This window comes from Spea bombifrons, chromosome 10, assembly GCF_027358695.1.
Source record: "Spea bombifrons isolate aSpeBom1 chromosome 10, aSpeBom1.2.pri, whole genome shotgun sequence".
In the NCBI taxonomy this organism is placed as follows: Eukaryota; Metazoa; Chordata; class Amphibia; order Anura; family Pelobatidae; genus Spea; species Spea bombifrons.
The window spans coordinates 7271885-7396364 of record NC_071096.1 but is presented as its reverse complement, the minus strand read 5'-3'; the positions used below and the strand labels follow the sequence as shown (position 1 = coordinate 7396364).

Sequence of the window (124480 nt, the reverse complement as noted above, 5' to 3'; positions counted from 1 at the left end):
ACTCAACATATATCAATATACTCTACATATATCAATATACTCTACATATATCTATATACTCAACACATATCAATATACTCTACATATATCTATACACTGTATATATATCAATATACTCTACATATATCAATATACCCAACATATATCAATATACTCTACATATATCAATATACCCAACATATATCAATATACTCTACATATATCTATATACTCTACATATATCAATATACTGTACATATATCTATATACTCAACATATATCTATATACTCAACACATATCAATATACTCTACATATATCTATACACTGTATATATATCAATATACTCTACATATATCAATATACCCAACATATATCAATATACTCTACATATATCAATATACCCAACATATATCAATATACTCTACATATAGCAATATACTCAACATATATCAATATACTCTACATATATCTATATACTCTACATATATCAATATACTCTACATATATCAATATACTCTACATATATCAATATACTCTACATATATCAATATACTCTACATATATCAATATACTCTACATATATCTATATACTCAACATATATCAATATACTCTACATATATCAATATACTCTACATATATCAATATACTCTACATATATCAATATACTCTACAAATATCAATATACTCAACATATATCAATATACTGTACATATATCTATATACTCTACATATATCAATATACTCTACATATATCAATATACTCTACATATATCAATATACTCTACAAATATCAATATACTCAACATATATCAATATACTCTACATATATCTATATACTGTACATATATCAATATACTCAACATATATCTATATACTCTACATATATCAATATTCTGTACATATATCAATATACCCAACATATATCAATATACTCTACATATATCTATATACTCTACATATATCAATATACTCAACATATATCAATATACTCTACAAATATCAATATACTCTACAAATATCAATATACTCAACATATATCAATATACTCTACATATAGCAATATACTGTACATATTGTGCCATTTGATTTGAAAGGTTTCTCCATTTACTTCCTATGCTCATCCTTCAAAATCGTTATAATCATATCTGGGAACTCACAGTGTTTGCCCCCTCCAGGTTTTTTGCCCCATTCTCAGGGTCTCGGGGGGAAGGGGTATATACTCAGGGTCACACAATCTGGAGCTGACGCCTTCTTATTTTCCCCTGCTGTGATCATATATGACTCCTAGTTGGTGCTTTTTCTACAGTATGTTATGGTTGATATCCCTGCTTGAATGCAGGTGACTCAATTAAGTGTATTTTTAAATAATGACAAGTCACGATTTCCATGAGGACCGGAATAACAGCATTTCGGGTAACACATTTGGCGAGTAACTACATAGAAGCTTCACAGTGGGACATTAAAAGGTTAATATTTCTAGGCTTAAGGCCGGCAGTCTATCAGGACTGTATCCTTTCTGTGCTTCTTAAGCTAGATCTCTAGGCATTCCATTTTTTTAAATAGGACTGGTGAGGGGGCATTGAGGATGTTGGGTAGTGCGTATGCCCACATTTGTTTGGGTTGTATCTGCCATTTGGCTGGGTTTGCCTCCTTGGATCAAAGTTGCCATCCCGCCCCTGAACTGGCATAAGTGTGTGGATTATTTGGGGTGGGGGGGGGTTTAATGCCAAGAAGCCGCACTGAGAAGCCTTAATATTTTAATGACCCCGCAATAATCTTTAAATGCTTAATAGGAAGAAGAAATCCATAAGAAAACACGAAACATTTTCAGTGACTTCCAGAAGAATCCGGCACATATTTTCCCGACTTAACCTGTTAAAACGAGACCTCTCGAGTCTTGCTTGTTGCCGTGGAGATATGTAACCCCCCCCCCCTCTGTGCCCACTCAAATTTCTCCCACTGTCTGAGATTAAAAATGAGAAATGATTCCTTTGATCACAACTCATGAAGGATCTAAGTGACTTCAGAATCGCAGTGTAGGCTGACATGGTTCTGGAAAGAAATTCTAACTTCTTCTCTTTAAAGAAAGTCTTTCATCTCAGAAGACAAAGATCCAAGCGGAGCCTTCGGGTCCTCGGCTTCCAAAGGTACTACAGACCAACGCGGTCGAACATTGCCACGTCTAGAAGGGGTACTAGAGGTAGATCGTCTTATGATTGTGGTCCAGGACGAGGACCTTCTAGGCCAGGATGGGGACTATCTATCTACCCAATGATGTTGGGATGAGCCTGAATGGTCATGCCAAGGTCCCCTGGTCATTAGATAATCAGGAGTTGTATGACTTAAATAGCTTCCAGATGTTTTCCAATGCCTTATTGCCCCTAGAGACATCAATCCCGACAGCAGCTTTCAAATTTCTCTAATTAATACAAAATGCTAATTCATTGAATAGTTAGCACCGCGTCATGGAACAACGCGTGACATGTCATGCTTTATTTTTTGTTTGTTTGTTGCCTTTGAGAACTGAAGTTGGAAAAGTTTACCCTAAAGCTTGAAGATTTGTAAAGCTTTAACCCAAATTATTCTATATCACTAAAACGCCGTACGTATCTCGAGATCAAACAGGACCTCAAGAGGCTCCTTTCCTGCTTGGACCAAGGGAACATTTGTGACTTGAAGCCACCTCAACGTCATGTTAGTTGTAGACCCACAAAAACTCAAGGACCGCCATTACTCAGAAAGATGTTTTTTCTTACCTATAGCATAAAGAATCCTAGGATATTTTATAGATCATGTTGTCATGCGCCAATAATCCAATATTGCGGTTGGTGACAGTTTTTTAGATGTTAGTGAAAAGTCATGGCTGGGCTGATAATGTTGCAGATGATGTATCTGATTTTGGTGCGTTGTTTCTTTTGTATTAATTGAATTTTTCTTTTTTTTTTTTAGACAGAATGTTTTCCCTAAACGGCTCCGCTTTGCTTCGACTTATTTTTATCATCCCCGTGGTTCTTGGCTATGATTTCCGCTCGGCTTTCTCTGTTGCTCGCACCAGCAGCATGGAAGGTGGACCTGAGATGGTCATCACATTTGACAAGGTCTACGTGAACATCGGAGGGGATTTTGACCCCAAGGCCGGAATGTTCAGGTGTCGGATTCCGGGAGCGTATTATTTTTCCTTCACCGTCGGAAAATTCCCCAAGAAGAATCTGTCGGTGATGTTGATGAAGAATAAGAATGAGGTTCAGGTGATTGTCTACGATGAACACCACCACAAAGAGCGGAAAGTAGCCAGTCAAAGTGCCATGTTACAACTGGATTACGGGGACACTGTGTGGCTTCGTCTTCATGGAGATCCCAAATATGCTATCTACAGTAATGCTGGACCCTACACGACCTTCAATGGATACCTCATATACCCAGATACATCCTCTTATTTCCAGGGCAGCAGCAACTCCTACAAGTCGCACAACCTTCAAGGTACGTCGAAATCCAGAGAGGGGTCTTCAGAACAGAATGAGGTCTTCAAGCAGAACTCTGTGTCTGCTGAACAGCCTGCTGTAGACACAGACCCCAGATCAGCTTTCTCTGTTGCTCGTACAGAAAGTCTCTTTGGCACAGAGGACATTAAGACACAACATCAGCCCATCACCTTCGACACAGAGTTTGTCAACATTGGGAAGGATTTCAACCTATCTGCAGGTGAGTTTCGGTGTAGGGTGGCAGGAGCCTATTACTTTTCTTTTACCATTGGGAAAATGCCCTACAAGACAATGTCGGTCAAGCTGATGAAGAACCAAAACGAAGTCCAGGCAATGATTTATGACGACAGTCACTCCAAGAAACGAGAGATGCAGAGTCAGAGCGTGATGGCGTCCCTACACCCGGGCGATACTATCTGGCTATACAGTTACAGCCGTGATGGATACGGAGCTTACAGCAACCATGGCAAGTACATCACTTTCACCGGGTTCCTGGTGTATCCAGAAGAGACTCCCACCCAGCATCTGTTGGCCACAAACCAGAAGCCAGAGGTGTTCCTCACAGAGCTGTGAAGAGTCGCACAACCATAATCATACACGGTGACTTCTGAAACTCACTCCATGAGATATGTAGATCTGCACTCGTCATCTGTGTGTCAGTGGGCATGTTATCAATTATTACTTCTGTCTCTCAACATTGCATGCTCCTGTCCTGGGGGGGAAAAACCTTTCCGTCTTCTCCACCCATACCGAACAACTTAATGGATGGGAAACGGGGACAGGCCACTGTAGTTCCAGTAGTTTTTTAAGACCAATATGAAGAGTAATTTGGGTAAATCTAGATTGAATTACCGTAGTCTGCGCCGAGATAATCTGAATGTTTTCCAATGTTTTCATTGGTCCGTGATCTTCCTTCCTGGGCTTACATGTGTCAGCCTGTCTCTGATGGGCACATTACGCACCGTATAATACATAGGGTATAATACACAGAGGGATGAAGAAGGCATTTTCTGACGCGTGTACGAGGCACTCGGAGTCCTCTAACTTGTTTTTATTGCTTTCAGGCTATTTCCACATTTTGCAGTTAATTACAAGTACTAAAAAAACACTAATTACATATTGTAACAACGCTCAGTGTCACTCCGGCATCAGGCACGGTTGAACATCGCAGATCAACAGATAATCATGAGTCTGTCCTTCGCCGGATTCACAGCGCCAACACCATGGGTGGGTTTAACTCTTTGTGGGCACAATAAACCCTATATAGGATTTGCAGATTGTGGGTTTTTACAGCCAATGTTTTACGAACAAGGCCACAATAAAATGGCATGGTCCAAAGGGCGAGCCTCATGAATTGGTCCCGGAGTTAGTCAGAACCCAGTCTAGTCAGAACTTCAACCTTCAGCTGATCTACAGACACATTCTGTCTTCTACAGGGTGACCAGGTGTCTTCTCTACATGACGCTTGACAATGTACACGCTAGGGTCTTTTTAAAAACACGAATGCTTTGCGCGAAGACTGTTGTTATAACGGCCCCAGTTCAAAGAACCATCATCTGAGAAGGCTTATAGTGAGTAAACTCCATAAACCAAGGGTGATCAATCCTGAGCAGGAGAGAACTAAGTTGTCTGATGAGACCAAACTCTAATATGTTATTTAGCAATTATGCACAATTAGGTCCCATTAAAATGGTTTAGTGTGGAATAAATAATCGGAATCGTATAAGGCACACATTAAAATCATTCGAATCTGAACAAGATGTTATTACAAAGTTTTATCATACAAGCTGCACTGCCAGAAACATGCATCTTCAGACTATTTGACGTGAAACACCGCCCGATGATGCCCGCCGGGAATCGCAAAATCCAGTCTTCATTTTTTTTTACTGAATGTACCGAGCTATATATAATTCTAATAAATGTTTCTCAGTATTACATGCTGTCCTTTATTGCGTGTGTTCAACTGGATTTACAGTTATTGTGGATGTCCAAACCGGCCATCTTTTTTTGTCATATTATTTCACGTATTATGTTTTTGGAGATCTTCTATAATATATCTGGATTCACTCAGCAAGCTCCAGAGTGCTAAATTGCCAGGTATACACGTCACCTACATGGCTGTTGAGGGTTGCATACTGATAAGTAATGTATGAAAGGAGGCAGATACCCTTTTTAAATACCGTATTTGCTCGATTATAAGACGACCCCCCAAAATCTAAATATTTAGGAAAAAACCAAAAAGCCTGAATATAAGACTACCCTATAGAAAAAAGAGTTTTACTAGTAAATATTAATGCATGTAAACAATTTTTTCATATCTAATAAAAGCTATGATTGAGAAAAATATATATTTTATGTATTTCCTTTTATTTGCCAACCTGCCCCCCCAGTTATGCACATCTGCCCCCAGGGTTGCCACTCTGCCCCCAGAAATGCCTTATACCCCCTATTTGCCACTCTGCCCCATGATGTGCCTTTTAACCCTCTATATGCCAGGGGGTTAAAATGCATATCATGGGGCAGAGTGGCATATAGGGGGTTAAAGGGCATTTCTGGAGGTATATATATATATATATATATAGCAGCAATCACACTCCTATCAAGCCAAAGCAGCCAGTACATGCTGGAACCTGGGGATGATAGGAGTGTGAGTACAGCCTCCCTATGCCATGCTACCACCACCACCCACCTTACACATCCATGCTATCACACGCACACTCATTCACAAACATTTAAATACTCATTCATTCCATTAATCACACATACTTCACACATTAATCACAAAAACCCACCCCCACCCCCTTACCTGAACTGCAGATCTCTCACTCGAAGACTTCTGCAGGGGCCCGGCTGTGCGAGCAACTTCTCTGGCCCCGCCCCCAGAGGAAGGAGGGGGAGGCAGAATTATGTGACGCTCTACTAGCTTCCTGTTCTCCTGCTGCTAGAAGAGACGCTGCTCACGACCAAAGCACCGGTAAGCAGCCTGGCAACCTAATCGAGGTCTGATTAGAAGACGACCTCGATTAGAAGACGAGGGGTATTTTTCAGAGCATTTGCAAATACGGTACTTAATATAATACAAACTATGGAATTTAAGAGAGTCCGAGGACAATAATGCGAGCAGTGTCCCTTTCGCCACGGTTATACGCGATACCCCTCTTTATTTAAAAGATTTTTTTTTTCATGGACCATTAGGTAACTGGGTTAAACTGGGGTCCACTGGCAGAGTACAAACCACATGCACATACAGAGAAGGGACTGACAGAATTCTTAATTTGTCTAATCACTCTCCATTCCACATCAATTATTCAGAGATACAAGATATTCCAGAATGTAAGTCTTTATTTTATATACATAAATAAGTTGTTCTAAGATGCACAAAAGGAAAGAGATGAAGCTACTATATTCCTTTTCATTTGGCTTCCTTATTTTCTCCGGACTCCAGCTTTGGGCTCTCCTCGGGCTCCCGGTGTGAAGGGAAGGCTTCCCACGGGTTGCTCAAGTCAAACTTCCGAAATTCCTGGGCCAGCTGCACCGGCTCTGCAACCACGCGTTTCACCTCATCGTCATAACGCACCTGCGGGAAGGCACGGATCAACCACGTTGTAGTAAATATGACCTTATACACCTTATAGCGATTTGTGTACTTGTAAAGCAAAAGCGGCAAAAAGACCCTACCTCAACATATCCAGAAAGGGGAAAATCTTTGCGGAAAGGATGTCCCTCAAAGCCGTAGTCTGTCAAGATTCTCCTCAAGTCAGGATGATTGGCAAAGAATACCCCATACATGTCCCAAACCTAAACGAGAAAAACAGAGCTGTGGGTTTGACCGGTACAAACAGGGATGTCCACCTAGAAGACCAAGATCATCAAAAGGGATGCAATAACCATAAAATGACAACACAATGAATCCTTTCTGCACTTCGTCTCCGTGACCAAGTGTCTCGATGACTAGGCTATGTGTAGCAGTATGGGGGGAGTCACAACGTAATTTCTACTTACATACTGTGATCATGAAAACAGGTAGAGTATAAAAGAGCTGGAAAAATAAAGTATTTCCCCTCAAATCAACTCATTACAAACTGTGAACAGATTTGGCTCTGCTAAACAGTGCTGCTAAACCCAATCCTCAGAATAATTTGTGGCCAAGAAGGCCTGGGAAATATTCTGTTGTCCCTGGGAATATTTCAGGGACAATCTCAGAAACCATATTACAGAGTCAGTAATAAACAGACAACCAGAGCTTCCCGAAAACATGTCTCAGAAGAGCAAAATCTATTGGATGAAGAACGCCTCCCTATTATCTGCAACAACCACAATTCCCTCATCGCCATGTAAGTGAGAGAACGGAGTCGTTAGCAATCATTATGAAGCTTTGTGAATAAGGGGGCTCACCTCTCTTTCATACCAATTTGCTGCCTGGTGTAAGGACACGATCGACTCGATGGGCGTCAGCTCATCTGCGTACGTCTTCACACGGATACGGGAATTAAATCGCAGAGACAGGAAATTGTAAACAATCTAAAAAGATGGAAAAACATGGCAAGAATGACACGGGCATCACACAAAAAGATTTACCCGATGAGTCCCAGAGTACGAAAACTATAATAATACGAGAATAAGAATTTATGTTTTAAAGGACAAGCTCAGCTCTTATGTACTAAAAGATGTAGTTGGTACGTGGAATAACCTTTCAGTAAAGAGAGTATTTGTATAGGACTGCTATGCTAGAACAATACTGGCAAAAAATGACAGTTGCTAATACAAGAGAAAAATGTAAAGAACACACCATTTATTAAATGAGCCTAGTTATTTTAGTTAAAAACTACCTACTTGTTTAAAACAACCTACAACCTGTAACTATACTGATTATTTTTTCCATTTAAATATATAATAATATATAATAATATTTTCACAGCACCTCAGACCGAAAGAGACTGCAAACACCATTATGGCCGATCCTACTCCCTTTTCTTTGTGCCATCACATATTTTATTAATTATATTATTATATTATATTATTATTATTTAATTTTCACAAAGACGATCTGCGCCCCCTTCAGGATTTTTTTTTCCAGTCATAGAAGATGAAAATTTACCTATTTAGTCAGAGCAATGTCTAATTTTTTTTAATCAGCGTTCTTTGTGCTTTTACCTCAAAACGGTTAGTTCTTGTGGGTATATCAACAGCAGTAAGATCTGCTAAGGATTTGAACTGAGCATTGGTGTGATCCCGAAGAAATGTAATGACGGGCACCACGCCATCCGGGTGAATCATTATCTCCAGTTCATCAAAGCATGTCACCTGAAACAGAGATGGTAAAAGTAGAACAAAAAGCGTTAAAGTAGCCAGTTTGGTGAAAGCAGGAATATTTAACAAACTCTAGACAAAGTGCTACAGGCAGGTACAGTGAGGGAGCCGTACAACACCTGGGCCAGAATTAGAATAAAACTAATATAATAGATGATAAAGCACGTCTTTGAAGCCTGCAAAAGGGTAGAAGAAATTGTATTGGGGTCAACAGGATCTGGATTATACACCAAAAGGCCACATCGGTACAAATTAGAAAATGGTCATTTTTGTTATTAATGATGTCATGGAGTCATGTGCCTGAAACATGCGCCAATACAAGCCTGCCAAGATACAAATCGATTTAGATAAAACAATGGTATTTAAACCCGAAGAACATCTCACCGTTGCACATCACTCACCTGGACTTGCTGAACATACTTTGGGAGAATCTCAGCCACGTATTCACCGAATGCAGACAGCTGGTTTTTTAACACAACGTTTCCAGGCCGAACCGTGGCTAAAAAAAAAAGAAGAAGAAACGTCAAGTTACAAAAACGCAACACAATCTACCCGTTGGCTACGCCTGGTTAACACAATCAGGAGCTACGCGGGTCTTGCTTCCACCAGGTACTCTGAGAGGACCACGAGATATGAATTATATAGGATTATTTATATATATACTAGAAAGAAAACTGCATGGTTATTGAAGAATGAAGCAAACAGCATCACAGTCAATAGATTGTAAGCTCACAAGACCAGAGCTCTATTCTCCTTCTGTACCAGTTTGTCTTAACACGTGTTAATGTTATTGTTATTATTACGTTAAACTATACTCTGCCCTCTTTGTAATAACAACACGGAATCCACTGGCACTCTATAAATAAAAGGAAAGTAAGATTTCTATAGAAACACACAGCCGACGGTTTTAAGTGGGTTTAGAAGAATTGTGATATTACGGAGGAACTTACGTTTGGTTTCGGAAGTTGTACCCTCATATCGCACCTGAGGCAGGACTCGAAGAGCAGAACCTGCATGCAGAATAGAAAGGGCATTTTACAATACCGCAAAGCATGGTTATTATTGTTAATTGTTTTATGTAGCGACATCGTATTCTGTAGCGCCGTACAACGGGTTATTTCAATACATCTACAAACAGTGGATCTATCACCACGGGCTACATAGTATGCGGTACTGAAAAGAGGCTATGCGTGTAAATTTAGGACTCTAAGAGGGAATCGCAAAGGCTAGTATCAAATGTCACAAACAGAAGCAGTAGAAATGCAGGAATCGTGGCTTCTGGGCGTTTGTCGCTTGTCCCGTCTAACTACGGATGAAACCGGACATAAACGTCAAATCAAATTTCAACGGCAGAGAGTTGGACAAGATGCGTCACCGGAAAGCTGCGGCCGTAAAGAGAAACGCGGCTGAGGATCCCACACTGGCCTGTCAGCCAAACAAGTGTCATTCGTCAGAACGATGACAAGGGGTGACATTGAGTCCTTGCAAGTAACATTTACTCCGAGTAGACACACCACTGTTCAAAAGTTTGGGGTCACATGGAAAACAAGGACATTTCTGGCTGTAACATAATTACAAAAGGCTTTTCTAACCATCAATCAGCCTTTTAAACTTAAACTTGGATCCGCGAACACAACGTGCCATTGGAACACAGGAGTGATGGGAGTGTTTTTAAAAGAAAAGCAAATCTTGTCCATTGAAACAGCATGAAATGGATGAGAAATCCCGCGCAGACTAAATGATTATTGTAGCTGGAAACGGCTGATTCTTAATGGAATCTCTTCATAGACGTACAGGGACCCTTTATCACTCCCATCACTCCTGTGTTCCAATGGCCCTTTATCACTCCCATCACTCCTGTGTTCCAATGGCCCTTTATCACTCCCATCACTCCTGTGTTCCAATGGCCCTTTATCACTCCCATCACTCCTGTGTTCCAATGGCCCTTTATCACTCCCATCACTCCTGTGCTCCAATGGCCCTTTATCACTCCCATCACTCCTGTGCTCCAATGGCCCTTTATCACTCCCATCACTCCTGTGTTCCAATGGCCCTTTATCACTCCCATCACTCCTGTGTTCCAATGGCCCTTTATCACTCCCATCACTCCTGTGTTCCAATGGCCCTTTATCACTCCCATCACTCCTGTGTTCCAATTGCCCTTTATCACTCCCATCACTCCTCTGTTCCAATAGCCCTTTATCACTCCTGTGTTCCAATGGCCCTTTATCACTCCCATCACTCCTGTGCTCCAAAGGCCCTTCATCACTCCCATTACTCCTGTGCTCCAAAGGCCCTTCATCACTCCCATCACTCCTGTGTTCGCTGATCCAAGTTTAAGTTTAAAAGGCTAATTGATGGTTAGAGAACCCTTTTGCAATTATGTTACAACCAGAAATGTCCTTGTTTTCCATGAAAACAGCTCAGTGACCCCACTACAACAGTAGTGTAAAGCATAAGGCAACTGTGCAAGAACAAGTAATTACGTGCCTTCCGTGGGAAGACAGTAACGTGAACAATTCTTTCATTCTAAATGTTTTCATCAGCACTGATACAGGCTCTCTGTCCATGAAACGCCTGCTTTGCACATGCTCAATAAAACAGGAATCAAACATGCGCAGCGGCAATAACAGCCTCCTGTCCGTACGCTGCGGCTGTCACCAAACTGGGGCGTTTGACTAGTAATACCCCATATAACCTGACCATGTCACACCTACTATTACTCGATGATTTGCTTAAATCTGATATTTTCAAAATCTTTGGATCCTAACAACGTTCTCTGTGCAGCCACAATAACCTCCCTCCACAAGTTTCAATAAAAAGGCTATGAGTAAAATATTAAAATGCCTGAAAATGGTGCATCATGTTTTCCTTCCGAGATGGAAACAAGCGCCGTTCCTCATGGTATAAAGCTACGTTCCCCGAAATGCTCCGCTACTCAATAATTTGGCTGTGAATAATGGGAGTTGCCATATACATCTGGAGAAGACCAAACTACAGTATGGCGCAAATCAAAGCTACTGGATGCTCATCTTTATCCCGAACAGAACAGCCAGTCAGACAGTGTGTGTGTCTGTGATGTGTGTGTGTATATATATATATATATATATATATATATATATATATATATATATATATATATACACACATATATATTTTATATATATATACACACATATATATATATATATATATATATATATATACACACACACATATATATTATATATATATATATGTGTATATATATATATATTATATATACACACGCGCATACAGATAGACAGATAGACAGATAGATATAACAACATTCAGTACTCAGCACACTTAAGCTTTCACTGTACGCCCCTGTCGCTGTATACAAGGTATCCGAGTGGCCCCTCACCTCCCCGGAGAAGGTTCCGAGCCGCCCGTACTCCAGCTAACATCATTTCCCCGGAAACGGCTCCGAACCTACAACCAAGGACAACTTCACCGCGGCGGAAACCAGATGTCAAGTCCGGCTGTGAAAACGCTCCGTGCAGCTTCCGGTGAGTGCGAGCTCGTGCTGGAGAGTTCCGGTCACAGAGGGCGAGAGGAGGATCACTGATAGCTGGGTTTACGGTAAATCCGCAGGCTGGAGGGAGATAACCCCCGAGTGAATGCCGGCCTCGGGGACATGACTACCGGGGAATAAATTCGCTTTGGAGCAGTTAGGGGAGCCACGTTTATTATACCCCTGAATAGACACCCGGTGCCCCAGTAACCATTCCACATCTGTGTGTATAATACAATACAATACCAGTGCTTATAATTTAATACACTGTATATAGATGTATATATATCACACTATATAGGTGTTATTACTTTATAAAACACATGGATATATATTATTATTATTATTGTGCTCCATGCATACAGATACACTTTATCTATACATTGCAAAGCAAAGCTCCCATACTATGTTCTGTTTAGAATTGACGCGAAGATGATCGTTGTTATATGGTGACCGATAACAATAGACATTTTAAGTATGCGATACATTATATCACTAGTAGCAAATATGTTATAGTTTTGTGCTTGTTCATAAGTTTGGGGTCACATAGAAATGTTCTTGAAAAAGAAAAGCAAATTGTGTCCATTAAATTAACATGAACTAGAACAGAAATTCAGCGCCGACGGGGTTAATGTTGTAAATTACTATTGTAGCTGGTAACAGCTGTTTTTTTATGGAATCTCTTCATAGGCGTACAGAGACCCTAAATAACTCCCATCACTCCTGTGTTCCAATGGCCCTTTATCACTCCCATCACTCCTGTGTTCCAATGGCCCTTTATCACTCCCATCACTCCTGTGTTCCAATGGCCCTTTATCACTCCCATCACTCCTGTGTTCCAGTGGCCCTTTATCACTCCCATCACTCCTGTGTTCCAGTGGCCCTTTATCACTCCCATCACTCCTGGGTTCCAACGGCCCTTTATCACTCCCATCACTCCTGGGTTCCAACGGCCCTTTATCACTCCCATCGTTCCTGGGTTCCAATGGCACGTTGTGTTCGCTGATCCAAGTTTCAGTGTTTCTCAGCCATTTTAAAATCAAGGACCGCTAGTAACAATTACCCCAAAAAATATCAGAAGCATTATTTGTAAGATGCAATTCTGGTGCAAATTGACCCATTCTGTTTGTTGCTATGGTGATAGGATTGCTCTTTATTATTGTGTACATCTAAGTTGTATTATTACTCTGGATTACCCTCTGTTGAGTTGATTCACTTAATACCGACTTTGCTGGTGAGATAAACCAGATGAAACATTGCGGCTCACATTTTAACTGCAATATGAAGGACCAAACCTTGTGAACTTCTTGTGGAAATAAAGTCAGTGAATGAAACCATTTCAGCTTACCAGCAAACCTGTGATTTAGTGAATAGAATCACATGGCTCATACGTTGCAATACAAAGTTTTAAAAGGGCCTAAAAACAGTAGATCGCTCCTGCAGCTGGACCATTCCTTTGGTTCCCATGGCGATAAGGCCTCTTTTTAAGCCTTCTATCCCCACAATGCTGTTTTATCATAACCCCCATTGTGCCTCTCCCTTCCCCAAACATCTTCTCGGCCGTAATGCTCATCTACTCATCATGGTGTGTTTTTTTGTCTTTAAAGCGCGTGGAAGTCCGGTGTTGAATCAAACATGGAATCATCGGAGGATGCCGGTGCCCAAAGCCTTGCCAGCTCCTCGGAAGAGAATTATTTTGTCACGTACACGTTCACAGATCGATCGCACAGCAGCAGAGTGGCTCAGAGCATCATGAAGCTGTGTATGGAGGACGAGTTGTTTGCGGACGTCACCATCCTAGTGGAAGGAAAGGAGTTCCAGCTTCATCGGCTGGTGCTGTCGGCTCAGAGCTGTTTCTTTCGCTCGATGTTCGCTTCAAACCTTAAGGAAGGCCGCGACCGCGTGATAGAGCTCCAAGACGTTAGCGAGAGTGTCTTTCAGCTGCTGGTGGATTATATCTACCATGGGACAGTGAAGCTGAGACTGGAGGAGCTACAGGAGACGTACGAGGTGGCGGATATGTACCAGCTGACTGCGCTCTTTGAAGAGTGCTCTCGTTTTCTGGTCCGGACTGTGCAGGTCCAAAACTGCCTGCAAATCATGTGGCTGGCCGACCAGCACAGCGACACGTTGCTCTACACGGCGGCCAAGCACTGCGCCAAAACCCATCTCTCCCAGCTCTACGACACGGAGGACTTCCTTAACCTGCCCTTGCGGCTCCTGAAGGACATCATTGCAGGTCAGTCTCCAAGTAAATCTGTCTTCCCTTGAGGTGGTGGAGGCTGAACAACTTCTGCCCCCATGACCATGAGGACTAAGGTTGTCCAGACTGGATGGGCCTAATGGTTCTTATCTGCCGTCGCTTTCTATGTTGTGGTTATCGAATGCGAAATTACCATTTCTGGAGGATATCTGAAATTTGACATTTTTTTTTCTCATTAAAGGTTTATTACACCACCTGTTTTGTACTCTTAGTAAATCAATTCTTTATCCATTCTCTCTGGCTTTCCTTGAGCGACGCTCATGATTTATTATTTTTTCTTCTGTAACAGACGGAGTACCGTGTTCACAGAATCCCACTGTTGCTATAAAAAACTGGATACACTTCAACAAGGAGGAGCGGGAGGAATTCTCAGACATCCTACTATCCAGCCTTAAGGTAAAAAACATTCTGGTATTTTTTCAGTCTTCTAACTGACATTAGCAGGGTAAATAAAAAATTCACTGTTTCATATAACTCTACAGGGAGCGGTGCAAGCCAAGGGTGCCGTAAGCATTTTGTTATCGGCATATTAATACTCCTAGGCTGCCATCAGGAGACAATGTTGGCATAGGAGAGGGAAGTAGGAATATTGTCTTCACCTCTGCTTCTAGCTGTCCTCTATTGTTGTAAGCAGAATAGATCACCTGGAGCTACATTATTAACCAGGGACATCATTAAAGTTACCCATGATGTTCTTCTAAAGAAGATCTGGTGCCTTGTGACTCAACAAAGTCAATGTTTGAAAGTTCATTCATATTTTCTGTGGACGGCGGCTTTAATAAGATTTTTAAATAAATATATTTAAATAAAAATGATAACTTTTCATCGTAAGCTGTCCTCCCAGACAGACAAAACAATAGACTTTCTCCTTTTAAACTTTGGATAGCACAACCTGACTTATGCATGAAGTTGCCTTGAAAGGTTAAGTCGACAAACCTAAACCTAACCTACTAAGTGTAGCAGAAGAAGCAGAAGCTTCGGGACTATCTTGTGGAAACTCATCAAGGGGAGAATGCTTGACCAATTAACCAGATTCACCTCGTGCATTACCTGTCCAAGTTGGCCATTAGCAATATATTTAGGGTTTTTCTTTTTGTACCATGACTGGGAAAGTAAGTCGTGACCGGTTTAAATCTGCCACCAAAATGACTGTTTCTTTTTTTTTGTCTTTAAAGGAAATTGGAGAGAATGTGCATATTTACCTGATTGGGAAGGAGGAATCTCGCACCCACTCCGTCGCCGTTTCGCTGCACTGTGCCCAGGATGACTCCATCAGTGTATGTGGGCAGAATAGTTTGTGCCACCAGATCACAGCAGCCTGCAAACACGGGGCTGATCTGTACGTGGTGGGGGGCTCCATCCCAAGGAGGATGTGGAAATGCAACATGGAGACGATGGATTGGGAGCGATGCGCCCCTCTCCCCCGAGACCGCCTCCAGCACACCCTTGTATCCGTGCCCAGTAAAGATGCCATTTATTCCCTTGGGGGCAAGACCCTGCAGGATTCTTTGTCCAATGTAGTCATTTACTATCGGGTGCAAGACAACGTCTGGACGGAGACGAGCCAGTTAGAGGTCTCCGTGTCTGGAGCGGCTGGTGTGAACCTTAACGGGCTCATCTATCTGATGGGTGGAGAGGAGAACGACCTGGACTTTTTTACCAAACCCTCACGCCTCATCCAGTGTTTTGATACCAACACGCAGAAATGCCACGTGAAGCCGTATGTCCTACCCTTTGCAGGCCGCATGCATGCGGCTGTACACAAGGATTTGATATTTATCATTGCAGAGGGAGACCCGCTGGTCTGTTACAATCCGTTATTAGACAGCTTCACGCGGCTCTGCCTGCCGGAGGTGTGGAGCTCCAGGCCCTCCTTGTGGAAAATCGCCAGCTGCAATGGCTGCATCTATGTGTTCCGAGACCACTACAAGAAAGGGGACGCCAACACCTTCAAGCTGAACCCGGCCACCTCCGTGGTGACTGTAACCAGCGGCATTCGGTTTTTGCTGACCAACCTGCAGTTTTTACTGGCGTGATCCCGGTACTCGCGGTATACCCGGCAGCCTGTAATCTTAATAGAATAGACTATGAATCTGAATAGACTATGTTCCAAAGAGTTGACGGGACCAATTACTACTATTCAGGAGGGCTTAATGTCAAATGTTGTGCCAGCCTAGTGGCTTCAATCATGTTAAATGTTTTGTGCTACTCAGTCTTTCCAAAGTTTGTTTCTAACAAGATATATAGATCTATATAGATCTATATACATATATATACGTTTATTTTTGAACCAGCGTCTTTAAGTGCCCATTAATTTGTCACTGCTGTAGACATGTAAGGCGAAAAGTTCTTCAGCCTCCTCCTTGGCTCACCCCCTAACATAAAGCAAAAGGGGGAGCAATTATTTCCCATTAAAGTTGATTAGTTGAGGCTGTGAATGGTCAATGTCTGGCTTAAAGGGGAAATATTTCTATTTATTATGAATACATTTACAATATGTATGGGAACAGAAAACCAGAGGATCTCTTGGACCGCAACACAAGGATAGCTCAGCTAATAAAAGCCACGCTGTAGTATTAAGGTCTGACCGGTGGACTCTCTTCGTCCCACGTTGTCCTATATGGCATTATTGCCATGTGCTGGGAAATATTACAAAATAGCTTATTATTGGCTAGTTCAACCCTAGAAAAAAAATCTATTTTTTAGGGATTTTCCTGTTGAATAAAAATCGATTCCACCAATAAAATAATTTTTTATTGAAAATGATTAGAGCAGAAAAGTAGCTAAGTTATCAGCAGCCAATGAGAAGTAACACGGAAATCCTTTACCGGGATTGGTATTCAAAATATATTAAAAATAATATATTTTTTTCTTTCAATGAGTAAGTTTTATATACAATACTGCATTCACTTCCATAACGACCTAAATCGCTCATCTAACCTCTCAGGGCTTTAATACAAAAATATACAAATAAGAATTGCAGCAGATTTTATAAGACATCAGTCATTTAATTCATTCAGGTTTTTTTTTGTAATCTGGACCACGAATAACAACAAAAATAAAGGCTGCACATAATGTGGCATCAAGTTGAGTACAGAATCAGCCTTTCTAAAATGTAAAAAGATCTTTATTCTGTTCTTCTCTTTCCTTTTAAAATAAAGCCATGACCCAAAGCAGACCTAAATTCTGCTTTACTTGTGATTCACGCATTCTGCTAACCAAATCACTATGAAAATATATTTACATATATATATATACATTACCATCCAAAAGTTTGGGGTCACTTAGTTGTTTTCATGGAAAACAAGGACATTTCTAGCTCTGACATAATTGCAAAAGGGTTTTCTAACCATCAAATTACCTTTTAAACTTAAACGTGTCGTTGGAACCCAGGAGTGATGGGAGTCATAAAGGGCCGTTGGAACACAGGAGTGATGGGAGCGATAAAGGGCCATTGGAACACAGGAGTGATGGGAGTGATAAAGGGCCATTGGAACACAGGAGTGATGGGAGTGATAAAGGGCCATTGGAACAAGGGAGTGATGGGAGTGATAAAGGGCCTCTGTATGCCTATGAAGATATTCCATTAACAATCAGCCAATTCCAGCTACAATAATCATTTACAACATTAACCCAGTCTGTGCTGGATTTCTGATCCATTTCATGTTATTTATAATGGACAAAATTTTTATTTTCTTTCAAAAACAAGGAAAGGTCTAAGTGACCCCAAAATTTTGAATGGTTGTGCACATTATGTAGTTCCCATTGGATATGATGCAATGCGCGCAGTACGCAGGTCACAAAATACACACTAAGTTCTGCCAACAGTTTGTAGAGATTTATAAAATAATATATATATACGCTATGTATGGAGTATATTTATCAGAACATATATATCAAAGAACCTTCTGAAATACTCATTTAAATATGTAGATTTTTATACATTTGCAGGAAAGCTGAACCTGTAATGCGTTTCTGACGTTGAACTTCTTGCTTCTTGTAGGTTTAGGTAATTCCAGGGCTTTGTTAACTCAACTCATGGAAGTTTAGATCGGCAGCAGCCCGTGGCAGCGCCAGCATCATCTAATCAATAATCATCAGATATCTCCCTTAAAATGGCTGCCTGAGCAATTAACAACCAGCAACTTAATAGGGGAGACCTCACGGGGAGGACTTATCGTGCAGATGATGGTCATCACATCTTATTACTCATTTTAGTATGTAAACAGATCTGCTGTAGTAACTATTCTGTTTGGGGGTCAGATGGCTTGACGTGTAAATCCGCACCGGGCAGGGTATACCGAGCCTCCCGTACACGGGGAGCATTAGCTGCCGGATCACAAGCGAGCTGAGAAGTTTTTATCATATTACACAAAGTACTTTTAAAGGGCTCAAACATTCGTCGTCAAATTATACTCTGTGTTACGTTGTTCTTTGAAATGCGTATTTGTACAGACTAGTAGATACTTGTTACAAGTGTATAGATCTACTCCACGGTCCCACGTTTTTAGGAGTGTGTCTCGGGGGTACAGGTATTGACGTACCCCATCTATGCAGTGCATTTATTAGTGACTGATTTATCACGGGAAGGGTATAAAATATAGCATGTGAATAGGATTTAGCGACGTTCCCATAGCAAGTATTCTACACGTGTTTATCCTACAAATCTTTTATGCGGTGCATGCAATCTGTTATATAGAACAAGCTGCTGCCGTCCAGCTGATCCGCTAACCGCGTGCCTCCACCGGACATCTGCCTTATGAACAGTCAGCAAAACACACACCGGCTAACCAAATGAACCAGACCCTATCTGGGTAACACCTAAACGTTCCTGTTATTCTGAACATCGAGTACTACTTACCTTCTCTACCAGAGCAGATATGCCACCCAATACCATTTTATATGATATATCGGTATCAATCACTATATATATATATATATATATATATATATATATATATATATATATATATATATATGAGTGGGTTTCATCTGTCATTTATACCTGGTGGTAGACAGCCGAGCAGATCGTACACAGTCTGAGTATAGGCTTAAGTAGAAATCTTTTATCTGAATTATAATGTATGTTATAATAGCTGCTTGAATCTGAATTTGTTGTAAGGCGAATATAGTAATAAAATACATGACTATTAACGTTTGTCTTCTTTATAGTAACGTTTATTTTGGAATACCTTCCGTTTATTTATGAAATTTAATATTTTTATTTTTATTTTAGGTCCCATGGTTTATGTCTGAGTGAAATGTTTGGTGCCATGTTATAGTAAACAAGGAGATGCCCAAATGTGATTATTAGACTATGTTTAATTGTAGAAAATCCATTAAAAACATTTACACAAAGTCCTGGAAGCAAGCCAGAGGTCCCGGTTGGGTTTATACGTGGAAGATGCTAATCTTCTATGATTTGTTAGGGTGAGGTTTGACATTTTGAGTTCCATTTGTCACAAGGACACATATTATCCTCCGATTTCAGCCTCCGCTTTCTGGGGCTCTGGTGTCGTTAACCGAGCTGTAGTAACTTTCCAGCACTTGGTGTTGTGAGTCTCGGATGATAATGTGCGGCCTTATGCTTGCTATGAAAGCCTCTGCGGAATCAGGGGTCCACTTGTGTCTCTACAGAAAGAAAACAATAGTCTTCTGTTATTCATGCTCAATTGTGTAGATTGACATAACGTTTTGGTGTAAGACGGCTTCTGATTGTTCAGATTTTGTCACATTTGTTACTTAGAATGGGGTAAAACACTTAACAATCATAACTGTATTTCATACAACTCATACCCTTCGACTGCATGGGATCATTAACTAAACTGCTGGCAAGGTGTAAGATATCATCTCACCGATTTTACAATTTATTACAGGGCCATCTCAGCTCCTCTATATTTTTTATTGTTCTGTATAGCGCCATCATATTCCGCAGAGCAGTAAAATGGATAAACAGGACATTACTAGTATATAACATAACACTGTGACTTACAGAAACAAGAGGCGAGGAGAGCCCTGCGTAAATGAGCTTACAATCTAGAGAGAGTTAGGGTGCCTCTGTTAGGGATGGAGCAGCCGCACTAGTATAAGGATTTTCTGGACGCAGGAGAGGGACTAGGGAAGGTGAGCTAAAGAAAGATGGGAGGAAGGCAGGTAATGTGTACGTTCGTAGGCGTCCTTAAAGAAGTGGGACTCGAGGGATCATTTTAAGGACCGAAGGTAGAGAGAAAGACGGATATGCTGCGGGAGAGCGTTCCGGCGGATAGGGGCATCCCCCGTCTTACAGGAGAAACTCAGCTTCGTAATGCATTGGTAAAATTAAGCGTTTCAACTCATGGTATTACTTGGGGGGGGGGAGTCTAAATAGTACTTAAAACTACATGAAAATACTCGTGAAAATGAAATGCCGGGTTGAACAGAATGCAAGAACAAAGCTATGACAACTGATAACCAGCCAATGCCTACCATTTACCACCTTAGAAGGAAAATAGACTGATCTCATAGTACATGGAGGGTGCTGAGTGACTGCCGATTCCACCCGAAAATTCCCAATAATTAGTCAATATTCAGCTCCTTGAGCTGGTTTTTCCACATTTTACCCGCCCTTACAGTAAAGGAACCCTCTCTACGTTTAAGACGAAAGATCCTTTCTTCCAGTCTAAAGCGATTTCCATGTGTTGCCTGGAAGGTAGGATCTCCAAAGACCTCAAACATACATGTAGAGGTTTATCATACCCCCTGATATCTGAAATACCCTCACGCTGGATACCCCACAATCGCCTCACCTCTATTAAATATGCAGCTACCATGGTGGCGCTGCGAGAGCGACCTGCCTTGCAGTGGATGTAAACGCTGTTACCCTTTTTTCGGTGCTCATGAAGAAATGCCACCCCTTTCTGTAAGTTCTCCAGTGTGGGGACCCCAGTGAAATCCACGGTGCTGAGACGCAGCTGTTCTACACCCAAAGCGTTCCACTGCTGTTAAGAGAAAGAAGTTGACGTACATGGTAAGTAGTCGACTATATGAGTATTAAGCCTGTGTTTAAAAAAAAAATAAGTCATAAGTCTTGAAGCAGCCAATTATTGGCAAGAAAGAACTTTGATAAGTGCTTGAATCAGGGCAAACACCGCCGGCAGTGAATAGGGCGAGGGATCTTGGACCATACCAACCTGCAAGTTTTGGTCTTACCTCAGCGGAGTTACACAACAGCCTGGTCTCGTATTCTTCATTCATCGTGATAACCCCATGGACGTTTTCCTCATTAATTAACTGTAAAACACATACACAAAGGTTACCATAACATTTACAGATGACATCATACCTGAGCGAGTTCAATGACCAAAGACAACAGGTTCTAGTCAACAGTTATTCAGGTAATAACGAATGAGGCTCGAAGTACCTATAGAACATAGGCTATATGTTCCGTATCACGGATGGGAAAGACAAAGCCCTCTAGCTGTTGGATTGCAAATCTCATGATGCTTGGCCAGTGGCTTGCGTGTCATAAAAAGCTGGCCAACCATTATCTGTATGTCATACGATCAGAAGGACAATATATCAATATTTATAATAATTTATATATTTATAATAAACAAAATGTTATATTGTAACCTTTATAAATTAAATGCAGTTACCATTACAGATCAAATAGATGATTTCACTGTGAATGCATTCAAAAGACTATGAATATTGAATAAAAGCATAATAAACATAATTTCACTAAATAAGCAAATGGCCATGTTTGCAATGAGCAATTCTGGAGCAAAATTCTCAATGGGGAGCAATCAGCAGGTACATTTCCTTAGTTTCCATGGTGACAACTTCACTTTCTCTCTTCTTATACTAAACGCAGTGACATGTAACATATGACAAATGGCGCATGCGCCCTCACCTTCTCACTCATGCTCCTGAAGGGCAACGCTCCTAAGATAACCGTCTCATCTATCCTATCGTACCACCTCCGATCCGTCACCTTCCTCATAAACACATTATATAACAGGGTGGGATAAAAAATAACGCGCGCGGCCAGTGCCTGGATCGGCATGATGCTACCACTTGAGGATATCACCGTCTACAACTAACCAGTGCCACCGCCGCCATATTCCATATTGGCACTTCCGCCCAATTGCCCGAACAGGTTTCCGAAAGTAACCGGAAGTCTAACCCCTTCAGTCTAAGTAAGGGCAAGTCTAAGGCCATTGCCTGTGGGTGTCGACTGAAATAGCGTCAGCCATATTGGATATGGGCAATTCCATTTTAAGGAGGATCGCTAAGCAAAATTAATTTTGCAGCTTCTCCCAAATGTAGCTATTTTGTTTAAGAGGTTGAAGAATGCTTTACTATGTATTCTTTGTTGGAAAGGCTGCAATAATAATAATAATAATTATTATTATATTTTATTTATATAGCGCTAACATCTTAAGCCTTATATTCAAAGGGTCTGACAAGACGAGAATTGAGAGACTAAGACAAACCGATACATTAGGTGGAGAGAGCCCGGCTCGCAAGCTTACAATCTTGGGGAATTGGGTGAGGAAATCATAAGGACATAGCCGGGAACTTTCTAAACAAGCTGATCCTGGAAACATTAACCCTTTAATAGCCCATCCTAAATAGTCTACGTGACGGCTCGCCTAATGGGTTGACCAAATTGCTCAAATTCCGATCCTCATGGAAATCTTGCCTCATTATTTAAAGATACATTTAAACGAGTCACCTGCATTCAAGCAGGGATACCAGCCATAACACACTGGGAGCAAAATTACCAATTGGAAGGCTTAGATATGATCCCAGCAGGGTAGACCGTGAGATCGGTGATGGAGTGTCTCTTTAAGGACAAAGGTTTTTGGTCTCTATTCTGTTCATTACGTGAAACTGATTGACAGAAATAAAACGAGGTCATCTCAGTCGAGGTATTGGTATTCTGTGCGCACTACGGTTTCCTCAATAAACCCTGGAAAAGAAGGCTGTTTGTTTTGAAGGGCTAAATTGCCTTTCTATTTTAAGTATCCCCTCTTAGCGCACCGGCTCCTAGGTTGCCATGGAAACAAACGCATTTGTATAGCTGAGAATTTATTCAGGACCGGGAACCTGCTCCAAAACATCATCCTTCCCATTATCCTAATGTGTGCCATGATACTAAACATATTACATGCCAACAGAAACATGTTACAAGGTCAATGAACACAAAACCGAGCAAGAATTCAGCACATACCCAAGGTGTAAATATTGGGGATTCCGTCATACTTTACGGCCGGGGAATCTGAATATATATGCCTGGTTCTCGGGGTCAACACCCAAATCGCGGGAGCGGGGCCTTGTAGCGCACCACTACCCACCCATTTCCTCTTTAAATGGGGGTATTACCCACTATGTCAGTGGGTAAGCCCACTGACGTTGGCGTGAATGGTACTGACTGGGCATGCGCTGAATCCTTGCTTTGTTTTGTGTAATTTTTGGAATATCAGGGAACTCTTCAGATTTGACCTGGAGATCTCCAGGTAAAGCACCGCTTCTCTGGATCAACACCTGAATCCTCCAGGCCGCCCCCTGCCCATTTGCCCTTTAAATGGGACCGCCCACCGATGTCACGGGACCGCCCACCGATGTCACGGGACCACCCACTGATGTCACGGGACCGCCCGCTGACGTCAGAGGGCAGTCCTGGTCACGTCCCGCAAGGGAAGGCTCCGGGTAGCCGGAGTGAAGAAGTTCCCAGGTCATTATTATTCTAGAAGCAACCCGGGAATCTGAATATGTATGGCTTTGAGGTCAAATTAGTGCTACGTCCGCATGGCCATTGCCAGTCTGGCCCTCGTTAGGATCTCAGAATATATGTAAGACAATTAGAACCCATCTTGCAGTGAGAAAAAAAAAAATCACCATGACAACAAATTTGCACATTTTTGAAGCCGCATCTCTGTTTGTATTACCTGGTATTATCCTGATAAAGTAAACAATTTTGCCAGGAGGTAAACCACGGGATACATTTTTTGAAAAAATGCGCATTTTTTTTAAAGGCACATTATTAAACAAAAAATAAAACCCAGAAAATTATAATTAAATTATGAAGATCATATTCATATATATATATATATTCATATATGCATTTTTGTTGTTAAAACCAAATACCGAATAAACTAGTATGGCGGCGGATAAATGTACACGAAGACTAAGAAGCACAATCTAAGTTTCTTTGTGTTCGTCTTTGTAAATATCTCCTAGCTAATCTCCCTGGTCCATTCCCCCCCATACAAGTCACTGCCTTTCAGTCTACCTTAGTCTTAGCAGGGGTTAACGGGAATGCTCTTCATTGGTTGATGCCAGAGGAGCCCCCTGCTGGCGACCAATAGAGTCGCTCTTACTGACCTTTAAATCCTGGCTCCAAAGCTGCTGCTAACTGTTACAGTGTTAACCCCCTATTAACCCCTGCTAGAAAATGAAGAGAAAACCCGAATACGAAGAACGTAGATAAACATGCGCCCGAAACAAAGATGGGAAACGGGCGTATATTCGTAGAAAACGAAGATATTTGTTTTTTTCACGAAGATGAACACGAAGATTTGGCCGGCACGACTCCCCTCCTCAGACCGTTTAAGCTCGACTTGTTCATTCTTTAGGAAAAATGCCTCCCTCTTCAAAGACCCCTTGTCCGTGATTCTCTTTTACATGAGACAGGATGCAAAGAATTACTTGCCAAGCAAACCAAGACACCCTTCCGGCTCCAACAAACAATGCACAACAGAACTCCACGGTCTTTACATTTATTTTACTTTATTTATTTTACTCGCACTTCTTATACTCGTTTAAAAAAAAAATCAAGAAATATAAAATCAATTCCCGTTTTTTTTCAAACTTGATCTAGAATTTTGTTTGTTGGTACATTGTTTTTAGCATACACTATCGCTCAAAAGTATGGGGTCGCTCAGAAATGTCCTTGTGTTTGAAAGAAAAGCTAATTTGGCCAAGTGGTGTATTTAGGACTGTGGAAAGCAAATATTGCCCATTAAAATAAAAATGGAAATCAGAAATCCAGCGCCGACGGTGTTAATGTTGTAAATGATTATTGTAGCTGGAAACGGCTGATTTTTAATAAAATATCTTAATTGGCGTACAGAGGTCCTTTATCACTCCCATCACTCCTGTGTTCCAATGGCCCTTTATCACTCCCATCACTCCTGTGTTCCAATGGCCCTTTATCACTCCCATCACTCCTGTGTTCCAATGGCCCTTTATCACTCCCATCACTCCTGTGTTCCAATGGCCCTTTATCACTCCCATCACTCCTGTGTTCCAATGGCCCTTTATCACTCCCATCACTCCTGTGTTCCAATGGCCATTTATCACTCCTGTGTTCCAATGGCCCTTTATCACGCCCATCACTCCTGTGTTCCAATGGCCCTTTATCACTCCCATCACTCCTGGGTTCCAATGGCCCTTTATCACTCCCATCACTCCTGTGTTCCAGTGGCCCTTTATCACTCCCATCACTCCTGTGTTCCAATGGCCCTTTATCACTCCCATCACTCCTGGGTTCCAATGGCACGTTGTGTTCCCTCATCCAAGTTTAAGTTTAAAAGGCTAATTGATCATCAATTTTGCAATTATGTTACAGCCAGTTTGTTTTCCATGAAAGCAGTTCAGTGACCCCAAACCTTTGAACATTACCAGATGTATAATGCTGGGGACCTACATGGTATGTCAGGTCAACAAGAACTGTTTTCAAACTAAATGTAACAATTTCCTTATGAGCCATTTATTGGACTGATTATTCTGCATTTATTTATTGATTTATTTGATTTTGTAGCTCTATATGACCAGTTTTGACAAAATGTAACCAATTCTTTGACAAGTTCAACTCGTTCATCCATAACGACATAATTTTAAAGGAAGATTAAATAGTATGTTTAATGTACATAGACATTCTTTGGGATGCTTATGGGCCACTTATAGTCATTTTGGGTTGGAAATGCCAATGGTTTTGTATGCGATACAGTGGTGGATGAATCACCACGACGGATCCTTCACAAAGCATTGGCCGTAAATAGAAGTTTTCTTGTACCAAAGCTACCCATTTATACCTTAAAGTTCTTTTTTTGTGATCAAAGGGTATAGCCTATTACTATCGCTCCAACACTCACCTGTTTGGTTAATGGAAGCGGTGCATGTGGGGTGTCTCTAAGAGAGACATCATGAAAAAGGGACCGCTCAGGAATGTCTCTTGTGTTTAAAACCCCGTTAATGCCAGAACTACTGTGAAGAGAGAGAGTGCGTGAGATGGGTTCAGAGCTACCAAACCAATAACGCGGCTCCTGAATCTAAGACGAGACCAAGGACTGATTAAGGTTTGAGTCTCTACCGGAGTAAAATTGACCAGAATACATGGACAGAATTGGTCTGATCTGCCGTCAAATTATATGTTTCTATGGAAAAAAACAAACAAACTGAGACTGTCTCAACTAATAAAATCTTCAAATATACATTTTCACATTATGTTTTTGGTCCATTTAAATATAATTTTCTCACAAAATGATTCTGCTTACAGTTTTATTTGGAAATAACCCATTCAGGTACCGTATACAGCTCCTGGTTGCTTATGCCTCTGTTTAATAACCTCAGAGAAGATTATTGAAGTGAATGACAATTAGTAGTCCGGTGACTCGTGGGATGTGTTACACCATAGCTCCCAATTTCTACCCCCCGGGCAAATCGGGACACTCGAGGTCGTATCTTGGAGTGCAGAGTGTCACTCAAACAATTCTACGCAGTATACATTCTCTCATGTCCCAGACACCACAGCATGAAATCAGGATTGGCTTCCAGAATCCCTCCGAGCTCTGCCCCGAAAAGTGGAACAGCGGGATACAGCCGCAAAATCGGTACTGTCCTGCTCAATAAACACTACTACAAAACTAATGATACGTTTATTTTGTATATGAGCTGACATAAGACTCCACGTATACCGTGAATGTGAGCCTCATCCCAAAGACTGACACTTGGAACGTATTTTGATCCGTAAACGGAAAATGATTTATTCCAACTACTGCCCTTGGGAAAGGTCTAGTAGAGTATCTCATTTAAAAATGTACCCATCCCCAGTCCCATAGGAAACTATCGTTGTTTGGTGTGTCTGTAAAATGACGTGTTTTGACACAGATCTTTTAGCTTTATTATGTTATCGTATATAACCGATGGCCGTCTCAACAGTCTTCTTCCAGATGGTGGGACATTGGTGAAGAGATATACGTTCAGCCGCAAGGGCGATAGAGGCCTTGGGCACTGATGTTGAGCAGTTAGACTAGGCTCGCAGTCGGTGCTCCACCTCATCCAAAACTTGTTCATCGGGGGTTCTCCAACACCCACCTCAACAAACCATTTCTGCAGAGACCTTGTTTAGCACCTGGTATGAAGTCAGAAGGGGAAACATGTTTAACCAGGAGCCCCATGAATAAGTCCAGAGATGTTGCTTCAGGAAGGGGTTTGGAGGTCGGTGGTGAGTATTAGAAGCAGAGATAGTCTAGAACCCGACATTCCCGTCCCATAAACGTTGTGTGGACCCGCGCGCCGCAGTACCGGTGGAAAGGTGGCATCCTGTGGCAATGCTATACTACACCCTGCTGACCATCCGGTGCTGGGCATCTTATGGTCAGTGTTTGCCCTGCAGACGGCTGAGCTTGGTTTTATACACCTGTCAGCAGTGGGTGTGGCTGAAATAACCGAGCCCTCAGGTTACGGGAGGTGCCGCACACCTTGGGCCGGGTCCCGTGCACCATTTCAGAACTGATTTTGGTCACCATAGCCGGCTCTGTTTGCAAACACGGCGTTGCCGGCTGTCAGGGCAGGACTCACCCCGCGACCCGGGGGTCAGGGCCATTATTGGTCGCTTCGCATTACCTCCCTCCCCGTGTTACTCCCCCCCCTTCTCGCGGCCGCCTGGTGGATCTGCCCGGAAGTGCCGCCATTTTGGATCATTTGCGCGCAGGGAGACGGAGAGTGGAGCGTGACCCGGCTACGGTGAGGCGATAGGTAACTAAGGGCAGTTCTTCCAGTGCAGGGGGGATATCTGCGGGCATACACACCGAGGTGGGGTCGCTAGGCCGCGAATCTCGAACCAGGCTCCCCCTCGAGCTGTAGTCATGAGATGAGGCGGCGGGTAACGGGAACCCTGAACACACCGCCCCACCCCTCTGCTCCAGGGAAGGGGTTACTATCAGCGTGGGGCAGACGCAGCTCCGGTGTTCGGTTCCGAATCCTCAGTTACATGAGTAACGGGCCTGGTAACATCACGTGTCCTCCCAGTGGCCGCTTGTTTCCTCGGGAGGTTGTGCTAACGCTCCCCGCTCTGTTGGTATAGCTACCCCGCCGGTGGACACTGTTTCCCCGGGAACCCTGGGGGTCTGGACACTCCCTGTGCCCTGGAGGTATTTGCTTTAGCCCTCAGGCCGGAGCCAAACTTACCCCCTCCCGTCGCTGCCCGTACCTGGCTTCTCGGGCTGCGTGTCTGGTAAACAGCTGTTAATCCCTCACCATGTGAGATCCGTGCAATAAAACAGACGCTGCGGCCTCCTAACTGCCTATTGATCCGTAGAAGGCTGTCTGTTCCCAGTCTGCTCTCACCCCGTCCCTGGGTCAAGGTCTCGGGCTCGTGTTGCAGACGGTATACTCGGGGAATCTGCCTGCTGTACTTGCTGCATTCTTTATATAACAGGCACTTAGGCTTTAGGGGCCCCTCCATGTTCCTTGCACACAGGGCCACGGGCTCCTGCCTGCTCTGTGCAGTTTAGGGATGGGGAATCTGTATTGATGCCTGGCTTATGCTCTATGTTGACCTCGCTGTAGATCTAAAAGAAAAAATGTAAAAAAAAAATAAAAAAATTTCCAACTATCTATCAAAAAGGAGGAAAAATCCCTTCTTGATTCCGAAACAGAATCATGGGATCGACAATCTATAACTAATCGTGTCCTTATAACCAATTTCTTATTTGATAGGAAAGTAACGGCCGCTGTTGAATTTCATATTTATTGTTCTCGCTGTGGAATAGTAGTTGGGTTTCGTTAATCCCGGGTTTAGTAACTGCGGTTTCTGCTTGTTTTGGAGCAGTTTGTTAGCTTGGTGACTAAACCCGTAAGCCTGGAATTATATACGGAGACCCAACGCCCGGCATGTTAGATTTTAATCTACCTGTTTCTTTCCATCGTAGACGCGGCTGCACGTTGGGGTCACTGGACCTCCTGGTCTGATTACTGCCTTCATAATACCAGAGAAAGCTGATGTAAGTTATCTTTGATACCGTTCCTTCTCCCGTCTGTCAGATCTGTTTTGGAAAATGATTTGCAAGTTTGTTTAAGTTTGGCTTGGTTGTCCGTTTGCCAAAGTTATCCATAAAATGTTATGACTGGGTAATAACCAGATGGGGTGAACCTCCGCAATGCATTGGGAACGTTTGCACTGCGTTTCTGGGGAGTCCCCTATGGAACCCTCTATGTGATAATGCAACCGTGCAAGGTTACATATAACAGTATATAAATGTGATGCCAAAGTGTGTAAGAGCTCAGCCACTAAATCACTCGGAGCCCCCCATTGACGGCCTAGCTGGAGAAAGTTGAGGAGGACCTTCCTGCGACGAAGTTAACCTGTCCGTGGTAACTTGCTGTTGAATGTATTGGGGGCCGAGGGACCTTGCTCTTTAGTTGGCTGGGTCTTCATGGGTCCACCCAAGCTAGTTGTGCCTTGGACGTCCTCTATGAGTTTTGTTCTGTGCGATTTTCAAAAGGCACGACGGGGACCGATTTCTAACCCCGTCTTATAAAAGCGATTGCCTGTGTAAATGAAGAGGACTATACCCTTTATCTGTTACTTAGGAAAATAACCTGTGTGCCGTATTCTGACTGTACGTCGCTGGGCTTCAAAGTTGTCGCTACACAGATAGATATGATTGCTAAAAATTCAGCACAAGTATCTAGAGTGTTCATCTACGGCTTTCAGGATTCCTTCTTCTCTCTGTGGGTCTGCAAGGAGAATGCTGGCCTGTTGCTCTTATTTGCGGGTTATCAGCCTAAGACAAAATCAAGAACAAGTTATCGATTGTTCTGTCCTTTCGGGGAAGGCATCTGGTTGTCCAGGATAAATAGCAGGCTGCTGAGTAGGCTTTCTCTAACACCTGAGTCTCCCACGACGGTTGGAAACGTATCTCCGGCAGAGAAGTTCCTGGCAGCCTCTCTATTCACAGAGAAAAGCGTCTCCCGGGAATCGCTTTCAATCAAATCTCTTGAACGTTAAGGAATTATTCTAAAATCTTTCCCTTAACGCTGCGTGTAAATTTGGATTTTCGGCATCTCCCGCAGACTGTTGTAACTATTTCTGTGATTTGCGTGGCAGAAGACATGCGTTTCTTCACCTATTTTGTCACATTTAACAAACGATTGCATTATTCTTGGGCCAAGTAGATATTTACAGACCTCCAGTTCAGCTGATGCTTTAAATTTTTTTTTTTTTTTTAAATAGCCGAGGTGCCAGAAGCGGTATGTTTGGGATTCGTGGCTCCTGGGATTTGTCAGGTCCTGTTTTGTTGTTCTAGTAACGTTGCGTGTGGGAGGAGAGAAGAAAACCCGTGTTTCCTTCCAAAATACCGCTGCGCCTCTAGCCTGGAGCTGCAGGCTGTTTCCACGCAGATCGTACGAGCTGCCTGCGTTCACGCGGCTTCTGGATCTGCACGCTCGTTCCGTGTCACAAGCCCTGTGGTGTAGATTTTAATCCGCCCTGACCGTGCCTATAAACCCCTCATATCAACTAAATATGCATCCTGATTTTCGAATAATCCGTAGATTGTAAGCTTGTGAGCCGAGCCCTCTTTCCTGAATGCGTCGGTTGGTCTTAGTCTGTCAGTTCTAGTTTTGTCGGACCCTTTGAATATATACGGACTGTAAGAAGCGCTGCGGAATATGTTGATGCTATATAAATAAAATATAATTTTAATAAATGCGGCACGGCATCGTACAGCTTTTCATTAGACCGCCTGTTTTCTGTTTTGCTGGTCCTGAGATACTCGGATGCCGTTTCCGGCCCGGTCCCCACACTTGCTAATTGCTTTATGGCAGTTAGCTGTCCCCATAAATCTCAATCAGTCCCGGAGGTTGTCATCCGTCAGACACGGGCCCCATATCACTGCAATTCAATTGGGTTTAGAACAAAGCAAGTGCAACTGCCGCAAAAGCTGTATAATAATAAAAAAAGGGCACTTTAATAAAGCGCGAGGTCATTATATCGTCCTGTCTCATTGACACTCGTGTGCTGCGGTAAACCACCGCTCCTTCGCTTTCCTAATTTAACTGCCGGGAGCAGGCGTCCCGACGGCGAGAGTTTCTAAGGCTCCGTAATGATCTGGGAGGTGACGGCGTGCAGAAGGCTGCCTCGTACCCTCGGGCTTTACGTTTTATAAGTGCCCTTATTACCACTTAATGGTTTATATTTACCAAAAAAAAAATAGTAATTTAAACCAGCAGTGAGAAATCTTTCCAAACGTTTTTCATTATTACAGTACTTTCACATGGTTTACATTTATTTGTAACTGTTTAATATTTATTTATTACGCATTTTCCGATAGTTACTGTTCCAGAGATATTCTTGGGACGATAACGATGTTTGTAACATTTTACAGAGTGGCTTTCCGAAATATAATTTAAAATGTTTAATGCCATTTAACTTATAGATCATATTTGTGTTACCGATTTTAAAGTTATTGGTTATTTTTTTTGCCTACTATTTTTTTTTTTATACTGTTTTAAGATGTGTTGGAAAGACTTGTTTTGGGTGTTTTTCGTAATTTAAGATAATCAAATCCAAGGCTATACGGGTACTGGTTAATAAGATGTGTGTGATATAATTTGAGATGTGTGTGTATATATATATATATATATATATATAACACCTATACCTACAGTATGTCTGCGTGTTTATACACGTTATGTTCAGCCAGCTCTATCTTTATTGCTAGCCGTGTTCACAGAAGAGCCCGAAAGCCCCCAACCCCTGAGCGTTCGCATGAGGAATCTGCCATGAGCTGCCACTTAGCCTTATGGTATTTGTACGCTCCTGGCAGGAATGGTGGGCTTTCGAGGGTCCCGCTCGAGATTTTAGAATCTAAAGGAATATGTTGGGTAATTGAAACAGTAAGAGGGGTGGGAAGAGGCAGTAGGCGGTGGGTTAGGGCTGGTGGTGTTTCAGGAAAGCTGCAAGAGGGGAAAGAGATGTTAAAGGGGAGGAGTTATGGATGGAAGGGGAGGGGTTTAGTGTCTTTAGCAGGCAGAAAGACGGGTTATTGCTGTAGGAGGCTTGTAGGGGAGTGGTTAAGTGGCTTTAGCAGACAGAAAGGGGAGGGGTTATGGCTGTAGGAGCCTGGGAGGGGTTTAGTGGCTTTAGCAGGCAGAAAGGGGAGGGATTATGGCTGTAGGAGGGCTTTAGTGGCTTTAGCGGGCAGAAAGGGGAGAGGTTATAGCTGTAGGAGGCTGGAAGGGGGGAGGGGTTTAGTGGCTTTAGCAGGCAGAAAGGGGAGGCGTTATGGCTGTAGGGGGGCCGACGGGATCAGGAGGGAGGGTAAACAACAACAACAACAACAACATTTGGCCAAAGAGAAACAATGTCCCCAAAATACGTATTTGGTTCATATACAGGAAAATGTGCAGAATAAGACAATATGAAATAAACCAGATTGGAGCTGTAAATGGGGGTTGAGTACCTTTTAATATCTTCGGGGCTTTTCTTAAGATGGTTCAGAGGCTTTGTGGATACAGCCAATGAGGAGATCACGCTGCTGGGGTGGTGCGGACAGCCGGTAGAACAGCCAGAGGTGGGAGACGGTTAAAAGCTGTTATCGCGCCCTCCCTGTCCGCTCGTGGCCTGTATGCTGATAATCACCCGGTCGCTAGTCACCCATTTCCGCTTCGTGATATTTTAACTTGTTTCGGTATGAATACAAACTAATAAATATATAACCCGCGGCCCATGCAGTAAAACACAAACACACAAATGTTTTGCTGATCTATTTTCCTTGTTTCAATTTACAAATATAAAGGTTATTTAAACCAAATCCAAACAGGGCTGTCACTTTTTTTTTTTTTTTTTTTTTTTATTTGTGGCCGAACGCGTTCTCCGTGCTTCTGACCTGCGATGCTATCTTTGGTTAAGCCGCTTGTAGCCTGACCTACAGCTGACGCAGAGTTTGACGTTGTCACCAACCCTTTAGCACGTGTGTACTTGTCGTTTATTATAAATAAAATGAAATATCCGGTGACGGTCGGCCCGTGGGTCAGTCACATAACCACGTGGGATCGGCCAGCGGTGAGGCTGAAGAACACGCATGGCGCTGAGGAACACGCAAGGTGCTTCCCGAGCTGTCACTGTTGCTGTAAGTTGAGGTTGCCCTTTTGGTCATAAAAGAGCTGACCCTGGGACTCTTGAAATATTAACCCTGTAATATCCATGAAGATTCTATGTAGTGACTCCAATGCTGGTCCTCATAGAAACCTTGACATACTGGTAGCAGAAGCACCAACTGGCAGTCTTAGATATGATCACAGCGAGGTAGAATAAGAGACTTAGAATTTACAGGTATGCTTACGGTGTGAGTGAGAACTCACCGAGGCAAAGACACGATGCTCTTGCTGCAGGGCTCGGCGAGGTAGGTAGTGGATAGAGAGATGGGGAGAGAGACAGAAATAACGGGAAATGGAAGAGAGAGCGGAGGAGAGATCAAGAGATAATGAAAAAGAGAAGGGAGATATAATAAGATGGAGACAAACTGAGAAAGGGGCGAGAGTTTGTCTAAGAGCAAGCGAGTGTGTGGATGGAAGGTATAAGCCGACATGTTACGTGTCGAGGGCAGGCATGTGTTTACAGGCACACACTTTTAAGGGTAGAGGATATGTGTGAATTCTTATAGTCTATCCATAACCGTTACTGTTTTGGGCCTAAAGGGTATAGAATGAATAAAGGGTGAGCGTGAGCCAGTCTGAGAGGAGTCCTGACTGAGAGGAGACCGCTGCGGGTGCAGCCTGGGTGCCGGGGTAAGTCCTGTAGATGCAATCCGGGCAAGTCCTGCGTGTCTGTGTGCAGCCTGGGTGCCGGGGCAAGTCCTGCGTGTCTGTGTGCAGCCTGGGTGCCGGGGCAAGTCCTGCGTGTCTGTGTGCAGCCTGGGTGCCGGGGCAAGTCCTGCGTGTCTGTGTGCAGCCTGGGTGCCGGGGCAAGTCCTGCGTGTCTGTGCGCAGCCTGGGTGCCGGGACAAGTCCTGCGTGTCTGTGTGCAGCCCGGGTGCCGGGGAAGGTCCTGCGTGTCTGTGTGCCGCCCGGGTGCTGGGGCAAGTCCTGCGTGTCTGTGTGCAGCCTGGGTGCCGGGGCAAGTCCTGCGTGTCTGTGTGCAGCCTGGGTGCCGGGGCAAGTCCTGCGTGTCTGTGTGCAGCCTGGGTGCCGGGGCAAGTCCTGCGTGTCTGTGTGCCGCCCGGGTGCCGGGGCAAGTCCTGCGTGTCTGTGTGCAGCCCGGGTGCCGGGGCAAGTCCTATAGTGTGTGTGACCCATGTCTGTAATATAAGGTTTCCATGCATTCTTTATCTTCAATTCAATCTATATCTTCAATTGTGAGTTTGCTTTTGATTTTTCAGTTGATCTAAACCTGCAAGGCTGGCTTTGTGTTCTTCCGTTTCTCTGCGCCATGTTTCCGCGTGTTTATTCTATACCTGCAAATACAGCGTTTGTATGTCTTATTCATCTGTACCCGTCACCCCAGAATATATTCTCTCTGCATGAGTAAAATGCCCACGACGTCTGCTTCTAGTCTTCTTTATCTGTAAACTTAAGATCTGCAACGAAGCTTCTAACTCTTTTTTTAGCTGCCTCATATATTCAAAGCAGATTTGTCAAGCCCGGTCTTACCGACAGGATTCTCCGGGCTAAAACCTTACACACTTTAACCAAATTTTAGGATGCGGCTAAAAAAAATAATTGGAACTCCAGGCAGGGTTTTGTGGGTTATCATTGCTGTGGACTGACGTTCATAGAGCCCTTCCGTACAGCCGTTCCCCGTGCCAGGTTTTTTTGTCTATTTTTAGGCCCGGGGCTTTAGAAACGACCAGGAATATTCTAATTGTCTCTTGAAATTCACAGTGAAAGTTCCAGTTTCTGTGCAACATTTCTTGCCATTAAAAGTGTTAGTTTTCGCACCGCGGCTGCTGATTCGCGCGCTTTCCAATCCGAGCTTCCAGGAAAGTATGGTCTGCGGTTTTCTGACACTCGGCTGATTCATTGGCGCCAATCTTAGCGTTTCAGGTTGATCGCTCGTTGGCTAGAGGCACCTATTGGGAAGAACTTTGGCTAAAAGAACATTAAAAAACATTTTATAGTGCGATAAACACTTGAGTAGGGTGACGGGACTTGGGTCATGGAGCTCCCGTCTATCGGTTGTCTGTCCCATGAGGATCTATACAGTCCATGTGTGCGTGTGCGCGATGAACACGAGTGATTATGTATCTCTGTGCAGTCCTTATCAGTCGGGGATGTCCGCGTGGATCAGGAGAGCCCTAAATCCTATAATCTATCAGCCCTGTGAGGTTTTGCAAGTGAGAAGGATAGCGCACGGTTATTAAAGTAATCTCCCTCATTAAAGGGAGACGTAACAGGCGGTATCTCGTTGGACGTGTTTAGACCTCATGGTGACCGGGATCAGTACGGCAAATGTAGTTAAAGAAACTGCAAGAGAAAACCTGGCATGACTGCCCTTTAAATTTGGTGTGTGTGTGTGTGTGTGGGGTGATTTGTGGGTGAGGGTCACGAGGTACCGTCAGACTACAGTCTTTGGATTTAGCCAAACGAGAGGCTGTTTTAATCTATCGCTGTATTGAGTATGGAGATCGGGTATTGCCGGGTTCCTCGAGGGATTGTTTGTGATGTGTTTACGTGAGATCATATGTTTCGCATCGCGTCACCTTAGCTTTTAGGACGTTATAGATTTACAGATGTAAAGATTACGCTGAGCGACAGACCACTGGCGTCTTGAAGGCTTTTGGCCCCAGAGATAAAGCTGCAGAATCTACCACCGTGTGATCGGTGAAGAGCGTGTCAGGGCTTTCTCTTCTTTCGTATATTGCTCTTATTTAGTAGATGCATTGAGTTTGGGAAGTATGCGGTTAAACTGGGTGGCATCGGCCTGGTGGCGGATTTTCCCTTTATTGAAAAGCTAAGCGATGGGCAGCGCTTTTGGGTTATTGGCGTGGGACTTCCAACACCCGGGACCCCGCAAGCCGGTGTCTTACTCCATTCCGCTCTGTCGCTTTCCCCTATCTCTATCGATCTGACGTTCTGTTTATCTGATGCTGCACTCAGTACTGCTTCGCCAGGGAAAAATACACAAAACAGACCCCCTGCGTCAGCATTTTCATTGTGCCCGGGACTGAGCCGCTCTTCACATGGTAACGTCCCTTTCAAATCGGACACCAACTTTGTCGCGCCCTCCGTGCCTCTCCCAGTCCGCTCCGTCTGTCTTGTCCAGTGCTGAGTTCATTGAGGGCTCCGCTTGTCGTCTCTCTCTCCTTCTCTCTCTCTCTCTCCGTGTCTCCCTCTCTCTCTGTGTGTGTCATCCGCACGGTCCGCTATGTCTCTCTCGTCCCGGTCCGTGTAGCGTCTCGATCTGTTCTCGTGGCCGGCCCGGGCGGAGTTGAGCTCTGTCTGCTTGTGTTTATTCCAGGGGGGCTAATTAGAAAAAGACCATGGCGTCATTTAAACTTGATTTCCTGCCCGAGATGATGGTGGATCATTGCTCACTGAACTCCAGTCCCGTGTAAGTGTTCCTGAGCTGTCTAATGTCTTGGATTTTGGGGAGTTGTCTCTGTCTGAAGTGTGGCTGACTTTACGGAATCTTTTCTTTGCTACTCGTGCCAAGAGTTTTGGGGGATTCTCGGGGGGCGTTTGGACTTTTCCGTATGTGTCCGAATCCATCCCTGTACAGATTACGTTAACGTTTTGTGTGCGGTGCCTGCGTGATTCACTGTTAGTGATCAGTGCTGTCTCCCTCAATTAACTTGACATTTTTTGTGCACTTATTGAGTGTTTTTATGTTTGACACCCCCGTAACGCTAGCGATTCCTAATTGCTGCTGAACTCCTGCCTTTTTTTTTTTTTCCTGCCGTAGATCAAAGAAGATGAATGGAACCATGGACCACCCAGACCATCCGGATCCTGACTCCATCAAAATGTTTGTGGGACAGGTCCCTCGCAGCTGGTCAGAGAAAGAGCTGAGAGAACTTTTTGAGCAATACGGAGCCGTCTACGAAATAAACGTCCTGCGCGACAGAAGTCAGAATCCTCCTCAGAGCAAAGGTGAGCCCATCCCCCCCCCTGCGTCCTCCGGTATTTAGGGTGCGGACCCCCTGTATTCTAATAACTTCAGCGCACCGAGTGCCTCCTCGTGTCCAGAAAGGTTCCAGAATGTAGCGTGTGACTGGACGACCTGTACCCCCGACTGAGGGGCACGGAGCCTTCCGTGACGTAGCGTGTTCTGGAAACTCTAGGATATATGGAGCTGTTATTCTGCAGCCTATGGCGTGTTTGTATCGCTTTTAGGTTAAAACATGGCAAAGTAAATCCATAGATCGAAATGTAACCGCCTTTTTTTATTTTATCTGTAAGGATGCTGTTTTATTACTTTCTACACACGGAAAGCTGCGTTAGAAGCACAGAACGCGTTGCACAACATGAAAATCCTCCCTGGGGTAAGAAGCCTTTTTTTGTTTGATCTTTTCCCATTCGCTGTGTGTTACAAGCACATTAAGCATATATCTGTCCATTAAAATCTCTCTAACCCGGAACGATTCTTTCTTTTGCATGCCTAGATGCATCATCCAATTCAAATGAAGCCAGCCGACAGTGAAAAGAATAACGGTATGTGTGCACAAGCGTTGGGTGTCATGTCTGGGTTACTTCCAGAGCACCGGTATCTATACTTCCTCTATGATCCAAAATAAAATGTTCTCGCTTTTCCTGACCTCTGCCCCCGCAACCCATAATCGGCAAGAATGGAGGATGTCCACCCTGTTTTACTTTATTTCCATAAAAATGTCAGCCTTTTTTGTGTAATTTGTATTGATTTTTATAATATAATAAAAGCAAACAGCCCAAATAACATGTGAACAGTCACTCTCCCTGACAGAGAATCTCCTTGTTATCTTATCTTAGCCGTGGAAGACAGAAAGCTGTTTATCGGGATGGTTTCCAAAAAGTGCAACGAGAACGATATCCGCGTCATGTTCTCTCAGTTCGGCCAGATAGAAGAGTGCCGAATCCTGCGAGGACCTGATGGCTTAAGCAGGGGTAAGCGTTCACCTTAAAACCGAGGCCTGTTGTTGGATTTAAATTGTGGAAAATATTACGTTAAATAGCCATGTCTGAATTTCTCTGTTAACCCTTCGCAGGTTGTGCGTTTATCACATTTACAACTAGATCCATGGCACAAGGTGCAATCAAGGCCATGCACCAAGCACAAACTATGGAGGTAAGTCCAGTAATCGCACTACACATGATTGCCAACGTTGTCTTCGTGCCTAGCTGTCATGCCATTTTATTTAAGATGTTTTTGGTGTGAGTTTCCATAGTTTTAACAAACATCTTCACGCTTCCTGTTCCTGACTATTTATTCTTGAAGATAGGAATGTGTCCACCTTTAAGCAAAAGCCCAGGCGACGCGTGTCTTGCCTTGTAACTTAACACCATGCGCAGTAAGGGTTGTTTGAGGCCGGTCCGCCTCGTTAGAGTTGTGATGCTGGAGGGTTTGGGTTTTCCTGGTGCCTGGGAGTCAAAACGTTTATTTTACGTTGCCATGTTTGACATTTTTTTGACGTGTTCTCAGGGATGTTCCTCTCCGATTGTAGTCAAGTTCGCAGACACCCAGAAAGACAAAGAACAGAAACGAATGACGCAGCAACTACAGCAGCAGATGCAGCAAATCAACGCAGCGTCGGTTTGGGGAAACCTCGCAGGGCTCAACAGCTTGGCCCCCCAGTACTTAGCAGTGAGTAGACCCGCAGCTTCGGTTCCCCTCACTTTTGCCTGCTTTAGATTGAATCTGAGTTGCATTGCAGGGTCGGCGCTGCCTACTTCTCTTGTTGAGCTGAATATATAGAAAGTGGCAGTTATTCTTATAGTAGGGTTTAGGAGGCAATCATTTTATCTAATAACAAGGGGGCTCATTAGTATTGGCCAAGTGTCAGAGCTACTGGAAATTTATAACCGGTTTTTTTTGGTCTGTACAGTGATAAGTCCTGCATTTGGATAGAGTAAAAGTTAACTAGTTTTACATTAAATTAAGTGAAAATGGATCTGGGGTCCATTGAAGGGCATATATAACGTTCTATGTGTTCAGCTCACAAACAGGTGCTGAAAAAAGCTGTGTTTCTGCCGCCTCCGACTAATAATCCCCAAATCTGCATTTGCAGTGCGATAACATCTTATTTTCTGTGGTGGTTTTTTTTCCTTGTCCTAATCCACCTTGTTGCGTCCCAGTCCCCCCAACTCCTCGCGTTCTTGTGCACCCTGTGGGTTTCTGTGGTGTGTGACGTTACTTCTTCCCCAGAGCGGAGCGAGGCCTCACTCTCCTTCTTGTTTTGTTTTTGGTGTAATTTCTAGCTTTATTTGCAGCTCCTCCAGCAGACAGCCTCCTCCGGAAACCTCAACTCCCTAAGTGGCCTGCACCCCATGGGAGGTGAGTACTCCACGGGAAGAACATCAGGTGTGTGCATTTTGCTTTTATTTTCTTTATCTTTCTCCTTGTATTGTGTGAGCTTTTCGCATATGGTTTGCTCCCTGTTGCACGTGTGGGGTTCTCATGCCCGGTTTGCATGTTTCAGGACTCAATGCCATGCAGCTGCAGAACCTGGCAGCTTTGGCAGCTGCCGCCAGCGCCGCACAGAACACCCCCAGCCCGGGCTCGGCACTCACTGCCTCCAGCAGCCCCCTCAGCGTCCTGGCCAGTTCTGGTGAGATGCGTATGTTTTGTGCCGAGTGTCTCTTCCCTTTACAGGACAAGCTTGAGCAGTTCAGGGGTAAAGACAGGAGAGCGCACCGGGTGGCGTTTAACTGTACTAGTAAACCAAAACCATCATGGTGATATCAGATGATCTCTGGTCAGCAATGCAAGCGGTGCCTTTCTCTAGAGCCGTTTTGCATTCTTAATTTGGATGTGACAGGTCATGTAAAGTATTTGACCCAAATGTGTAACAATTAAAGGGAACCAACGTAAATGGCTATATAGACAGACACATTAAAGCTCACTACTTCTGCCTTACTGGTGAATCTCAGTCCTCGAGGAATACAAAGCGAGATCTTTGCTGATAGCATAGATGGGAACGGCGCTCATGTTTGCTGCGTGCGGCAGTCGGTTGGAGCGGTGCGTCGCACATGGGAAATATGAGCCTCTGTCCCTTGTCAGTGGTGCTGATAGTCTACCATAGAAGAAAAATGTAGCAGCGATGACCCAAATGAACTTCTCAGGACTGTATTGTGAAAAAAGGTACACTTTGATTCACCAGCCAGGTAAGAGAAGTGTGAAATATAATGTATGCCCTTTACATAGGCGTATAAAGAGTAATGGGCGATTGCTTTAGTGCGTTAATTTTGATTAATTTAAAAAAAAATGTAATATTTTGTCTTCAGGTTCATCCCCCAGTTCAAATAATAGCTCATCCGTCAATCCCATGACCTCTCTAGGTGCGTTGCAGACGTTGGCGGGAGCGACTGCCGGGCTCAATGTTAGTTCTCTCGCAGGTAACGTTGGTGTCTTGGTGCATTTATCACCTGCTTTCCATACCATGGGGTGGAAATACTGACTTGGGGGGCATTAAACTAATAGATGGAGAATTCCACCTTGCCAGAACTTTATATAACTTAAAAAAAAAAAAAAAAAAATGCTTTCAAAATCTTTTCTGCGATATTGTGTGTAATTATAAAAACTTACTAGGTTAGGTGGAAAAGCGGCTTGTCTTCTATAGGCTGCATGTAGGATTTGAATAAGCTGAGCTTACGATGCACCAGCAACATCTAAACCTTTTAAAGAAGTCTGGCTGCCTGGGTCAGAAATGGGCATGATTTGTCTCGTGAAAGAATCTTTTGGTGTCGTCTTTAACCATCACTAAGTGTCTTTACTCTCTTTTCCTTCTGTACAGGAATGGCTGCTCTAAACGGAGGCCTTGGAAGCAGTGGCCTGTCCAACGGCACCGGCAGTACGATGGAGGCCCTTAGCCAAGCGTACTCTGGGATCCAGCAGTACGCTGCAGCCGCGCTGCCCTCGCTTTACAACCAGAGTCTCCTGTCCCAGCAAGGCTTGGGGGCCGCGGGGAGTCAGAAAGAAGGTAAATGGCGAAGGATCCTTTCAACAGCGCTTGCTTCAAGATCTTATGGCAAACAGCGCATCACTCGCTATGGAAAAGGCGTATAAATCCCACCCAAAGCGCGGCTTTATCTATAGAGTTAAAAAGAACTGTGCTTATACTCTGTATATAGTCCTAGATGTTTTATTTACAGAGCCGCATAAGTTATGGTGGGTAAAGGTGATGGAAACCCCTTCCACTTAAAATTAAGGGGGTAGTAGAAGTATTATTAAACCCTCATCTACAGACACCAGACAAGCCAGAAGGCTTGTTTTTCCCTCAGAAATGTCATGGTGCTGCCACAAGGGATTCTGGGTAGGCACATGCAAAAAAGGTCAACAATAATCACCTTTTGCCTCTATTATCCACTTTATACATGGATCCCTTGACAGAAAAAGTAACTGACTCTTGATTTATTCATTTTTTTTACTTAGGGCCAGAGGGGGCAAACCTTTTCATATACCACCTGCCGCAGGAGTTTGGAGACCAGGATCTCTTGCAGATGTTCATGCCGTTTGGAAATATCGTGTCCGCCAAAGTTTTCATCGATAAACAGACGAACCTCAGCAAATGTTTTGGTAAGCGAGGCAGCCGGGAGGCTGAAAGTCGAGGGATACCCCACCGTGACCCTGGTACAGCGTAACTTCATGTTGCCATTGTTGCTTTCAGGTTTTGTGAGTTACGACAATCCCGTCTCGGCCCAGGCGGCAATCCAGTCTATGAACGGCTTTCAGATTGGAATGAAACGCCTGAAAGTTCAACTGAAACGCTCGAAGAACGACAGCAAACCGTACTGATACATACTGCCCTGGGAAGTGAGCGAGAAGGATGTTCTGGTAAGTGTGGGAAGGAAGGTCCAAAGCCAGGAATTATGGCCAGAGGAGCACAATTAGTGATCACCCGCAGACTGTGCTGTCTCATCAGCCCCGAAGCATCTCCATGTGTTAAAAGCCAGAAGCCTCTTCCCCTCCTAAAGACTCTGGGTACAACTTTTTTGTTGTGATATATATATATATATATTTTTTGCTTCGTATGGAAGAACAGCTTGTACTACTTGTTCCAAGTGTTTTATTTTGGAGTTTAGGTGCCATATCAGTGATTTTTCTTATTTGGATTTTGCTGTGTTTGTACAATGTGTGACAAGTCCCAACGCCAGGACCCTTGGAATGGGATAGTAAGCACTACTGGTTATCAGGCACTGGGCCAGCCTTAGAGAGCCATGACCCCCTAGCTAACCGCTCGTTGCCTGGGGCACATCTTCCTCTGGGAGCCATGCTATGGCTATGGCGAGCCTTTGTAACGTTGGGAAGGTGCCCTTCCATCTCATTCACAGACACACTGCCATGACTGACCATTACAGCCTTCTTTGGATCATATGGTAATGTTACAGCAGTCCTCCTCCTAAGTCCTTTTTTTTTTTTACACATAGGTTCACCTGGACAATTATATACATAATGGGGAAAAACAAGTGGTCCTTTTAAGAATAAAAACATTTGCCTGCAATATTGTCCACCTCTCATGTGGCAAGCAGAGCCGAGAGGCGATGGGGGTCAGGTTTCTCTAACCTTTGCAAGCTGGCATCCAGTGTTGCGCAATCGAGTAGATAAGTATTTCGTGTGCTTGTGTGTGTATGTACAATCCAGTACATACCTACATGCATGTACCGTGATCTACATGGTGAAGATGAACTGCTAAAACTTGAACTCTGTACCCGCAGAGAAATGTGTTTTTTTTGTTTTTCTTCAAAGTTTTGATTTGGTATAATGTGAAAAAAAAGTATTGAGGCTTCCAGGCTCCTAGAGTAAACTTTTATCGAAAAAAAAATTAAATGTGAAAAGGTGACAGACGGAGAGGAAAAAAAAAGCCTGTTAGAATGTTATTTCTATTTTTTATAGAGGTTTTATACAGCTCGGAAGAGTAAGCAATATTTATTGCCTAAATTATTTCACTGGGAAGAGACTTTTGTAGAATACGGAAGATGGTGAATTTTATTTTGTGTTTTATACGGATAATGCTTACATCATGTTCATATTGTAACACACGGCTTGTGGGAGGGGGTGGAGGGGGGAGTCATACAACAAATCCGATCTCACCCGGTTTCTAGACATTCATCCAGGAGGAGCTTTATATTATTATGAACCCCTGCGACCCTCCAGCTGCTGCTGGACTACATCTCCCATAATGCTCTTTCAGCTAAGATGCTGGCTGAGGAGTATGAGAGAGTCCTGCAGCAGCTGGAGGGCCGCAGGTTGGACAGCCCTGGCCCAGGTGGTGGTCTAACGACACTAGAAGATTCTTACTAGAAAGCCAAAAAGTATTGACCTTGACGGCGAGGGCTCTGTAGGTCTTCACGTTGTCACAATCAGTTTGTCCCATTCTGTTCCATGTTGGGATGCTGGGCTGAGCTCAGATTAAGCCTGGGTTCCTCTGTTGGGTTCCTCTTGCATGGTGGTTCCAGTCTCTTATGTCTGTTGAATGTTATGTCACTTCCTGACCCACTCGCCATCGAGTGTGTGTGTGATGTTGTCTTTCTCCCAGACAGTGAGGGCCACCAAGCAAGTTCTTGTGCCCTCATTGGCTGCGCATGTCTGTGTGAGCTGGGCCTTGGCGTCCGGCATTGTCTTTCTCTCTGTGATTTGATGTGTATTGCGTTGTGTAACTCAGTGCTTCTCCCTGTTCTCTGGTTTGTTTTTGTTTTCTAGATCCCTTCTGCCATTTGTCCATCATTGTGCCTCTAAAGCATGTCGGTGTGGCGTTCAAGTACATCGTCCAAATCCTTGTTTCTCCAGCTTCTTTGATGCTTGAACTCTCACCTCTGAACTTGTGTTGACTTTTTTTTTTTTTGATGCTAATGTGTATTTTTATGATGCGTTTTTTCTTTTTCTGTGTTTTTGTTTTGTTTTTTTTCCTTGTGTGTTGCCAAATTGATTTTGCTACAAAAGAGTGCAAAGAGGGACACAATATTTAAATCCGCTTTGATTATAAAAAAAAAACATAGAAAATCTATTTTTCTAGAAATTCATAAAGTAACCACTTAATTTTGAAATGATACTTTGTTACCTATCCCTTTTGAGCTGACGTACCCTGTTTAATATGAGTCCTCTTTCTATCAACAAACTGCTTTAATTAGGTCAAATTAAATTAATACGTTTCATTTTTTTTGTAAAAAAAATAAATTTAAAAAGAAACTGAGATTTAAAATCTCGTACATTTTGTTAAAAAAATAAATGGACATTTTTCTGTTGTAAGCTTGGTTGCCCCCTTAGAGTGCCATCTCCGTGACAAAATGTGACTTTCCTAAAGTAATTGTGCCAAATAAGCGATCCCCCTCCCCGTCCCGTCTTGTTTCACCATCGTTTCAGGGTCTTTCCTGAGATCACTGAGCTCGGAAGGCTTTGTTCGGTGTGTTTTAGAGGTAAACGTACAAAAGCAGGGGGGGTATAAAGAGCATTTTAAAAGTCGACAAGCAGCGTCCTTTTAATTTGTATTTTGTGTCTAGCTGCGTGTTCGGGCTGCGCTCTGCATTCATGTCCTCAAAGCCAAGATTGTCTCATTCAGTCGCTTCCCAGAGGTGTCCAGGGTCCGGGTTTATGACGAGGGGAGAGTATGTGGACAGCAGAGGTCACTGCTGCCTGACCGAGACAACCCTGCGTCTGGACAAGTCGTACGTATTCATTCAGAGAAGCCCACCGTGCGGAAAACCTCAGGACCGCGAGCCAAAGTAACGTCCCCCTATAGAATGCTGCTTTACCACAGGTCGATCCCGTTCAAACACTTGCAACCTGCGTAAATCCATTTTTCATTTACCGGTACATATTTTATTCCACACTTTCAAAAAAAAACCCTTTTTTATTATAATTATTGAGCGGGGGGTGGGGGGGTTGGGTTCAAGCCTGGGGCGCCACTTATTTCCCCCAAAACATTGAATCCTTGGCTTTATGCGGTGCTTTAAGTTTTGGGGTTCGGAATTCATGGGCGCAGTCCTGACACGCAGCTCCTCGCAGTACAGATCACGGCTGGCTTTAGCCCTTTTAGCGGAGGCTATGACTCCCTTCTCTTCCTCGCATCCCGCGTTCTCAACACCATCATCCGAAACCAATCACAATTTGCCAAATGGCTTTCTTCTGACTACTTTTTAAACAAGAAATATCTAGTTCTGTGGTGATTTTTAAATGCATTGCCATGTTACCTCTGCCTTCCTGATCTCTGCCTGCTTTTTGTGAATACTTCTGTATAAAAAAAAAAAAAGAAAGGAAAAAAAAAAACTTTTTGGACACAAACCTGTGGCTTTTATATTGGTACAAACTGATTGTAGTTAACACTAGGGTTTTGTACAGTTTTTTGCCTTTTTCTACTAGAAAACAATGTAAAGTGATTTATTTCACAATGTGAAGTTTAAAAAAAAAAAAAAAAAAGAGAAAAATTGCCACTATTTGACCAAGTTGTTCTTCTGTGCTGCCGTAACAGAACTCATGAAATCTCTCTCCCTTTACAGATTATTTTCCTGTCTGGAATTAATTTTTTCTTCCCTATTGTGTATTTTTTTTTTTTTTTACTTTGTTTTGAGTTGCAAAGCAAAATTTAGTTGTTTTTTTTTGTGTTTTTTTTTTTTCTTGTGTGGAATTGTTGTAATCTGTAGAAAATACATTTTTCTTTAATGGTTTAAGAGGAAAAATATAAGGTAACCACTACCGCAAGTTTTGTGGATTTAAAGAAAAAAAAAATCCTGTTTAAGTTTGAAACCAGTGTGTCTGTGTTAAATAATTAACCCTTTGTAACCTTTTCTTTCTGTCCCCCTGGGTACTTACCGATGTTTTAATTGTGCACACACGTACCGACTAGAAGTCGTTTTGTAAACAGAAGTGTGGTACCTTCCTTTGTTTGTTTGCTATTAAACTGTTTGAGAAGAAACAACCTTGCGTGTTAATTTTTCAATCCATTGATAGACTTTATTCACCTGCAATAGTCATTGAATCATGCATTGTGACCAGAGTCTAGTGTGTGTGAATGAAAAGCGAATGAACTAGTGAATATAAGTGTGGGTACTTATGTTGGGCTGAATAACATCATCTCGCATAGGAGCAGCGGGGTCGCTCCAGCAACAAGCAAGCCTTCCATTTATCCATTGACTGCACATATATACACACACATTCACACACACACACACACACACATTCATACACACACACTATATATATATTCAATTTGTACTGAGATGTTTTTCGTATAAACATTGAGCTTTTCAACTGGCCAACAACGGAACACTCAAGGAATCGGTATTTAAAGGCGAAATTCCCGCACGTATTTACAAGTTCATTTTTTAATTCTGTTCGGTGTGCGCTTGACTCTTCTCACTATTTCTGAACACCGTGTGGGAAGTGTTCTTTTGTGTTTGCAGCCCTTATAAATTTGAGTCATATATTTCACATTAATTTGCGCTTGAACACCCCTTTGCTTCCAAACGATTGAATATTACCTTTATTTATACAGCGCCAACAATTTCCACAGCGCTTCTTACAGTCCGTACCTTCAAAGGGATGACAAAGTCTGACAGACTACGGCAAATCCATACATTTAGGTAAAGCGAACCCTGCTCGCAAGCTTACGATGATCAACCTGCCCTGTGTTGTAGTCAACAGCTAGACTACCAAACATCAGCCCGTTACCATGAGGATCTTTTTAATTGTGCAATAAAGGTCTACGCACCCCTCCCCGGATGCTGTTTCAACCAAAGCTCTCCAATTTCAGAGGAAAACTTCATCAGACAAAACAAAGTTCACAAATAACGTTTGTCCCTGTTATGTTGGAAACTTAGCCCGTTCGTGGTCACCGTACCTTTTATCGGCTATGTTTTTATATACTTTTTGAAACTGAAGGATTATCGGATGATTCCGAAATGTATTTAATGTCCGCGGTATATTTCCTTCGCATCGCACGGACGATCTAAGAGCGCCTCTTCGGATAATTCCGGCAGGTCTTTAAAACACGTTCATTAACCTCTTGAGTGCAGGAAGCATCTGCAGAGTTCATACGTGGCACCGGATGGGTTCTGCGTGCCTCGGAGTGGTCGCCGTCTAGAGTAGAGAAATGTAACAAGCCGTAAAGTCGGGCAGTTAATATTCGGAGGATTGCAGAACGGTCTCTTGTCATCTTACCCTGCGAAATTCTTGCTGCCTCTCAAGTTGATCATTTGTCTTGGGGATATTTTTACACGGCTCCTCACTCCTTGGGAGGGGTCGTGCGAGAGACCAAATTAAATTTGTTTGCAGAAGCGGTGGGCTGCGGGCCCCTTTTTTTAAATTTGGATCTTGCGGCATGTTTCTGTTAATGGGGAGAGGGGTGGGATCAGGGGCTAGCTCTTTCGGTGACCTTGAGTCACTAGAGCTGGCATTCCTTTGATGAGGCGGCGCGGGAGATTGGCAGGCACAGCTGTGCCAATAGTTGGGGGCTGGGGCGAAATCCAGGCGTCTCGCTTAACCGGGCTTCTGCGTTTCCACTTCCAGCCTGAGCTTCCTTGCGTTTTCCTCGTAGCGACTCCATGCTTGTCCAGTTGCGAGTTGAAAAATCACGAGCGGCCGACTCCAAAGTGATGCTTCCTCAGTGGCTTTCGCACCGGCCTCGTGAATAACCTCTATTTTTCTTGGGATCTATGGATCGGGTCTTCTCGTGAGCCCAAAGTTGGCCTTTTTCCCCCTCCTTTGGTAGGCGTTCTCCTTGGCAGTGTGCTGGATCTGCATATACACGGGATTATATGAGCCTTCTCGGTACAGGGATGGGGCAGGACCAAACCAAACAGCAGATACAGAAGGGACTCCAACTCTACCAGTCTAACCAGACGGAGAAAGCTCTACAGGTTTGGACTAAGGTGCTGGAGAAGACCACCGATGCCACTGGCAGGTTCCGCGTTCTTGGGTGTCTCATAACGGCTCATTCTGAGATGGGACGGTACAAAGACATGTTAAAGGTAACACAGACACGCTGGCATGGGGAGAGAAAGAGACCGCCTCTTTGTGAATACACACATTAGTGTTTTCATGGGAAATAGATGGCTAAATAGTTGATTCCGTTTAAACCGTGTCGATGCTGTTAATAGTCGTGGTTCTGTAATTAGACCCACCGGACCGTCCTCTTAGGTTGTATTTTGAGCACATTGCAGAAGTTTACCAAAACTTCCATTCCGAAAGGCATGTTCACAGGCAGAGCTTAATGGGGGCAGTTTAATGTCACGTAACAACCCGGCATATTAAAGTACTGAAATTGCACTTAAAGTGCACTCTAAAACAGATCAAAATAATAAAAATGACTTTGTTAAAATGTTGCTGTCTGCTTTTGATGCACGTTTTGGCAGCTTGAAGCAGAATAGAGTTCCCGTTGAAGACAATTTGCTCTTTTCCGGCCCCCATCCCCTTGCTTTGTCCGGCCGAACACAGAATTACCACGATTACCGCTGTAATCACTGATTTCACACCATTTGCTGTTCCTCCTGCTCAGGTTTTCTAATCGATCCCATTTAGCAGAACAAAGGTATCTTAAACAACCATTGCACCTGGTATATAAAACATCCTGGCACAGAGCAATGGGAGTTGGAGTACAATAACTACTACTGACAACTCGTGCCACATGTAACTGCTTGTAATCGTGCCAATAACTTATTTCTTTGGAGCAAAGATAATGCCTATTTTTATGAAAATGCTGTTACTGCTACTTTATCGAGAAATAAGCTCAATAACAAAATCCCCGGGGCTCAAAGGGAGCGTTTAAAAAAAAAAATCCTATTCTGATATAAACATTACCTTAATTATAGCCAAATAAGACCAAATTGGTGGATTTCATAAAATTCAAAATTTGGATTTTTTTACATTATGCATACGATGAAAAAAAAATGGAAAAAAAATCCTCAAATGTAATGAAGATTATTGCATCACGGGGGTAGTGAGTATTTTTTCTTTTGCTACTTCCGACGGCATCAGAGAGGATTCATGTGATGCAACAATGAGGATTATCAAGTGATTAAATTATTAATCTATACATATTCACCTTTTTCTTTCTTTTCTTAAAAAAAAATCCCTACAGTTCTTATGTCATTAAGTTCTTGTTGATTATGGATCCTCTTAAAAGATATCCTTCTTGGGAAAAGCTCCACATCTCCATCTTGCATATGACCATAAGTAGGATTCAACCAGAAGGATACGTTACAAATAGTTGCTGTTTTGGGCAATTATTAATAAAAACAATCAAAAATTGCTCTTGCCGTTCCATAACATGTAACGGTAGTAACTAAGATTTCAACTCAAGGTGCCGGTATGGATTAGTGACTGTTGATCGCTGACCTGGGGCGACCCTACTGAAAATCCCCGCTGCTTTAAGATCTTTTGTGAATATCAAACTTGGATGAATTAATGTTAAGAATTATAATAGCCCAGTGATTGTACCACAGATCCAAAATCACCTCCGAAACCTCGATTGTCTCATGGAGCTGGCTGGTGAGACTCGGAGGAGATGGTATCCAGATGTCACTCTGCCGCTGGATCGTACCTTATACTGATTCTGATAATAGTGAGCGTTGGAGTATACCTACAGCAGTACAGGCCTCCTCCGGGTATTACCCAGCCTTACAATGGGGGCTGCTAAATACGCAACCCAATGGCAAAAGTCTGGGCTCTGCCATATTCATAACAGATGTTAAATAGAGTTAAATAGAGGTTCCGGATTGCTGGTTTGCCTATTTAATAGCCAGAGAATGTGCCGAGGGCTGGATCGGGACATTTTTAGTCTCCAAAATCAAAGATCTATCGCCTACCCATTCGTTAATGATCTAATTTCCCATCTCTTACTTTTACCCACCCTTTAATTCCCCTAAACTGACCTATTGCCACCGAATATATTTTTTTCCCACTGGAAAAAATGACTATGCAGAGACATTGCTTCTGTGGACAAAACTTAAGTGCAGGCGATTTCCTTCTCTGCTCCAGATTTCAGACGCCAGTAACCCAGGTAGTTCCATCACAATCGTTTTGGGTTTAGGAAGTTTAGGAAGCCGATTAAATGAGTCGTCGGATTTAAGATGTAGGGAATGGTTCCTGGAGCTATGTTCTCTCCGAGAATCCTTTCCCAGTCTTCATGCAGATATGAAAGGCAGATGACGCCATCGTGGCCGATGTCTACAGGTACTGAGAATTACTTAACCTGCTAGGAAGCGTTAAATAGGACATTCATCCTCCATCTTTTTATCACAAAATGCTTCAACCAAGGGGTTCCTCTTCTTGGTCAGTCTGACCGGTTTTGGAAGAGTAGGTCCATGGAGCTAAAAAGTTTTGAAGACCATAGAATCTAAATCCAGTTGCCCTGGCCAAGCGTCGTCCTGAATCTATTATATCATATACCATAGCAATATTGGAGTGAAAAAACCCAATTGAATTACTTTCCCATAAATTGTATGCCCACGCACGTCTGTCTCTTACAAGTTCGCAGTTATCCAGATAGACACGGCTCGAGAACTGGAGGATCCGGACTTTCTGACGGAAAGCTACCTGAACCTGGCTCGGAGCAACGAGAAACTCTGTGAATTCCAGAAGACCATTTCCTACTGCAAGACCTGCTTGAACATGCAAGGGACTTCGGTCAGCCTCCAGCTCAACGGCCAGGTCTGCCTGAGCCTCGGGAACGCTTACCTGGGCCTGAGTGTCTTCCAAAAGGCGTTGGAGTGCTTCGAGAAGGCCCTGCGATACGCACATAACAACGACGACAAGATGCTGGAGTGCAGGGTCTGCTGCAGCCTAGGGGGTCTCTACACACAGCTCAAGGTTAGCGAACCGTAAGCAGTTTGAACAATGCATGCAATTAACTCAGATTGGGGGGGGGAATCACTAATGTGCCAAACCTGTGCTTAATGGCCCCAAACCCAGCACCCAGAGCTTCACAATTTCCCCCATAACCATTAAATCAATCAATAGACTGCACAACCCAGTCCCCAAATGTCTTAATGCACATCGGAGTTTCTTTATGGACTCCGGTGCATTTTCCGGAGCATGTACTCATAAGCGGGGGTTAGCGCAGGCGGTGTTCTTAAGTACATGCTTGTGCTGAAGCGCTTACCCGCTCAACTTGCGTGCAGTAAATTTAGACTCCAATGTGAGTTTTACTTGTAAGTTGACCTGGGGGTGCATTTTCCTGGATTTACGGCCCTCACGCTCTGGCTGTGTTGTATTTAAGTGACTTTGTAATCCCCAAAAGAGCCAACAAGTAGCTGTCTCAGAACAACTCCTATGATGCTAATCCTGCACCGTGCCATTTTGGTATCTACCAATGAACCTGCTAGAATTCCATTGGCCATTGCGGTGCCGGAACCCTACCGGCCCGAGGGGTAAATTCCAAGCTGAATTGTTTGTCGCTTGGACATCTCCAGGTTTTTACATATTAGGCTCAGATCAGAAGATCAGAAGGAGACGTCTAAATAAACCCGGCAAATTTTATATTTGGCTACCCCCAAGTTACCCCAACTACTAGCCACTTAACATAATCCAGGGTGCACCAAATATGCCTCTTCACGCCTTAGCCCTTCTCACCGGTAAATTCATATTATTTGCCCTTTCCTAAATGTTATTGCCGCTCCTGTTTGTCTCTGAAGCATCGAGATACGTGACGATATCAGCTGATGGCGGCATTTGCCGTTTTTCCCCACCCATAGGATTTAGAAAAGGCTCTGTTCTTCCCGTGCAAGGCAGCCGAACTGGTCAACGACTACGGGAAGGGATGGAGTCTCAAATACCGGGCGATGAGCCAGTACCACATGGCCGTGGCTTACCGGAAGCTGGCTCGTTTATCTGACGCAATGGAGTGTTGCGAGGTATGGAATAAAGATGTATAAAGACCGTGAAGCTCTCCAATATGAACGTTTATTCTATTACCTATAGCCCTGTATGTTCTGCTTTTAACCCTTTTTTGAAGGCATCCGTTGTATCTGATAGAACTTCCTCTCTTGGCAGTGAATTCCGTACCTTTAATGCCCTCACTGTAAAGAATCCATTCCTTTGTTGTGTATGAAATCTTCCCTCTTCGGTCTCCGAGGACGGCGTCTTTGTACGTTTCTGTTAATGAACGGGAGAGCTCTTTATATCGGCCCCGCACGTATTTATACAATGACCTAATAAGCGACGTTCTGACCAAAGATAAATTGATGTTTTATTAAACGAGACTTTTTATAGAATCAAAACAAGGAAATTATAGCAGAAGCGGGGAGCAAAACGAGAGCTGGCATAGTTTGCCTATTCATGAGTGCAAGAATGAATAGTATCTGGCTGTGAGTTGTACGGAGGAACCCTACCCTGTTTAAAGCCCCCGCGATCACATTTTTATTTTTTATTCAGGGGACGCGGGAGGTGCAGGGAGTTTTTAGGCCGATTGGGATTCGGGGTGTAAATATAGTCCTGCGAGCCCAGATGTAGTGGTGGTAACGCCAAGTCTTATATCGCAGGAGTCCATGAAGATAGCTCTTCAGCACGGGGACCGACCTCTGCAAGCTCTCTGCCTCCTCTGCTTTGCAGACATCCACAGAAGTCACGGCGACATCGAGGTTAGTGGCAAAAGGTTCTTCTTCCATGAGTAGTTATGGCCGCTAAACGGCAGGCCTGCGGAAGATGACGGCACAATATAAATGAATGAAGAGTTTGAGCTCTCAGCCTTACCAGGAATGGTAAATTCAATCCTCAACTCTACTGCCAAGAAGCCGGGCTTTTATAAACATTCTGCGGAATCTTTTCCTACGATTCACAAGGCATGCTGCGGTGCTTCATATGTCACTGAAATTAAAAAACATATTTCCAAAGGGGCTGTGATTATTACGGGAACCCATTTAAAAAAAAAAAATTAATTAAAGGTTATAAATTTAGATTGCCACCTTCTTCTCTTTAGGTGTGTTATTGTGTCTGCTATTATATTATTGTGTTTTTTGCAGAAAGCCATTCCTCGGTATGATTCTTCCATGAGCATTATGACGGAGATCGGTAACCGGTTGGGTCAGATCCATGTTCTGTTGGGAGTGTCTAAGTGTTGGCTGCTCCAGAAGGAAATGGAAAAGGTGATGGGGCAATGAAACGGTCGGGCAAAATATTGAGGGTAAAAGTTCAGGGTTATGGATGTTGGATCTATTGAGACTGTGGTATATAAATATTTTTTTTAAAGAATAAGCTTTTGGTCCCAAGAGAAGGATCTTGGATAATTGGTGATGAAGAACGTTCTGAGGAATGATGAATTGCCAGCTGCAGCATCCATGCCTGGCCCTTCCATCTATCAGGGATGGAGAATTCCATCATGGTAGCCGGTGGCCTCTATGTTTCTGCAGGGTTGAGTTAGCTTCTTTCCAACCACCTCTTGTGTACTGTCTTTGTGAATAGATTGCTACTCCACTGGGGCTTCCAATCTCTGGTTTTTGGCCTGGACATCCTGCTTTGTTGAAGGCAACTCACGACCCATTACAAATGTTAAGGGCATATATCAGGAAAATCACGTAGAGTGTTTCTTAATCCATAATATCCCGGTTTCCGGTGGTTTCTTTATAAGAAATTATGAATATTCTCAGAAATATACTCAAATTATACACAAAAGTAACACAATTCAAAACTCACTTAGAAAGATATCGCTGAGCCCCTCTCCCACACACACCGACAACCAAGACGCTTTACCACCCAACTAGATTCTTTTTTCAGCTGTTGTCAGGCTGTCCCCAGCACCGGCTGTCCTTTCTTCTGTACCCAACTCTTGGCTGGAGGACTCCTCCTGCTCATCTGCCTCAGTATTTCTCTTATTACCACTCCAAACAGCTGCATGCGTGTCTCTCCTGTGTGCCCCCCCCGCATGGTATTCTTCTCGGCCCATAACCGCAACTTTTCTTCCAGCCCCACTTGCCTAAGCTGATCCAACACACTCTTTCGGGGCCGGTTAGAATCGCCGCGTGTCCAGGGGAAAGAAGACTATGTGGGGTCCCGGGTTTACCTCTTTATGTCTCGGGAAATCATAGGCCGGTAGTCACGTTAGTCTGCATTGTGCACTTTGGGCCGTGAAAGTGGCCATTGCGTAGCGGTAGGAGGGCCGATGCTCAGTCGTCGACATGCCCGTCATGCTTTCACTGAGACACGGGAAAGTATTGAGGTGTGCATGCGCTGGAGATTTGTAGGCTGTGAACCCCATGGCCATATCTGTAGACTCGGTTTGAAAGAAAATGGCACTGCCACTGTCTGGAGCACAAAAACTGTGAGGGGTCCAAATGTCATCAATTTCAGTCAGTTTGAGGGTTTTTCTCTCTTTTCTCTCCTTCTTTTCCCTCATTTCTCTATTCTTTCAGTTTTTCCTTTCTCTCTTTTTTCCTCTCATCTCTCTCTACTTAACCATCTCAATTTTTTTATTTCCCCTCTCTTTCTTTTCTCTCTTCACTTGTCTTCTTTCTCCTGTCTCTGTTTTTCTCCCCAACTTTCTCTATCTCTCACTTTCTTCTCCTTTCGCTTCTCTTGGATGTCTCTATATTCCCTTTGCTGTTGTTTCTGTATGCCCCCCCCTCTCTCTTTTGGGAGGTTAAACAGTCTGTTCAATATAAAATAGATAAGTTCAAAGCGTTTTTTTTTTTCTAAAATAATACAAAGCTGCTAGAGTATAATCCTAATGACTAATGGCTGACCCTTTCCGTGTCCGGTACAAACATTGGGGGGGTTAAATATAGCACTTTATGTAAACAATACCTCCATAAGTACCAGCATGTGGCTTATACATTGGGGGTAAGAGGGATTCCTGCAGCGGCCAATGGGAATTCGCCAATGGTGGCGTCTGATTTGTTTTTATTTAATTAGCAGACATTTTTTGTCTTTTACTTGTTTTCCTTATTTTTTGAAAATTTCTGCCATTTTTAAATGCCCTTAAATGTGTTGATTATATTCCACAATTATATTACCGGTATATTCCACAATTATATTATATTCCACAATTATATTACCGGTATATTCCGCAATTATATTACCGGTATATTCCGCAATTAAACCTTACATCAAAAGCTGCTAATTTCATAATAGGAGGAGAGGAGGCTTTAGCTGCCTAAACCGGCCCTGATTGGTCTGTTCAGTGTTTACATTGTATATGGAGTATATGGCTCGGCTCTGAGTTGCGTCTGTACTGTATATATAATCAGGCCAGCCCTGGGTGCGTATATTACACAATAGCCCCTGTTGGCTGCTAGTCTCGGCTTGACACGTGTTTCTAATCTCCAGGCTCTGGATGGCCTCCAGAAATCTCAGGAGTTGGCAGAAGAAATAGGCAATAAGGTGAGTCAACCAATCGCTACGAGCTTGAGATGGTGTTTAACTTTTTACTTACCCTCTAACTAAAGATACGTCTCTTAAGGGTTCACCGAAACTTTTCAAAGCTTCTTAGAGTTCTTACAAAAGGTAGATTTAAATGGCCGGTCTCACCCCACATTCACAGAATCATACGGAGATTCTCAGTTTTCCACCCCGGAATCAGAGAGTTAAAATAAGTTAAAATAATGTAGCAAGGAAAAGGTTACTTAGTTACAATATTACGTTAAATAGCACTGAAAGTGGGACCTACTCTCTCTTCGAGTTCTCCCAAACTCATTTAAATGCCTTACATTTACCGTTTTTTTTTTATATCCAGCTCTGTCTGATGAAGGTCCACTGCCTGTGTGAAATCATATACCGCACGAGGCAACAACAAAGGGAGCTCCGTACACACGTGGTGCGGTTCCACGAGTGCGTGGAGGAGATGGAGCTATACTGTGGCATGTGCGGAGAATCAATTGGAGAAAAGAACTGCCAGCTCCAGGCTCTGCCCTGTTCTCATGTCTTCCACCTCAAGTGAGTTAAACCCGAGGATCCCAGAAATGTGTTCAAGGAATCCATGTTGTGAAATGATGCCTTGTGCTGGTGATTCAGTCTCTGCCATAGTGTTCAATATGCATGCGTTAGCCTCAAAAGCCGATTAAGGTCCTCTGTTGACCAGTGATGCCATAACGATCCCAACGTTTAAAGGTTGAATTCTGGGGTTAAAAGGGCTCTTCTATTTGGCTAAATGTATAGGACACCTACCTTTCATGTTTAGTGTCTTTCATAGACTTTAAGTCTTGGATTGTGACAGTAGCACAGACTCTCGCCCAACATTTCCCATGGCCGTAGAAGGACACTTGCTTGGTGTGACCACCATAAGTCCTGAAGGATTCACTTGCTAGCTAGCTGTGTGTGAATTTGGTGCTTGACGGCAGGTCTCATAGGTTTTATAATAGCTTGTGTTGTGTAATATTTTAGTTCTACAAGGTCAGGACTGACACCTACTGTGGCACGTTGGATAGTGCACGATCCTAGCTTTCTACATCTCATCTCTCTTAACTGTAGACACGCTTACACCCCTTTGACCCACTTGTGGACCACTGAGTCCAGGTCATGGGACTTTCTTCTAAATACTTCTAGTGGAAAGGTTTAAATAATAGGTACTACAGTATTTTTAACTAATATTAGCTATTACATGAGCAGGATTCAATCTGCAGATTAATTCCGCGCTAGAACATGTTCTATGGTCGTTCCATAATTCCTTTTGTCCATGCAGGTGTCTCCAGACCAACGGAACTCGTGGCTGCCCAAACTGTCGTCGTTCCTCCGTGAAACCTGGCTTTGTGTGAACGAGGCGGTTTCTGAGCTGATCTTTCGATGTACCCCGCGGTGACGTATCTCCAAGGACCAGTTATGAAGGAGCAGCTGGCCTTGTCTCTCCAGGGCTGGTGTTAAAGCTCCGGTCTCGGTCCAGAGGCGAAGACTCTTGGTGGTGAAGCTAGTAGGGTGGATTCACCGCCATACCTTTCTGTTGTCCAAGAGGACTGGCCGGCTAAACCCAGATGCCAGAAGGTTCCACAGCATGCGTGAAGAAGAGCTGTTTTTTTATTTTAATTATTAATATTATTATTATTTTATACATCAAGGTGCAGTCTAACTTCCAAAACATTTAACGAGATAAGCAATGCAATGTCTTTTCATACCCTTATAAGGCGATTTCTTATTTTAATGCTGTTATTCCGTTTTTTTACTACACACACTGGGTATATTCTTGCCTGTTTTTGTATCTGTTTCCACCACCATTACTGGGAGGCTGCTTCATGCATGAACTCTTCCTTCAGAAAGAGTTTCTAATATTTTCTACCTCCCTATACATAGATTTATCATATGTCGTCTTGTTTTAATATCGACTGTAGTTTGTACTTTATTTATGAACCGCAAGTCTGTATAAATTGCTTTTAAACTCTGTAGAATTTCAAGGTCGCCTAATGACCTATGGACCATCACAAAGCTCTTTACAAGCGGATTATTGTGCTCACTAAGCAGGGATACTACTAGCCTATCCGATAAGGCAAATAAGTATAAAAAAAAAAGAATAAGAAATGATTGCTTGAATTTATTATATATTTTTTATTTTTATTTTTTTTTTGCATTTATAAATGTTATTTTCTATGTGCGTGAAACTATCTGATTTGCGACAAGTCGTGAACCGGGAATGTAGTAGGAATGATGTAGAATTTTTTCGGCATTTGCCTTCTGCGACCTGCGGTAAATAAAGCACCCTGTTGTAATACGCAGTCTTAAGTTTCTTAGGTCCACCTGCTATATGCGGCGCGTAGACGATCACCGTCAGGACACGGCGCTGGTCACGAAAGGGCTGGCGTTTGACCTTTAAGAAGCCGAGTCTGCAATCCACACAGAAAAAGGAAAGAATGATTTATTACAAGATGCACACCTTGATTTTTCATTAGGGGGATTTATCCGTATTCTTGATGGCGGTGTTTGTTTTTGGGGGGTGCCACTAGTTCTTCTACCTATGGGAATTTAAACTGGGCCATAGAAAGCTGTCCTTTCCAACACACCGTAGTAAGATTCCATTACTGTGCTGACCTCTAGAATTCCGAGCCTGTATACAACATAGCACAATGGTTAGTCATCTCATGCTAATACACACTGTTCAAAGGGCCATGGGTGCAATTAGACTCGGGAGAGCAGCTGCAAAGCACCGAACGCCAACAACGCTAAGGGTCTCCTACATACCAGAAGAGCGTAAGATTGTATCCCTAACAGACAGAGGGTCCTGAATGTCTTTACTCTGGCCTAATACCTCTGCCTAGTGTACCCCTTGGTACACCGAGGGTCCTTGCAATCAAATCCCCCGGTAAACGCATTTTAGCGATCGTTTTTTCTATGAATTCTTTGGTTCTTGCGGTTAGTGCCGAGTTCAGTTCTTGATCCGAGCCAGGTCACAACGACATAATGTCATGGCTTTCAAGCATAAAATAAAATCCATGCGGGAAAATAAACCCGCGGTGACTTAGACCAACAATCTGTTTCCCCGGAGAGAAGCCAGAGTTAATTGTCTACACAGCGAGCGGACATTCCTGAAAGGGTTCAGTCGTTTCGACGGAGGTTTAATAACACGATTTACCTACCCGAGATATGAATAATCTGTTTATATGCTGGATGGCTGTAGATAACATTTCCATTTACATAATGACTTTAATTGTTCTATCAAATAGTGTCCTTGCCTCATGACCCCCAGTGCCGCTCCAGTATCTGAAAGGGGACCCCCTATGTCCCCTCAGCCCCACATCCTTCCTATGTGCGGTTTTGGGGGTCAATCTTCTCTGAAAGATCTGCTGTTCTCCTGACCATATCCCCAACTTCTAACCAGGCATACAGTACTTTCTAGAACTTCCAGCAAGGGCGGCAGCTGCTGATATCAAATACTGAGCCTATAACCCCCCCCGGGGGAGACTTACCAAATACGTAAGTGGCGTGGAAGCCGCCTGCCTGCACCGAGGCATCGCTGTGAAAGTGGACGAGAAGAGACTGTCTAGAAGATGTGATATTGAGCTGAGGAACCAAACCACATTTTTTCTTCTGCTTCCGACCATCTCGGATGAGTAAATAGTCATAGGTGCAGCCGGGTGAGGATTCCAAGTTAAAGGAAGCAAAATGGATCGTTATCTTCAATGAAACAAAGACTGATATTAATATTATATTTTAAAACATTTTTTTCTATAAATGTTGTGCTTTCTGATAGCGACACATATTATCTTCCAAGTACTTATTATGTGGTAAAGTTACACATTGTGAATGCCAGGTATACGCAATTGCAATTATTAACTATTAGAATAATTTGCTAAATGCTTCGAAGGCACATTCCGTATGGGGATAAAATGCAATAATGAGCAAATATATATTATGTGGCTTTATGTTAGGTGCGCAAAATCTTATGGAAAAAAAAAGATTCTCTAATCCCTTTATAAGTTTTATATACATGGAATATAAGAATATTGACACCGACCCTGTTCCCGTGAGGAGCCGAGAGCGCCCACACGCAGTCCATGGAGTTGGGGTATTTCGAAGGGAATCCTGGGGTGGAAAAGCTGCCGGTTGTGTTTGATAGAGATCCCCCGCATGTTACTAGAAAACAAAACGGGGAACTACATTTTGGACAAGAGGCTTGGTTTAGTTTAATAAAGGAAAATATTTTCATTATCATTGACAGAGCTCAACATATCTGTTTTTTTAACGTACAAAATTCCACATTAAGATTTTGATCTTCTTTAATGGTGTTACCAGGTCGTATATTGTTCTAAAATGTTCTGGACCCATATAATAATAATAATGGGGGTTCCAGCTGGAAACGAGATTAAATGAGGGCATAAGCAGGAACAGTACTCCTCCGGCTTTTGCTAGACGATAACTCCCATCCTCTCTCGAAAGACTAAAGCTGATGGGCATTATAGTCTAATAACGTCTGGACGTTCCAAGGCTTATGGAAGACCCTTGATCTACATAACCTTTTCCACCATTAAATGTGTTTCCAGAAACTTGAAGTTTTGTTAAGGGAAACACCGATCTTCCATCTAATGGGAGGAACAATCATTCTTAGTCTATCGTATTTACCAAGTGTGACAGATACACACCCGAGCTATACGTGGCTTTAAAGTTGACCTCAGCTCCGCTGCTGGCGAATTCCACCCTCATCATGACCCCGGAGGACATCAGTGTAAACGGCTGGAGATTTCCACAGGTTTTCGGGAGCAATTTGGGGGCTTCCTTACTTGGGCCGCTAGTAACCGCGATGAAGCCTCGGGAACAGGCTGGAGAAGACTTGACGTTGAACGTTTCAAAGTGCAGTAAAACCTGGAGAATCAGAAATACTTTTCTAAATCTTCGTTCAGGAGATAATGTATCTTACATGAGTCTTGTTGGAGTTCTAACAGTGTGTTTGTGGCCCAGATGCCCGTCTGGGCCGTGGTGTGTTCTTTAATGGGACCCTTAAGTCATTGTACGCACTTTAATGCATATAGCATTAAATGATCTCTTCTTCCCCTTGCAAATGAATGGAGCAAAAAAGCTGAAGGGTGGTAGACTGCAGCACTGGAGCTGCAGCTTCTCCTTAAGGAAAGCAGCTTTTATTTTGCCTCCGATCTGGAAAAATGCATATTAAAGGACATTGAAAGTACTTTATTAAGCATTCATTGATGCCGAGGTTCACAGAGACATGTAACTTTCCCTTTAAAGTGAATTGGTATATTTAGTGATAACAGATTTGTCTTTGAAGCATTTTTCACTCTGGGCTTCATATTATTTTATGTTGACTGAAGTGCCGCTTATCAAGGTTTGCTTTGGGGTACAGAGGACAGTTCTTGGATGTTCCTTGTGGACACCATCCATCCTTGGGGATTCCATAAACGTAAAGTTGGCCCTGACGATGAGATGCTGCGATCTTCTTGGGATTGTGTTACTTGCCCCGTTTTCATAGTGATTTATATAACTGTAAGTGTTTACCGGTCTGCCTAATTCTTGGTACCTTGCCCTCCGGAACGCGGATCAACCACACGCAGGAGGAGGTGTTTGGATGCTGACTGCCCTGCCACGAAAAACCACCGTGAGGTTCTGCCAGCAGATAGCGGCAAACATCTTAAAGGAAAACAAATCACGCAACCCTTTATTACATGATCTAAACTCTCTAGGAGTCCCCTAAACATTATTATTAAAACCTTAAAGCAGTTAATGTACAATTAAGGTGGAGCATACAGTTTATGATTAAATCAATAAGGTGGATACAGCAATCCGTATGTTTAAGAAAGAGTTCTTTCTTACAGAAGGAGGAGATTCTACGAGCCGATACCAGAACCTACAGAGAACCGAAGTGATTGGATCTCTTAATGCTTAACTGCATTGGTAGAGCTTGTTGATCTTCATCACATCCAGAGAGCTCAGTCCAATGCGCTGGCCAATCAGGGCGCTCGGATTTCCTTTGGGTTCTAGAGTGGGTTTCCCTGCGTCGTTGGCGAAGGCGTATCTGTGACAAATAAAGAGAACGAGGACAAAGGGACAGAAGAACCTTCATTTTGGGTCAAAGTTCTAAATGCGGAACAATCATCATGGAACCCAAAGGAACGGGTGTGCTTTCTTAGAGCTTCTGAGTTCCCGGTGCTTAGCCCGGGCAGCGTGTAGAGCTCTACGCGAATCGCGTAGAGCTCTACACGCTGCCAGGACTAAGCACCGGGGACTCAGAAGCACCGGTATGTTGGGGGGGGGCATAACACAGGAGGAAGATCCAGGTCCCCTGCATCGCTGCGGGGGATCTGGATCTTAGTCTCATAGTCAGACATATTTGAGGTCTGATTATAAGACGACCCCGATTATAAGACAAGGGGTATTTTTCAGAGCATTTGCTCTGGAAAAAACCTCATCTTATAATCGGGCAAATACGGTATATATATATATATATATATATATATATATATATATATATATACAGCCCGTGGTATCAGGGTAGAACCTTAGCCGTGAAACACGCTTGGCTTGTGAGAAATAACCGATTCCTTATATTATTTGAATCATCAAGTTCATTTCCAAGTTAAGCTGAGAATAAAATGAAGGTGTTTTTCACCTTTTCGCACTTGCTTTAGTCCCAGTGAAACGAGAAAAATACATTTTGTTCACAGCTGATCCCTTTGGACCGTAATGAAAATACACGTCGTCCCTGGATTCGGTGATAAAATGACATACTTGCCATAGTGAAGAACCGACTGGTAATCGTAGGGGATTCCTAGATTCTGAGTGCTCATTTTGTAGAAATTGCGCTCTTTGTCTAAAAAAAAAAATGAAAGAAGAAAAACAAAAGCAAGAAGTGTTTGTTTTCCAAAATAAATAAAGAAATTATAGTCTGTGGTCTTTAGAGGTTGATATATTCGCCACAGATTGATACTTAAGGACTTTTGGTTCAAAATATTCAACTTTTAGAAGCCTTTTCATGCAATTGACAAACTGGGACATTAAAAATACTTGGCCAGAGCATTTTATTCCCTTTGTCGGTCGATGTGTACCTTGGCTTATGTTGTTCCAGTTAATGCGGATATACTTGTCTCGGTCACTGCGACACTGCTCATGTTGGAATCCCAGGGAGTGCAGCAATTCATGCTGTATTATTCCCCGGTGCAGACATCCCGTTTTCATAAGGGAGACATCTTGTGTACCTCCGATCCGCCCGATATACGACCAGCACCTTCGGTGGACAAAAAGGAACTCAGAATGAGATAGGAGACCCTAACAAAATCGAGGCGAGCACAAGTGGCTGAAGCGCTTTTGAAATGTAATCAGTGGGAACCCCAGCTGCTACCGTATAGACTTTGTGTGATTGTTCTGCCAGCTGGAGAGTAACTGGAAACCAACGTGCGGAGTATGAAGATTAGTGCTTGGTGTCCATGGTTTGGTCGGCCGGCTGCTCTGACACCTTCAGTCTTACTGAGATTTACTAAATTGCCAGAGTTTGCTACATTAACCCTTCAGCCGGTGCCTTGAAGGCCAAATAAAGATCTAGTCCCACTACAGCACTTCTTAACACTGTAACGGGGAACTAAGTGGCCCTCGGGATACTCTGTCTTTGGGAGCCCCACTGTCTAAATCTGCAGTTCCACAACAAAACCACTAGAGGGCACCTTGAATCCGATACAATTCCTCTCTTTCCTCTCTGCGTTCCATTAATAGAATGTAGACGATAGGACGGGACTGGCCACTTCACTCATTTTTTTTTGTCCTTATCTTCTGTTCACATCTTTATATTCATCTGGTTATTTATTATGGATGGTCACACAAATACAGTGGCAAGAAAATGTTAATGAAGCATTTGGAATTATCTGTTTCTGTTCATACTATGTGATCTGATCTAGTAAAGGCAAACCCAATGTACTTAAGCTTCTAACACAAACAATGATAATCTTTCATGTCTTTGTCGAACGCACTCATTAAGCATTGGAAAAAGTAAGGGAACCATTGGACTGGCATCAAAAACCCTAAACACGTTCAGTAGCTACAGATCAGACCCATAAAATGTATTCTTTACAGAGCTGCTTAATCTCAGCCATATTCCTAGGATGTCTGGAGTGAACGGCTCTCGAGGTCATTCCGCAGCATCTCTAAAGGGTTAAGGTCTGGGGTCGCTCCAAAAGGAGGATTACTTTTTTAAAACCATTCTGTAGTAGATTTACTTTGATGTTTGGGGTCCTTTCTCCTGCTGCTTCACACAACTTCTACCGGGCTTCAGCTGGCGGACAACCCCCCCGTGACATTATCCAGTACGACGCCTTCATAAACTTGGTAACTTATTGTCCCCCCCCCCGATGATGGCAAGCTGTCCATGCCCCGAGGAAACGGAGCCGCCTTAAACCACGATGCTCCCTCCATTGTAGGATGAGGCTTTCATGTGGGAATGCTGTGCCATATTTACACCATACATAGTGCTGCGTGGTCTTCACAAACAGCCCACAGAACATTTCCCCAGTAGCATAGAATTTGACAAGACCAGAATAGACAGACTAAGACAAACCAATACATTAGGTAAAGAGGGCCCTGCTTACAAGCTTAAAATATTAGCCTCTACCACATCTGCTGGGAAGCTGTTCTGCTTACACCCCCCACTCAATAAAGTAAAATGCTTTGGGGAATTTGGGATTTAAATATGAAAAGTTAAAAATAAAGAGGGAGGGAGAAGACGGGCCGGGAACATTACGTACCCTGCATTTGCCCTCTTTGATTACAGATTCGGCTCTTTGTTGCAATGATTGAGTAATCAGCTTCACATTGATTGCTTCCAATTTACAGTTATGAAAACTGAACAATGTTTAATAAAGAACGCCTGATGAAAGGGATGAGTACTGACCCCGATCCCGTACTACCAAGCAAAGACAAAAAAAGACTCTTTGTTATTCTAGACACTGATCGCTTGAATTATCTAACATTCTAGGAAGCGTTGACCACCTCTAGCCCACTGCTGGCCATGTGTGGCCTGGGAATATTAACTTGTTCTGTACCAAAATACAAAAAGATAAAAAATAAATAAAAAAATAAGCCTGCATTATATCATTATAGGTCATAAAGCACCATCTAACACAGAAAAATCCATGTTTTTTTTACCAATCTTTGGTAAATTCCTTAGCTTTACCTTTATTGCTTCTGCCAAGAAACCATTACCTTGTATTACTAATAAAAGCTCCCTCATTTACACAAATTAGACATTATGAAGCGCATTATTTTGCTTTCTTGATTTGTTTAATAGTAGAATATTGATGTTTGGTTTAAACATAATAAAAGTGTTAGCTGTTGGTCAAGGACTCTTTTCTCAAACAATTATTTCCACTTTCTTCCGTTTCCACACTAATAACGCGTAGCCTACAATAGTCGCACCAGCTTACCCATCGACGGGGCGAATCCTCAGGTAGCTGGGTTCCTTTGTGCGAAGCACGAACCGTATACACGTGAGATCCATCAGCTCCTCCATGGCACCGTGAACGATGTCTCTTTCCAAAGACGCTAAAACACAAAGTAAGGAACATTTTCCTTGAGGGCAACTAATGGAAATCCGATCCGAATAGTCCATAACAATCACCCAACTTAATAAAATGGCCGCGTGGGTTCAGGGCATGAGCTGGGTGACCATCATGACCTACGCAACGGGACTCTGGCATGGGGTCTAGGCGTCCAACACAAGGCATAACCAGCTCTCCAGGCTGTTCATTTATAACATCGTGAATAATGGGTGAACTTATTCATCAGGGGTATTTAATGCCTTTATCTTCCCATATTGACCATGGATGGTCCTGTCTAACACTTCTCCTTTCTCAAGCCACATACCTTCAGGAAATAAGGTTAGGCAGCATTGTTGCAAACCAAGACACGGCTCTAAGGCTTCCACTTGGAACAAACTCACCAATGCTGGAGCTGATACCCCCTTTGATGCCCATTATCGAGTACGTTTTACAGGTGGTGGCAATCTGACCAAGGAGGCCAAATGTTTTGGGCCGATTCACTCTAGTAGTTTTCAAAATTAAAATATGGAACATTGTCTTTGATTGTCCACCACATTATACAAGGTACCCTTGGTGTGCGGCTTCTGGATCTCTCTGGAGTAATCTTTGGGGTATAAGGTGGTCCCTGTAACCTTCTCTGCCATGATTTTGCCCAAGGTTTCATCATTTGTAGCCATGGGTAATAAAGTTGGATCACACAGCTATGAATATACATTGTATCTGTAAAATAATCCAGACAAAATATAAAGCTCTTGGACTGATTCACTAAACAGGGTTAGGAGACAGGCTGCAGAAGGACCTGATACCCAGTAGACGTGGGAATGGGGTACAGAAGGACCTGTTACCCAGTAGACGTGGGAATGGGGTACTTTTTACGAATCAAGTGTGGGGTTCCTTGAGTTCCTCATTAAGACAAGGTCATCGTCAATAATAAGAATTCGTAATATTTCCAGCTAGTGGTTTAAAGGCTTGGCCGTCAGAAAACACGGCTCCACGTACTGTAATTGTTAGACAAGATGTATGGTACGTGGACCAAACCATTTCCAGATCTCGGCCAGAGACATGCTTTTCCTGGACAGCTTAGGACATTCCGGTTTCTTCTCACAGCGATGTCTCCTTGTATCATGAACCGAGAGGTGCCTGATAGAAAAAAGAGAGGATGGGGTAATAACAAAACTGCATATGAGACCAACATAGACAGAGGATCTGAGTCCGGGGTAAGTACTGAAGTACAGGTGCTGTCCCATCTACTCTGCTGAATTGACCACTTTTATAACTAAATGCAGTATCTGCAGAATATCCCAAACTTCCCAAGATATTATTTCATCATGTACTAGTTTTGCCTCATTCATATTTTTAGCTGGAAACTCTTAATTGTCATGGGACACGAAACCGAGCACTGATAGGCCCAGGGCCGGCCGAAGACTTAACGCCGCCTGGGGCGAAGTTTAAAACGATGCCGGGGGGGGGACATTTTAAACTTCGCCGACGCCATAATCTACGATCCCCCCCCCCCGGTACTTACCTTTAAACAGTCCTGCGGCGAGTCTCCCTGCTCTGCCACGGTGCCGGCTTGTAATGCTGAGCGCCGGAAATTGACGTCACTGCATTACAAGCCGGCAACGAGACCGAACAGAGAGACTCGCCGCAGAGGAGAGAGAGAGAGGGGCGCCGAGCGGGTAAGCGAAAACCACTTGGTGCCCCTCTCTCTCTCCTCCGCTTCAAAAAAAACACAATAAAAGCGCTTGGGGCGGCAAAGTGCCGCCCCTTCTAAAGTGCCGTCTGGGGCAATTGCCCCAGTCTGCCCCATTATAGGGCCGGCCCTGGATAGGCCGTTGCCATAGAAAGTGAAAAAAAAAAACAAAAGAAGAAGGAGAACGAAAGAATAAAAAGGACGACGTCACTAAGGTTTATTTGTTTAGTGAAGTAGAAAGTCCAAGCATCTTTGAGGACACCCCTGCTCTTGTTCTGTGTGGCACATTATCATCTTGTGATGTTCATTCCCTGATCTTCTCCTGGTGACCGCGAATAGAGGTCACAAACGGGCTCAGAAAGACCCTTCTAAGGTCCGTACGCGTGGCCGTTCATAATCTGCGTTACTCCTGCTCCTAGAAGACATGCGCTGAGTTACCTTGGTTTGAGGTTATGATGTCACTGAACACGTCGTTGGTGAGATCGGTGTTATCTGCGATAAAAAATATAAAACATTAGAATTGTGATTTGACAGAAATCTTTTTAGAGCTCGCTGGAGAAGCAGCACTCACCTGGTCCGGGAACATCTCCTCGGGGAATCTGAAACCCAAAGCAAACTCCGGTTATTCTTCCCCTACAAATACAGCCAGAAGCTTTAATATGAAGATCGCCATCCGGCTCTAAGACGAGGCCAACGACTCATTAAGGTTTGAGTCTTTACAGGAGGAGAAACAGGGGCCGAAAGGGGCCGGTCTGCCGGCAGATTCTATGTTTGTATTATTCCTAGTTTTTTACGCAACCAATAATAGTAAGTGCCAACATTTCCATTGTACATTTTCTATGCGTTTTCCTTTTCTTAGCGTCATTTCTTTTTTTCGGAATCACAGAGCGAAGACCGAGCGGATACCGAGCGGATACCGAGCGGATACCGAGCGGATACCGAGCGGATACCGAGCCGATACCGAGCCGATACCAAGCCAATACCAAGCCAATACCAAGCCAATACCGAGCGAAGACCTAGCCAATACTCAGCAAATACCGAGCCAATACTGAGCGGATACCGAGCCGCAACAGAGCGGATACCGAGCAGATACCGAGCCGATACCGAGCCAATACCAAGCGGATACCGAGCGGATACCGAGCCGTTACCGAGCTGATACCGAACCGATACTGAGCCGATACCCAGCGGATACCAAGCGGATACCGAGCTGATTCCGAGCTGATACCCAGCGGATACCGAGCCGATACCGAGCCGATACCGGGCCGATACCGAGCCGATACCCAGCGGATACCGAGCCGATACCCAGCGGATACCGAGCCAATACCGTGCCAATTCCCAAGCCAATACCGAGCGAAGACCTAGCCAATTCCCAAGCCAATACTGAGCAAATACCGAGCCGATACCGAGCCGATACCGAGCCGATACTGAGTGAATACCGAGCGGATACCGAGGCAGTAGCGAATGAATATATGTTGTTCTCTGTAATTATTCTAAAGAAGGTTTGCAACAATTGTAACAAATCACATTCATAATATTATATTAAAAGAGTAAACAGATGCTTTGATTCCAGACAAAACCGCGTCTTTGGCCGTTATCTGATACTTTAAAGAATCTGATATTAATAACAAGAAGTAAAGAACTCAAAAACCTACCCCCCCCCGGTATATACTAGTCCTTGATGTATATTTTACGCACCCACATTACATATTCCTGAGCTCCCCAACTTGTGATTGCAGCCCCGTTGGTCCCCCAAATCCCCCCTGACTGTACAGAATCCCCGTTACCTGTTGGGGGCTACCTGCATACACGGCCACAAGGGCTGCTGCAAGCAGCAGAGACCGCAACCCCATCCTGAGGGACTGCTGTGTATCCAGATCGAGGGATGCGAGCACCTGGTACCTGCCTTTATACAGGAGGTAGGAGGGTAAATGGAGGCGGGTGGGGAGTGCGGCCGGTCATGGTACCTAGTCAACCGTGACTTGCAAAAAGTAATTAAAATGTAAAAAAAAAAGTTTTACTTTACTCAGAGGGTGGTGGATAAACAGAACAGCCTCCCAGCAGAAGTGGTAGAGGGTAATACAGTGAGGGTATTTAAACATGCATGGGATAGACATACGGCTCCTGAATCTAAGACGAGACCAACGGCTGATAAGGTTTGAGTCTTTACAGCAGGAGAAATGGGACTAGATGGGGGCCGAATGGGGCCAATCTGCCGGCTGTGCTGACTGTGTCTGTATGGAGTGCGATGTAGAATGTGTGTGGATGGCGGCAGGCTGCCGGGGGATCTGACTCCGTGTCTGGGAGGGAGATCTAGGAGTCAGCAGAGCAGGTGATTGGCGGATGATAGCGGGCAGATTGGGGTCTCCGTCACCCCCAGGGCTGCTCACAGTACGGTTAATATGAAGGCACTAAGCGTCACTTCTATACACCATTAACACACCTTTACACCATTAACACACCCTTACACCACTAACACATCATTACACCATTAACACACCACTAACACACCCTTACACCACTAACACACCAATACACCACTAACAACCATTACACCACTAACACACCAATACACCACTAACACACCAATACACCACTAACATACCATTACACCATTAACACACCATTACACCACTAACACATCATTACAACATTAACACACCACTGACACACCCTTACACCACTAACACACCATTACACCACTAACACACCATTACACCACTAACACACTCTTACACCACTAACACACCAATACACCACTAACACACCAATACACCATTAACACACCCTTACACCACTAACACATCATTACACCATTAACACACCACTAACACACCATTACACCACTAACACACCATTACACCACTAACACACCATTACACCATTAACACAACATTACACCATTAACACACCATTACACCACTAACACACCATTACACCATTAACACACCTTTACACCACTAACACACCCTTACACCAGAGCTACTGGATGTGTCACCGTGTGCATCCGCAGCCCATCCACAGAACACAGAATCTCAGGTGAAACCAGGGCCGTTAGAAACGGGTTCCGTCCGCAGAACGCAGGAACGTGTGACATTGGGCTCGGAACTATTTCATCTACACACACTAGTGTTTTCGTTACTACTGCATGCCTCCCAACTGTCCTGCTTTGCGCAGGACAGTCCTCATTTTACCACCGTATGCCGCTGTCCCACCAAGGTCTACCTCTCTGTTCTGCTTTTTAGGAAAGGCACGAGGTAGAAGTTAATGGCAGGTCTGCTATTGTGTCTAAAACTGACACTAGGACGAGATGTGAGACGAGGGAATGAGGAGGCAAAAGGGACACTTGGGAGGTGTGGATAATCCTCAAATACCTAGATATATAGCCGTCTTCAGCCAATCAGAATGTGGATTCCGAGGACCCCCTGAGGACCAACACCCCCTGCAACATATTAACCCTTTAACAGCCCGTCGTGAAGAGTCAACACACTGACCGGCCCTCATGGAAACCTTGTCATTATTTAAAAGACACACTTAATCACCTGCATTCAAGCGGGGATGTCCACCATAATAATGATCACAGCAGCGTAGAATAGGAAGGAGTCAGCTGCAGATAGTGTGATACATAATGATACACTTAATCGAATCACCTGCATTCAAGCAGGGATAGCAACTGTAACTGGCAGCAAAAGCACCAACTGGCAGCCTTAGATCGCAGCGGGGTAGAATAGGATTTTAATGCAGTGATTTAAATTTGAAGCTACCACATAAATACACCTTTCTATGTTGCAGTATGACTATTTTAATGTACATATAGAATTAAACACCAACGTAACCTCTGGATTAAATTAGGTAGTCCAGGGCACACAGGTTAATATATATGTATGCAGAGTTATATGGAAAAATATCTCATATAATATACATCATCTTCCTATTGTTGCCATATATATTTTTGAGGTGCCCATACCAAAGATGGAGAGCAAGGAAGACAAAGCTGCGGATGCGTTAGGATCACGTGAGGCTGACCACAGGCTCTCCCTACCATTCACAGCGCTTCAATCATTCGGACGTTCTGACGTGACAGCCCTGTGCCCTTTAGCAACATGGCGGCGCCGGCAACATCACTCAGCAGAAATGGTGCCGTGTCACGTGATTGCCAGACATCCGGCTTTGGACTCCCATTCAGCGGCGGAGGTTTTTTCAGGTCGTACCGGAAACGGCCTGTACGGTGAGATCCCTCTCCTTCCGGCGGTGGAAGTGCGAACTCACCCGGCCTGCGATAGGAAGTAAACATGGCGTCTGTGTGGGATGAGACGGAGGTAAGAGAGAGAGGGACACGGAGAGAAAGAGGGGGTGGTAAATGGGGAGAGCGGGTGACAGGGATGTGATTTGCATTAACGCCATATAATCAGTGTATCCATCCCGACAATTTACCGTAAAGCATCATGTCATCTGCTGAAAGAGTAGTAGATCGGTGGTTCAGCATCGCAGAGAAGATGATCGGTGGTATTTTATTAATGAGTAAACACAGGAATCCACACCGGCATCACCCCGGGCTGTCACCAGCTTGGACAATGGCAGACTCCCTGAAGTCGGTTTATCTGTAGCACTGTAAGCTGTGTCTTGACACCCCAACGATTAAAGTGACGGCACCTGTGGGCGATATTGTGTGTTGGTGTGTGATATCACACGCGTGTTAATGCCGCTCGTGCCTCTTGTGTATCTGCAGCAGGATGGAGTTGGGGAAGAAGTCCTCAAGATGTCCACAGAGGAGATCATCCAGAGAACCCGGCTTCTGGACAGTGAGATAAAGGTGAGTGTTTGCGCAGGTTCCGGCAGAAGTGAGTGTAGCTGCGGCACTACGAGGAGTACGAGCGGCCCCTGGATACCCCGGGGGGTCCCGTTTATCTGCATCAGACCGGCTGTAAGACATCGAGACCTCCGTGAGACGCTTCATCGCTCGATGAACCCAGTGATGGGAGTCTGAGTGCGTCCCTCGTGTCCTACGCACATTAACTCTTTGTTGACAGGCTCATAAAATCGGCACTTTATCGTTTCTAATGCTTTCCGGTCCTCAAGTCTAAAAGCGATTGGAGGGACCTTATCAGTCGTTAGCCTCGTCTTAGATTCCGGAGCTGTATGTCTATCCCATTCGTGTCCAAATCCCCTCACTGTAGTAGCCTCTAGCACTTCTGCTGGGAGGCTGTGTCTGTTATCTACTACCCTCTCAGTAAAGTACCCTCCCAAGAAAAACGTGTTTTTAATCGAAGCTGTTTTAATATTGTTCTATTGAATTGTTTGTAGTTTCTGTATGATATATAATGTTTTGGTAAATATGTTGTGCGTGCGCGCCGCCGCCTCCTGTCCCTGCGTTGTGTCGGTTTCATGACCCTCGCTGTGTTTTCAGATCATGAAGAGCGAGGTTTTGCGGGTGACGCACGAGCTGCAGGCCATGAAAGATAAGATCAAAGAGAACAGCGAAAAGATTAAAGTGAATAAAACCCTCCCGTACCTCGTGTCCAACGTCATAGAGGTAAGAGCGGCTTCATGTACCCGCCAGCCGCCCCGGGGCTCGTCTTTAGTTCCCGATGCGATTCGTGAAGCAGGGCTCTGGCTCATTCCTCTGCCGTCTCCCCCCCGCAGCTCCTCGATGTCGACCCCAATGATCAAGAGGAAGACGGAGCCAACATTGACTTGGACTCTCAGAGGAAGGGGAAGTGTGCGGTTATCAAAACGTCCACCCGGCAGGTGAGGATCTCCCGGGAGCGTTTAATGGACGAGGGGGAGATTTCCGTCACCCTGTGAATGCTGGGGGTCTCTGCTTTGTGTGTTTTTGGGGTAACCTCTAATATCTGCACAAGGTCACATTTTTGTATAGAGTATAAAAACGAATGCAAACTGCCTCTTTTATCTCCCATAGCGGGAAGAACATTTGGTTACCATTGAACCAATGAGGATTCAGCTTTCATTTTATGTGTTGGGTTGTCTTCCTTCGACAGTTTAGTTAACGAATTTCTCAAAAATAGTTTTTTCGCCCCGGGAATGTTAAAGTCTCGTAACGATTCCAGACCCTTCTGTGTTTTTTTTTTCTTTCTTTCATGTATATTAAGGCATTTCTGGGGTTTTAATTGATTATTTTAATACTTTTGACAGTATTACCGTATTTATCGGCGTATAACACGCACTTTTATATCTAAAAAAATAAGTTTAAACCCTACCTGCGTGTTATACGCCGATAACTTTCTGTGCTGCACGATCTGCAGCCGCGTCTCCCGCACTTCCGGTTCCGGCGAGGGTGCGTGTTATACGCCGGTGCGTGTAATACGCCGGTAAGTACGGTACCTCCAGCATCAACAGATCAGCCATTTACGCTGGGCCTTTGCCAAGTTCCCCAGATAACTGATGCATCAGGGCTAGCCTTTATTACCGTATTGGCTCGGATATAGGCCGCCCCCGTATATAGGCCGCACCCTAAAAGTTTGGTGCTTTTTTAAAGAAAAAGTTTTTTTCTTTAAAAAAGCACCAAAAAACATGCTGCCACTCTGCCCCCCCCCGAGATATGCTACCACTGTCCTCCCTCCCCGAGATATGCTACCACTGTCCTCCCCCCCGAGATATGCTGCCACTGTCCTCCCTCCCCGAGATACGCTGCCGCTGTCCTCCCTCCCCGAGATACGCTGCCGCTGTCCTCCCTCCCCGAGATACGCTGCCGCTGTCCTCCCTCCCCGAGATACGCTGGCACTGTCCTCCCTCCCCGAGATACGCTGCCGCTGTCCTCCCTCCCCGAGATATGCTACCACTGTCCTCCCTCCCCGAGATACGCTGCCGCTGTCCTCCCTCCCCGAGATACGCTGCCGCTGTCCTCCCTCCCCGAGATACGCTGCCGCTGTCCTCCCTCCCCGAGATACGCTGGCACTGTCCTCCCTCCCCGAGATACGCTGCCGCTGTCCTCCCTCCCCGAGATATGCTACCACTGTCCTCCCTCCCCGAGATATGCTACCACTGTCCTCCCTCCCCGAGATATGCTACCACTGTCCTCCCTCCCCGAGATATGCTACCACTGTCCTCCCTCCCCGAGATATGCTACCACTCTGAACCCCCCCCGAGATATGCTGCCACTGTCCTCCCTCCCCGAGATATGCTGCCACTGTCCTCCCTCCCCGAGATATGCTACCACTGTCCTCCTCTGCCCCCCCCCCCGACTTACCGGAGCAGACTCCTGGGTGTCTTGCGGGGCCAGCAGGGGAAATCTACGCAATACAGCTTCCGGTGCCGGAACTGGATGTGCCGGCACCGGAAGTTGTATACGTGTATTGCGTAGACGTCCCCCGCCGGCCCCGCAAGACACCTGGGAGTCTGCTCCGGTAAGTCCGGGGGAGGGACAGTCCGCACCTCCCGTGCCGGCACCCCCCGAGCCCCCCCCCCGCGGGAAGTGCTGGCAGGGGAGGCTGTGTGAGCGTATCGGGGAGTAGGATGCAGGTCCCCTGCACGGCTGCGGGGGATCTGTATCCCTGTCAGGCGCTAGACCCCGAATATAGGCCGCACCCCCACTTTAAAGACTTAAAGTGGGGGGAAAAAGTGCGGCCTATATTCGAGCCAATACGGTATATATCTTATTATATGTTTTATTATATATCTTATTATATGTTACTCTCCATGTTTAAGCAGCGCTAATAACCGCTCTCTTCTCCAGACGTACTTCTTACCCGTCATCGGTTTGGTTGATGCAGAGAAGCTGAAGCCCGGAGATCTCGTGGTGCGTACGGTAGAGTTGATTGCCGCTTTGTTCCAATGGAATGTTCAAGAAACAGTGCCGTCGTATATTGGTGAATAAATAGAATATTTAACTGTTTTTTGGCCCCAATTTCCCTAGGGAGTGAATAAGGATTCCTACCTCATTCTGGAGACCCTTCCTACAGAGTATGATTCCCGTGTCAAGGCTATGGAAGTGGATGAAAGACCCACCGAGCAATACAGTGATATTGGGGGTCTCGATAAGCAGATTCAGGAGGTGAGATTTGCGGCAGAGTTTTGGGGTTTTTTTGGTTGCACCCTTTAGGTTCTGCTTCCCTCTGAAAACATTTTCTCTGCCTTTCTGGCCTCTTTAGCTTGTAGAAGCCATTGTGCTCCCAATGAACCACAAGGAGAAGTTCGAGAACTTGGGAATCCAGCCCCCCAAGGGAGTTCTTATGTATGGACCCCCAGGGACTGGCAAGACTCTACTGGCAAGAGCTTGTGCTGCGCAGACAAAGGTAGGTTCCCGTGCATGTGGAATTAAACACGCGGAAAGCATCGCTGTCTCTGACGTCTCTTTCCGTTCAGGCCACCTTCCTGAAGCTTGCCGGTCCGCAGCTCGTGCAGATGTTCATCGGGGATGGGGCCAAACTTGTCAGAGATGCCTTTGCGCTGGCCAAGGAGAAAGCCCCGTCTATAATCTTTATTGATGAGCTGGATGCTATTGGCACAAAAAGGTGGGTTTTACAGATCGTTTAAATTCCTCTGGTTCTCATTATGCCCCAAACTCACCCGGGACCGAGAAGATCTGGTACGATAGACTAATCAAGAGCCATTGAATATATCTCTGTATGGTATAAAGCACGTAGAGTATGCCTATAGATACTGGAACCAGTCTTAGGACATTCCAGTTGGAGCTTAATAGACAAAACTAAGCCGAGGGAGCCCTGTTCATACTGCATTTATTCCCCCCCTTTGTGAAACTTTCATTTAGCTTTTATATTTGGGGTAAGAGGATTCTAACGGTTGTATTGCGGAATGTACTTGTTTATGTGCTGTCACACGTTAATGTTACGTATACTTTCGACCGTTACAAATACTTAAATTAGCTTAGAATAGTAGATAAATAAGCTTTTTGGCGATAGTTTACTTTTTCAGAAACTATTCTGAATTTATTACGGAAGGCTCGTTCGGTAGATGCAGAGGAAATCCAGTCTGATGGTTTCTGTGCTATTCGCTCATAAATGTGAACCGTGTTACTTGAATTTACATATATGATGCCTGTGTAGCGTGTTAATGAATGTTGCTTCTTGCTGCTGGTTTTAATTAACACGGCCGTCCCCTATGGAGTTACCAGCTGAATATATTTTCGGGTCCGTCTTGTCGCTTTGAAACACTTAGCGTTGACTAGTCTCGTTTACACGCTCTTTGCACGTTTCCTTGTGATCCACAGGTTTGACAGCGAGAAGGCCGGAGACCGCGAGGTGCAGAGGACGATGTTGGAGCTTTTAAACCAGTTGGATGGTTTTCAGCCCAACACCCAAGTCAAGGTAAAAGCAAATATGGGTGTCAAGTCATGTGATCAGTAATATGTCGTTAAAGGGTTCATGTCCTACGGCAATCATCTTTACCTATTGACTGCACAGAGTTGCATAAAAGCTCTTTTTGACATCTGTTGGCCAGGTGATTGCCGCTACTAACCGGGTGGACATCCTGGATCCCGCGCTGCTGCGTTCCGGCCGTCTGGATAGAAAGATCGAGTTTCCGATGCCGAATGAAGAGGCTAGAGCCCGGATTATGCAGATCCACTCCCGCAAGATGAACGTCAGGTATGCGCAGAGATTAAGGACATACCTGGAACAACGGTGTCTCTCAACCTTGTAACCGCAGACTAAGCAAATCTCATTAATATTCTTTTCCTCTAATATGATACTCGGCAAGAGGGACTTTTTGCTTCTGATTATTTTATGATAAGGTTGAGGGGTTAACACGCCTTTCTTTAATATTTTAACTACTTCTCTCACCTTTTACTTTATTTCATAATTTCGCCCCTCTGCAGCCCTGATGTGAATTACGAAGAGCTCGCTCGCTGTACCGATGATTTCAACGGCGCACAATGTAAAGCCGTTTGCGTGGAAGCTGTGAGTATCTGGACTTGGTGGCCTACAATTCATTTAGTTTGTCTTATTTACATTAAATATTAATACCAGACCTACAGTCTTTACCCCATTCATATGTTGTTGCCATAGCACCATAAAAAGCGTACGTGTTTGTTGTGTGGGTAAATCTGTTGATAGAAAGGAAGGGACAGATCTGTTTAACTGGATGTTAACATCCCGGGGCACTCGGTGTATTCTCTATGTGGAGCAGCACCTTATACCCGTTACTTTTCATTTGATTCATTTATTATCCTTTTTTTATTTCCTCATCCTAGGGAATGATTGCTCTTCGCCGAGGAGCCACGGAGCTAACACATGAGGATTACATGGAGGGAATCTTAGAAGTCCAGGCCAAGAAAAAAGCCAATTTGCAATACTATGCATAGGCATACGGGTGGCGGGGGATATCTGCTTGTTGTACTTGGACTGCTCAGTTTATGTTACATGAAATAAACCAGACCTCTTTAATTGTACAATCCGCTCTCAAACCCAAGTCCTTATTTCTACTATTTGGTGGTTTCGTTAGTGTCCTTCGTTAGCCTCTTGTCTTTCGGATCAGCACCGGGTACGTGTTATGAGTCTGTATGGGGGCACGGAGCTCGAGATGCGCCTGGTGTGAGGAAGCCATACCTTTTGTGGGAAATTTAAAACTTTTTTATTTTTAGTATTTAATCTCGTGTCACCAGCTTCACGCTGCAACCATAACGCGTTTGCTTTCCCACAAGTCCTCCTATATTTTAATAACAATGACTCTACACCTATACACGAATGACAAGCCCCTAAATCTACCCAAAGGAATCATGGACCTCTGGATGCTTGCCCTTGGTCTAGATAATTACAATCCCAGAGGAAGAAATAGTTTAATTGAAATGAGAATTAGTTTATTTGTGTTTACATTTACTCACACGTGCTCTAAACTTTGAATAATATATCTGATCAGATCAGTTGTTTGTTCCTTTGACACTCACGCGAATGATATGGGTTCCCTTGAATGCATTCTTATAAACTGGGATCTCCTGGGAACATTTCCAAGCTGGTAATATTTAGAAGCTTTGGCTCTGTTGGAAGTCTCATAATAATTCTGTAACACTAAAATATTTTGATCTGCAGAAAATACAGGGAAACAATCTGAAATTCCCCATTCCTGCTTAATTATAACATAATTTGTTCTCAATATCAAAAAAAATCTGAACTTCTTTACCAGTTTCTCAGCCTATGGCTTTGCAATGTACTCAATGAGAGAGATCGGCGTCTTAAACTTCCTGACACGTCCACAGGTGATTCCGCGTCACTTATGTGATAAGGGGGCTCCTTTTAAATATTTTTTTTCTTTAAATCATTGATAAACCCAACAAAATCTTTAAATAGTGGAGATGGAGTAAACTATTATATGCTGCCCATTGTGTGAGGTCCATCTAATAATTCTGTTTTTTTCTTGTTAAAAAGAATGGGTCCCCGAAGCAAGAATATATATATATATATATATATATATATATATATATATATATATATATATATATATATATATATATGTGCTTACCAGTGCTTAAACCCCCCCCCTCAAAAAAAAAACAGGCTCTTTAATGTCGCCTTGTTAAAATTTAACTGTATCCCAGACTTGGCATTTAACACATTTAATTTTATACATTTGTGGGTTTTTTTCTTCAAATTATTCTATGGATGGACTGTGCAAATGGACTATGTTGAGTCCTGACCCCAATTCATAGCATCCTCTGAAAGCGGGCTTTAAATATTTGTCCGCTTTCTGTATCTGTATCTGGGGCATAATAACCCGTGTTCTAAATCTCGCATGCAGATTTACAATGGATTATAAACCTGAAATTCTCTAGCGCAGGATTTGTGACGGGCATTGAAATAAGTTGTAATCACGCGAGCCCTCCCTGCTTCTCCCTCCTATTATTATGGTGGAAAAAAACCAAAAACCCTATAACGTGATTGTAAGCGAACACCGCTTTGCTCATGTTAGCTGCTCTTTGTGTCTGGATCGTTACAGATTCTAGTATTGTTACAATGAATGATGTGCTTATTTGGAGCTGGTCCCTTTTTAGAGCAACCCCCACCCCAGAAGAAATAATTTTTATGGGCAAACTGCTTAAATCAGCTTTTCTGCCACCTGGCCATCAGCTTCTTCTTACAGAAACGAGTCAAGCTTAATATCGTTTTCTAATTCTGTCACCATCGGGCTCATTCCTTTACCTCAGCCATTTTGCCGAGGTGTTAGAATTCTCTATAATGCAACTAATTACCTTCCTGGATCACCGAAGATTATGAGCTCTACTGAAAACCCAGGGAACCAGCAGCCCTCGAGGGTTATAATTGAATTTTGATCCAGCATGTATAGAAATGATGGAAGAGGAGAATTTTTGGACCACGTTTCAAACCATCTGCCGCTCTCTCGCATTCTTGTTGGTCTTTAGCAATCCGCTCGTCCATGACAGCTCGTGGTGCTGAATGAACTCTTCTGCTGGTGAGGTGTCAATCACGATGGTGTTTTGTTTTGTTTGCTTTTAAGTCTTCATGGATCTATAGTTTTGATTGATACTTCTGCTTGCCAAGAGGCCTTCGTGTTTTGGAGCTTGTTACTGAAGCGGAAGAAAGCGTTCTTCATATCACAACAAAATGCCATCCTGCGGGGAAGACCTACATGTGGCATCATAAGAAAAAAAAGACAACTTACACGCCAACCACATTTTATCATGTGCTTTTATACGTTGTGATGGGACACATGTACAGTAGATCACCACCGAGAGGCGCGTTCTAACTACGATTCCCTCCTCCCACCCTATAGCTCTCAAAACTCCCGACCCCTAATGGATTTCAGGCCGTCGGGTGGACCCCTCTCTCGCGACGTGTCCGTCGGAGTGCCTTGTTCGCCCGTGAAGGCCTTCGAGCCTGAGTTTCAGATTACGTAGGCTTCCACCGCCTACCTGAAGGCACTGCAGCAAGTGGAACGGGTTTTGATGATACCCTTCGTCTGTGCCAAGGCACTGAAGTCAAGGTGGGGTGGAGGAGGAGGGAGAGATCCTGACTTTTATTTTATTCTAGAGGGAAATAAATATTAGCGTGTAAGGCGGTTCTGTACACTGTATTAAAACAAGTAAAAATCGGTTACCTGCCATTCTATATGTATGCATGTGTCTATACAAAATCCCCAAATACTGAACCCTTGGCCAATAGTTGACGTCACACTCATAAAAGTCATTTTTTTGTACAATAAGCACAGAAGCTCGACGGGCAGGCGTTGATGGGGCAGCTTTCCGAGACATGAAATACGGTTTATTGCCTGCGGAACGCGCAACATCAGGCTTGGACGTAACTCGGCTTCTTCATCTTGCCTGCGTTGGTGCCGAAGTTCGTCGATCCCTCGTTCCATGCAACATGTTGGCTCTGCGCTGTCACACAAGTCCCTCTGCTAACAGGAGGTTGGAGCTTCTGCAATATTTCACAAGACCAAACAAACAGGCTGAACAGAACAACTTCCTTGACAGGACACACGTGCCTCAGTCTGGTGTGTGTGTGCGTTTTATTTTTGTTTGTCCCCCCCCTTGGGCTTGATGGGGTCGTACGCTCCTGTCCTCCTTGGGGGGGTCACACTGCCCCGTTCTCCTGCCGGGGTTTGTGTACCGCAGATTGTGAAGCGCTGAGAGATGGGGCCAGAGTACAGAGGAACCCAGAAAGGAGGGTGAGTCCAAGCCCTCCCCAGGCACAAAACATTGACCATCCATAGCCGTGGCTGATGCCCTCGGGTAAACCACGCAGGGGGTAGCGAGACAGCTCAAAATTGATGCCCGCTACACAAGTGCAGAGCGAGATAATGCAGCAGGTTCCTGTGGGAAAGAAGAGACGGTCAACAAACAAAGCCGGAATGCTTCTTATCGTGGAGTAATCGGGTGAGTAAGGGTCCCATTGACCCACCCTAGATGAAAGCTTTCAAACAGTCCCATTCTGTGAAAATACATGCGTTCCATCGTACGAAATAACAATTTTTTGAACATTGTTGAAATGAAATTGCGTATGAAAGGTAACGCCTTTGAAAAACACTGCTTACCTTCGCTCCAGGTGAGGTTGCTCAACCTATGACCCCTATAGTTTCCGTACAGCCCCCCAGCTTGCATTGCTAATCTGTACATTGCACACCAATGACTTGTTAGGGATTGGTTTTTGGATATTGGCTACCAAATAATAAAATGATTGACAGTGCGGCGATACTTCTGGACCCTCGCAACCAAACAAAGCAATCATCTAAACCGCAATCGCTTCTGGGTTATAGCACCTCCTGTAACGTATGAGCCATACATAACGATTAAATGTAGTGATCTGTATGTGAGTGCACTTGGGGGGACGTTTGGGGAGCAATTTGAATTTAAGTAAAAGGTCTAGGGTGAAAAAAGTTGCCCCGTGGTGTGCCACCAGGGCCGGCCTTTGGGGTGTGCGACCTGTGCGACCGCACAGGGCGCCACACTCCAGGGGGCGCCGCCGCCGCCGGGTCCTCCCCCGCCGCCGCTGCTGCTGCTGCCGCCGCGGGGACCTCCTCCGCCGCCGCCACGGGGTCCTCCGCCGCCGCCGCGGGGTCCTCCTCCGCTGCCGCCGCCCCCTCTGCACCTAAATGAAAACATTGTTGTTTTTTTTTGTTGTTGGTTTTTTTAACTTTATTTAACAACCTCCATGTTAAATAAAGTTTTTTTTAACTTTATTTAACATGGAGGATGTTAAATAAAGTTAAAAAAACCAACAACAAAAAAAACCAACAATGTTTTCATTTATGTCCCGGGCAGGGGCGCCGAGCGGTTGCTCGTGAAGTTCTCAGCAACCGCTCGACTCCCCTTACTCTCCGTGACTCCGTCGCAGTGCCGGCGCTCAACATGAAATGCCGGCAGGACTCCTCAAGGTAAGTTAGGATAAGGAGAAGTAGGGGGAGCGGGGGGATAGTTTGAAGGAAGAGGCAGAGGGGGGTAGTTTGAAGGGGCAGAGGGGGGGTAGTTTGAAGGGGCAGGGGGGGTAGTTTGAAGGGGCGGGGGGGGGTAGTTTGAAGGGGCAGGGGGGGGTAGTTTGAAGGGGCAGGGGGGGTAGTTTGAAGGGGCAGGGGGGGTAGTTTGAAGGGGCAGGGGGGGTAGTTTGAAGGGGCAGGGGGGTAGTTTGAAGGGGCAGGGGGGTAGTTTGAAGGGGCAGGGGGGGGTAGTTTGAAGGGGCAGGGGGGGGGTAGTTTGAAGGGGCAGGGGGGGGTAGTTTGAAGGGGCAGGGGGGGTAGTTTGAAGGGGCAGGGGGGGGTAGTTGGAAGGGGCAGGGGGGGGTAGTTGGAAGGGGCAGGGGGGGGGTAGTTGGAAGGGGCAGGGGGGGTAGTTGGAAGGGGCAGAGGGGGGGTAGTGAGGGGGGGCGCCAGAGGAGTAGTTCGCACAGGGCGCCGGAACACCTAAGGCCGGCTCTGTGTGCCACTGGCCACTGGCCACCAAGAGGTGTAGTAATCTGGATACCTTTTAAGTATAGACTACCATTTTTGCAGAAATTCTAGGTCAGTGGCGTCCAACCTGCGGCCCTTCGGCTGCTGCAGGACTACATCTCCCATAATGCTCTTTCAGCTAAGGGCCTGGCTGATGAGCATGGACCTGCAGCAGCTGGAGGGCCGCAGGTCGGACGCCCCTGTTCTAGGTGGATCTTTATAACGGCCAATATAAAAAAACCTCACTTTCACTCCGCTTGTCCGCCCGTCTAATTTACTTACTGACTCCCATCTGATTGCAGACCGCATTCTGTCTCCCTGTTGTCTACCGTATTATAACCATGAATTCAAAGGACTGCCGTTGGACACAAGATGACCCGGTCAACGACATCTCCACGGACCTCAGCATTTAGCATTATATGTCATAATATGATACCAGAAATCTGGAAAGTCTTACTATGGCACAAATTACATTTGCAAAATTAACCAAATAATCTAAATAACCAGGTTCATAAATGGCGGATGAAATGTGTGACACCGATCCATGGACGGGAGTTTATTATTTATTTATTATTATTATTTCTCCCCCACTGGCCTCCTCTGGAGAGGTGACATCAGGCTGCGATCTCTTTGTCGGAAGGCAGCTGATAATGAGGACACTCAGACGACCCGAAGCGGAACACGGAGTCTTCTTACCTCCCATGAGGAATAGCAATCCGGCAACATACAGCATCAGATCGTGCCGCTTACAACAGCCCAGAACGCCTATTATCCACCCGAAAAGTATGATAGAGACGGCCATCCCAATGAAGCCAGCTGTCATCCTGCGCAGATCTGGGGGAGGGGAATCATTGGAGATTTGTATTACTAATGGTGCATTTGCCGAGTTGAATTACAAGTGGGACTGCTGCCCGCCTTTGTCCTATGAGGAGAGCTATTATGGCGGGAAATAGTCATAGTATTGGACTAACTTGGTAAGTAACTCACGAGCAGATAAATCCTCCATTCCCGTCCATTAATAAGTAAGTAAGGGATGTGTTTGCATGCGAGGAGATTACTCACGGAGAGAGTGCCACTCATCTTGGCGTATGGTCTTGATTTCGTTACTGGATGAGTTGGGGGGCAGAGAGGGTGACGTGTAATGGTACCGTATCGGAGAGCAGCGTTCTACGATCCCTGGAAAAGATAGGAAGCGTTAATAGGATATCATTTTATATTCACATGAAAACAACGGACGACATAATAGCGAGGTCTAGGCAGGGGAGGGCTGAGTGGCGGCTAAAGTCATGTGGCCCCATCGGCCCCTTGACCCGACTGATTCAGCTCCTTGGTAAGCAATGTAGCTATGAACAATGAGCAGGGCCGGCCCTACAATGGAGCCGACTGGGGCAATTGCCCCAGGTGGCACTTTAGAAGGGGCGGCACTTTGCTTTTTTTTGGGTTTTTTTTGAAGCGGAGGAGAGAGAGAGGGGCACCGAGTGGTTTTCGGAGCAGGGAGACTCGCCGCAGAACTGTTTAAAGGTAAGTACCGGGGGGGTTAGATTATGGCGTCGGCGAAGTTTAAAATGCCCCCCCCGGCGTCGGCGGGTGGGGGGGTCATTTTAAACTTCGCCCCAGGCGGCGTTAAGTCTTCGGCCGGCCCTGACAATGAGATAGGACTTGCTAAACTTGGGGTACTTTGACGTAGTAATATTTGCCATATAGTCTGACGGAGTCCCCAATATTTATGCCTCAGATAGTTTTTTTTGATGGTATTCATTGGGTATGGACTGAATTCTTGCTTTGTTTTGTGAGCTTTTACACACTGACTGTATCTGTTCTGTGCTCCCTTTGCGAGTTGTATAAAATCTCTTCTACTCATTCGGTCCTTCGATAAGGAAGACCAAACTCAACTAACATTCATAGTCATCTACACCAATCCAGGTAATTATACACAATGGGGAATTCTTTCTGTCATCCAAGATATATATTCTTTCCTGCAGGGGCATCGATTGGGTCCACGTTCTCTCCGTTACCCTCACTTCCTGCCGCTGGATTCCAGCAATCTTTTCTTTCCTGGACGAGGGTTGATTCTTCTCTACGAGCCTCCAGCAAGTGACCCCCCCCCGGGATGTGTATGTTCATTGTGTTCAGAGCTGTATGTGTGTCATATGGTGCAATAAATGTCTTCAGCAGCCCAACACGTTTCACACCGCTGTTCCTCCAAGCCTTCACAAAACAATTACTTCCAAAAATCCTGATGGAACAAAAGGGGCGAAATGTGTTGGACACCTATAGGTTCCTCAAGGTGGACACGAGAGCGCATGCATTATGCATTTTATGCTTTGACCCAAAGTGGACATTCTACTTATTTTTTGGCTATGAATAAGGTCACTGCACACAAAGTTTGTTATTCTCTTCTTTTACGCACATGCACCAATGAAGGCGATGAATATACTCCATCCTGGAGTCTTACACTCCATCCTAGAGCCTTCTACTCATCCTGGAATTTTCACTAACCCTGAAGTCTTCTACTCACGTTGGAGCCTTCTACTCACCATGAAGTCTTCTACTCCATTCTGGACTCTTCTACTCACCCTGGAGTCTTATACTCCATCCTAGGGCCTTCTACTCACCCTGGAGTCTTATACTCCATCCTAGGGCCTTCTACTCACCCTGGAGTCTTATACTCCATCCTAGGGCCTTCTACTCACCCTGGAATCTTCACTAACCCTGAAGTCTTCTACTCACCCTGGAATCTTCACTAACCCTGAAGTCTTCTACTCACATTGGAGTCTTCTACTCCCTTCTGGAGTCTTCTACTCACCCTGGAGTCTTATACTCCATCCTAGGGCCTTCTACTCACCCTGGAGTGTTATACTCCATCCTAGGGCCTTCTACTCATCCTGGAATCTTCACTAACCCTGAAGTCTTATACTCCATCCTGGAGGCTTGGAGAAGAATATCAACCGTGTAGATAACTATGAATGTTTGAGGTTGATCTTCTCCGTTGCAGAACTATCCATCTTTAAGAAGGTGAGGTCAGTTTTATTAGATGCATAAATAATAGAGGAGCTGCTAATACGGAAAATTGAAAACTGCGCTCTTCCTTCGTTCGTAGAAAAGTATCTATTCCGCCCTTCTCGAGTCTCTTTTAATAGATTAATAATTCTTTAGGATAGCCTTGTGCCCGTCCCACACTTTTCTTGAACACCTGGACCCCATCCAAACATAATTGAACCCAAAAGCGGAGTCATTTCTCAGATCATATACTTTCCATTTAGTGGGAAATCTGCAGAACATTAAACCTCCTCATAACCCAACGCAGGACCCCCTTCTTTATTCCCTTCCACTACTCCTCATGGCTATACTTAAACGTGGAGACACAACGACCCGAAAGCCTACCAAGTGTTATCTCACAGCTTGCTGACTTCATCCACTAGGAGACTTTTAAATATTTAATCGAGATCCCATAAAACCACATTAGTTTCTCAACGCTTTCATCTCCTAGTAACCAATATCATGCCGTATAACACTGTCTAATTTTATGCAAGATGATGTCATCTGCGTGGTCCTGTATAAATATCTTCTTCTGGATTGCCCTGAAATTGCTTTATTTATATTTTAAAAGCTCCATAAGAACGCGGTTATATATATGTTGTATGTATACTAGCATGCTTTCTATAGTGAACCCAACGTGGCCGTAGGGCTGGTGATCTACGACCACCATCGTGGTCCAGGGACCCATAAGTCACCTATGAGAGAGGGTGTGTAGGAGCAGTGCTGCAAATCGGGGCAAACTTTTTATTAGATATCTATTACCATAATTAACCCCTTAATGACAAAGCCCGTACATGTACGGGCTCAAAATGCATTGTTTTCAATGGGTTTAGGGACGGCCCATTGTCTTTAAGGGGTTAATTATTGCTCGTAAGCCATATATTTACAAACATGGCTGATTGGAAAACACGTAAGAAAACACTGTGGATGTATTTTCATCTATTTTAATATTTATCTTGTTTTCCGCATTATATTCCATAATCATGAACTGTGTAATATTCATATAAAATATTGATTAAAAAAAAATATATATAAAAAAAATAAAATAAAATAATAATAAAAAAAATCTTTCCATGATCAACCCCGCTCTTCCTTAGTATTCTTATATGTTTAGGGGTTTCTATATATTAAGCATGATTAAACCAGACTTCATAATGTTGGCCATAATTAAAACTGGAATCACTCAAAAAAGGTTTATTTGATTATTTATTTATATTATATTTATATATATTATATATATTATATTTTACAGGAAAAATATTATAGGTTGTGGATGAGTCACGGGGAAGTTGGCATGTTTACGAGTTACGTTTATCCTGGGACGATGGTGGGGGGGATAAAGTTTAGTGGATTATGGGGGATTAACAGGATCCGTCCATTGCTAGGATATGGACGCCGTTGAATTTGAGCAGTTGAGTTAAATAGGAAGCTGTATGGACCTTTTATAAAACCAATTAATAATTAAAAAAAATAAAAATAAAAAATAAAAAAAATACGGGCAGAGGTGGGTATTTTAATAATTCTCAGCAAAAGCATAAAGGGTTCAGATTAATATAATAAATTAACCAAAATTCCAAGTTTGGTTCTACAAATTTAGAAGCAGGTAGTTAAAGCAGGACGCAGGTACCTGAAATGATTAAATGGGATAAAGGTTCTTTAGAGGGTTAAATATTTAACCCTGTAATAGCCCATCATGAAGATTCGATGTAGCAACTCAACAAATGTGTTACCCAAATGGCCCTAATGTCGGCCCTCAGGGAAACCTTGACTTGTCATTATTTAAAAATACAATCAATTGAACCACCTGTATTCAAGCAGGGATATCAACCATGATGTCACTATCAAGACCCCCTGAAACCTGAACCATTCCCAGAATAAGAAACATTCCACGGGGGGTTCTAGAATACCTCGCAAAACGTAACATTCTCTTAACCCCTTAAAGGATGTATTGTGAGCCCGCACGTGTACATTTGCTGCGAAGGGGCATTCACAGAAAGGAATTAATTTGTTTCATTGTATCCTCTATACAGTATATCTATTCATATCTTTATGAAGCCAAAACAAACAAACTAGTTGTTTATTAGTAAGCAGAACCCTATGTATCTCTACATATAGCCGGTACATCTATATTTCTATGTACTGCCTGCATGCACACAGGTAGGCGCGTGTCCTTAGGAGAACCCGTATGTTTGATTCCGCTCTGAGATGCTTTGCATGCGCCGGCTCCTCTCCTATAACCCAATAATGAATTTGAATGAAATAAGGAACCCAATAATGTTTTTTTTTTTGCATAACAAATACATTCCGGGCGTGATTTTCTTGTCTTTGGGTACAGTTTACTCTCCGAGTACTCGTCGGGGTGGATGGGGTCCGGGGGGGGGGGATTGGGTGTGAATGGGATTCGCCGCTCCCCGGGGTAAATCTGCGTAAATCCGAGGAAGCATCCTTCTTTCAATGAAGCTTTTACTCAATGCCAGCGCCGGGATCATGTTCACCTTCTCCCCGGGAGATCGATCTGGGATCTCTTCCAACCAGTGGAGCTTTTAAACCCCCATCACTCTCATCCCACACTCACAAACAGAATCTGAGCGCAGATCGGCCCCATTCGGCCCCCGTCTAGTCGCCCGTTTCTCCTGCTGCAAAGACAACCTTAATCAGTCGTTGGTCTCGTCTTCGATTCAGGAGCCGTATGTCTATCCCGCGCATGTTTAATACCCTCACTGTATAAACCTCTACCCTATCTGCTGGGAGGCTGTTCCACTTATCTAGCACCCTCTCTGTGAAGTAAAATACTAAACCATGCAAAAAGTGGAGTGCGCAACCTAAAAAGCATAAAAGGCACAAACATTCAGATTCCCGGGTTGCTGCTAGAATAAAAATCACCAATAAATGCATAAAACAAAGCAAAATGCAACGCATGCCCAGCGGATAGCAACCTAAGGCATTTTTGAATAGTATCCGCTGGGCATGCGCTGAATTCTTGCTCTGTTTTGTGTATTTATTGGTCATTATTATTCTAGCAGCAACCCGGGAATCTGAATATTTATGCCTTTTAGGCTTTTTAGGTTGTGCACTCCCCTTTCTGTATAATTTTTGTATTATATTTGCAGGTTCTGACCAAACCTTAGGGATGAGCGGCCCCTCCGGCCACACAGGCGCCTCATTAATGGTGTCCAGAGAGGGCTTTAAATTGCTAGAGAGTCTCTTTTGGGTTAAATTGCGGTGCAGTCCCACTCATTCAGCTCCATTGAGCAATATAGCCATTGGGGTTCTTTGACATAGCGGGGGCCGTATAGTGTGACGGAATCCCCAATATTTATGTCTCGGGGATTTTTCTGGACGGTATTCGCTGAATTCTTGCTCTGTTTTAGGTAAAATACTACGGCTGGATGGGGATGATGGGCTTCAGCATTCACAAACCTGGCCATGTGTTCAGCACCATGGACAGCAGCCCAGCCAAACCTCCTTCTAACATCCTATCCCTTATTTAACGCGGGATGCACTAAAGTCCTGCAGACGTTACTTCTTTACAAATGCTCTATAATAGATTTCCATCCCAGTATATTAAAATATATTTAATGTCAAACAATGTTAAACCCTTTTAGATCTAAAAGACCCCAAAACTCACATTTCTGCCACCAAAACGACACCAGAATAATCGTAACTCGATGGCTAGCGCTCTGTCTCTTCTGCATTAAAGTGGTCAGCGATGACCCCTCGCCACAATGCAGCATTTCTCCTCCGGGTGCGAGAAACCCACAGACTCCTATATTATATATTATTATTATTATATTTCCCTTTAAACATCATTAGAATTACCCTTTCGGACACAAATCGCAGAATAATAACATTTTAAGAAATTCTGAGGCCTGAGGGATGGATAATTCCATAAAATGTGGGTGTATATATATAGGTATGTATAGGTAGCTATAGGGATATATTGGGATATACTTAATATATATTAATGCACATTTTTTTGGCAGTTTTATATCTCTTAAATTAAGGGCAATTCATTCTTTTTAATTTTAAAGAATTAGCAATCTCTGTTCTCCAATGTATGTGGATTGCAGCTCCCGCTGTGTTTACAGATAATCCTGATGGGAGTTGTTGTCCATAGTGGCTGGGATGGCAGCCTCTGCATGCATTTGTATCTGTATCAGTATTAGTATTAATAGTAATCAAGCCAAAATGGGGGGAGCGGGTAAAGATTTATTTTTAAAATAAGAGATCAGGACTGGAGCCAAGACTCCCCTTAACCCTTTAAAGCCTTTGGGGCCCATAAAAACACATCCTACGACCCCCCCCAATTCAAACACCAAGGATTATGGCAACAAATCGACCTGCAAATACTGGGCAACTTGGTCCAAAGCACACAGAGACAGGCAGGCCTGGGACTGGTAACCCTCCCACTATGGAGCAATCACTGCAATATATCCAACATAATGAACCCCCACCAAGGGCAATTAGCCCAGACTGGAAGTGATCTGCCTTAAGTGACTTACCCCCCCCCCCCTTCTTCCCTTTAAACACCTCCCTCCATATAATGGAAGCTTAATACAGAAGCAGAGCCATGAAAAGAACATTCCTCTCCATAACATAACATCACTCACAGCAGGGGCATTATCCGGGGGTATCTGCCCCATACACCGAACAGCAAGTGATCCATACCTACTGCCCCAGCACAGCATCACATCGCATGGGGTGGATAATATTACCTGGGCTGGGGCAATAGATGGATAGACAGATCACAGAGTGATAGATGGATGGATGGATGGATGGATGGATAGATGGATAGATGGATAGATAGATCGATAAATAGATGGGAGGATCGATATTTAATTGATTGATAAGCAGACAGATGCACATCACAGGGTATCATTATAGCTGATAAATAAATACCCCAATGTACAGGTAACAGCCCCTACCTTTCGCTATTAACTCCTCCGTGTCCTTGTCGTACCCCTCCCGGTGGCATTTTCTCCAGAGCCCGGTGACCGTTGAGTTGAAGCAGGGGGAATCGGGTGCCCGGTAGGGGCGGGGAGGGTGTATTTCCCTGGCCCCGGTGCCCCGCTCCTCTCTACCTGCCACCCGTAGGTCACCCGCTCTGTTGATGAGTCGGACCCCCATCGGGGGCAGATCCCCAGCTCGGGGCTCCCGGGTCCGGCTGCCTCTCAGAGGCAGGTTCTGCCCCGGGGTATACATCTGCCCGGGGTCGTTCTTTTTGCCCATGGGTTTCCTGCAGCGGTCCCGGTACCTCCGGGCGTCAGTCTCGTACCAGTGATCGGTGCACAGAGCCACCGCCAGCAGGGCAAGGGCGGCCATGGCCAGGCACAGACCGGCACCGGCCAGCAGCCTCATAGCGGGGGGGGAGAAGGTGCAGCACCGGGAACACCGGGGGAGCAGGTTACACCCCGGGCACCGGGCTCAGCATCAGCCGCAGATCCGCTGTCTTCTCCGGGCGGATAGAAATGAGAGGCCGGGGGGAGGAGCCTGGCAGGAGCCCCGGCACATGCATGCGCTATACCCCCAGGAGGGGGTCTGTCCGTCCAGCCCCACCAACATTTACCCCCCAGGTGACCTGGGATAAGCAGACATATATATATATCTATATAGATAGCTAGATATATATAGTGCACCTGCCCTCTCTGCACATGACATGTGTAACATACATGCAACCTATATACACGCCAGGTGACAGCCCAACCCCCCAGTACCCGAATACCCCGATCACCCCCCATACAGGGGTTCGCTCCGCAGATCCCATGCAGCTCCATCCGATACCAGTATATCCCAGTTCTAGTTACCCCACATTTAGGTATTTGTCAATCCATATGGTCAGCTGCATCTACATATGTATATATTTACAGAGTCAGGGTACCAAACACATCTGATACCCCTCTCTACCCCATAATCTAGATTGTACCCTCTGCTGTGTTAGATCTACCCCTTACACCCCCCCCCACCGCCACCTCTCCATATAACCCAATTTCCCATCTGTGCCTTATTGCCCCCTCATCATACCCCCCCACCCAATGATGTAACAAGGATCTGAGGCAGAAGTGGGGTGGGGGATACAATACAATCCACCCCCCACTGGTGTATTTGTCTCCACTGGGAGGCGGAGTAAAGATCTGAGAATGCCATCTGTCCAGAGTGGGAGGGGTAGGGGGGCAGAAATGGATGAGGGGGGGGGTTGTTGGTGATGTATTCTGGGGTTTGTCACACTGGCTCTGCTACCAGCCTGTCTCAGCTGTCGGGTTTTTAAACTGTCACAGCTCCGGAGATGTCTTCAGACTGTTGTGTCTCTGAACTGTCACATTGTGACAAGCCCCGAGCTAGAAGAGGCTTCCATTCCTTAACCCATCGCCTGCCGCGAGACTTTAACCCATTGCCGAGTCCGAACTGGCAAATCGCCGGTTAAAATCTTAGCGGGCTCCTGCGTGACGTCATGATCATGGATGACATGTATACACAGCCAGATACACACGCGTGTTTTGATGTAGAAATGCAATAGAAGGTTTCGTGTTTAATTGGCTTCCTTCCTGCTCGGAGATATATATGGATACCGTAGGTACATACCTGCGGAGGTATTATCACATAAACGCTCGGCGCCGGGAATAGAGGACGCTTTGCTAAAATATAATTCTCCGGTCGCCGTGGTAACCATCACTGCCTTAGTGAAACATGAGTTGTAGATCAGGAATATTTAAGAATCCGGAATGCAGGAATTTGGGGCATTTCGAGTATTAGGGACTGTTTGCAGAATGTATGTCACATTATCATATAACGATGCACGGATATGTGTGTAGAATGTAAAGATCAAATCCTGAAACTGGGCATTGAGGTCTGGTTTACCATTCAGGGTACAGCGGCGGGGTGCTGATTTAGGGTCACCTGACATGGTTCCTTGGGGTATGTGTGCTGCATGTACACATATATATATATATATATATATATATATATATATATACATATATATATACTGTATATAAACTCACTGGACACTTTATTAGGTACACCTGTTCAATTGCTTGTTAACACAAATAGCTAATCAGCCAATCACATGGCAGCAACTCAATTTCATTAAGGTATGTAGACGCGGTCAAGACAACTTGCTGAAGCATCGGAATGGGGAAGAAAGGGGGTTTCAGTGACTTTGAACGCGGCATGTTGGTTGTTGGTGCCGGACGGGCTGCTCTGAGTATTTCAGAAACTGCAGCTGTGTGACGGAAATGCCTCGTTGAGGTCAGAGGTCAGAGGAGAATGAGCAGACTGGTTGGATAATGCACCGTGTCACAAATCTCACATCATCTCCCAACTGGTTTCTTGAACATGACAATGAGTTCACTGAACTCCAACGGCCTCCACGGTCACCAGATCTCAACCCCATGGATGGCCAAGGCTCATTGATGCAGGTGAGGAGCCAATGCTGCCTGTGTGATCAAATCCAACAGACGAGGGGCTGTAGCTCAAATGCCAGTTCTGATAGAAAGGAGTCAGAACACACAGAGCATCGCAGTTTGTTGCGTAGGGGGCCGAGTAGCCACAGACCAGTCAGGGAGCCCATGTTGACCTCTGTCCACTGCCAGCATTGCCTACAATGGGCATGTGAGCATCAGAACTGGACCGCGGAGCGATGGAAGAAGGTGGATGGCCGGGTACGTCTCTTACCTGGAGAACACGCGGCACCAGGATGCATCCATGGGGGCCGCGCCTCGCAACTTACAGGACTTAAAGGATCTGCTGCTGACGTCTTGGTGCCGGATCCCACAGCGCACCTTCAGAGGTCTAGTGGAGTCCATGCCTCGGCGGGTCAGGGCTGTTTTTGCAGCAAAAGGGGGACCTACACAATATTAGGCAGGTGGTCATAATGTTATGGCTGATCGGTATTTATATATAATCAAATATAAAGTGATCAAATGTACACCGGGAACAAACACAATTTCTTTTTTAGCCAAAAAAAAAATACAGTTTTTTAACCAATAACATATTAACCAATAATATGTAGGGTGCTCCCAGAGTGAGCTAATCAGATCTTTAAGGTGAACGTTTAATCCCTTCTGTTTGGTAGAATGTAAAGAAATGTAGCCATTAATTAAGGAACATCCATTAAAAATGAGATAGCAATGACAATTTTTATCATTTTTATATCACTGACGTGCCATGAAATGAAATGGCCACTGAGGATTTGTAGAAGCCCCTGGCTATGGCAAATACATTTACACCCCGTACCTATGTGTAAGGCCTGGCCCGTCATTGGACTGGGCCCTTGAGGCCTAGGTGGCCCCTTGGGGCCTAGGTGGCCCCTTTCTGGGTATTGGGGCTGAGGTGGTCCCTTTATAGAGATTGAGTCCTAGTGGCCCTATTGCGAGCATGGGGGGGCGCAGCGATGGGAGATGCATGAGGTGGGATGAGAGGGCTCATGTCTTTAGTTTTGTACCGGGCCCCAATATTTCTAATGGGGGTCCTGACGGAATTAAAGTAACAATTTATCCTTAAAATACAAATTCCAGGGAAAAAAACCAGAAAGGGACAGACGTCTCAGTCGTGTGTGAATTCTGTATGTGTTTGAACTGCCACAAAATATATTTATTATTAATATCGAACTAAAAATACATTTTCCAAAATATTGTGCTGTCTTCTCTAAAACATTTGTAATTATTTCATAATAATTATTTCAGGCAGGTTTTGGTCACTTGCGATCGCCATTACTGTACACAGCGCTGGGGGTTATTAGTATTACCATATCTGGGAACTCTCCGGGTTTGACACGGAGATTGACATGGGAGTGGGGTCTTGACACGTGGGGTCTTGACACGTCCCGCTCCCCGTACATTTTCCCTTTAAATGGATGTCGTGGGAGGACTGCCCTCTGACGTCAGCGGGCGGCCCTGTGACGTTGGTGGGCGTTCCTGCTGATGTCGTGGGAGGTCCCCCTGACGTCGGGGGCGTTCCCGCTGACGGCAGCGGGACCTCCCATGACGTCAGGGGGACCTCCCAGTGACATCAGCAGGAACGCCCACCAACGTCACGGGGCCGCCCGCTGACGTCAGAGGGCAGTCCTGGCCGCGTCCCGCAAGGGAAGGCTCCCAGGTATGATTATTACTGCATACATCGCTGGAGGTTGTTTATATACTCCACTCGGGGGTTATTACTGTATACAGCGCTGGGGGGTTACTAATTACTACTATATACAGTGCTGGGGGTTATATTACTGTATACAGTGCTGGGTGTTATTACTGTATACAGTGCTGGGGGTTATATTACTGTATACAGCGCTGGGTGTTATTACTGTATACAGTGCTGGGGGTTATATTACTGTATACAGCGCTGGGGGGTTACTAATTACTACTATATACAGTGCTGGGGGTTATATTACTGTATACAGTGCTGGGGGTTATTACTGTATACAGTGCTGGGGGTTATATTACTGTATACAGCACTAGGGGTTATATTACTGTATACCGTGCTGGGGGGTTATTACTGTATACAGCGCTGGAGGTTATATTACTGTATACAGCGCTGGGGGGTTATTACTGTATACAGCACTGGGGGGTTATTACTGTATACATCGCTGGGGGGTTATTACTGTATACAGCGCTGGGGGTTATTACTGCATACCGTGCTGGGGGTTATATTACTGTATACAGCGCTGGGGGTTATATTACTGTATACAGCGCTGGGGGGTTATTACTGTATACAGCGCTGAGGGTTATATTACTGTATAGAGCGCTGGGGGTTATTACTGTATACCGTGCTGGGAGGTTATTACTGTATACAGCACTGGGGGGTTATATTACTGTATACAGCACTGGGGGGTTATATTACTGTATACAGCGCTGGGGGGGTTATATTACTGTATACAGCACTGGGGGGTTATTACTGTATACAGTGCTGGGGGTTATATTACTGTATACAGCGCTGGGGGGTTATATTACTGTATACAGCACTAGGGGTTATACTACTGTATACAGCGCTGGGGGTTATATTACTGTATACAGCACTGGGGGGTTACTACTATATACAGTGCTGGAGGTTATTACTGTATACAGCGCTGGGGGTTATTACTGTATACAGCGCTGGGGGTTATTACTGTATACAGCGCTGGGGGTTATTACTGTATACAGTGCCGGGGGTTATAACTGTATACCGTGCTGGGGGGGTTGTTACTGTATACAGTGATGGGGTTATTACTTTATACAGCGCTGGGGGTTATATTACTGTATACAGTGCTGGGGGTTATATTACTGTATACAGTGCTGGGGGTTATTACTGTATACAGTGCTGGGGGTTATATTACTGTATACAGCGCTGGGGTTATTACTGTATACAGCGCTGGGGGTTATATTACTGTATACAGTGCTGGGGGTTATATTACTGTATACAGTGCTGGGGGTTATATTACTGTATACAGCGCTGGGGGTTATATTACTGTATACAGTGCTGGGGATTATTACTGTATACAGCGCTGGGGGTTATTACTGTATACAGCGCTGGGGGTTATTACTGTATACAGTGCTGGGGTTATTACTGTATACAGCGCTGGGGGTTATTACTGTATACAAGGAGAAAAATATTTGGTTTTCATAGGACTTTCCCTTTAAAGCAACACAAATTCTCCAAGATTCTGTCCAAGCAGTGATCCGGGTCGGTCGGGTAAGATGGATTTTTGGCAGGCACATGTTTTGGGGGAAATTGGTTAGCGGGGCGTTTCCCCCCCCCAGATGGTATGAAAAAATAAATACATAGAAAAACAAATGGCCAGCACACCATAAAACGTTCGCATAATGATATCGCCTTTTTGGGGGATCTGTGATAGAATTCCCCAGGCCACTGAAAAAAAATCCACACAAAATGATATTTATATTTTTTTCTCATTATCGCATTATTTGTGTTCATTTGTACAATGAAGATCGGAGGCCATAATAAGTCTAAGGTGACGACAGCGGGGTTACAAATGGCTTGTTTATTTGTCTCTCATTGTCTGGAAGCGGGGGGGTTGGGACGGTGCAATTTAATCACAATGTGTGTTATGCCCCCTGCTTCTGGACAGATGGAAGTATATTTGGCGAGGGAGGCATCCCGGGAGCAGATGGGATTTCCTGGCCTTCATTACAAGGTAATCACAGGGAATCTCCCCCGGGAGACTCAGACAGGGGGCATTATTCACGCTGGGAAGCGGCCGCGCCAGGAGCGCCTGAATTTAAATACAGAGATCAACAAATCAAATCTGTTATGTTTACGACCAGCTGGGAACGCATATTAATCCGGGGATTTAAGGGGTTAATTAGGCCTCCGCTGATCCTAATAGGATAGTTCGGTAAAACGTCATAACGAAAAAGCTCAGCCGCCCTGCTGTTGTTGGTGGGATTTCAGTGCATTAATACGTAGAGCCCATGGGACCCCTTTTTTTTTTTAAGAGCGGTAACGTTGGCCCCCTCACAGGGTAACAACTTGGGTCAAGTGACAGGCGGCCATCAACATGTGAAAAGTATTTGTGACCTGGAGGAAACAGCTGAAATGGTCACCATTACTTGGGTATCTCCAGGATTTGGCAGAAGAAGGGTCGTTAAAAAAAAAAAGAGAGAAATTATGATCACACTAGATTATAAACAGAGCAAATAAACAATTTAGAGCTAAACATGTTGAAGAGAAAATATTGAGAGGGGGAATGTGTAAGTGTATGGTGTCAGAGTGGCTGTGTGTATGTATGTGTAAGTGTATGGTGTCAGAGTGGCTGTGTGTATGTATGTGTAAGTGTATGGTGTCAGAGTGGCTGTGTATGTATGTGTAAGTGTATGGTGTCAGAGTGGCTGTGTGTTTATGTGTAAGTGTATGGTGTCAGAGTGGCTGTGTGTATGTATGTGTAAGTGTATGGTGTCAGAGTGACTATGTGTATGTATGTGTAAGTGTATGGTGTCAGAGTGGCTGTGTGTATGTATGTGTAAGTGTATGGTGTCAGAGTGGCTGTGTGTATGTATGTGTAAGTGTATGGTGTCAGAGTGGCTGTGTGTATGTATGTGTAAGTGTATGGTGTCAGAGTGGCTGTGTGTATGTATGTGTAAGTGTATGGTGTCAGAGTGGCTGTGTGTATGTATGTGTAAGTGTATGGTGTCAGAGTGACTGTGTGTATGTATGTGTAAGTGTATGGTGTCAGAGTGGCTGTGTGTATGTATGTGTAAGTGTATGGTGTCAGAGTGGCTGTGTGTTTATGTGTAAGTGTATGGTGTCAGAGTGGCTGTGTGTATGTATGTGTAAGTGTATGGTGTCAGAGTGACTATGTGTATGTATGTGTAAGTGTATGGTGTCAGAGTGGCTGTGTGTATGTATGTGTAAGTGTATGGTGTCAGAGTGACTGTGTGTATGTATGTGTAAGTGTATGGTGTCAGAGTGGCTGTGTGTATGTATGTGTAAGTGTATGGTGTCAGAGTGGCTGTGTGTTTATGTGTAAGTGTATGGTGTCAGAGTGGCTGTGTGTATGTATGTGTAAGTGTATGGTGTCAGAGTGGCTGTGTGTATGTATGTGTAAGTGTATGGTGTCAGCGTGGCTGTGTATGTATGTGTAAGTGTATGGTGTCAGAGTGGCTGTGTGTATGTATGTGTAAGTGTATGGGGTCAGAGTGTCTGTACGTATGTACGTGTGTGTGTGTGTGTAAGTGTAGAGCTACTGGTCCGGCAGCCTTGGCACTTTAAGTCTAGCCGTTAAATGATGTGCCAGTGGGGCCGATAGCTGGATATGCGCTGCCACATGCTACTTTATTGTGCCTGCATAGCGTGCGCTGATCGGGTGATGTCCGGCATTTGCCCGGTGTGCCAGACGACCGGTCGAGCCAGAACTTTAGCAGGTCTGGCATTTTATTCTTTCATTTGAAGATCTGAGCACAAAAAAAACAATATGGGAACTTTTAAGATGTTTTTTGGGGGTTTCTGTGACAACAACCTATCCGTCGCCGGGTTTTTGAGTCACATTAAGATAACCATCCCCACCGCCATATCCGCAGGGTTTAAATAGTACAAATATATTGGTTATTTCAGCCGTTAAGTACATTCGTCTCTAAGCTATTCTGCCCTCCTGAGGAATCACACAGCCACCTACAGTATTCGAGATAAAGACATTTTGGCAAAAAAAGAATTTCGCCCGAAGAAAACATAGCGATCCCCATCATTAACGTGGAAATATCCCTGCAGGATACGGCAGAAATAGTTCCGATTGGAAACAATTTCTTATTTAAATCCGTGGTTTAAAGTAGCAGTTTTGGGATCGTGGAGATCCCTTGGGATTCGCTGAAAGCCGTTTCCAGCGAGGAAGGAAAACGCTGTAAAAACGCAGACGACATTCAGAGAGAGAGAGATTACCGTTAATCTAAGATCACAACCGGAATTAAATAATTAGCAGGTAGCGATTGTAAGAATATCTATCCAAACTTTGTTCCCATAGCAATTACATTACTAATTTGTCCTTAAATTATTAGGTTCGTTCCTAGATGTGCGACAGCACACGGCGGGCTCCTTTAGATAATTAATTAGAACAATGTTCGCTACCATTCAAAAGTTTGGGGTCACTAAGATGTTGTCACGGAAAACAAGAACATTTCTGGCGGTAAAATAATTGCAAAACGGGTTTCTGACGATCAATTAGCCTTTTAAACTTAAACTTGGATGAGGGAACACGATGTGCCATTGGAACACAGGAGTGATGGGAGTGATAAAGGGCCATTGGAACACAGGAGTGATGGGAGTGATAAAGGGCCATTGGAACACAGGAGTGATGGGAGTGATAAAGGGCCATTGGAACACAGGAGTGATGGGAGTGATAAAGGGCCATTGGAACACAGGAGTGATGGGAGTGATTAAGGGCCATTGGAACACAGGAGTGATGGGAGTGATAAAGGGCCATTGGAACACAGGAGTGATGGGAGTGATAAAGGGCCATTGGGACACAGGAGTGATGGGAGCGATTAAGGGCCTCTGTACGCCTATGAAGATATTCCATTAAAAAACTAGCTGATTTTCTGCTATAATAGTAATCCATTTCATGTTATTTTAATGCACAAAACTGCCTTTTCTTTCAAAAACAAGGAAATTCCAAAGCTTTTGAACAGCAGTGTATTTGATCAGTCGATGTGTCACCCTACTCATGTTTTTGCCGATGTCCTTACAGGGAATATCCAGGGTTATTGCATTCTGTATTCATTCTTAAACGGAAATAATTAATCTTAATAACAAAAATGTGGTTATTTCCAGATTTATTAACTCTGCCAGATCCAACGGAGTTGGAAGAGAAACTGAAGATGATGTGGGTTTTTTAACATTAGTCTATTAGATGTATTGCGCCCCCTAGAGGTAGAAATGGATATCATCATAAATTGTGCCTTTCTTTTCCAGGCTGATTTAGTCCCGTATTAGGGTCTATTTACTAAAGAGGGAGTTCGCAGACGAGTGGAACATTTCGGCTCCATGGTATTACTATATATTATGAAGGGGGGCCAACCTTAAATGAGCTTTGGCTACAAGAAGGGCTGAGCTGGCCCTGTATAATGCACGAGTAATAATTCTATATATTTGAGACGTTTATTATTTCTGTATTTGCTGTAATGATGCTCTAGGCGTTCCTAGGACCGGACGCAGGCACCGAGGACGAGTTTCTATTCCGAACTACATCTACACTTCTGCGAGGCTTCTTTGTATCGTAAAAAGAGACGCAAGACATTTTTGTAATGAAATAAATAGAAATGTTTATTTAGACTTCATGCAAAAGATAAAGAATATAATAAAATCTCTCTCTCAACATAGTGTTCATAAAGAGGTATGCAAAATAACATCTATTCAGTTCTACAAACCGCATCCGTATTAGTATCCAATGCAAAGAGAGCCGTGTAGACCCTCGTTATCTGCTGCGGGGGGAGACCACCCTCCTATTATACCAAGCTTTGGCAGCCAATGGGAATCGATGCTTTGTGTGGGGATTAAAGGTTCTAGCATTGTACCCAAATGGTCAGTGCGGGAATAAAACAGATCAGATGCAATGTAGTGTCTTTCAGTGATCTGCCAGCTTGGATATAGGAAGAAGGCTCCCCGCGTGCAAATAACCTCAGTTCTTATTGCTCTTTAAGAAAAATATAACCATTTTCTGACCTACAGTTAAAAAAAACAACTAACCTTTTAGAAGATTTAACACTGATGTATGTCGAATTTAAAATAAATCACATAAGCAAAGTCTCTTTTTGCTTCCATATCTGGCCAGTTTCTGACTCAATAATGGTTGTAGCACCAGACAGGTGGGCAGCCCAGAAGAAAACAAAAATAGCCCCCTCCAGGGCTTTCTTTCAGCGCTCGGCATAGTTACAGGTAAATTAGAGTATACTGGTATATGTATGGCAGGTGGGGAGATCATACGGGGTGTTTACGTTCCCTTCAGTGAACTCCACTTTATATAAAGAACAGTGGTTCTGAAATGTGTAGGATCAAACACGTTAACATTAACGCGGTTAGCCAAGTTTGTGCGATGAGACAGGAACCAGAAAGCTGGCGCTTTAGTATTAAAATAAATATCAGATAAAAGAAAGATTTATTCCCCTTTAAATGTTTGCACGCTCCTCTCTCTACTTGGCAAATGAATCGTTTGTGCGCTTATTTTAAAGTGTATGTCCATGGCCAGGGGACAGAGACAATGAAGAAGAGAGACGGAGACACAAACACGAGGTAGACATAAAAAAAAGGATACAGTTTTACAAAGTTGCAGACAGAAAGAAGTACCTTTTTTTAGAGAGCAAAGTCAGGGTAAATCAAATTCCTCTACAACGTTTGCTTCAGGGTAGAACACAGGAGGAATGGACACATCGACACGACAGTGCTGGAGAAGAGGAGTGAGTATAACCACAAAGGTTTCCTTCCCTGCCCCATGTGACGGTTCCCGGAGTGTGTAATGTAAAGTCCCTGTTTATTAACGGCCGCACCATGAGGGACAGCGCACCAAAAATGTATGGGAAGAATTGACACCGCCTGAGTGTTACCGCCCGTTATAACGTTATCCGACTCCACGTGAACGTTCTTGGGGAATTTCAGCCTGTAATGGGCGGTTTGGATCTTCCTGTCATTCCACAATTAATGACAAGATGGTCATTACAGCGATGCCGCAGCTTATCAGGATCACTTGGACCACAGAGTTCCTGGAAGAGAGCAGAGAGAGAAGGTTGGTGTACATGATGGATAGGAATTCTATCTATACCTGCAAACACTTTCCTGCTCCTAATGAGAATACCGGACGGAGTTTGCTGTGGATGACCACAATCCCCTCCGTTTACCAAAGCCCAACCAGCAACCATTTTCCATTTTTTTTTAATATTTTGCAAAATAAGCTACGCATTTGCTGGCAAAGTTGGCAGCACAATCTATAGACGGAAGTTTGCGGGTTTTCTGAGAGTAGTTGCATGTTATTGTATTGTACGGAGAAGCGTAGGACACGCGCGGTAGCGACACTTACCGTACATTCTTCTCCTCTAATAGATCCGGAAGGACAGTAACCAAAGCGATGTACAGGAATCCACCAGATGTAAACGGAAGAATCCAGGCCACCGCTTCGCCTGTGGGAACAAGCCACAAATGGTTAATAATGAAAATAAAAGATAACCTTATTACGTGCACCTTGAGTGCAGAGGAGTAGACAAGTAGAACGTTGTACTAGGGGTCTCCTTGCCAGGGTTTGAGCTTGGTGTCGTCATTCTATATCTGCCAGGTTAAATAAAGCGACCACAAGTGACTTAGGTCAAATAAGGAATTAGAAGCCACCTGAGTTTGCTCTAAGAGTTCCTACGAGTTTAAATGCAGAAGGTCTTTGAATCTGCGGAGCCTTGTTACCCAAAGTCAGCTTCTACATTTGCTTTCTAACACAGCAGCTAAAAATCGGAGCCCATATAGAACCCCCTATAACTGGAGAACGGCTATAAGTTGAAAGGTAAGGGAACTGGAGTCATTGAAGTGCTCGCTATGACTGCAATTGTGGCCAAGGTCACAGATTAAACTTTAAAGCTCAGGTTGGGCTCAACAGGTGGGATATCTAGAAGGTTATGCAAGAACGCAAGGTAGATCAATAACATTTTATTTAGCAATATATTCTATATCTCCTCTCTATTTCTTGCTCAGTGCACACCTCCTGGTTAATATCACACGTTTTACCTGCTCCCTTGGGTGACTGAGCGCAGACGGCAAACCCAGCTCCGAGGATACCTCCCATCGCCGTTGTTAACTGCATCTTGGCAGCGCTCCAGCGGTCAAACCCAGCCCGGAGCAGGATGGCAAAATCCCCAACCTGAAACAAAGGCAGACGGGACAGCATGTACCAAGTGACTACACTATGAGTATCAGCGCTGAACGCAGGTTGGAGACTCACACTCACCTCGTGAGGAATCTCGTGTAACAGGATGGCCACCGTAGTGAGGATTCCAACCTGCAGAAGCGGGGCAAACGTTAGACAAAACTCACACAATTAGGAAGCAATGCTTTAAACGTCGTGTCTCGCTTACCTTTTTACTGACCAGGAAACTGCCTGCCACGGCCATGCCATGGGTGAAGTTATCAATGGTGTTAGCCAACAGGTTGAGATACCCACTGACCTGAAACAACATATTTATATTTCATTTTCCAAGTATGTCATTCCATTCTCCAGATATACTTTATACAAGGTCCTGTAGTGCCCTCAGGGCCGGCCCATGGCAAAATGCCGCCTGGGGCGAATTTTAAAATGCCGCCCCCCCCTTATCTACCCTTCCTCTCCCTCCGTCCCTGGCGCCCCCCCCATTATCTACCCTTCCTCTCCCTCCCTATTATCTACCTTTACCCCCCCCCCTTGTACTTACCTTTCAGCAGTCCTGCGGCGAGTCTCCCTGTTCGGTCTCAGTGCTGGCTTGTAATGCTAAGCGCTGGAAATTAGGTAATCTTCCGGCACTCAGCATTACAAGCCGGCACGGAGACCGAACAGGGAGACTCGCCGCAGAGGAGAGAGGGGCTCCGAGCGGGTACCGACAGCTTGGTACTCAGCGCCCCTCTCTCTCGCTTAAAATAAATAAATAAATAAATAAAAAAGGGGCTTGGTTGCCCCACTCGGCTCCATTGTCGGGCTGGCCCTGAGTGTCCTTATAACCCCCACTCAATTAGCAGAACATGGACCAACATGCAAACTCCTCATTAAAGCAGAACACACTTACTTTGATGTGGCTGCCCGGTGCTTTCTCTTTCGAGTCTTCCCGTTTCTTTACCGGGCCGTGATTTCCATTCGACAGACTGACCGGAGACTTGCTCTGCAAATGGGTTTTTTGCTTTAAAATTAATCCATCAAGCTATTGACGGCCTTAGCACTCATCTCCCCGGCTAGGTCAAACCAGCAATACACCGGTGAACATACTCATGAAGCAGTGATTTGGCAGCCATGGGGTTAATACTGCATTAACAGACAATGCCTACAAATGTGATTTGGCGGTTAGAGGGTTAAATAATGGTTACCGCAGAGGGCTTGATTACCTTTTAACCAGCCCTCAAAATGCAGTAAGCTGGATGGCTTCGGAACATGGCAGTTAGAGGGTTAATATAAAGGGACAGCGCCCACAAAGCCACCTATTAATACATGTACACCGAACGTGCCAGTACTGGCAGCCATAAGGTTAATCTATTTGTAAAGATGCCCTTATAGCAGTGAGCTGGCAGTCAAAGGGTTAATTTGCCAGTGCTGCCGAGAGCCGACGGCTTCATGCGAGCAGCCAAAATGATTCAGTTTTTCCTTGAGTAACGCAGGACCCGAATCGGGGGGAGGCGAGACAGACAGGGCCTGTTAAAACTCAGTCTGAAGGGGTTAGTGAAAGAGGAGGTAGAGCCCTCTGTACAAACAGACCATGCGCAGCCACACAGAGCCCTGCGTTATGCGAGGACATTCTTCCCTGCGTAAGCACTTTGCTTTATACCAACATCCTCTGTACTTCATCAGGTTGACCGACCGCCCCTTCCGAACCGGCCATATTTATTCTACATGCTGCACGCCAGTCTTTCACGGCGCGATGACATTAATTCACTGTACGGATTTTACCCGCTGCCGGGCAGCACCTGTCACAGACTGGCCTAGGGCGAGCGTGTGTAATAACACAGGCGTGTGGTTTTAACGGGTTAATCTGGAGCGTTCACTCACCGGTGCGGGATCGGCGTCCGGTCGCTCCTCCTTGGTTTCATCAGAAAAGGTTTTCTCCAGGATCAGGAAGGTGAAGAAGCCGATGATGACCCAGAGTCCTAGAAGCCTCTGCTGCTGCAGCGACTGGGAGCTCCCTGCAGGGAAGGGATACGTTCGCTCAGCTGTGCGCAGAACACATGCCCCGGAGGCACTACTGAACGATGTGCACCGGCACACAGAACGCACGGGCGTGCGCATTCTGACATGATTCACATGACATGTATGTGCACGTCCAGACTCATACTCTACCGAGTGCCCAATGAAATGAATAAGAAGTGAGTAAATGAATTTAGAGACATGTGCAGGGTGCGGCAAGTAACCGCAGGGTACGCAACAATGGCTCACAATGTACATACCAAGGAATAAGCCGGCTCACGGTATCTAAAGTGTTAATGGATGAATACTTTGGTCAAACTATGAAACTAGCACCCAGATGTTGATTATTAGTAGCATTATTATTAAATAGTAATACTAATAACAATAATAATAACTTTGCCCTATAATTACAAAAATGATGTTGCTTATCCCTATGGCAACAAGAGGGCATTGTGGGATTTTGGTCTGGAGCTAGCGAGTATATGGTCACCTGTGGTAGCGCTGCAGGTATAAGCCCAGGCCTCCGGGAGAAGGTGCACAAACACGTCACCCAGCAACCCACCGATGGCAAAGCTCAACAGCTGATTAAGTCTTTTGGATCCCCCTGAAAGAGAAATAAAGGAGGAGGGGGGGTTAATTGAATCACACCTGGAGTATATACCTGCGCACCAAATAAAGCTATACGTTTGGATCTGTACACTGAGCTAGCGCTGCATACATGCCCAAAACTGTCCTCTTCCGAAAGACAGCCCCGCTAGCTTGAGAACTGCCCCTAACCCTGCGGTTATTAAGCTGTGGTGGGTTAATTAACCCATTGGGGTTGGTTTGCCGGGGCAGCGGGTCCTTTAGCACCTTGAGAATTACAGAAGCTCACTGCGTGGGGTGGGAATATCGGCTATAACCAGGCATTCATCAAAGGGAACCTAGATACTCGGAATGACCGGGTCATTTAAAGCTGCTGTTCCACTTACAATCATACAGCTACACACAGCATTAGAAACATCATTGATGGTACTGATAAAGCCCAAAGGTTTGCCTCATTCATAACTGACATGTGACACCAAAGCAAGCAAGTTTGTTTAAACCTTCAGATGAAAGAAAAATATGACAGATCTGCTAAGATTTATTCGATGAGGATGCTTTGCGCACGTGGGTTCACTTACCGTCAGACTTGAGAGCTGCACCGGCCTCGATAGGAACGACCAGGAGCGGGAAGACGCCGCTGAAACCCACAAGCAAAGAGCCAATCATGGAGCAGATCCACGCGTCGACGGAGGAAAGGCTGGCATTTTCACATGCGCGGCTGCCAGGGGTACAAGCCTCACTGAGCCCGAGGCTCAGACTCACCGACCAGAGCCAAGGAACGATTCTGCCCCACATCATCCTGCGCAGAGAGACAGCAAACGGTCCGATTACCCCGACTGTAAAGCTGCGGGGGAATTAAGTCACACGCGGGATAACTGCCCCCCACTAGTGCCTTTTTACCTCTTTGCTTATTGTACGCACGAGGTCTAACCTGCGTTAGAAACGTGAAATCAAACATGCATGGAATGCAGCTAAATTCCTAAAAAAAATTTCTTCTGTCTGTAACAATCACAATTCCACACAAAACAAATACCTCTGTACCGGTAGTTCCACTACTTATGTCACAGTGACAGCTCACAACATCCCCACAATACACATTAGCAGAACTGATTACCCCTTTCCCCCACTTAAATAAATAATAAAAAAAGGCTATTCTACGGAAGTGGGTCCCATGACTCTCAGCCAGCCACATCCACGCTTTCCTTGGAATTCTCTTTCTTGGCTACAGTGGAGAGATCGCAAATCCCAGAACGTTAAGATTCATTCTCAGATTTGCCTTTTTTAATGTTCTCACTTTCCTGCATCCCCCCCAACGCCCACTTACAAGATCCTGCCCCAACCACTCGTGCCACCTGTTACACACGGGTTTTTACAGCCAGCAGCGTAACGATTGATGCCAGCTTGGCAGCCCTCGACTAACCCATTCCTCCACCAACACCCGATACTACTCAGCCCAACCTCCAATACCCCCGCCCGACCTCATCTGCCCCCCAATGTCCCTTTTGGATGCTGTAGTAACACTAGGCACTCAATGACACTTTAAAACATAGAAATTGATTAAAAAAAAAACACATTTTCCTGATGTAAAGAATCGTTGGTGCCACATACCTATCCCATGCATGTTTAAATACCATCACTGTATTAATCTCTACCACTCCTGCTGCAAGGCCGATTCCCTTATCTACCACCCTCTCAGTAACGTAAAAGGGTTATCAAGGGTTTAAATGGACAAATCATGTGGCCTGTGTTCTCCACGACCCCTTTAATCTTTATCTGAATCTATCCACTAAATCCCTAAACCTATCCCCGCTCCCCTAAAAGTCTACTCCCCGCATCTCACACCATCATATCCCTTCACACCTCCCCAGTGCTACTACGCGCTCCCACCCTCCACAACTGTGCTGCAAAAGCAGTCTTATCACCATAACAACTAAGGGAATTGCCAAATCATCAGCAATGCTCTACTGGTTGCTATGGTGATAAGACCACTTTTCAAACTTTCCACCAGAATCCCCCTTTTTTTATATAAATAACCCCCCAAGTTAACACCACTCAGGGATGGAATGTTCCCAGCCCACCCATCGTGGGACCACCCCATACCCACTAATAAAGAACCAGTTTACCCTTCCCCACTCATGATTATCTCCTGCCCACTGCCCACTCAAAAACTTTCAGCTCACATTCCAACTCAGTGTGTCTTTTCTCTCGAGCAATAAAAGCATCAATTAACACGATTACCACTCACTGTTATCTCCTGTCCACCGTGTCCGCACCACGCCACAGCTTCTACCAGTCACTCACACTCACACTCACCTAAAAAAACATACCCCTCCACATTGCCCCTGACACCTGCATGCTCGCTTTACCATGCCCTCCCCCCCCCACACCCACCGTTTCCCACACAACCCTCGATACCTACGTCAATTTGCCACCTCCTGGTGCCAGTGCATGCCAAGCTCCCCCCTCAGTACTAATTACCGACAACCCCGGGCTGCCTTACCGCTGTCAGTTCTCCTCTCGGTCCCTGCCATCATCGGGTGCCTCCACCCCTGTCTCCGCCCAGCTCCAATAGCCACGTGTCACCCTTCCCCGGAACCAATACATCAAGACCGCTGCGTCCAAGGGACGGCTTCATGGGGACATTTCCGGCTACACAGCCATGGGGGACTGTAAATGACAGGAAGCATTTCCGGGAGCTTAAACTAGCGTTACCAAAAGTGCATAAGCTATTTTACATGTTCTATGGGTAAATACATTTGTATACCTTCCAAGTGCCCCTGTTTAAGCCACAAATTCCCGTGTCCCTCTTTTTAGGAGCACACAATGTTTCCTGGGTATCACAGGCTTCTACAGCCCTAAAAGCCACAAAAATGTGTAAGAACAGAAAATCAATGTATACATGGCTATCGATGTGTCATATATATATATATATATATCTCACATAGACTATGTAAAAAGTTTTGGTAAAGTCCTTGGTGACAAGCTGGGTTAAAACCATGTTTCTTATTAAGGTTTAAGGGCACGACACACTAAACTAACTTTAGAAATGTTACAGATTACCGAAGGCGGAATGGTGTCCAGTTTTTCAGGTTTCGGAAACAACAGGAGTGATTTTTAAAGATAAACAGTGATGACAAAACTTAACTTTTAATAAATCAATGAATTAAAAGCCTTCTATGCCGATCCAATATAAACACAATCACCCAATGATAGGTATCAAATAAATGACATCATCACCTATTAAATTAAACTGAATAAAGTTACACTAGTTCTAAATACTGAGGAAATGGTTACCACGTGTAACTAGTGACAGGGGAAATGGAGTATGGGATCTGGTGGTAACCCTGTAATATGCTATATTCATAATAGTCTGAACGAAGAGAAAATCAAGGGCCAGTGAGCCTAAAATCTAAAGGGACCAACGTGTCCCTCTTCTTATCCTCACAGAGGGAGAGAGAGAGGTCTGTCGTGGTTCCTAACAAGCACTCCCCAAAACGGACATTAATATCTCCCTATGGCAAGATCTATTAAAAGAAAAAGCGCATTCCACCAACCCGGGCATCGCCCCTGACGAGGCCAATGCTTGGGACGGTGAAACATGCGTTTGGTGCAATGTTTTCATCCTCTTTTTTATTGATCTTCCTATAGGGAGATATTGATGTCAATATTGGGCGCGCTACATCGCTCTTCCTCTATGAGGATAGGAAGTGGCGCACGTTGATCCCTTCAGGTTTTAGGCTCACTGGTCTTCTTTTTGTTTCTTGGGGGGCGGCATATAATCAACAGTCAGTGTAAACTATATTCCTAAGCATTTAAATATGTATGGGTTCGTCTTAGTCTGTCGGTCCTAGTTTTGTCAGACCCTTTGAATGTATGGACTGTAAGAAGCACTGCGATAAATATATATATATATATATATATATAATAATCTCATTCCTAGGCAGCGACCAAGTTTGGTAGTAACCACACATATCCACTAGGAGGCTCCCAACATCTAAATAATTTTCTTTCCTTCTACAGCCGTAAATAGATATGAATTCCTAAAACCAGCTCTCATCCCCCAAAATGTTCTGTGCTCCACATTGCAGTTTAGAAGACTCCAGAGGTGGTATTTAAAGCACTAAAAAAGTACCTCTACTTTTCATTTTCAAACTTACATTTACACTTCCTTTTAGATGATATGTTTTTAACATAATGGTTTAGTTTCTGTTCCTCAGTGCTCAATCGAATATAAGTATCCCATGGTAGATTTCACAAATGAGCTGACCACTAAACACTCTTTTTGTTGAAAATTCCCCGCAATGTATTACTTCTTAATCCAAGATTGTTACATTTTGTGATACTGTCAGAGTTTTTGGACAAATTCCCACGTGTAAGTCTTAGATATGTGTAAAGAGTTGTGAGCTCACGACAGTTTTATGTTTCCTGTAAAGAGTGGTTCAGATTTTGACGGTTAAAGGAACAGTCACATAGAATTCCAGAAGCTTGGCACCAGGAAGGTGCCGGGTAGGTAACTGAATAATTTCTTGCGGTGAAACATTGCAGGGATTGCCCAGGGATAATGGGACAAACACAGTTGTTCTTGCTGGAAAACATGTGGTTTTTGCCCATTGTCATGTAAAGCGAAGTTGGCGAGCTTGAAATATTCAGGCCATGTGCAAACTCCCTGTTCAGTGAATACACCAAGTGTCTGCCGAGCTGTCGCTTACCAGTTTGACAGCAGTGTCCCAGTGCAAAGGCAATGAGAGTTTTTTTTTAATCAAATATTGCCACTTGAAAGTCCCCGCTGATTGGCCGATTTTGTTGGTTGTATTGGCAATAACACCACCAATGGAATTACTTTTTATACTTAACCCTTAGTTTGTCCATCCAGCCATTTATCACAGCTGGCTGTTGCTGTAATCGTAGCAGGAGCTAAACATTTGAGTCATAGTGAAAACACACGTGGCTTTCTCCAGAGAACGGGTCTCCAACCTTACAATCATTAGCCATTTATAATCATAGCTGACAACTCTCCAGGTTTGACCTGGAGTCTCAGGGGGAAAGCCCACTTCCCCGGTTGTCTGGGTCAGTTTCTTCTTTCTTCAGGCACAGGAGCCACTTGGCTCTGCCCACTTCACTCCTACTCGCTGCCCGGTTCCCCTCCCACTAAAGGTTTCCTGGAGATAGCCCTGCCTTAATATATGGCTAGCCACACCCCATGCACGCCTAGCCCTGCCCCTTCACAAAGCCACTCCCTTGGTGTTCCCAGGTATAACTCTAATTAATAGATAATTTCAGCCATCAATCATTTTGGTTTTATAGAGATTAATTATATATCTCAAATAATGTATTTGTATATTATATTATTTATTGCGTTGCTCTTAAGTGCATCTTTCACAAGTATGGAAAGAGTTAATATTAATAATTACAAATATGGACATATTATTACATGTCACACACTTTTCCAAATTCTTACAGCATGCTTGGTTTTTTTTTTGTAATAGAGCTCCCCCTGAACCCACAAATTGATTTTGTGATTGGAATGGAATGGTTAATAAATAGGGGTGAAGCTCTTAGCCTCCCGTCTTTTCACCCCTGGATGATCGTGATCTTAGGTCAGCATCTTTTCCTGAGAGCATCAGCTCGGAGATCTGCTCGCTTTGCAATCTAACCCACTGCTTGAGCAAAAGCCAGCTTGTGAAACGGCCTCACGCCGAAAACCTGCTTCCTGTTTGGCAATTACTTAACGGCCTGTTCTCAACACACGAGAGGAGCCGAAGCCGAAGTCATGATCTGTTTTTGAAACAGTCTCCATTTATTAAGCTTTGTCAGTAAGCCGATGCTTAGTTGGCTCTTACCTAACACTCAACTCAAACTTTCAGAGTATTTCTATTTGGAAACAGAATGTAACGGTAGCTAAAAGAAGCCTGCGGGTTCGTTGCCTCCTTCTAACAAATATGTTGTTTTTTGGTAAAGCGGATCCACATCTTTTCCCTAAAAAAAAATTAAAAAGACCTCTTTGTTAATTTCCAATATTGTCTTTTTAAAAAAAGGTTTTCTGTAAGTATACAATCTTGCAAAAAATCCTGTATACTTAAAAAATGATGATGTGGCTTCATAATAGACATGGAATTCTGTGAATAGAGAATTTACATGTGTCACGGATCTGGCAAGTCCGACCGACTACCTCCGCCGACTTGTGCTCCCTTAGCCTGGGACTCACACTCCTTCCCCGGTTCCCCAGTCACTCGCCGAGACTCAGTGTAGGGTAAAACCAAACGAAGACTGATTTATTTCTCACACACAGCGCTGGATATATCCAGCAAAGCACACATTTACATAAAACAAGATATTGTGATACAAACCACCCCCTTAATCTTAACAGGGGCAGTAGAGGGATTAATAATACAATAGGGTCCCAACCTCCACTATCTATTACTGGCCAAAATCAGCTCCAGGGATGGCCGGGGTAAATGTCTGTAGTGGAGGAACTGGGGGGAAGGGGGGGGCAACATAATAATGCATCATGGGGTGGAGGGGTCTTATAATAAACTAAAACAATGGCGGTCACTCCCTGTTACATCCAGCAAGTGATGAGATGATACTGCTGGGGGTAGCCACAGAAGTCTTTACAAACCCAGGGCCCATAGTCAATAGGGAGGGGGCTGGCAGTCAGGCCTCTCCAGTGGTCCCAGTGATGGAGGGTTCCGTCACAACATGCTTATGTCTTCTGTTAAAAGAAAGGGGCATTTAGTACCCTTGGTGCCAAATGGGTTGTGTCATCTGGAACAACGCATTGTTCCCATGTTATCGCTTATATATCTTGGACAATGTCCCTAAATGTCACGGTGACCAACGTCTTCCTTTGATCCACCTCCTCAGCACTGTAATAATTCAGTATAGTTTTAGAAACAATATATCTAATAACGCAAATCAGAGTGCTGTGTGAGGAAGAGACATAGAGAGCTGGGTTGGAGCACTGCCTGAGGAAGAGATATAGAGAGCAGGGTTGGAGCACTGCGTGAGGAAGGGATATAGAGAGCTGGGCTGGAGAACTGCATGACGGAGAGACATAGAGAGCTGGGATGGAGCACTGCGTGAGGAAGAGACGTAGAGAGCAGGGTTGGAGCACTGCGTGAGGAAGAGACATAGAGAGCTGGGCTGGAGAACTGCATGACGGAGAGACATAGAGAGCTGGGATGGAGCACTGCCTGAGGAAGAGACATAGAGAGCTGGGTTGGAGCACTGCTTCAAGAAGAGACATAGAGAGCTGGGATGGAGCACTGCCTGAGGAAGAGACATAGAGAGCTGGGATGGAGCACTGCCTGAGGAAGAGACATAGAGAGCTGGGATGGAGCACTGCCTGAGGAAGAGACATAGAGAGCTGGGTTGGAGCACTGCCTGAGGAAGAGACATAGAGAGCTGGGTTGGAGCACTGCGTGAGGAAGAGACATAGAGAGCTGGGTTGGAGCACTGCGTGAGGAAGAGACATAGAGAGCTGGGTTGGAGCACTGCCTGAGGAAGAGACATAGAGAGCTGGGTTGGAGCACTGCCTGAGGAAGAGACATAGAGAGCTGGGTTAGAGAGCTGTGGGGAAGACATGTAGAGAGCTGGCTTGGTCTGCGAGGAAGGGATATAATGATTTGGATGAGAGCTCTGTAAACTGAGAGCTGTAAACGTAGACTTAGAGCTGTGTGATTTTGTATGTTTTATACCGAACCCACTATATTTCTCCATCTCTCTCTTTCTCTTTAACTGTGTATCCAAAAAAAGAATTCTTTGAATTGGTGGAGCTGTCAGAGGGGGTGGCGGGATGGGACTTTCTGACTAATCTTGATACCTTGTTATGCAACAACAGGGAGAAAAAGGAGAAGTGGTGTCCGGTCATAGCACAAAGCGGCTGGAAGGATTTAAACATGGAATTTTACTCTTAGTCATCACATATTTATATACATATTGTTTTCTTTTGGTTATATGAATCACATTCTTACTGTTAAAGGGGCTGTCAGTTCACTGACTGTATATTGGAACCAAATAATTAGACATTTTTATATGATTTTCGCATTGCCATTAAACACAGCTAAATAATAATAAACATTTAATTTAAATTAAAACAAAAAAAAACTAAACAATGTATCCATCACGTTTCTTATGTAAAGAAATTAAAAAAATGACCAAATGTGGGCACTTTTGGTAATTTGGGCATGTTTAAGGGGGTGTGGTTAGGGGTGGGGCTTTACCAAATTTATGTGAGACTTGTTACCCTTGTCTCCCTGTAATGCATTTGAAGGAAGAATATTGTGTTTCGTTTGTACAGTTTAAACATATTTTCTACTGTTTATATACACATTATTGTGACTCCTAGAGAAGAGAGACACCGGGGTAGGGTCAGAGGGATTTGGATCCCAGTACGGTACTATGCCTTCTAACCAGTGACACCTTTTCAGGTATGAAACTGAATATTTAATAAATAGTTCGATTCGTGCATAACATATTTTAAATCACATAAAAATTGCTATTCCTTAGCATTGCCGGTAGATATAGTGATCGACGATAACACAATAAATGTATGGCTTGGAGGAAAGAAGGGAGAAGGGATGCGATAGAAACATTTAAATACATAAAGGGATTTAAGAAAGGACCGTAATACAGTGAGGGTATTAAACATACATGGGATAGACATTTGGCTCCTGAATCTAAGACGGGACCAACTACTGATTAAGGTCTGCGTCTTTATAGTAGGAAAATGGGCCAATGGGTTGGATCTGCTGTCGAATTGTACATGAATGGTTGTATAAAAGAATACAATACAGTCACACTCACTGATGTCTCATATGAATTAGGCTTATTCCGGGGCAGCGAGTGGTGCATTTACCAAGATATGTGGTTTGCAACATCAGGTTGTGCTGGGTGTACATGTGGGTGTTGAGGAAATGTTGAAGGCCAGACTAATTTGTCAATGATGTGACAACAGTTGCACAACTTTTGACAAAATTACTCTTTATTCTATTAGTTCATTCTCAACATCCGTCGTAACAATTCTAATGAATCTATTGCTTATTGTGGATCTTTTTTTTCATCCAGTTTTTAAAACATTTTAAATATTACTGCGGCGCTTAAATCGCTTGACTCGGGTACTTAGAACAAGTCATTTGTTTCCTAATTAGCTCAGGAAACAAGAAGACACTATCTAAATATGTATGCCCTTTATCCACCTGGGCTCCATGCCAGGCAGGTTGAGTGTTGCATCTATAATGGATGAACTCTTATGTATGAGTTTTATTGCCCTATCTACAACATACACCCCTTTCCTTACCGCCCTACCTAGGGCAACTCTGCAATGAAGCTCTTGGACACTTAAAAGGCAGGCTGGATCACTGGCTAGGTCTCTTCTTCATTACTCCTCTATGCTATGGGTCTCTATCGGTTTGTTGTGCTCTGCGTAACTCCGTGGGGTCTATTCACTAAAGAGAGACTTTTCAGGGAGGTTGTGGTTTTAGCTTGACTTCACTATTCATTATGAAGGGCCAACATTGTCAGATTTCTCCAGATAGAATGACAAAGCTGGCTCTGTACAATGCATAATGTAATGGGGGATAAGACTTGGATAAGAAGAACTGATTGAATTATACGTCCAGGTCCAACCAAGCTCTTCCTGCAGCAGAAGCTTATTTGTTATGGACCTTCACAATATATAGAAGATGAAACTCAACTCTTCTGCATACTATATGAATAAAATAATAGTAATACAATGGGCATTGAGATGAATTAAGAGGTGAGGATGACCTCATAAACGTCTTCCTTTGTTGAACTTTAAGCATTGGTAGATATGAGTGCTCATCGCATATGCAGCTCAATAAAATAAATCTAAAATGTGTTTCATCCCGTCAAGAAGGGTTTATCTGCATAATATTTAATCTGGCAATTTTACAACCCGGCACTAGACATTTAACAAATATCCCAAAAGCCTTTGGATTTAGGTGGTCACCTACTGTCTCTCATGAGTAATCTGGAACCCTGTGTACAGTGGCTTCTAAGGACATCAGACAGATTCTATAATGTAATAATATCTGCAAGTTCCCCCCATAAGCCAAGTTTTTGTATATAGATTTTATGACCAAAAGTTGAACACCTTCTGGATGAATTGGACCACTGATGACGAGCCAGTTCAATCCGTCCAACATAAATGGCTGACCTCACAAATGCTCTTTTGGCTGAATGGGCACAAATTCCCATAGACACACTCCGTAATCTTGTGGAAAGCCTTCCAAGAAGAGTGGACACTGTTCTCAGGGTGCAACTTCATATTAGTGCCCGTGGTTTTAGAATGGGATGTCCAAGCTCATATAGGTGTGATGGTCAGGTGTCCACTTTTTGTCATGCAGCGTATATTTACAATAGGTCCTGTGTGCTTTCTATCTCAGCTGTGCCCTTGCTGTGTATCTCAATCATCCAAGGCTCTTCTGTTTTACTCTGCATCTCCCGTTGCCTTGTTTCTGTGTTTGAAACCCAATGGGCTTCATTATGTGACTCCCTCTGTGAACTTGTTCTGTAGGTTTTTAATGCCCCTTTGCCCATGTCCTGTGACCTTGGACCCCTTTATACCACTACTCTGTGGGTTTTGTTCCCGTGTGCCTTTTTTCTGTGGGTTGTGATTTCCCTATGCCCCTTTCTGTGTATATTGCCATCTTTGTGCTTCTCCTTGCATTCTGTTCTACTGGTCCCATCTCCAATCTGCCCTGCCCAGTCCTGTCCCTGTGCTAACATTCTGTTGCTGCCCCAAGGTGTCACATGTGTTTGTAATGGTGGTTCCTGTGGTCGCGGAAGGAAGCTGCCTGAGTGAGATAAAACTTTCAGGGATCTGCTCCAACTTCTGTGTCTGTGTAAAGAAACCATCAGAACCACAGAGGCTGGAAATTACCTATCACAGCACAATGAATACAGGATACAGTATCATGATATGTGATATCTGGAGAGGATAATTTGTCACGCACTGTCTGTATCACAATTACTGTCACACTATGTGTCTAGGATTTTGTGCTGCCTAAAGGTATAAATTAGCAAGCAATAATGATATTTGCAAAAACAGTCTAAGAATTATTATGATGACATGGTTGTTTGGGGACAAATATGGCATATACAGGGTGTTTGGAGGTACTGACAAGCTGTTTCATGACAAAGATGGCACTTACAAGCCGTTTTAGGACACAAATGGCACAGACAAGCTGTTTGGTAACAAGGATGGCACAGAAAAGCTGTTGGAGGCAAATATGGCACAGATAAGCTGTTTGGGGACTAAAGTGGCGCTGACCAATTTGCTGCCGTTCTGGGATCACATCAAGTCCCAGCGCAGAGACCTCATCAAGGCTGCCGCCAAGCTTTTTTTTTTCTTTTATAAAAAAACGTAGGGAAACATGGCCTCCGTGAGTGGGCCCTCAAGATACTCATGTCCCCTAGGGCAGCTGGGCCCCATACAACTGAAATAGTTGTACCCCCCTGATGATGGCCCTGAATACCTGTAACTGTGTCATGGTTGCAACTCTGGACTAGTGGACAGTTTTTGTCAATTAAAATAATAGCGTTTTTAATACATGTATGAGTATGTAGAGATTGCTTTATATTTTGTATCTTTATTTTTCAGGCGTTTACTGTTATGTCTTGTACCTCAGATATAAAATCACTGGGACAAATCGTTTTGACATACTACACGTAGCTGTATGGAGATGCATGATTATGGACATTAAAGAGAAGTTAATGAAAGGTAGAAGTTACTTTGTAGCACAGTTAGGGAAGTCAGCTCACTTCCCTGTTCCAATTCAAACACAAAATGTATTAGTGTATCCCCAGCATGGGGACTGGGGAGTCGAGTTGGACCCCTTGTCCTTCTGGAGGTAAAGAGGCATCTGACGCTACTAGAAGAGTCACCTATGGAGGGTGGCCTATGGCTGCCTGGCAAATGGAGTATGGTGTCTAATAAGGTAAGGCTATTTCCCTTAAGAGGCTGTTAACCTATTACCATGATTTAAATATGGTACATTTGCTCAGAAACGTCACCCTCTCTGCAGTCAAAGTGGTCTGGTAAACAAAAGGGGGCTTTAAAGAGAAGACATTTGGAAGATTTTTTTGTCTAGATCCCCATGCTGTCCACAATGCCTATATAGAAATATGTCCTATGCAAGTGGGTGGTGGTGTGATGACATGTCATACTCTCCCCACATGACATTTCTGCCCATTTAATGCCCTCTCCCTCCGCCTTCCCAAAGTGTTAGTGTGTGTATGCGTTTTTGATGCATTTGACCTACGCAAAGGGATTACGAAGGTAAAGTCTGAAATTGTATGATAAGAAAAATGTGGGCTTTTAATGTATATACACGTAGATTTCATTTAATGAATTTAAAAAATGTGAATCGTTTTAGTATTTCATTCCAGCTATTATTATCATTACTTGTCAATGTTCAACCAAGAAACAATTACGTTCATCAACATAGAGTGTCAATCTGCATTATCACATAATAACAATCGAGGGTTAACATTTGGAGGAGATTGTGGTTCCAAACACTCAAGATCTGTTCCCAAAACTGCTCTTGTTTTCTGTCAAAGGGGAAGTGATTTGAAAGTTCGGGGCGTTACCTGTGTTCCTTGTTCTGATTCCCCAAAAGGTGAGAGTGGGAAATATGAGAAGTTGTGGCCATTGTACTAAGCTAAAAAGGAGGAACTGAAGACAAGGTGATATCCACCATTGTATTTTGTATCTCTGCGTTCAGGTAGCAACAGATGTCACACATAGGAAATGATCCATGCATTTTGGGGGGTTCTCATACAGAGATGGGGTTACATCATGTTACTCTGGATATAAGGAGTAAGGAGCACCATTACTGGAGATAATGAGTAAGGAGCACCATTACTGGAGATAATGAGTAAGGAGCACCATTACTGGAGATAATGAGTAAGGAGCACCATTACTGGAGATAATGAGTAAGGAGCACCATTGTATGTCTCTAGGTATCAGGCATATGCCAAGACTTAAAGAGTAAGAAATAACTAGGGACGCAAGGCATCGCCACACAGATCTATCTGGTGTACATTAGAACTATGAACATCGTAGGTCTTTATAAAGAAAACCCATGACCCACAAGCATTCTGTTGAAATCAACATCTAGAGAGACTTGGGAGCTTTGTGGTACATTTAGTGGGGTAATCGATACACGGAATGATATGTGACAAGTGTTTTGGCCACATTAGTCATCATTTCCAGGACACATATACATTTCTGTTTGTAGGATGTATGACAGAAAGGCACCAGCCCATACAGAGCCCCATTTTGGTTGGGACACCTGTGCTTGCACGGGGTCATGAGACATTACGGGACGATGTACACTCCGCAACATCCCTGGTGACAGTGACTCTACTACCTCTGGGGGAGCAATTGGCAAGTTTCCTCCTGGGAAAAAACAGCCAATGTATAATATATTATATAGGGTATCAGTAGCACCCAGGCCATGCATTGGGGTCCCAATGTTTATGAAGGATATCTAAATATTGACAACTTAATATGACTTTTGATTGTCTATGTGAGTAACAAAGTGTATTTTCCTTGACTTTAGATGTTTTTGTAATTTGTTTCTTACCTTGTACCCAACCGCTATCCATTTTCAATGTGGTGATCGTGCCATTGGAGGTTCTACTAATAATAACCCCTTGTTGTTGGTGTGAAATATATTTCAATATCCAGGAGTCCACTTGCTAAAAATTAATAATAACATTTTGGGTTCAAAAAAGGTTAAAAGATAGCGACGAGGTTGACTTAAAGGGTCTTGATGCAATTTGCCCATTGTCTAGAAGGGGAGGGGGAAAGTGGAATATGTTGCCCACAATTCTTTAGTTGAAGGGACAGGCTTCCTGTGAAGGGCCAACGGGAGAGATTTATGCAAGGGGGGGGTGCGTGATGTCACGTTGCTACTAAATGTTCAGCTCAACAAACAGTTTTAGAAAATCAGGAACTTAAGAAAGAGGAAAATATTTCAGTGCCAGAAGTAGTGACAGGCTGTACGCACCATCCCCCCCCCCCCACGGTCAATCACAGACAAGGGCCACCGGACGACTCGATTTTCTCCAACTTTGCCCACCCTTCTACTCCGTGAGGAGTTGGGGGTCCAGTAAGCGGTACGGTGAAGTCACAAAGAGGAAACCAGCCCGGCAGGACTGTGAATGTTACCAGTTGGCAGAATGGATGGATTTACTCTTATCGCCTCGGTGAGTAATAATCGAGACTGGGTCTTCCACCAAGCATGGTGGGTCAATACCCAACGACCAGATGAAGAACATGATGGCAATGGGGTTTTCTATAGGAACATGGAGTACTGGGTGCCATTCATGGAGTGGTAGATTAGATACCAGTATTGGGGTAAGTCACCCCGGGTATGAGAATGAAATATAACACTATATTGCTATGGTTTTTAAGAAAAAATAGCTTCGTGATCATTTAGGAAGGGTTATGTTCCTTTAACCTTTTGACCTCCAGAATGCTGCGCCCTGCTAGCATACAAGGGGTTACAAGGTTCCTGTTTTATTTATGTGGCAACTTCTGGAAAAGAAAGAGGTACTAAATGAAAATAATTATCCCTGTCTTACCTCGCTAGTGTTTGAGACGCTGAATGGAAATATTCCTAAAAGAACCGATACCTTCCGCTGACAAGCCAGCAACCCAATAGCAGAACCCACTAAAAAGTGCGATTTATAATTCATTTTTGATTTTTAGCTCATAATCCTCATTTAACTTTCCAATAAGCACATAATCGGTTCGATTCTCAGGTAAACCCCTATTTAATGTTATTATTCTGCTTCAAGTTCTACTTTGGGAAGATATCAGTTAAACTTTAAGACTCGCTACTGGAGACTCTTAAGCCAACTGTTTAGGTTATTAATGTATAGAATCCGACTATCAGCTTTGGTGCTATGTATAAAATATATGTCTTTGCTTGTCGTTGATGACACGGTCATTATGGAGGTCCTTTGTAGATCTGACACACCCAACGGTGCAGGATCTCTCAGATCTCCTCTTAGCGATCACAACGGGACACGGCAAAGTTCTAGAGATTATTATACCCAATGGCTGTTTGTGGATGACCTGAAACTCAGCGCTGATAGGGGTCTTGAACAATGACCTCAGGTCCTCAGAGGTCCCTTTTTTAGATACGTCTCATCCTTTGAAAGTCGATCCACAAAAAGTTATTTGGACTATCTTCTCTGGGACCAACATGGCAAGATCCACCGCTGTGATGTGACAGAATGAATTGATTGTATGTGACGGTCACGTTGTCATGTTCTTTTTATATGTGAGTTGCACATGCATTGTCTATGTCTACAGACAATTTAGACCTGGACGTAGACCTTCTCTTGTTCCAAACATGCTATATGTACACAGGCGAGGAGATGTGGGTCAGAGATGTTTGTTAGAAAGGGACAATGTGGAAGAAGCCCCAAGTTTTCTTCTGTATGGAAGCCCCCGGGGGATTTGGAATATGGTGTGTGTGTGTGTGCATAACGTCTGCCCCTGGTAAGATCAACCACAGTTTCCTACCCTAGAAAAACAGATTGATTTATGCCGTTTGAAAGAGGATTGAGGTCACACACATTAGAGCAAAGGATGAGGAGGGAAATGTGGGCTTACAGACCTCCAGTCTCCCACTTTGAGGTCACAATAGTCACGTACGCAATGCCCAAGCACGCTAGACATATGTGCGCACAACCAATTCACTAGAAACAAGTCCAGGGGATTGGGGTGTTCCCCCGTATATGTACATTTTATTATGGGAATTTTTCCGAAATATCTAAATGTAACCATTGTGTTCGTCTTCCAAGGAAATTGGGATCTTTTTGCTTGGAGTAAGAGAGAAAATATGTTTTTCTGTCTCTGCATTGGAACATATGAAATAATTTCTCTCTCTAATCGTAAAGGCAAAGTTGATTTTTTAAAATGCATCGTGATTTGCTTAAAATACCTGATTTTGACATTATAATTCACATCAGCCCAAACATTTTATTAAATATTGTCCGTAAGTAATATATTATTGATACAGTATGTCAGAAAAAATGACACGTTAAATGTCTTTAGATATCGCCTGAACACGGACTCACTGAGTAAGAAATATCACTCGAAAAGAAAATGGCATCTAGAATAACCAACATGATTAAGGTGTCCGAATGGCGTTTCGATCATACGCAGTGATGTCATCAATACACATATATGTATTTAGGTAGACAGGGAAATGCTTATAAACAGACTCTGTGGCCCAACTGATTCTTATCTGCCCGATAATAATCTAGATTTTTACAGAACATGTAAATACTCAAGAACTCGGCAATAACCTATTTGTGCAACAGTAACTAGTAACAGTAACTAGTGGGCATGACTGCATTAACCCCAAAGAGAACATATTATTAAATATCTGGATATGGCTGATGGGTTTGTGATTGGGTTACTATAATCATAAATTATTATTATTATTTTTTATATATAGCGCCAACATATTCCGCAGGTCTTCTTACAGTCCGTAGGGTCTGACAAAACTAGAACCCAGCATACTAAGACCAACTGAATTATTATTAAAAGAAGGACCTCTTTAAGTAAACGTCTACAACGCCAGGTTTAGTAAGAGAGTGAGAAGATATCCTTTGCGGGCAGTGTCCAGTAGGGTATGAAATAAATGCTCGCTTCCATGTGGATTTCTCTATGTTTAAAGAAGAAGAGTCCCACCACATGCTGCTCCATCGTCACACTCAGTAGTTCATTAGTGTCTACTTATGACTTTGGGGCAACACAAACACTCAGAGCTGAATATGATATAAAACTGGACAATATGGCGGTAGCCAGTGACGTAGCACTGCTTTACTGATCCCATTAATGTTTGGTGTCATAGAATATAATTTATGGAGACTTTTAGGCAGGATGAAGACCATACAAGGTACTAAGAAGGTCTCACCTGTCCCGCAGACGTCCTGTTGCATACACATAGTACAAGTTATTATACTGGTATTTATTTCATACATTGAATATATTAACAGCAATATATTAAATCCTTATCGAAGTACTTATCTTTAATAATAACTTATTGTATATTCCCTGATGGAGTCTTCTGAAAACATCATGTATCTACTGAGGCACATCTAATTTTTTGTAGCTGTCCAGTTGGCGGCTGATGGGCTGCGGGGGAGCACTGATGATGTCAGCACTGATGATGTCTCAGCCAATCAGCCAAAGAGTGGGGCTGATTGGACGCTGCTCTGAGAAATGTTCTTTTTTGGGTCCTCAAACAGTAGGGGGGATTTAGTTAACGTTCCCCGTATGCTTTAAGGTCTAAAGTTAGCTGCTGACGGCAGAAGACCAGATCACTCCAAGCTGCTTTATCAGTATTCCGGGCCGTTTGAGAAATAAGAAGCCAAGAAAAGTACAACGGAACATGAAAAGTGTTTGCTGATCATTGATAGAATAATAATTTGTTTAATTTTAAATTCATGCACAACACTGACCGTAATTCTTGCACTCGTTTCTATTCCAAATCCTCACCCATGGATATTATTCTTTGAAAAAATGGTGTAATTGTATTTATGAAAAATACCAAATGCCTGAACAAAATGTTTGCAAGTCATTGGGAGGCGACATAAATGTTCTGTGTCTTTTTTAATAAAATATAAACTCCTCATCCCTAAACCAAGGAAAAGTGTTTTGATGTGATCTAAAAGATTTAAACACCTAAGACACAATTAAACAGATCAGTAGCGGAATACTGCCAAGACACGAGACATTTCACAAGACATTGTCCTACAACTGTGATCATACATATTGGTTAAAAAATTGAATTTAAATTAATAGGCATTTGGGTAACTTTATCACCTTTTGCATGTCAGATAAAACCTTAGATCCAATACTTCCTTTCTTATTACTTTGGTTATGAAGAGCTGACATATTCCGGGGGTATGCTTAATTAATTCTAGCATATACTAGAATATATTGTACTTTCTTTGAAGAAGAAACGGTAAATTGGGCTTTTCTACCTTGGCGGTGTCCAAAAAGCCGTGATAGCACATAGGTAATTTATCTCCTTGTTGTCCTCTTTCATGGACCAGTGGGGGAAACTGATATAGATGAGAGATCTGACATAGAGACGTAGAATTAGACGGTAGGTCAGAGCCATTCGGCCCCCGTCTAGTCTGACTGTTTCTTGCTTTAAAGAGTCCGACCTTGATTAGTCCTTGGTCTTATAGTACTTGTGCTAATGAGAAACTAATGTTTCAGTGGAATGGATCACAAAACAATTTTTAAGGGACAGAAATGGCAAAGTGGATTGATAAGAAGACTCCAAACCTTTGGTTAAAACAATTATTGCATATTATTATATATATCGCCGAGCTATTCTGAGAGCCGGTAACTCAGAAACAACTCCACTCTGGAAAATACTAAATCGTTTTTGTTCTATTTCATTTTTGTTTAAATAATTTGAGTTCATTTATATACTTCCTCTTATAAACAATAAGCTTTATGCAGATAATATCAAAATGGAATTTCTGCTTCTCGATTAATTTTCCATTATGTGCAGCGTTTGGGACTTCTTAGCGCATTCTGCCACCTAACTGATTGGCTAATGGCACTTAAAGAAACCCTAAAAATTCTGTT

At 44.0% G+C, this 124480-nt stretch overlaps 11 protein-coding genes across 23 annotated transcripts in view; 6 read left to right on the top strand and 5 right to left on the bottom strand.

Annotated features, from left to right (window-relative positions):
* The first annotated feature begins 2977 nt into the window (after nt 1-2977).
* Nucleotides 2978-4255, top strand: C1QTNF4 (C1q and TNF related 4). The gene has a single exon (XM_053449470.1). It carries the CDS (start codon nt 3042-3044, stop codon nt 4035-4037), a length of 996 nt encoding a protein of 331 aa, XP_053305445.1. The 5' UTR covers nt 2978-3041; the 3' UTR covers nt 4038-4255.
* A 2533-nt stretch (nt 4256-6788) lies between these two features.
* Nucleotides 6789-12287, bottom strand: NDUFS3 (NADH:ubiquinone oxidoreductase core subunit S3). Its single transcript, XM_053449471.1, has 7 exons — nt 12160-12287; nt 9725-9784; nt 9176-9273; nt 8619-8768; nt 7860-7985; nt 7143-7262; nt 6789-7041 (listed from the first exon to the last, which is right to left on the bottom strand). The coding sequence occupies exons 1-7, from the start codon at nt 12203-12205 to the stop codon at nt 6877-6879; spliced, it is 765 nt and encodes a 254-aa protein (XP_053305446.1). The 5' UTR covers nt 12206-12287; the 3' UTR covers nt 6789-6876.
* A 37-nt stretch (nt 12288-12324) lies between these two features.
* KBTBD4 (kelch repeat and BTB domain containing 4) lies at nt 12325-16991 on the top strand. Its single transcript, XM_053449456.1, has 4 exons — nt 12325-12377; nt 13917-14548; nt 14862-14968; nt 15748-16991. Exons 2-4 carry the CDS (start codon nt 13945-13947, stop codon nt 16606-16608), a joined length of 1572 nt encoding a protein of 523 aa, XP_053305431.1. The 5' UTR covers nt 12325-12377; nt 13917-13944; the 3' UTR covers nt 16609-16991.
* Nucleotides 16992-19874: 2883 nt separating this feature from the next.
* Nucleotides 19875-22686, bottom strand: PTPMT1 (protein tyrosine phosphatase mitochondrial 1). Its single transcript, XM_053449472.1, has 4 exons — nt 22464-22686; nt 21761-21841; nt 21358-21549; nt 19875-20203 (listed from the first exon to the last, which is right to left on the bottom strand). Exons 1-4 carry the CDS (start codon nt 22614-22616, stop codon nt 20060-20062), a joined length of 570 nt encoding a protein of 189 aa, XP_053305447.1. The 5' UTR covers nt 22617-22686; the 3' UTR covers nt 19875-20059.
* A 5795-nt stretch (nt 22687-28481) lies between these two features.
* CELF1 (CUGBP Elav-like family member 1) lies at nt 28482-45159 on the top strand. 9 transcript variants are annotated; one of them, XM_053449461.1, is made up of 16 exons: nt 28482-28585; nt 29773-29844; nt 37302-37394; nt 37746-37933; nt 38243-38325; nt 38446-38494; nt 38789-38923; nt 39025-39104; nt 39459-39620; nt 40247-40310; nt 40456-40584; nt 41261-41371; nt 41770-41955; nt 42408-42551; nt 42643-42809; nt 44676-45159. In XM_053449461.1, exons 3-15 carry the CDS (start codon nt 37324-37326, stop codon nt 42768-42770), a joined length of 1530 nt encoding a protein of 509 aa, XP_053305436.1. In that variant the 5' UTR covers nt 28482-28585; nt 29773-29844; nt 37302-37323; the 3' UTR covers nt 42771-42809; nt 44676-45159. The 9 variants fall into 9 exon arrangements, with proteins under 9 accessions (XP_053305436.1, XP_053305434.1, XP_053305435.1 ...); XM_053449459.1 differs by having other exon boundaries at nt 40247-40337; XM_053449460.1 differs by having other exon boundaries at nt 40235-40310.
* Nucleotides 45160-47978: 2819 nt separating this feature from the next.
* RAPSN (receptor associated protein of the synapse) lies at nt 47979-58591 on the top strand. Its single transcript, XM_053449469.1, has 8 exons — nt 47979-48937; nt 51438-51776; nt 52661-52819; nt 53447-53545; nt 53927-54049; nt 56226-56279; nt 56632-56831; nt 57577-58591. The coding sequence occupies exons 1-8, from the start codon at nt 48725-48727 to the stop codon at nt 57647-57649; spliced, it is 1260 nt and encodes a 419-aa protein (XP_053305444.1). The 5' UTR covers nt 47979-48724; the 3' UTR covers nt 57650-58591.
* On the bottom strand, nt 58569-66977 carry LOC128467757 (embryonic protein UVS.2-like). Its single transcript, XM_053449466.1, has 10 exons — nt 66851-66977; nt 65738-65855; nt 63374-63552; nt 63057-63138; nt 62216-62343; nt 61849-61958; nt 60959-61178; nt 60334-60452; nt 59786-59993; nt 58569-58705 (listed from the first exon to the last, which is right to left on the bottom strand). Exons 1-10 carry the CDS (start codon nt 66975-66977, stop codon nt 58692-58694), a joined length of 1305 nt encoding a protein of 434 aa, XP_053305441.1. The 3' UTR covers nt 58569-58691.
* A 4734-nt stretch (nt 66978-71711) lies between these two features.
* On the top strand, nt 71712-77910 carry PSMC3 (proteasome 26S subunit, ATPase 3). Its single transcript, XM_053449468.1, has 12 exons — nt 71712-71860; nt 72271-72354; nt 72949-73074; nt 73185-73289; nt 75235-75297; nt 75415-75552; nt 75650-75793; nt 75864-76012; nt 76729-76825; nt 76959-77104; nt 77335-77416; nt 77710-77910. Exons 1-12 carry the CDS (start codon nt 71834-71836, stop codon nt 77818-77820), a joined length of 1272 nt encoding a protein of 423 aa, XP_053305443.1. The 5' UTR covers nt 71712-71833; the 3' UTR covers nt 77821-77910.
* A 3066-nt stretch (nt 77911-80976) lies between these two features.
* LOC128467283 (transmembrane protein 178B-like) lies at nt 80977-91377 on the bottom strand. The gene is made up of 4 exons (XM_053448867.1): nt 90857-91377; nt 83955-84068; nt 83589-83726; nt 80977-81282 (listed from the first exon to the last, which is right to left on the bottom strand). The coding sequence occupies exons 1-4, from the start codon at nt 91287-91289 to the stop codon at nt 81044-81046; spliced, it is 924 nt and encodes a 307-aa protein (XP_053304842.1). The 5' UTR covers nt 91290-91377; the 3' UTR covers nt 80977-81043.
* A 10219-nt stretch (nt 91378-101596) lies between these two features.
* On the bottom strand, nt 101597-108414 carry SLC39A13 (solute carrier family 39 member 13). 2 transcript variants are annotated; one of them, XM_053449758.1, is made up of 10 exons: nt 108326-108414; nt 106404-106624; nt 105731-105844; nt 105106-105239; nt 104135-104227; nt 103454-103543; nt 103327-103377; nt 103107-103239; nt 102415-102514; nt 101597-102100 (listed from the first exon to the last, which is right to left on the bottom strand). In XM_053449758.1, exons 2-10 carry the CDS (start codon nt 106621-106623, stop codon nt 102025-102027), a joined length of 1011 nt encoding a protein of 336 aa, XP_053305733.1. In that variant the 5' UTR covers nt 106624; nt 108326-108414; the 3' UTR covers nt 101597-102024. The 2 variants fall into 2 exon arrangements, with proteins under 2 accessions (XP_053305733.1, XP_053305734.1); XM_053449759.1 differs by lacking the exon at nt 108326-108414 and adding an exon at nt 108217-108288.
* Nucleotides 108415-117658: 9244 nt separating this feature from the next.
* The window catches only part of SPI1 (Spi-1 proto-oncogene), a 10271-nt gene continuing 3449 nt past the window's right edge, over nt 117659-124480 (top strand). For 2 of the 4 annotated variants that reach the window (XM_053449762.1, XM_053449760.1), the window contains exon 1: nt 117659-117785. In XM_053449762.1, the coding sequence (XP_053305737.1) occupies nt 117735-117785 (51 nt within the window). In that variant the 5' untranslated portion in view covers nt 117659-117734. Of the gene's footprint in view, nt 117786-119849; nt 120061-124480 lie in introns of those variants that run through there. The other 2 variants (XM_053449763.1, XM_053449761.1) reach the window with 1 other exon arrangement.

What these genes read in the sequence shown, in the direction of transcription:
- RAPSN (XM_053449469.1), top strand. Translation starts at nt 48,725, where the DNA reads ATGAGCCTTCTCGGTACAGGGATGGGGCAGGACCAAACCAAACAGCAG. An exon ending in GTCTCTACACACAGCTCAAG is followed by an intron (nt 51,777 to 52,660) that starts GTTAGCGAACCG and finishes CCCCACCCATAG; the next exon opens with GATTTAGAAAAGGCTCTGTT. An exon ending in ACGCAATGGAGTGTTGCGAG is followed by an intron (nt 52,820 to 53,446) that starts GTATGGAATAAA and finishes CTTATATCGCAG; the next exon opens with GAGTCCATGAAGATAGCTCT.
- PTPMT1 (XM_053449472.1), bottom strand. Translation starts at nt 22,616, where the DNA reads ATGCCGATCCAGGCACTGGCCGCGCGCGTTATTTTTTATCCCACCCTG. An exon ending in TCAGGAGCATGAGTGAGAAG is followed by an intron (nt 21,842 to 22,463) that starts GTGAGGGCGCAT and finishes TGTGTTTTACAG; the next exon opens with TTAATTAATGAGGAAAACGT. An exon ending in TGTTGTGTAACTCCGCTGAG is followed by an intron (nt 21,550 to 21,760) that starts GTAAGACCAAAA and finishes TTCTCTTAACAG; the next exon opens with CAGTGGAACGCTTTGGGTGT.
- CELF1 (XM_053449457.1), top strand. Translation starts at nt 37,324, where the DNA reads ATGGCGTCATTTAAACTTGATTTCCTGCCCGAGATGATGGTGGATCAT. An exon ending in TCACTGAACTCCAGTCCCGT is followed by an intron (nt 37,395 to 37,745) that starts GTAAGTGTTCCT and finishes TTCCTGCCGTAG; the next exon opens with ATCAAAGAAGATGAATGGAA. An exon ending in GAATCCTCCTCAGAGCAAAG is followed by an intron (nt 37,934 to 38,242) that starts GTGAGCCCATCC and finishes TTTATCTGTAAG; the next exon opens with GATGCTGTTTTATTACTTTC.
- LOC128467757 (XM_053449466.1), bottom strand. Translation starts at nt 66,977, where the DNA reads ATGATACAAGGAGACATCGCTGTGAGAAGAAACCGGAATGTCCTAAGC. An exon ending in CATCTTGTCTAACAATTACA is followed by an intron (nt 65,856 to 66,850) that starts GTACGTGGAGCC and finishes TTTGTGTTTTAG; the next exon opens with CGTCTTTGGAAAGAGACATC. An exon ending in CGGCTCCTCACGGGAACAGG is followed by an intron (nt 59,994 to 60,333) that starts GTCGGTGTCAAT and finishes GTTTCATTGAAG; the next exon opens with ATAACGATCCATTTTGCTTC.
- SLC39A13 (XM_053449758.1), bottom strand. Translation starts at nt 106,623, where the DNA reads ATGATGTGGGGCAGAATCGTTCCTTGGCTCTGGTCGGTGAGTCTGAGC. An exon ending in CACCGGGCAGCCACATCAAA is followed by an intron (nt 103,544 to 104,134) that starts GTAAGTGTGTTC and finishes ATGTTGTTTCAG; the next exon opens with GTCAGTGGGTATCTCAACCT. An exon ending in GTTTCCTGGTCAGTAAAAAG is followed by an intron (nt 103,378 to 103,453) that starts GTAAGCGAGACA and finishes CCGCTTCTGCAG; the next exon opens with GTTGGAATCCTCACTACGGT.
- PSMC3 (XM_053449468.1), top strand. Translation starts at nt 71,834, where the DNA reads ATGGCGTCTGTGTGGGATGAGACGGAG. An exon ending in CTGTGTGGGATGAGACGGAG is followed by an intron (nt 71,861 to 72,270) that starts GTAAGAGAGAGA and finishes GTGTATCTGCAG; the next exon opens with CAGGATGGAGTTGGGGAAGA. An exon ending in TCAAAACGTCCACCCGGCAG is followed by an intron (nt 73,290 to 75,234) that starts GTGAGGATCTCC and finishes TCTCTTCTCCAG; the next exon opens with ACGTACTTCTTACCCGTCAT.
- LOC128467283 (XM_053448867.1), bottom strand. Translation starts at nt 91,289, where the DNA reads ATGAGGCTGCTGGCCGGTGCCGGTCTGTGCCTGGCCATGGCCGCCCTT. An exon ending in GGAGGAGTTAATAGCGAAAG is followed by an intron (nt 84,069 to 90,856) that starts GTAGGGGCTGTT and finishes TATCTTTTCCAG; the next exon opens with GGATCGTAGAACGCTGCTCT. An exon ending in ATTGCTATTCCTCATGGGAG is followed by an intron (nt 81,283 to 83,588) that starts GTAAGAAGACTC and finishes TCTTTCCCACAG; the next exon opens with GAACCTGCTGCATTATCTCG.
- C1QTNF4 (XM_053449470.1), top strand. Translation starts at nt 3,042, where the DNA reads ATGGAAGGTGGACCTGAGATGGTCATCACATTTGACAAGGTCTACGTG.
- NDUFS3 (XM_053449471.1), bottom strand. Translation starts at nt 12,205, where the DNA reads ATGATGTTAGCTGGAGTACGGGCGGCTCGGAACCTTCTCCGGGGAG. An exon ending in TCGGAACCTTCTCCGGGGAG is followed by an intron (nt 9,785 to 12,159) that starts GTGAGGGGCCAC and finishes TTCTGCATGCAG; the next exon opens with GTTCTGCTCTTCGAGTCCTG. An exon ending in CAAATTGGTATGAAAGAGAG is followed by an intron (nt 7,263 to 7,859) that starts GTGAGCCCCCTT and finishes TTTCTCGTTTAG; the next exon opens with GTTTGGGACATGTATGGGGT.
- KBTBD4 (XM_053449456.1), top strand. Translation starts at nt 13,945, where the DNA reads ATGGAATCATCGGAGGATGCCGGTGCCCAAAGCCTTGCCAGCTCCTCG. An exon ending in CCTGAAGGACATCATTGCAG is followed by an intron (nt 14,549 to 14,861) that starts GTCAGTCTCCAA and finishes CTTCTGTAACAG; the next exon opens with ACGGAGTACCGTGTTCACAG. An exon ending in TCCTACTATCCAGCCTTAAG is followed by an intron (nt 14,969 to 15,747) that starts GTAAAAAACATT and finishes TTGTCTTTAAAG; the next exon opens with GAAATTGGAGAGAATGTGCA.